This window comes from Coregonus lavaretus (genome assembly GCF_964263955.1).
Source record: "Coregonus lavaretus genome assembly, chromosome: 9".
In the NCBI taxonomy this organism is placed as follows: domain Eukaryota; kingdom Metazoa; phylum Chordata; class Actinopteri; order Salmoniformes; family Salmonidae; genus Coregonus; species Coregonus lavaretus.
The window spans coordinates 21962847-22107025 of NC_139996.1; the positions used below are offsets into that span (position 1 = coordinate 21962847).

At 43.7% G+C, this 144179-nt stretch overlaps 1 long non-coding RNA gene across 1 annotated transcript; it reads left to right on the forward strand.

Annotated features, from left to right (window-relative positions):
* Window positions 1-9108: 9108 nt before the first annotated feature.
* On the forward strand, window positions 9109-12002 carry LOC311135408. Its single transcript, XR_014613760.1, has 4 exons — window positions 9109-9157; window positions 9249-9420; window positions 9554-9681; window positions 9808-12002. It is a non-coding gene; the product is annotated as an uncharacterized lncRNA (long non-coding RNA).
* Window positions 12003-144179: the final 132177 nt, after the last annotated feature.

Sequence of the window (144179 nt, forward strand, 5' to 3'; positions counted from 1 at the left end):
CACAAGAAGTCGAAACTTCCTGATTCTACCAATATAATGAAAATGTGCTAGTCTAGCTTGTGGTTTGGAAAATTGTGATGTTTATGATAAAAATGTAATGTTGTTAATATAGTAACAATTATTTGCCGTGGCAGAGCCAGGGTGAAATTCCCCTTTAAGAAAAGTGCTTTATGGGTTTGTGTGCATTACTTTTTTATTTAGTTCTTCCGAAGAATTATCGCATATGGAATATGTCTGGCCCCACTGCAATTAACCTTTTTTACATCTGGCACCCCCCCCGTAAGAACATAGTTGAATAGCCCTGCGAGTATGTGTCAATATACATGTGTACAGTACATCTACATGTGTATATCTACGAAAACAAATTAGAGTATATTTATGAGAAAACACAACCTCACACAGATGCAGTTTTGCCAAATGTACAGTATGTCTGTGATTCCTCTGGTGACCCACCTGCCCTTTGCAGTACTCTGGAAGTGATAGTGCTTTTAGGTAATGAACAAACAGAGTAAGATCTCAAGGACAACTAGTAAAAGCTCAAACCAAGTTTATTCACCCACTGGGTCAAACCGCTGCAAAGACAAATACAATTTTCCACCAGCACAAGTATTTATACCCTCCTACTAGGCGGAGGCAACTCCTTGCACATCTAAACAGCCAATACATCTCTCTTGCTAAGCAGGAACTTAAGTGGTGTGTGTAATAGGACTGATCCTTCTCACTTCATCTGACCAGACCTCACCCCGAATTCCTCACTCCTCCCTAATCCATGGCTATCCAACCTTATCAGTGACCACAACCAGGTGATTGCCTTTTTCCTCACTCAGTAACTTTCCATACCCCTAGTTCTTATCCACCCTCGATTGACCTCACCATATACATTCCTTATACATGTAATCATTAACTTCTAGTATAGTAAGTATATTTCAAGCTAGAATCCAACAGCGCCCTTCTCATTCCTGTCGCATCTCTCTTAGATGACAGTACTGTACTCACTCTTGCCGTCATCGTTCTCCAGTGAGAAAAGGGGGTGGTACTGGGGAGCTTCCCTCAATCTCATTGGCCAGACTGCAAGCACTTCTGTCTGCCGGAAGTCGTCTGAGGCGCCCCTCTCCAGAGGAACACTGAGGGGGGAGAGATGAAGGGAGAGAGGGATATTGAAAAAAAAGGAAGGCAGAGGGGATAGATGGTAGGAGAAAATGTACATGATTTTATCAGTATGGACCTCCGCCAAGGGAGCCATTGTTTGTTAATGGAGAAGGAGCAAAAGCATCATTGCACAGCAGATTTGTTTGTTTTGGCAGGGGATGCATAGAATGAAACCCGCTGACAATTCTACAACAATCAAGACAAGCACAGGTAAACAGTAAGCATTAAATAATTAATATTTATAAAAGTATCGAGTGGTAGTGCATGTTTGAAGTCGCTAACTTCATACTCCATGTCACGACTTCCGCAGAGGCTGCCTCCCCTCCTTGTTTGGGGAGCCGCGTTGGAGGACTACGGGGAGTTCGCTCGCCTCTTTTGGGCGGTCTTCGATCACCCGCCCATGTGTCGAGAGAAGGGCGAGCGGCTGGTCCACCTGAGGCAGGGGACGAGGACCGCGCAGGACTTCGCGTTGGAGTTTCGGACTCTGGCAGCGGGGTCCGGGTGGAACGAGCGGGCCCTGATTGACCATTTCCGGTGCCATCTGCGGGAAGACGTCCGACGGGAGCTAGCCTGCCGGCACACCATGTTGTCTTTCACGAAACTGATGGACATGGCCATCCGTTTGGACAACCTGCTGGCAGCCAGAGGACGTCCTGGTAGGGGTCTGCCCGTTTCCACCCCGGACGACTCGGATCCCGAGCTGATGGAACTGGGTGGAGCCGCTGTCCGAGAGAGCGGAGGACGACAGCAACAGTGCAACTCTGGTGGCACGAAGGGACAGTACACCACACGTCATAGTCAACGCTCTTTTGGGCCTGGAGGCGGCAGGCAGGGCACTCTCGCATCACCCCAGGTATCGAACACCCACACTCGTTCAGAGCCCTCTGCTGCGCACTGTATCCTACCTATCCACTTTCCCGATCACATGGAAGTTCCCCAGTGTAAGGCGCTAGTCGATTCAAGCGCAGCTGGGAACTTTATGGACAGGGTATTCTCACGGCGTCAAGGCATTTCATTGGTTCCCCTATCCATTCCACTCCCCATCAGAGCACTTGATAGTCGACCATTAGGGTCCGGGTTTGTAAAGGAAGTCACTGTACCAGTCACCATGATCACCCAGGAGACACATTGTGAGCAGGTTACTTTTTCGATTATTGAGTCTCCTGCTTTCCCTGTGGTATTAGGTATCCCTTGGTTAGCACTCCACAACCCCACCTTCTCATGGCCGCAGAGGGTTCTCACGGGGTGGTGCGAGAGTGTCAGGGTAGGTGTCTAGGTGTTTTTGTTGGTGCCACCACGATGGAAAGTCCAGACGGTACCTCCACCGTGCGCATTCCCCCCGAATACCATGATCTGGCGCACACGTTTTCTAAGACACAGGCAACAAAATTACCACCTCATCGGGCGGGGGATTGCACGATAAACCTCCGGGTAGACGCTGTACATCCCAGGAGTCATGTGCACCCCCTGTCGCAGGCTGAAACGTAGGCTATGGAAACATACGTCACCGAGTCCCTGGGCCAGGGGTGTATACGTCCATCCACTTCACCCGCCTCCGAGTTTCTTCTTTGTGAAGAAGAAAGACGGCAGTCTGCGCCCGTGCATTGATTATCGATCACTGAACAAGGAGACTATAAGATTTAGTTATCCTATCACACTCATTCCTTCAGTGATTGAGTCAATGCACGGGGCGTGCTTCTTCACCAAATTAGATCTCAGGAGTGTATAGAACCTGGTGCGTGTTCGGGAGGGGGGTAAGTGGAAGACAGCATTCAGCACAACCACAGGGCATTATGAATACCTGGTGATGCCCTACGGCAGAGTTCTTCAATTCCGGTCCTGGAGGGACGAAACACTTCTGTTTTTTATTTCTACCTGGTAGTTAATTGCACTCACCTGGTGTCCCAGGTCTGAATTAGCCCCTGATTAGAAGGAGAGAATGAAAAACAGAGGTGTTTCGGCCCTCCAGGACCGGAATTGAAGAACCCTGCCCTACGGTTTGATGAATGCTCCATCCGTCTTCCTGTCCTTTGTGAACGAGGTGTTTCGGGACATGCTTGGTCGCGGTGTGGTGGTCTACATCAATGACATCCTGGTGTATTCTGCTACGCACCCTGAGCATGTGTCCCTGGTTCGCAAAGTGCTGGCCCGACTGTTGGAAAATGACCTTTATGCCAAGGCAGAGAAGTGTATGTTTTTCCAGCAGTCCGTCTCCTTCCTCGGATACCGCATTACCACCTCTGGTGTGAAGATGGAGGGAGATCGCATTTCAGCCGTGCGTAATTGGCCGACTCCAACCACGGTTAAGGAGGTGCAGCGCTTCCTTGGCTTCGCCAGCTACTATCTGAGGTTTATCTGGGGCTTTGGCAAGGTCGCAGCTCCCATTACATCCCTGTTGAAGGGTGGGCCATCCCGGCTCCGCTGGTCTGCTGAGGCTGACCTGGCCTTCAGCAAACTGCGGGTTCTGTTCACCTCAGCCCCGGTACTGGCCCACCCCGATCCATCACTACCGTTCGTAGTGGAGGTGGTAGGGATAGGCGCTGTCCTGTCTCAACGCTTGGGCACGCCACCCAAGCTCCACCCCTGTGCCTTCTTCTCAAAGTAACTCAGCACGGCGGAGCAGAACTACGATGTTGGTAATCGGGAGCTGTTGGCTGTTGTCTGAGATTTGACCATGTGGAGGCATTGGCTCAAAGCGGCGAAACACCCTTTCCTCGTCTGGACAGACCACTGTAACCTGGAGTACATCCGGGCAGCGAGGAGGCTGAATCCTCGCCAGGCCAGGTGGGCCCTACTCTTCACCCGGTTTGATTTTACACTGTCATACATTCCGGGTACGAAGAACGTGAAGGCTACCCTCCAGTCCCTCGACTTCTTGGCGCTGACGGAAACATGGATTACCACTGAAAACACTGCTACTCCTACTGCTCTCTCCTCGTCTGACCATGTGTTCTCGCATACCCCGAGAGCATCTGGTCAGCGGGGTGTTGGCACAGGAATCCTCATCTCTCCCAAGTGGACATGCTCTCTTTTTCCCCTGACCCATCTGTCTATCTCCTCATTTGAATTCCATGCTGTCACAGTCACTAGCCCATTCAAGCTTAACATCCTTGTCATTTATCACCCTCCAGGTTCTCTTGGAGATTTCATCAATGAGCTTGATGCCTTGATAAGTTCCTTTCCTGAGGATGGCTCACCCCTCACAGTTCTGGGTGACTTCAACCTCCCTACGTCTACCTTTGACTCATTTCTCTCTGCCTCTTTCTTTCCTCTCCTCTCCTCTTTTGACCTCACCCTCTCACCGTCCCCCCCTACTCACAAGGCGCTTGACCTCATCTTTACTAGATGCTGTTCTTCTAATAATCTCACTACAACTCCCCTCCAAGTCTCCGACCACTACTTTGTATCCTTTTCTTTCTCGCTCTCCTCCAACACTACTCACTCTGCCCCTACTCAGATGGTAATGCGCCGTCGCAACCTTCGCTCTCTCTCTCCCGCTACTCTCTCCTCTTCCATCCTATCATCTCTTCCCTCTGCTCAATCCTTCTCCCTCCAATCTCCTGATTCTGCCTCCTCAACCCTCCTCTCCTCCCTTTCTGCATCCTTTGACTCTCTATGTCCCCTATCCTCCCGGCCGGCTCGGTCCTCCCCTCCTGCTCCGTGGCTTGACGACTCATTGCGAGCTCACAGAACAGGGCTCCGGGCAGCCGAGCGGAAATGGAGGAAAACTAGACTCCCTGCGGACCTGGCATCTTTTCACTCCCTCCTCTCTACATTTTCTTCATCTGTTTCTGCTGCTAAAGCCACTTTCTACCACTCTAAATTCCAAGCATCTGCCTCTAACCCTAGGAAGCTCTTTGCCACCTTCTCCTCCCTGCTGAATCCCCCCACGGAGGCTCTCCGCACTGCTAAAGCTAACTCTCTCTCCTCTGCTCTTGTCCTTCTAGACCTGTCTGCTGCCTTTGATACTGTGAACCATCAGATCCTCCTCTCCACCCTCTCCGAGTTGGGCATCGTCCTACCTGACCGGTCGCTCCTACCAAGTGGCGTGGCGAGAATCTGTCTCCGCACCACGTGCTCTCACCGGTGTCCCCCAGGGCTCAGTTCTAGGCCCTCTCCTATTCTCGCTATACACCAAGTCACTTAGCTCTGTCATATCCTCACATGGCCTCTCCTATCATTGCTACGCAGACGACACACGACTAAGCTTCTCCTTTCCCCCTTCTGATAACCAGGTGGCGAATCGCATCTCTGCATGTCTGGCAGACATATCAGTGGGATGACGGATCACCACCTCAAGCTGAACCTCGGCAAGACGAAGCTGCTCTTCCTCTTGGGGAAGGACTGCCCGTTCCATGATCTCGCTATCACGGTTGACAACTCCGTTGTGTCCTCCTCCCAGAGTGCGAAGAGCCATGGCGTGACCCTGGACAACACCCTGTCGTTCTCCGCTAACATCAAGGCGGTGACCCGATCCTGTAGGTTCATGCTCTACAACATTCGGAGAGTACGACCCTGCCTTACACAGGAAGCGGCACCGGTCCTAATCCAGGCACTTGTCATCTCCCGTCTGGATTACTGCAACTCGCTGTTGACTGGGCTCCCTGCCTGTGCCATTAAACCCATACAACTCATCCAGAATGCCGCAGCCCATCTGGTGTTCAACCTTCCCAAATTCTCTCACGTCACCCCGCTCCTCCGTACACTCCACTGGCTTCCAGTTGAAGCTCGCATCTGCTAGAAGACCATGGTGCTTGCCTACGGAGCTGTGAGGGGAACGGCACCTCTGTACCTTCAGGCTCTGATCAGTCCCTACACCCAAACGAGGGCATTGCGTTCATCCACCTCTGGCCTGCTGGCCCCCCTACCTCTGCGGAAGCGCAGTTCCCGCTCATCCCAGTCAAATCTGTTCGCTGCTCTGGCACCCCAATGGTGGAACAAGCTCCCTCACGACGCCAGGACAGTGGAGTCACTCACCACCTTCCGGAGACACTTGAAACCCCACCTCTTTAAGGAATACCTGGGATAGGATAAAGTAATCCTTCTACACAGTAAAAAATGGGGTGTTAATATTTCAGAGTAAAGTTATTTTAACCCAGATAGAGTATTTTCAACATTTTTGAGAGTAAAGTTGCTCTATCAGTGGAGTTAAAAGTGAGTGTAAAAATCTGCAGATACGCAGTGACAATTTCAACTCTACAGCAGTGATGAATACCCGCCACTCTGCTTTGCTGAAGTTTGGCACGTACGTTGGTGGAGGAAGATTGCGAAGGAGTAGCTAGGCCACAGATATTGCTAGGTAAGTTACATCCCCGTTTTTTCAACACCAAACCGGTATTTTTTAACTTTACATAATTTTAGAGTTGTGCTGATGTCAAGGTCATATTTTAAGTTACGAGTTCCATGCGGCGGTCCCCCTTGCAGTGACCTCGTCATCAGCCAGCTAAATTAGCTTGTAAGTTCAGATGGTTGACAGTAATAACTGTTATATGATATACCCATGGAATATGTTTGATATTTTTGTGAATGGCTTGCTGTTTCATATGGCTAAAAATAGGTAACGTTAACTTAGCTAATCAGTTCGTTTGAAGGACACCACCGTTTGGCATGAGCGCAGATTGTGCTTGTCATGCGGTTAGCTAGCTTGCAATCAGTATCGGTAACTGTCTTTCTTTGTGTTGCAATATTTTCACGAATGAAGTTTGTCAGAATGGTAAATACGTAAAATAACGTTCGCTAACAACAAAACATTTATACAGATAGTATTGTTAGCTAACGTTATTGTATAGCTTCCCAGGCTTCCTTACACTAACGTTAACTGTTTTTTATAAAGCTATATATAACGGTAATGTTAGCATGCTTCTGATAGTTAGCCAGCTAATGTTGGTGTTATAAAACGATAACTTAGATCACTGATTTGCATGACGGGTTTGTTTAACATTGCTTAACCATTTTAATGGTTAGCTACTGTTCGAACTAAAATGGCTAATGAGCTAGCTAACTTTGACACATAGCTAGTTATTTGGTAGCTAATGGGACAATGTGCCTCTAAACTTGAACTAGCCTACACCCATTTGCTGCAGAAAATGGCAGCTTAACGTTATATTCAACCAGCACAACTTTGTCTACTTCAGCCTTTGTAATTGCAGTGTAACGTCTAAGTAATGCATAGTGCATTGCGTAGCTAGTACTACTGAGATAAATGGATAGTTAGCTAACGCTTAGTTGAACCAGCACTAAATGATGATTTTGAATATATATTTTCTTTGTTAACAGAGGCAAAATGCTGTTGCGTGTTCAGCTCGGGGAAGAGCAGAAATACGTCAAGCTGTCTGAGCTGACATTCAATGCTTTCTTGAAAGAAGGTAGGTATAATAGGTTAAAGCAATACATATCACCCTAATGACAAAATAATACAGCATTAAGCTATTATCTTATGATATCTATTTAGGTCTATAGTCATTTCTGCTGTGCTTTATATTTTCAGTAACATAAAATCAGGTGCAGATCCTTGTCTTTCATCATTTTGTGAACACATGAGGCAACCTTAAGTATGAACTTGGATTCTTGTGAGAAGGGAATGCATGTTTTTCTTTTTTTTTCTTCTTTTTTTAACAGTGTGTCTAAAATTCAACATACCAGAAAGCAGAAAGCCAGACATTAAGGTGTATGACCAGTCTGACACAGAAGTTGACTCAGATGTTTTTGAAGAATTAGTAAAGGAGTCACCTGGAACTTTCAGAATCATGCTGGGCAATGGACTTGGTATTCATTCATTCAATTAGTTTTTTAGTTTAAAGGCCAGAATGAGAACCTTTATTGTCTTAAAAATAACAGTTTATTGTAATATGTTTCTATGTTTTGCACAAATTTCATAATGAACAGATACCTCTCATTCATCATCATGCTCGGGTACATCTGATGACACCATCATTCTGAATTTCACTGTGTGTGACGATGTTGAAGAAGTAGCGGCTGGCGAAGGAAGCCAGCCTAAAAGGCCATGCCACATAAACTATGAGGCAAAAGCAGTAAGTGGTGAACATTGCTGTTAAGTCCAATCTGAATGTTGTTTCATCATGTGACAGCATTACATATTGTTTTACAATTACGGAAAGCACATTTCTTTCCACCTATAGCTGATTGAAAAAATCCTAACATCAAAGCCTGGTGGTGAACGCATTATGCAAGAGTATGGAAAAACCAAATCTCTGACAGATGCCACCAGAAGACAGATGATCAACATACTTGCTGCTGAGATGACAGAAACACATGGGTAAGCATTAAGCATATAGATGGGCTGTAAAGAAACATTGTTATTATTTTCCGGTTATTAATTATGTAAAATGTGTTGTGCAATATCAATTCAGTGTGATGTTAACTTTGAATTCATATGCTAGGACATCCCCCCCCAAAAGTGTCAGAGTGATGTATGCACAGGGGATAGTAGCTTTGTTTCCCTATCTAGAAGACCCATACTCACAACATGGATATGTAAGTAAATGGGTTATTGCAACATTATGCACATATTCACTCTATGAAATGGGAATAGTACTCCTTTATAATTTATTTATAATAATATAGGATCATTACTACGATCCGGAGAGTGGTTCCGGATACCTTGCATGGCGATTGAAGACCATACAAAGAAAAACAGCAGAGGAAAGAGGTGCCTCAGTCAGCAAATCTCCTAAAGGTATGTTTTCTGATCAGTGACATGTAATTATAATGGTGACCTGTGAATTGTACAGAAAGGATTTCTTAACACTGTATTTTGTCTTAAGTTGGTGGGCCAGGCCGTGATCGTCAGCCCTTCACCTATGACAGAGAGCCATCTGATGAGGATGTGGAAGCAGCTATTGCTGTTTTGAGACACTCTGCTGATGAAAACACTGTCCGTGAGAAGATGAAAATGACCTTCATATATCGGCAAGCAATGGTCAACGATGAAGCCAAATCATCAGATGTCTTCTCGGTCTTCCCAAGATTTCTGGACACACCAGGACTGGTATGACAACTTAATTCACTGCATCACCAAAAATATCCAATGAAGAATAAGGTAACACTCATTATTTCTGTCTTTGTGTGTTACATTGCAGATAGAACAAGATTTCAGACTTCTGTTTGGTGAGGCCACAGCCAACAAATTCTTGGAGAAGTGGCCAACCACTTTCAAAGCAAAAGTAATAAAGGAAAGCCATGGACTTGTATCCACCACAGAACTCTTGGATTTGATGCGCAATGCTGAGTCAGCTGCTGAAGTTGAGAATGGTATGAATGAACTGTTTTACTTTTTATGTGGATAATGTAGGTGTGCATTATATGTCCATAATGGTGCAAGTTGTGAATAAGAATGTTATGCTACGGCACAATGTTAACCAGGTTTTTATTTACTTATTTGTAGGCTGGGACAGTGACATGTCTGCCATCTTGCTGCTGCTACATTTGCTACCACCATCTGCACAAGGTAGAAAGAGGCCGGGAAAGATGTCTGCATATCAAGCTGTAGATCAGCTCATCAGATTTCAAAAGGTATGCTTAACAGTTGTTTAAAATATATATTCCATCATCTCAATCTTGTGCACAGTTTGAGGTGATCTTATCTATTGTCAGAGGTTAGTCACCAAAACAATTCTGTTGAATGTGTTTTTTTTGTAGGTTGGAACCAGTGTGCAGCAGCATCTTGACAACATCACCCAAAGCAGTCAGCCCTACCTTCTCGCCCAGGGATCCACACAGAGCAGCATTCACTCCTACTTCATTGTGGTTGACAAGCATGCTCTTCCATGCAAGGCAACAGGTTCAGTAGGAGCTTTTGACGAAGTCTTTAAAGGCCATTACGTATTTGGTACGTCATACAGTTCTTCCTTGAGCAGCTTTTTCACTTTTGTGCAAACAACCATCTATAACATCGACATGGGGGAAACAAAGGAGACTCCTAGAGTTGCTGAGTTGCGAGCAAGAATGGTGCGTTAGTTGAGATAAAACTATGAAGTGTTTTCTTTGCAAAAGTGACCATGGAAGTCCAAACAACCTTGTTAAGCACCTTAAGATAATTCATGGGCTATGTACAGGCAGGACTCTTTTTCTGAAATGTGGTCAAGAAGGATGCTCACGTTCTTTTGGTAGCTTTTCTGGTTTTAGAAAACATCTTAACAAGTGCCACGGAGAAAGTTTAGTAGATTCTATAGAAGATGATCTTTCAGACCCTCAAAGTACCGTCAACACCAGTAATATTTCTCATGTTGAAGTGTCGACTGAATGTTTAGAGGCTGAGTCAGAGTTATCTTCGCCATACATTGTAAATAGTTGTGCAGCTGTTATTTCTGATCTAAAGGCAGCAGGTGTTGGTCAAAGTACAGTAAATACTGTAGTGATTTCCATGGAAGAGATTGTTCAAGATATTCATCAGCATGCTAAAGAAACAGTGATAAAGCATGTATTTAGTAATGAAAGAGAAACAGAAATGTGCAAGAAAGTTGAGGCGTGTTTTGAGGGGTTAGAGAATCCTTTCACAGTTCTAAATTCGGAATACAAGCGATCAAAATGTATGACTGCCAAGTGGGAAATAGTAGAACCAGTTGAATGTGTGATTGGTTCAAGATTTGACACAAGACGAAATAAAAAGACTGGAACATATGATCAGGTAGTAGTTCAAGATAAATTCATGTATATTCCAATTTTATCTACACTGCAGTCAATATTTAAAAGTCAGTATTTTGCAGAAATGTTGCAAAGCTCAGCTACCAGCAACTCTAGACTGAGAGATATTTGTGATGGATCTTTTTTTAAAAGTCACCCCCTGTTCTCAACTGAGAAGCAGACAATACAGGTCCAGATGTTCTATGATGATTTTGAGGTCGCCAACCCATTGGGTTCCAAGCGAGGTATTCATAAATTGGGTGGAGTATATTTTACTTTAAGAAACTTCTCTCCAAAATGGAATTCTTTTTTGGCTAACATACACCTGTGCGCCTTATTTCATACTCAAGATGTTAAACGATATGGTTTTAGTGAAATTTTTGCTCCCATTGTTCGAGACATTAAAGTGTTAGAGAGCGATGGTATTGAGATTCCATTATACAGTGGTTATGTACGTGGCACTGTAGTACAGGTAACAGGTGATAATTTGGGTTTGCATAGTTTGTTTGGTCTGGTGGAGTCTTTCAGTGCAAGGTACTGTTGCAGGTTCTGTTTAGCAGAAAAGGAGGACTTTCAAACAGAATTCTCTGAAGATTCTTCCAAAATAGTTTTACGCACCAAAGATATGCATACTGCTCACTGTCAAGAAATGGCTTGTAATCCATCCCTTCCGTATGTTTTTGGTGTGAAAAGGTCATGCATATTAAATTCATTGAGGTATTTTCACACAACTGAGAACTTCTCAGTTGATGTGATGCATGATGTGTTAGAAGGGGTTGGCCAGTACGAATTGAAGTTATTATTTCTGTATTTGAATGAAAAACATGTTACATCAGGAGAAATACATTCAAGAATACAAAGTTTTGATTATGGTTTCACAGAGAGAAATAACAGGCCTGTGACTGTTAATTTAAGTGAAGGATCTAATGATCTGGGACTGAATGCAATTCAGTCCTGGTGCTTACTTAGGAATGTTCCTCTTATCTTTGGAGATTTGGTAACTTCTACTGACCAACACTGGGGCCTGCTTCTTTTATTATTGCAAATAATTAACATTATATTCTCGCCCATGTTATCTCAAGGTCTATGTGTATATTTAAAACATTTGATTGTTGATCACCATACACTGTTTAAGAAGTTGTATCCTCAGAAAAAACTTTTACCAAAGCACCATTTTCTTATCCACTATCCCCGCTGCATCCAGAAAATAGGGCCTGTACTTCATAGTTGGTGTATGAGGTATGAAGGCAAACATAATTTTTTCAAAAAACAGCTTAAATCGTTTAAAAATATTACCAAAACGCTGGCAAAAAAGCATCAGAATCATATGGCATATAGTTGGCGAAGATCAACAACTTTTAGTCGGTTAGATATTGGTCCAGGAAAAATGGTGGCTTTAAATATGGTAAAAGGAGGTTCTGAAATTGCTTTGGCAATGCAAGTGCCCAGTAGCATTCAGGTTATGAAGGTTAATTGGGCTAAACATAATGGGTATGTTTATCGCCCACACTTGGTTATCTGTGGCGAAGTTGACTCTGAAGTGCCCTTGTTTTATCAGATTGAGTCAGTTCTGATAATGTGTGAAAAACTGTTACTACTCACAGTGCCTTTAGTTACAGTAACTTTTCAAGAACATTTCCATGCATATGAGGTGATCAGATCAAAGCATGATTTAGTTTTTTTTCATGTCGACAACCTGCACTACCCTAGACCTTTTGACATACAAAGGTCATATGGAGGAAATGACACAGCTCTCCTTGTTGTGCCATATTGCTTTCTCTGGTGAACATTTTTATGATGTTATACTTCTGTCATAGACAAGGCAATGGGTGTACAATGTAAATTCACGGACATTGAAATTACACTTTTTTTTTTCAATAAATGTGGGTGCTCTCATCTTGTATTATTGTGCTTTGTTTTATTTGATAGTATTGATATTTCTATAATTCAGTAACACTACATCATATGATTTAAAAAAAAAAAAAAAAAACACTGTAGAGAAATGAAAAGTAAATATCATTACACTTTAAAGTGTCATTTTTTAAAGTAAAATTGTAGTTGACTTAACTCTATACAGTGTAATCATATTACTCTCAACAGTGTGATTAAACTACAGTGTTAAATATTTTGACACATTTCATTGTTATTTTTTACACAATATGGAGTAGAATTAACTCTAAAAGTTTTACACTGACCAAAGAGTACATTTTACACTGATTTTGAGTGGGACCAAATGTTATCTGAAACAGAGTTAAATTCAACTCGATAGGAGTTAAATTAACACTTCTGTTTTTACTGTGTACCCCCCCTTACCCCACCCCAAAGAGATAAAAAAAATAAAAAACATATTGTAAAGTGGTTATCCCACTGGCTACAAGGTGAATGCACCAATGTGTAAGTCGCTCTGGATAAGAGCGTCTGCTAAATGATGTAAATGTACATGTAATGTAAATGTAAGGCAGACGCACTGTCCTGACTGTATGTGACAAAGGAGAGGCCCAGAGACAACACCCCCATACTCCCGGTCTCCTGCATTGTGGCGCCGGTAGTATGGGCGATGGACGCGGATATAGAGCAGGCATTACGCACAGATCCATCTCCACCTCAGTGTCCAGCTGGGCTGCGGTACGTGCCTGCTCTTATCCGTGATCGTCTGATCTTCTGGGCACAGACGTCACCCTCCTCTGGTCACCCAGTTATCAGTCGTACAGTGCGCTGCCTGATTGGAAAGTACTGGTGGCCTACCTTGGCTAAGGACGTGAGGGTGTACCTCTCCTCCTGCTCGGTGTGCGCCCAGAGTAAGGCACCTAGGCACCTCCCAGTGGGTAAGTTACAACCTTTACCAGTTCCACAATGACCATGGTCTCACCTTAGTGTTGATTTCTTGACTGATCTTCCCCTCTCCCAAGGTAACGCCACCATCCTGGTCGTTGTGGACCGCTTTTCCAAGTCCTGCCGCCTCCATCGGGCAGGCTTCGGCGTTCGTCGTCACCGGCTTACTAGCCACTGCCACTCCATTATTCATCATTCCATTTGTGTTGTCTTGTCAATCACACACACCTGGTTCTTATCCCCTCATTAGTCTGTGTATAAGTGTTCCTTCTGCCCCCCTTGTCCTTGTGGGTGATTGTTTATTTGTGAGAATAGTGTAGCTCGGTGGAGCTACTCGTACCTTGTTATTGACGGGGTAGATATTTCCCCTGTGTCTGTTATTGTTGGAGCTACCGTTACCTTGTATTGCCAGGGTAGATTTTCCCCTGTGCCTGTTTTGTTTGTCACTATCCAGCGCTATTTGTGTACGACGGAATAAACTCTTGACTCCTTCTATCACACTCATCACACTCCACTGGAAAGCAGTGGATTATGCAGCACAATTTGACAGAGGTCACATAGAATTAAGTTTTTTTACAAAAACACAGCACCCCCCAAAAAATAACACCTTTACACAGGACAAACATATCTACAAGTTACGCATTAAAATGTACCTGTATTGACTATTACCGACTTGATGTAGTCAGAGCCCCACTCCATTGAGTAACGTGGAGTTGAGAATTATCAGCTGGTTCCTCCTAGTAAATACAGCTTTGGTGTGTGTAAATTTACCCATGACGGTGACTTGTGTGGGTGATGGGATGCAGACAAACATGCTGCTGGAAAAGGGGATATGCAGACAGGCTTTGCTCTGGGTCTTTCTGACCTCCCTGGAACCTCAACTGTCAGACTGCCTGGTGGGGAGTAGCAGGGAGGCTGGGGAAAGGCCGGCGGCGCTTCCTTTTCCACTCTCCCCAAATCTGGAAACCAAGCCAACAGATTTACCTAGCTTCATTAAATCAACTGCAAGGTAGACCTGGTGAGTTTAAATACTAAAAGTGTAGCTAGCTAGCCATTATGCTCATCAAGGCCTATTAGAAATAGGAATTCAACTCAGCTGACTGAGGCTAGGCTAACTTGGCTAGTTACCGAGCTAGCTAGCTAGATAACTTACAGTACAGTGTCAACTACATATATCTAGCTAACATAGGTACAACATTTCACAACAGATTAAAGGGAAATATGATGGATAACATTATGGAAGGCCCTAACGTTAACCTTACCAGCTAGTATAGCTAGCTAATATTAGCTAGCTGACGTTGCAAACTAATTGAACAAACCCATTTGTAACTAGCTACCTAGCTAAGTAACATTAGCTGGCATCATTATCTTATGAAATAATTAGCTAGCTAGCTATCAATGTTCATATTGCTTGTGCTAGTTAGCTAGCTACCTAACTAGCTAGGTTGCTAGCTAACTAGTGCCTATTTTCAATGTGTAACCACAAAGTTTATATTGTAAAGTTAGCTAACTAGTTAAACAAACAAAGCAATGCTCAGCAATGATCTGCAGAAAAAAGGCACAAGGAGGATACTTTTAGCTCACTAACTAGCTGGCTAACGTATTAACCATCTTGCGCAACAACACAGTTTCAACAGAAAAATAAACAACTTTGTACTGTAAATAAATCTTTCCTAGAAAGTATGCCCTCACTCCAGTTTGACGATGTCCAGTACATTATCCATTCACCAATGCCATGGTCCCAACATGCTCTCCCGCGAGAAGGGGGTAGCTGCAGCCCAATATGGTGACCAGAGTATGGGCGAGTGGGTGTGTCGGAAGGAAAGTAGTGGGTGTGTGGATAGGAGTAGGTGTTTCGAAAGGAAAGTAGTGGGCGTGTGGAAAGGAGTGTGCATGTGGAAAGGAGTGGGTGCATTGAAAGCGCTCTGCTATAGCTTAGACTTTTTTGATTGAGATGCGTTTTTTTCCTTCCATTTCTTACCACGCAACTACCGTATATTGAAATAGCATACCACGAGAGTTTCAACTTCTGTTTTGAAGCCAGAGGATGAGTCTGAGTTGTATTTCACTGTTAGTTTTAAACAAATAATTGTACATTCTCAGTTATAAAAATGACAAATGTTTATTTTTTATTGAAAGTACTGATGATGGGTGTACTGTTGCTTCATGCATTGTATGCGTGTGCTTACTGTGACTGTTGGCTACTAGGTAGCTACTTCCCACACCATTGCCGGACAGTAGTGCTTGTCAAGCTGGTGCGAAGGGCACTGTGTCCCAGTTGCCATTCATGCCTTACCCATTGAGTAGTAGACATTATCAGTGGCGGCTCCTGAAAAAATTCTCAGGGGGGGCAATTTTTCTGATGATTTAGGTGACCTACACACATTTTAAAAAAGATATGTCCAGCAACAACATGAAGACAGGGGCAGCATATAAGTCAATACCAGAAGCATTTATTGACTGATCTCAAAAGTGTTGGCTTACCAGGGTTGGTGGAGCCCTCAGTTTCATCTTTGCCTCGCAAAGCTAACTCAAACACTCCGCAAAACTTCACACACTGGATTAGCCGGCTGAGGATGTGGCGGTTCTTGCTAATGTCGTAGTAAATATATTTGTTATAGTGAATATGGAATATGATATGTTGAGTAAAATGTTGTGCTAAGATCTATTTAGGTCAGGAGCTGGTTATAAGTTATGTTCCTATCCAATAACAATGGACAAAAGGGTCCTATCTTGTCAGCCTTGTCAGTTTCAGTTCTCCAGTAAACTTGTGATTATCAACACTAACCTCATCGTTGTGGCGGCGGACAGCTAGCCTGTATCCCTCATCCAGTTGAGTGGGAATGTTCACTCTCCCCAAAGCAGACAATCTCAAACAGCTATCCATGTGGGTCTTTGACAGCTCATGTTTCTTAATCTTTCCTGAAAGATGGTGCATGTCCGTTACACACCAGTCGCTGTCCAAGCGGTGCTGTCTGCCGTGCCGCCTTCAGGGTGAAAGAGTAAGCAGGGGGTAGCAGAAGACTGCATTAGCTACATCGCAGCCTGCTAGCCAGGTTTTTCGTTCGTACCAATTTTTGGAAAATCCTCGGGTGTAGGACTTCCCCCCTTTAGTAGAAACCTGTTGAATTATTAAATTTGGTCTGGGAGGTCCTAATTGTTTCGTTGCCAATTTATCTTCATTTGTTCGCCGACAAAAAGGAACTTCTTTCAAAGACACAATCGAGTTGCACTGAAGCCTAGCCATTTTGATAGAAGTAGTGAATTGATTGACGCTGCTACCCGCTCTTTTCTTAGTTACGTTCATGGTTATATGTTACGTATGACGAAAGCGCGTAAGTGCAAGCCCTCAGAAACCCATAGAGATTGTATTGAAAGCTCTGATATTTGAAAAAAATAGATTTTACATGGGAGTCTATGACAGACTTCTGGGCGATTTTCAACCTGACTGAAATCGCCCCAAAAGGGGGGGGGGGCCATTTGAAGCACGACTTTAGCCTGATTGGACATTTAGTGGCACTGTGGCAGATCAGACGTCTAGATTACAACACTGATAACTACTGTTGCCGTGATATAATTGATTAGAAAAAAAATCCCTTCCTTTTCCCGTTTGGCAGTGCGTCGCCCATATCGCCCTATTGAACACACCGCCCCTGAACATTATGTACAGTGCATTCGGAAAGTATTCAGACCCCTTGACTTTTTCCACATTTTGTTACGTTACAGCCATATTCTAAAATGGATGAAATGTAATGTTTTCCTCATCAATCTACACACAATACCCCATAATAACAAAGTGAAAACAGGTTTTTAGAAATTAAAAAAAATACCTTATTTACATAAATATTCAGACCCTTTGCTATGAGACTCAAAATTGAGCTCAGGTGCATCCTGTTTCCATTGATAATCCTTGAGATGTTTCTACAACTTTATCGGGTCCACCTGTGGTAAATGCAATTGATTTGACATGATTTGGAGAAGCACACACCTGTTTATAGAAGGTCCCACAGTTGACAGTGCATGTCAGAGCAAAAACTAAGCTATGAGGTCGAAGGAATTGTCTGTAGAGCTCCGAGACAGGATTGTGTCAAGGCACAGATCTGGGGGAGGGTACAAAAACATTTCTGAAGCATTGAAGGTCCTCAAGAAAAAAAGTAGCCTCCATCATTCTTAAATGGAAAAAATGTGGAACCAACAAGACTCTTCCTAAAGCTGGCCGCCCGGCCAAACTGAGCAATCAGGGGAGAAGGGCCTTGGTCAGGGTTGTGACCAAGAACTCGATGGTCACTCTGACAGAGCTCCAGAGCTCCTCTGTGGAGATGGGAGAACCTTCCAACAGAACAACGACCCTAAGCACACAGCCAAGACAACGCAGGATTGGCTTCGGGACAAGTCTCTGAATGTCCTTGAGTGGCCCAGCCAGAGCCCGGACTTGAACCCGATCGAACATCTCTGGAGAAACCTGAAAATAGCTATGCAGCGACGCTCGCCATCCAACCTGACAGAGCTTGGGAGAATCTGCAGAGAAGAATGGGAGAAACTCCCCAAAAACAGGTGTGCCAAGCTTGTAGCGTCAAACCCAAGAGGATTTGAGGCTGTAATCGCTGCCAAAGTTGCTTCAACAAAGTACTGAGTAAAGGGTCTGAATACTTACAGTACCAGTCAAAGTTTGAACACACCTACTCATTCAAGGTTTTTTATTTATTTTTCCACATTGTCGAATAATAGTGAAGACATCAACACTATAAAATAACACATATGGAATCATGTAGTAACCAAGAAAGTGCTAAACAAATCAAAAAATTGTCTATTTTTGAGATTCTTCAAAGTAGCCACCCTTTGCCTAATGAAAGATTTGCACACTTGGCATTCTCTCAACCAGCTTCATGAGGTAGTCACCTGGAATGCATTTCAATTAACAGGTGTGCCTTGTTAAAAGTTAATTTGTGGAATTTCTTCCCTTCTTAATACGTTTGAGCCAATCAGTTGTGTTGTGACAAGGTAAGGGTGGTATACAGAAGATAGTCCTATTTGGTAAAATACCAAGTCCATATTATGGCAAGAACAGCTCAAATAAGCAAAGAGAAACGACAGTCCATCATTACTTTAAGACATGAAGGTCAGTCATTACGGAACATTTCAAGAACTTTGAAAGTTTCTTCAAGTGCAGTCGCAAAAACCATCAAGAGCTATATTGAAACTGGCTCTCATGAGGAACGCCACAGGAATGGAAGACCCAGAGTTACCTCTGCTGCAGAGGATAAGTTCATTAGAGTTACCAGCCTCAGAAATTGCAGCCCAAATAAATGCTTCACAGAGTTCAAGTAACAGACACATCTCAACATCAACTGTTCAGAGGAGACTGCATGAATATGGCCTTCATGGTCGAATTGCTGCAAAGAAACCACTACTCAAGGACACCAATAAGAAGAACAGACTTGATTGGGCCAAGAAACATTAGACCGGTGGAAATCTGTCCTTTGGTCTGATGAGTCCAAATGTGAGATTTTTGGTTCCAACCGCCGTGTCTTTGTGAGACGCAGAGTAGGTGAACGGATGATCTCCGCATGTGTGGTTCCCACCGTGAAGCATGGAGGAGGAGGTGTGATGGTGTGGGGGTGCTTTGCTGGTGACACTGTCAGAGATTTATTTAGAATTCAAGGCACACTTAACCAGCATGGCTACCACAGCATTTTGCAGCGATATGCCATCCCATCATGTTTGGGCTTAGTGGGACTATCATTTGTTTTTCAACAGGACAATGACCCAACACATGTCCAGGTTGTGTAAGGGCTATTTGACCAAGAAGAAGAGTGATGGAGTGCTGCCTCAGATGACCTTGCCTCCACAATCACCCGACCTCAACCCAATTGAGATGGTTTGGGATGAGTTGGACTGCAGTGAAGGAAAAGCAGCCAACAAGTGCTCAGCATATGTGGGAACTCCTTCAAGACTGTTGGAAAAGCATTCCAGGTGAAGCTGGTTGAGAGAATTCCAAGAGTGTGAAAAGCTGTCATCAAGGCAATGGGTGGCTACTTTGAAGAATCTCAAATATAACATATTTTGATTTGATTAACACTTTATGGTTACTACATAAATGCATATGTGTTATTTCATATTTGTTATGTCTTCACTATTATTCTACAATGTAGAAAATAGTATAAAAATAAAATAAACCTTGAATGAGTAGGTGTGTCCAAACTTTTGATTGGTACTGTATATAAATGTGATATTTAAGTTATTTATTTTTAATACATTTGCAAAAAATTCGAATAACCTGTTTTTGCTTTGTCATTATGTTGTATTGTGTGTAGATTGATGATTAAAAATAATTGATCCATTTTAGAATAACGATGTAACGTAACAAAATGTGGAAAAAGTCAAGGGGTCTGAATACTTTCGGAATACACTATATGTATGAACGTGACATCTACACTCTTAAAAAGGGTTCCAAAAGGGTTATCCTATGGAGACAGCTGAAGAACCCTTTTAGGTTCTATATAGATAGCACTTTTTCTAAGAGTGTAGATGGTTATCAATATTAGTTATTTATTGTGTAGGCTGCTATCCAACTTGAAATAAAATTGCCACTATAGCTACCACTGGCGACACGACTAAGATACATTTACATTTTTTTTTAACATGATACCCAGTAGTAAGTGCCGGTGCATTGGTCGCCGGCTTATCGACTCGCCATTCAGCCAAATCAGCCACGCAAAACGGTCTTAAGTGGCAACAAATCTGCCCAATTTGCTGATTCACTTTCCATGCACCCACTCCTTTCGAAACACCCACTCACCCATACACCAGTCACCATATTGGGCTGCAGCTACTCATACTTGTCTCCCGCTGCTATGTTAGGTTACCGCTACATCCACTAGCCAACCAGTTTACAAGACGTGAAGTCAGCAAGGGTTGAGGGTTGATTAGGATTCAAACCTTCTCTCAAACAGCCTAATACATACACTATGTGGACATGCAAGTATGTGGACACCCCTTCAAATTAGTGGATTCGGCTATTTCAGCCACACCCATTGCTGACAGGTGTATAAAATCGAGCACACAGTCATGCAATCTCCATAGTCAAACATTGGCAGTAGAATGACCCGTACTGAAAACCTCAGTGACTTTCAACGTGTCAGTTTGTCAAATTTCTGCCCTGTTATAGCTGCCCCGATCAACTGTAAGTGGTGTTATTGTGAAGTGGAAACGTCTAGGAGCAACAAAGGCTCAGCCGCGAAGTGATAGGCCACACAAGCTCACAGAACGGGACCACCGAGTGCTGAAGCACGCAGCGCGTAAAAATCATCAGTCATTGGCTGCAACACTCACTACCGAGTTCCAAACTGCCTCTGGAAGCAACATCATCACAATAACTTTTCGTCTGGAGCATCATGGCCAATGCGCAATGCCAAGTGTCTGCTGGAGCGGCGTAAAGCTCGCCGCCATTGGACTCTGGAGCCGTGGAGACGCGTTCTCTGGAGTAATGAATCACGCTTCACCATCTGGCAGTCCGATGGACGAATATGGGTGTGGCGGATGCCAGGAGAACGCTACCTGCACGAATGCATAGAACCAACTGGCAAATTTGGTGGAGGAGGATTAATGGTCTGAGGCAGTTTTTTATGGTTAGGGCTATGCCCCTTAGTTTCAGTGAAGTGTTAACGCTACAGCATACAATGACATTCTAGAGGATTCTGTGTGCCCAACTTTGTGGCAACAGTTTGGGGAAGGCCCTTTCCTGTTTCAGCATGACAATGCCCCCGTGCACAAAGCGAAGTGCATAGAGAAATGGTTTGACGAGATCGGTGTGGAAGAACTTGAATGGCCTGCACAGAGCCCTGACCTCAACCCCATCGAACACTTTTGGGAGGTATTGGAACGCTGACTGCGAACCAGGCCTAATCGCCCAACATCAGTGCCCGACCTCACTAATGCTCTTGTGGCTGAATGGAAGCAAGTCCCCGCAGCAATGTTCCAACATCTAGTGGAAAGCCTTCCCAGAAGAGTGGAGGCTGTTATAGCAGCAAAGGGGGGACCAACTCCATATTAATGCCCATGATTTTGGAATGAGATGTTCACATACTGTTGGCCATGTAGTGTACTCTTAGAGTAGGTTTACCCCAATAACCCCATAGTCAATTGCATCAATCTAAGTAACATAATAAAACAATTCCCATCAAATATATCAGTTTAAGCTAGAGATAGTTTTTTTGCATTGGATGCATCTCAATCCACCGCATCCACTGATATCGCACTCCTGCATCTGTGGTGAAAGGTGGAGAGATAGAGCGATGTTTGTCAGACCATGAGACATCACAAAAATCAGTCTTCTCACAAAAATTTCTGTAGTGTCCAAACGGTTTGACCTACAAACTATTGACCACTCTATGGTAATGGAAGATTCTCACGAGCACGATGGTGTTCTCCATTTTGATCTACGACCCCCACCAGTGTCACGGTTCTCGTCTGAAGGTAACTGGTTCCAGTTTGAAAACATTTATGGAAGTATGAAGGTAGTTTTGTGCCTACCCAAAAAAGGGGCTAAATATGTGTAAAAAAATACAACAAATATTTCCTGAGATTTGTTTCTCTGAGCTATATTAATAAAGGCCAAATTCATTTTTATAGATATTTTTTTATATCGAAAGGAGTCCTAAAATTCTAAATCAAATAGCTAAATGATCCATCATAGTATGACCATCTTAAAACAATTCCATATGTCAGCTTTGAACCCCCTACCCCTGACGACTTTTAAGAAATAAACAATGGAGTAATATAACCTTACATTTGGGGTTATGATAGGGTAAGACAGATGTGCCATGCTCTTGAGACATTTGTGTGTTAAATTATTTAAAGGGTCAATCTGCGATTGCTACATAAATTGTTTGAATTTTAAATTATTTACACACACCCATAGATTATTGAAGAATATAATTTATAAAACAAATGCCTCATGAGCTTAGTCCAATTGTCGTATCCCATCAGAATCCAAAATATATGCTTGTTCTACTCAATTGTTTCTAAACAATGTAATTGTAAACTAACACTGTTTAGCCTCTGAAATGGTGAACATTTAAATTTAGTATCCATAGTTCTATTGATGAAATTGAGAGTGGTTACATTTCTCCACCCCAATTTCCTCAGGGTTTTACCAAAACAGTGGTGGGGTTTAGGCTTTGTTGTTGTTTGAACTGCAGATTTCCCCTTTAATAACCAATGGACATATATCAAGATTAAGACTGTTGAAGAGATTACCAGATGCCAGATGCATGTGTGTTTTACATGGAAAAAACATGTTTACATTACAACAGGAACATAAACCATGTATAGCTTCAAAATATGTTCAAAGGCTGTCAACTACCTTGTTCATTTCCCATCTGAGTCGGCCTATGTATTAGTCTAGGTCACATGTAGTGTTATTATTAAGGAGCGGTCACAGAAAACACATAGTCCTCGACTATGATTAATTTTGGCTGGAGATTTTCCATTGATCTCGCTTTTTAGTCCAGGACTAGGCTTAATCTGTGTCCGGGAAAACCTCCCCATAATGTTTAAATGAGTGGAATGGGATGATGAAAAAACACGTTTACATGAAAAACACTTTTACATTACCAAGTACATTAATGGGGTAAACCTACTCTAAGAGTATGTATTAGGTGGTTTGAGAGAAGGTTTGAATCCTAAATAACCCATCCAATGTGAGTACATCTGTTGTTGAAGTACAGTAGATCAATAAAGCAATAAAGCTACAGTACTCTAGCAGGTGTCAAGCTGTGTGTGCTGGAAATCCTTGTTAGTGCACAGGTCAAATTAGATTTTGAATTTCCTTTCCTTTTCGGCTTCAGACAAAAGTTTATATTTCACTTAAAACGTGTATTTGAAAAACAAATGTTTGTTAAAACATTTCTTTAAAGGCATACTAAAAACCTCTGTCATCAGGTTTCTTTATGCTGAAGGGATGACTTCTTTGTTTTGGGGGGTTTGAGGTGTTTTAATAAGTGTTGACCCACATGGTGCTCTGTGTTAAGCCTCTGCAGTCCAATCACATGGCAGTATTTAAGGACAAAAATCACGCTAAAAAAAAGGTTCCCTCTTTAACTACCAGCAAATTAAATTGATTAGACCAAAAAGTTACACTGTGCCATATCTGATCTTCCGAACTAAGCCCTTTCCTATCCACCCTCTGTCACACTTTTCTTTGTTTGAAGAAATGCTGCTCAGGCAGAATGTGCACCTTATCATTATAGAGTGACTTATTGCTAAAGCTAATAAAATGTCAACGCTATTGTCTTTGTTCTCCTTATCGCTGCAGTTAAGCAATTTAGCCACACGTTCCCACTGTTTAATCACCAGCCTGGTGCAATTATAAAAGTCTTAATGTTTCTGAGGAATATTGTGGAGGATGGAACAATCTGTCAAGAAGTATAAGGGGAAACAAAGACACGTACTGTAACACGGACACGTGAACATCATTAAACATGCTTTTAAATATGCCTGCAAATATATTTGACATGGGTATTTTGGAGAGCAAAGATGAACCTGCACACCATGAAAGGCCCCAATTCAATCAATCATAGATATTGAAGAAACACACAGTGCTTTAATACATAATGTTTACACTAAAAGGTCAACTTGACTGAAACCTCAACACCAAAAACATACAGAAGGTAATATATTTGAAGGAATTTATTTTTAGCACATAAAAGTGTTATTTATTCAAGAATTGCATTATTTACAAAACAAGCCAACAATATAGTGTAGAATTTTGCCAAGGCTATTTGTTGGCTTATCACTGGTACAGTAGGATGGGTTTTGTTTAATTGAATTATTAATGATCCAAGAACCTTTCACCATTTATGAAACATGATGGAAGATTTGTTTTAATCCAGAACATGAAGAGGGCAACAGCCAGAGTATTAGAGCAATGAGGCTCCATGTTATACATTGAACAAAAATATGAACACAACATGTAAAGTTTTGGTCTCATGTTTCATGAGCGGAAATAAAAAGATCCCAGAAATGTTCCATAAGCACAAAAAGCTTATTTCTCTCAAATTTTAGGCATTTCTCCTTTTCCAAGATAATCCACCCACCTGACCTGTGTGGCATATGAAGAAGCTGATTAAACAACATGATCATTGCACAGGTGCACCTTGTGCTGTGGACAATAAAAGGCCACTCTAAAATGTGACCCACCACCTGGATTCGGTCCTATGTAGCAACATTTGAAATTGTGTTTTTTATATTGGATAAAAGTAGAGACTCCGATCTAGAAAATGGTATATCATACACTGCAGTTTAGGAACAATGGGAAAGTAATTCTGCTTTGAAAGTTGATACATTTGTAACCCCACTTTTAAGAAAATGGCCCATTAATGTTTTGGTACACCTACTGGAGAGCTCTTCTTTGTCTACAACCATTCAGCATCGTTCACAACTTCTTAAGGCTTAGCCCCACCCATCTCTTTAAGGATTCACAGTGTAGTAAACAACCAAAGATTTCAAGACTAAAAGTGGTGAAAGTAGTCGCAAAAAGTAGTAGTAAAAATAAACGTAATCTAGTCCTTGGCCTATATCCTAATCTGACTTTGGTGCAGGTCATGTAGTTCTTCACATTACCGTCTCTGGTAAACACACAGTATATCAAATCTAAGTTTATTTGTCACATGCACAGGATACAGAAGGTATAAACGGTACAGTGAAATGGTTACTTACATAGTGGAGTCTTTTGTTAAGACATGGAGCTAACTAGCTGAACAATGAACCAAAATCCCAACTCTAATGCTGCGTTCAAAACAACTGGGAACTCGGAAAAAAACGAGCTCCGACTGGGAAAATCGATTTGAACAGTCAGCCAACTCGGAATTCCAACTCGGGAACTCTGGCCTCTTTCTAGAGCTCTGACATTCTAACCTGAAAATCACTGACGTCATGATTTGACCTCATATTTTTCCATGTTCCCAGTTGTTTTGAACACGGCAATACTACCATGCATGAATCTGCAGGTAGCTAAAGCTAACCAACTAGGTTCAATGTTAGCTAGCTAGCTAACATTAGGCTATAACTAGCAAAGCAAATAAATGGCTTTCGGAGATACAAATAATATTACTACACAGATCATACACGTAACATTAGCTACCGAGCCAGCCAGCCAGCTAACGTTAGCTAGCTAGCTAACAGTACGCTTTAACTTGCAACGACTTCCTGACAAAATTAGAAATGTAAAATATCTGAAAATGTAGCTAGACTCTTATCCATATACATGGATGAACGCTTCTCCCTCTCTGTCATGGATGCCATGGTTGCCCTTAGTTTGAAGAGACAGGTGTTTTATACAACAGCCTTCTGTGTTCTCTTTTTGGACTCTCTGCATTTGGCAATCATCTCTCTGCTTCCACCGGTCATTCCACTGATTTCAAAACTCGGTGAACTTCTTCCGTGACAACGACACCGTTTCTTCCCCACCATAGTCATCAGAAGACTCTACAATGTCTGGTTCAATGAAAATGTTTTTACCTAAATCAGGGATTTCCTCATTGTCTGATTCATTTTCAGATTCAGAGAGAGTCAGCATGGCACGATCATCCTCCAGAAAGTAGTCCATCACAACTTTTTTCCACTGAGCTTTGTCGATAGCGCTGTTAACGTGTTCAAATCAAATCAAATGTATTGTTTACTTACACATGTTTAGCAGATGTTATTGCGGGTGTAGAGAAATGCTTGTGCTTCTAGCTCCGACAGTGCAGTAATATCTAACAAGTAATATCTAACAATTACACAACATATACCAAATACATATAAATCTAAGTAAGGGATGAATTAAGAATATATACAGTGGGGAAAACAAGTATTTAGTCAGCCACCAATTGTGCAAGTTCTCCCACTTAAAAAGATGAGAGAGGCCTGTAATTTTCATCATAGGTACACGTCAACTATGACAGACAAATTGAGATTTTTTTTCTCCAGAAAATCACATTGTAGGATTTTTAATGAATTTATTTGCAAATTATGGTGGAAAATAAGTATTTGGTCACCTACAAATAAGCAAGATTTCTGGCTCTCACAGACCTGTAACTTCTTCTTTAAGAGGCTCCTCTGTCATCCACTCGTTACCTGTATTAATGGTACCTGTTTGAACTTGTTATCAGTATAAAATACACCTGTCCACAACCTCAAACAGTCACACTCCAAACTCCACTATGGCCAAGACCAAAGAGCTGTCAAAGAAACAAAACACCAGAAACAAAATTGTAGACCTGCACCAGGCTGGGAAGACTGAATCTGCAATAGGTAAGCATCTTGGTTTGAAGAAATCAACTGTGGGAGCAATTATTAGGAAATGGAAGACATACAAGACCACTGATAATCTCCCTCGATCTAGGGCTCCACGCAAGATCTCACCCCGTGGGGTCAAAATGATCACAAGAACGGTGAGCAGAAATCCCAGAACCACACGGGGGGACCTAGTGAATGACCTGCAGAGACCTGGGACCAAAGTAACAAAGCCTACCATCAGTAACACACTACGCCGCCAGGGACCCAAATCCTGCAGTGCCAGACGTGTCCCCCTGCTTAAGCCAGTACATGTCCAGGCCCGTCTGAAGTTTGCTAGAGTGCATTTGGATGATCCAGAAGAGTATTGGGAGAATGTCATATGGTCAGATGAAACCAAAATAGAACTTTTTGGTACTCAACTCGTCGTGTTTGGAGGACAAAGAATGCTGAGTTGCATCCAAAGAACACCATACCTACTGTGAAGCATGGGGGTGGAAACATCATGCTTTGGGGCTGTTTTTCTGCAAAGGGACCAGGACGACTGATCCGTGTAAAGGAAAGAATGAATGGGGCCATGTATCGTGAGATTTTGAGTGAAAACCTCCTTCCATCAGCAAGGGCATTGAAGATGAAACGTGGCTGGGTCTTTCAGCATGACAATGATCCCAAACACACTGCCCGGGCAACGAAGGAGTGGCTTCGTAAGAAGCATTTCAAGGTCCTGGAGTGGCCTAGCCAGTCTCCAGATCTCAACCCCATAGAAAATCTTTGGAGGGAGTTGAAAGTCCGTGTTTCCCAGCGACAGCCCCAAAACATCACTGCTCTAGAGGAGATCTGCATGGAGGAATGGGCCAAAATACCAGCAACAGTGTGTGAAAACCTTGTGAAGACTTACAGAAAACGTTTGACCTGTGTCATTGCCAACAAAGGGTATATAACAAAGTATTGAGAAACTTTTGTTATTGACCAAATACTTGTTTTCCACCATAATTTGCAAATAAATTCATAAAAAATCCTACAATGTGATTTTCTGGAAAAAAATTCTCATTTTGTCTGTCATAGTTGACGTGTACCTATGATGAAAATTACAGGCCTCTCTCATCTTTTTAAGTGGGAGAACTTGCACAATTGGTGGCTGACTAAATACTTTTTTTCCCCACTGTACATATATGGACGAGCGATGTCAGAGCAGCATGGACTAAGATACAGTAGAATTGTACAGAATACAGTATATACATATGAGATGAGTAATGCAAGATATGTAAACATTATTAAAGTGGCTACTGTTCCATTTGATTTCTAGTCTATGTCTATAGGCAGCAGCCTCTAATGTGCTAGTGATGTCTGTTTAACAGTCTGATCGCCTTGAGATATAAGATGTTTTTCAGTCTCTCTGTCCAAACTTTGATGCATCTGTACTGACCTTGCCTTCTGGATGATAGCAGGGATAACAGGCAGTGGCTCGGGTGGTTGATGTCCTTGATGATATTTTTGGCCTTCCTGTGACATCGGGTGCTGGAGGTGTCCTGGAGGGTGGGTAGTTTGCCCCCGGTAATGCGTTGGGCAGAGCACACCACCCTCTGGAGAGCCTTGCGGTTGCGGGCGGTGCATTTGCCCTACCAGGCGGTGATACAGCCCAACAGGATGCTCTCAATTGTGCATCTGTAAAGGTTTGTGAGGGTTGTAGGTGCCAAGCCACATTTCTTTAGCCTCCTGAGGTTGAAGAGGCTCTGTTGCACCTTCTTCACCATACTGTCTGTATGGGTGGTCCATTTCAGTTTTATCAGTGATGTGTACGCCAAGGAACTTGAAGCTTTCCACCTTCTCCACTGCGGTCCTGTCGATGTGGATAGGGGGGTGCACCCTCTGCTGTTTCCTGAAGTCCACGATCTCCTTTGTTTTGATGACATTGAGTGAGAGGTTATTTTCCTGGCACCACACTCCCAGAGCCTGAGGCTGAGCACGCACCCTTGTGGGGCCCCAGTGTTTAGGATCAGTGAAGTGTAGGTGTTGTTTCCTACCTTCACCACCTGGGGGCGGCCTGTCAGGAAGTCCAGGACCTAGTTGCACAGGATGAGGTTCAGACCCAGGGCCTCAAGCTTAATGATGAGCTTGGAGGGTACTATGGTGTTGAATGCTGAGCTATAGTCAGTGAACATAATTCTTACATAGGTATTCCTCTTGTCCAGATGGGATAGGGCAGTTTGCAGAGTGATGGTGATTGCATCATCTGTGGATCTATTGGGGCAGTAAGCAAATTGAAGTGGGTCTAGGGTGGATGGTAAGGTAGAGGTGATATGATCCTTGACTAGTCTCTCGAAGCACTTCATGATGACAGAGGTGAGTGCTACGGGGCAATAGTCATTTAGTTCAGTTACCTTTGCTTTCTTGGGTACAGAAATAATGGTGGCCATCTTGAAGCATGTGGGGACAGCATACTGGGATAAGGAGCGATTGAATATGCCCGTAAACACACCAGAAGCTGGTCTGCGCATGCTCTGAGGACGCAGCTAGGGATGCCGTCTGGGCCGGCAGCCTTACGAGGGTTAACACGTTTAAATGTTTTACTCACGTCGGCCACGGAGAAGGAGAGCCCACAGTCCTTGGTAGCGGGCCGCGTCGGTGGCACTGTGTTATCCTCAAAGTGGGCGAAGGAGGTGTTAAGCTTGTCCGGAAGCAAGACGTCGGTCTCGGCGACGTGGCTGGTTTTCCTTTTGTAGTCCGTGATTGTCTGTAAACCCTGCCACATATGTCTCGTGTCTGAGCCGTTGAATTGCGACTCCACTTTGTCTCTATACTGTTTTGCTTGTTTGATTGCCTTGCGGTGTGAATAACTACACGGTTTGTATTCAGCCATATTCATAGTCAACTTGCCATGGTTAAATGCGGTGGTTCTCGCTTTCAGTTTCGCGCAAACGCTGCCATCTATCCACGGTTTCTGGTTTGGGTAGGTTTTAATAGTCAAAGTGGGTACGACATCTCCTCTACACTTCCAGATAAACTCAGTTACCGTATCAGTGTATTCCTTTAAATTATTTTCGCAAGCTATCCGGAACATATCCCAGTCCACGTGATCAAAACAATCCTGAAGCGTGGATTCCGATTGGTCAGACCAGCGTTGGATAGTCCTTAGCACAGGTACTTCCTGTTTGAGTTTCTGCCTATAGGAAGGGAGAAGCAAAATGGAGTCATGGTCAGATTTGCCGAAAGGAGGGCGGGGAAGGGCCTTGTAAGCATCCCAGAAGTTCAAATAACAGTGATCCAGTGTTTTAGCAGTGCGAGTACTACATCGATATGTTGATAGAACTTCGGCAGCCTAGTCCTCAAATTTGCTTTGTTAAAATCCCCAGCTACAATAAATGCAGCCTCAGGATATGTGGTTTCCAGTTTGCATAAAGTCCATTGAAGGTCTTTGAGGGCCGTCGTGGTATCGGCTTGAGGGGTAATATAAACGGCCGTGCCTATGACGGAGGAAAATTCTCTTGGGAGATAATACGGTCTGCATTTGATTGAGGTATTCTAGGTCGGGTGAACAAAAGGACTTGAGTTCCTGTATGTTACTACAATTACACCATAAGTCGTTAATCATGAAACACACAACTCCGCCCTTCTGCTTCCCGGATAAATATTTATTCCTGTCTGCGTGATTAACTGAGAACCCCTCTGGCTGGACCGATTCGACAGTGTATCCCGAGAGAGCAATGTTTCCGTGAAACAAAGTATGTTACAGGCCCTGATGTCTCTCTGGAAAGAAATCCTTGCCTTGAGCTCGTCAACTTTGTTATCCAAAGACTGAACATTAGCGAGTAATATACTCGGAAGCGGTGGGTGGTGTGCGCGCCTCCTAAGTTGAACCAGCAGGTCGCCTCGAGTGCCTCTCCTCCGCCGGCGATGTTTTGGGTCGGCCTCTGGAATCAGTTCAATTGCTCTGGGGAGAGCGAACAAAGGATCTTCTTCGGGGAAGTTGTATTCCTGGTCGTAATGCTGGTAGTTCTGGTGAGTTACCACCGCTCTGATATCCAATAGTTCTTCCTGGCTGTATGTAATGACACAAAACATTTCCTGAGCTAATAATGTAAAAAAATTATACATAAAAAAACAAAATACCGCAAAGTTTCCTCAGAGCTAGTCGCGAGACTGCCATCTCCGTCGGCGCCATCATGCATGGTGAGAGCAGTAGCAAAACTTTTTCAGTTCTTCATGATATCTTTCAAAAAAAGTACCGGTAGACAGGATTATCCACACAAACGGAGCAGCTCATGTTATAGACAGAAGCTTGCTACATGGCAGACCAATCCAAACTCATCTCTCGCCATGTCCAGCCCATCCATTATCTCAGCCAATCATGGCTAGCGGGAAGGTTCCTGGATTTTTCCATGGCTAAACCAACTAGGCTTGTAATTTAGCAATTGTATTCGTATTTACAGATGGCATACAAGTTTGTTATTAAGGCACATGAAAGTTCACATATTCCAGAAGGCATTTCTGCAAAAGAAAACGCATCATGTGCAATCCATAGATTTCACATGATTTAAATGAACTGTAACTCAGTAAAATCTTTTAAATTGTTGCAGGATGTGTTTATATTTTTGTTCAGAGTATTTTGTTTTAAAAACATGCTTTAGTTTTCTATAATGTATCAGTGGCATACTTACTGGCTTGTGCAAAAAATTCACAACATACACAAATGTATATGGTGCAACAATACACAGGCAAATACATGGCAAACTGTACACAGTTCAAAATTATTCTGTAAATCAAGTAATATACGTAGCTACACAGCCATCATGGCATTGCTGCTGGTTTGGCTAGGGGATTATTGTTGGAATAACTTGGCTCATGGTGTCAGGATGTCACTTGAGCTTTGACTTGCCCTAATTCATTTTTCTATTTAAAGTAGAAGTCAGCTCTCAGTGGGCTTTCACAATTAGTGGGCTGCTTTACTATTGATTAATGCTAATCAGGAGTAAGTTCAATCTCAACATGATGGGAGCTGAGCGAGAGAGAAAGACAGAGAGAACAACTTACAGTTGGACTGCCAGACTGCCCTTAGCAGATAAGGCTCCATTGAGGGGAAAAAGACATGGGATGGAATAATTAATTGTCTTGGCTACCAAGTGAGTATCTGACAGTTTCTAATCTGAAATGCCTGAGAGCTTTTAGCTGCTAAGTCACCAAAAGCTGCGATCAGAATCAGTGTGGTGCAAGCGAGCAGAGGGCCTGCTGTCGACATAATGCCTCTGTCTAATCTGACCTGGGCACACAGTCAGCACATACTCAGTGGCCAGTTTATTAGGTACACCCATCTAGTACCGGTCGGACCCCCCTTTCCCTCCAGAACAGCCTGAATCTTTGCGGCAATTGGTCAATTGATATCAAGGGAAAACATTCCCCACACCATTACACCACTGCCACCAGCCTGTACTGTTGACACCAGGCAGGATGGGTCATGGACTTATGCTGCTGACTCTGCCATCAGCATGACGGAACAGGAACCGGGATTCGTCGGACCAGGCAATGTTTTTCCACTCCTCAATTGTCCAGTGTTGGTGATCGCGTGCCCACTGGAGACGCTTCTTATTTTTTTTAGCTGATAGGAGTGGCACCCAGTGTGGTCATCTACTGAAATAGCTCATCCGTGACAAGGACCGATGAGTTGTGCGTTTTGTGATGCTGTTCTGCACACCACTGTTGTACTACGCCGTTATTTGCCTGTCTGTGGCCCGCCTGTTAGCTTGCACGATTCTTGCCATTCTCCTTCGACCTCTCATCAACAAGCTGTTTTCGTCCACAGGACTGCCACTGACTAGATGTTTTTTGTTTGTCGCACCGTTCTCTGTAAACTCTAGGCACTGTCGTGCGTGGAAAGCCCAGGAGGCCGTCCGTTTCTGAGATACTGGAACCGGCGCTCCTGGCACCGACGATCATACCAAACTCAAAGTCGCTTAGGTCACTAGTTTTGCCCATTCTAATATTCAATTGAACATTAAGTGAATGCCTCAATGCCTGTCTTCCTGCTTTATATAGCATGGCCACGTGACTCACTGTCTGTAGGAGTGAACATGGTGCTGTACCTAATATACTTAGGCCTACTTCATTCTACTGCATTCATCTCTCACTCCCTTCATTAATTTTCCTGCTCATTTTCCTGTTCCCTTCTTTTCCCACCAAATGGATCCATTTCTTGTTGGCATCATTCCTTCTTTCCTTCTGACAATAAAATGTTCACCTATCCACTCATAACAGATAAGGATCGTTGAGGAAGGAGAGACTGTGCTGGTACAGATGGACCCAGATGCTTTCCAAATGCTCCACAATATGGTTGTTGGTAAGAGGTTATTAAGTATTGCTCTCTTCTCTGACATGGTTGGTCATATTGTGGGGCCTCCACTGCAGTAAAGTACAGTACAGGGCCACATATGGAATGCACCGGTCTAACCATGAAGCCATGAAGAGTACAATAGTTCCTCTTTGTACTGAGGCACCTATGTGTGTTCTCTCACGCAAGAACAAGTCTGTTTCTTTACCTTGTACTCTTAAAAAGCACTCATTAGAAGAACATAGTGTCTGCTGGATCAAAACACCAGAGAAAGAGATGAATGAGCTATCCTTGAGACAAGAGATCACCATGCGCAGGGGACCAGAACCAGAACTGTATTTAATCATCAAAATGAACGGGGGAAATAGCTCATTATTTTCTTTCCAACTGGTTTCACATCCAGCGGGGTATGACAAAACAAAGCACAATGTAATTTCAAGGTTTTGTTGCCATTAGTTCTTAAACTGTCTAGATTATTATTATTTTTTAGCTTATAGCTTTCCAATCTCTTTTATTGGAAACAGTTGGAAAACATAATACATTGTTTGAAGGAATCATGTATAAATCCAATCCATCATTATTCATGTAGCTTGAAGTATAAAGCTTTAATGTACAGCGCCTTCAGAAAGTATTCAGACCCCTTGACGTTTTACACATTTTGTTAGGTTAAAGCCTTATTCTAAAATTGATTCAATTGTTTTTATCCTCATCAATCTACACACAATACCCCATAATGACAAAGCAAAAACAGGTTTTTAGAAATGTTTGCAAATGTATTTTTTTTTTTTTTTTACACAGAAATACCTTATTTACATAATAATTCAGACCCTTTGAGCTCAGGTGCATCCTGATTGGAGTTCATCTGTGGAAAATTCTATTGATTTGGAAAGGCACACACCTGTCTATATAAAGGTCCCACAGTTGACAGTGCATGTCAGAGCAAAACCCAAGCCATGAAGTCGAAGGAATTGTCCGTAGAGCTCCAAGACAGGATTGTGTCGAGACACAGATCTGGGGAAGGGTACCAAAACATTTCTGCAGCATTGAAGTTAACCAAGAACACAGTGGCCTCCATCATTCTTAAATGGAAGAAGTTTGGAACCACCAAGACTCTTCCTAGAGCTGGCTGCCCGGCCAAACTGAGCAATGGGGGAAGAAGGGCCTTGGTCAGGGAGGTGAACAAGAACCCGATGGTCACTCTGACAGAGCTCTAGAGTTCCTCTGTGGAGATGGGATAACCTTCCAGAAGGACAACCATCTCTGCAGCACTCCACCAATCAGGCCTTTATGGTAGAGTAGACAAACGGAAGCCACTCCTCAGTCAAAGGCACATGACAGCCCGCTTGGAGTTTGCCAAAAGGCACCTAAATACTCTCAGACCATGAGAAACAAGATTCTCTGGTCTGATGAAACCAAGATTGAACTCTTTGGAGTGAATGCCAAGTGTCACGTCTGGAGGAAACCTGGCACCATCCCTACTGTGAAGAATGGTGGTGGCAGGATCATGCTGTGGGGATGTCTTTCAGCTGCAGGGACTGGAAGACTAGTCAGGATCAAGGCAAAGATGAACGGAGCAAAGGACAGAGAGATCCTTGATGAAAACCTGCTCCAGAGCAATCAGGACCTCAGACTGGGGCGAAGGTTCACCTTCCAACAGGACAAAGCACTAAGCACACAGCCAAGACAACGCAGGAGTGGCTTCGGGACAAGTCTCCGAATGTCCTTGAGTGGCCCAGCCAGAGCCCGAACTTGAACCTGATCTAACATCTCTGGAGAGACCTGAAAATAGCTGTGCAGCGACGCTCCCCATCCACCTGACAGAGCTTGAGAGGTTCTGCAGAGAAGAATGGGAGAAACTCCCCAAATACAGGTGTGCCAACCTTATAGCGTCATACCCAAGAAGACTCAAGGCAGTAATCGCTGCCAAAGGTGCTTCAACAAAGTAATGAGTAAAGGGTCTGAATGCTTATGTAAATGTCCTATTTCAGGTTTTTATTTTTAATAAATTAGCAACATTTTCTAATAACCTGTTTTTGCTTTGTCATTATGGGCTATTGTCTGTAGATTGATGAGGAAAAAAACAGCTTAATCAATTTGATAAGGCAGTAACGTAACAAAATGTGGGAAAAGTCAAGGGTTCTGAATACTTTCTAAATGCACTGTACATAGTCACATTCGCTATTGCCTTTGGGATAAATGAACCAGTTTTCAAAAGACACTATTGTGTTATACAGTTTTTATGTACAGAGGAAGGAGACACAACCTGCTCTAAGAATATCAGACTCAAGAGTAGGCAGACCAACTTTCCAAATAGGGGAGAAGACTCAAAACCCACTAGTTGTTCTTTCAAGGAAAATAATACAAAGAAGGTAAGTCTGAAGACCTCTCGTATTGCTAACCTTACTACAATGGCAGTAAATATTTTTTTGAATTCGACATCACATAATGAAAGGAAACGTCATTAATATCACACCTTTTTCTGAAGTGAATGGTTTCCCCAACTACTCTGCCCCCGAACGCGGTGTTCTTTGATATTTACATTGCACACAGCAGGAGCGAGGTTGATGGAAACTCTACATTTTCACATAAGTATAATACAGGAAGGCACAATTTATATTCCAATATTTACACGTGTTTTGGCGAAGGGGGATTTTGGGGGGCAAGTGTTTAAATTGTGCAGTATTTAGCAATCATAATAAGTGTCTGGTAGCAGCAGTTGTGATGTGTGTAGTAGTAGTGCGTGGATAAGCTTTGTTCACCCGCACCTGCTAATAACCCATCTGCAACCTCCCAATATGCTTCTGCTTATAATTTCCGACATTTTGGTAGGCTATTTGTTAGTCACATGTTCCAAAAGGCATTTCTGCCAAAAAACGCATTTTGCCTATCCTGTGAAGTAGTGACGCGCGACATACACCTAGTTTCCTGAAGCGAGTCACATTTGGCACGCGTACAGTTAAGCCCTAAAGCTTAGCCTTATGTAGTAATAACAAATAAAGAAAAACTTCAATGTAGACAATAATTATACATTTATGAATTTTTAAGGTATTGTTTCTCTTTATTCAACCCGCCCGCCACACAATATTTAATGATCCTAAACACGTCCGCCGCGCGGATATAACCTCGGGGACTGCGGGTTAAGAGTCAACCCGCGCATCACTTTTTTTTTTTTTTCTTCATTTAGCAGACTACTAAATTACTTGTGTGTAGCATGAGTGTATAGGTCTGTGTGGATGTGTGCGTGAGTGAGTACATGTGTGCTAAGGTTTGGAGAATGAGAACATTACATGTAACACTAAAATGTGTGCTATATGTTTGCACCTCAGTGACCTGTATACATATTCAATTCAGACGTGCCTTACTCAAGAACAGACAGATATCGTCGATTTGCACACTTTATATGATCATGACAGGACCATAGATAGCTACTGGGTATACAAATCTGAACCCATAAACACATTATATTTTCTCTATTTTCCAAATGTTCTTCTGTGCTCTGAAGGCAAATAAATGTAGATAACGTCTACAGTTCTAGGCCAACATTATATTTTCCACATCATACAAACAAAAAGACATATCACAATCCTAAAGTTTCCATTTCACTCCTTAGCGCTAGCACCGTTTCTATGCCAACTGTCACAGGCCGGCTCATAGCCTGTGGCAAAAATGAGGGGACATGAACAGGCCAATCAAAAGGTTCTTTATTGTAAACCAAAACTATTAACTTTAAACAAAGAAAAAGGAATGAGGTGTGGAAATGTAGGGTGTAGGTAAGGTGCATGGATCTGTGTGTGTGAACATGACTGAGTGGAAACTAAGTAAACCTACAAAGGAACAAACCGACCAGACAGAAGTGAAAAAAAACGGATACCAGTCCCGGCTTCTAACAGTAGCCCTGTGTCCCCTAGCTGACGGTCCGTCCTCAAACTCAGCAGCCCTGGTACCTGGGGAGCAATTTAAGAGAAAAGAGGCACAGACAGCCCGCAGGGGTCAGCAGAGAGAAAATACAAACTAGGCTAAAGGCGCACGGGACAGAGCATCAGCAATGATATTATCCTTACCACTAATATGTCTAATATCGAGGTTGAATGGTTGCAAGAACAAAACCCAACGCATCAGGCGCTGGTTTGGATTTTGCAGGGACTTCAGAAAAATAAGTGGGTTGTGGTCAGTAAACACAGTTACAGGGGATAAACCAGAACCAACATAGACCTCGAAGTGCTGTAAAGCCCAAATGAGACCTAAAGCCTCCTTTTCAATTACAGAATAGTTTTGCTGATACTTATTACATTTCCGGGAAAAGAAACTGACTGGACACTCAACATTGTCAACATTTTCCTGGAAAAGCACAGCCCCAGCACCAATTTGGCTGGCATCTACCTGCAATTTGAAATGTTTCCCAAAATTTGGTGCTGCTGCCAACACGGGTGCCAAACACAAAAGAGCCTTAACTGCATCAAATGCCTCTTGACACTGGGTGCACCAGATGAAGGCCAAGGCTGAATTTAACAGATTGGTCAGGGGGGACACTACTACCAAAAAGTTTACAGAAAGCACGGTAGTACCCCGCCATTCCCAGGAACCGCATCAGTTCTTTCTTTGTGGAGGGCTGTGGGAACTGCTTCACAGCCTGAACCTTGGCTTCCACGGGACAGACAACACCTTGACCCACAACCTTGCCTAGGTATGTGACTGTAGCTTTAGCAAACTCACACTTTGCCAAATTGATAGTCAACCTGGCCCACACCAGTCTTTCGAACAGGGCTTGCACTCTACAGACATGCGCCTCCCAAGAGTGAGTATACGTCCACATCATCCAAATACACGGCACACCCTTCCAGACCTGAGACCACCCAATTCATCAGCCTCTGGAAGGTGGCTGGAGCATTCCGCAAGCTAAAAGGCATCACTGTATAAGAGAACAAACCAAATGGAGTTAAAGGCAGCAATCTCACAAGCTCTTTTGGTAAGGGATACTTGCCAATATCCCTTTAAGAGATCAAATTTGCTAACATACTTTGCCGACCCAACTTGATCAATACAGTCCTCCATCCTAGGAAGAGGGTAAAGGTCTGCTTTAGTAACATTGTTAACTTTCCTATAATCAGTGCAAGGTCTGAAAGTGGAATCAGACTTCTTGACCAGAAGACAGGGTGAAGCCCAATTTGAACATGGCTCCGCAATACCATTGTCCAACATATACTGCACCTCTGTTTCCAACTGCAGTCTCTTCTCCTGAGATACACGATAAAATCTCTGTTTAATAGGCTTAGCATCTCCGATATCTATGTCATGCTCAATAAATGGGTTTTCGATAGTCAGAAAACAAAACAGGGTAGCTTCTAATAAGAGCTACCAATTCATCACGTTTCTCAGAGTCTAAATGATCTACCAAAACCCCAAGGTTTTGCAAAGTCTTGGAATTTTTCAACCGACCTTGTAAGACCTCATCCGAAACCCTAACTACCTCTTCTCCCCGCTCCACAAAGTTAAAGCCACAAGATGTAGTGACTGGAGCAGCAGTCAACGCTGACCTCACCGCTGGAGTGCCTTCCACTTTGCTTGGATCACAGGAGTGATAACATTTTAACAGGTTCACATGGCATAATTTAGAGGACTTCCTATGACCAGGGGTTTCAATAAGATAGTTCAAATCTGACACTTTGCGCAACACAGTGAAAGGACCACAGTATTTTGCCTGAAAAGATGAACTTACAAGAGGCAAAAGAGCAAGTACACGATCACCGGCACTAAACTCACGGAGCTCAGCCTGTCCGTCATATTTTAGTTTCATTTTCTGTTGAGAACATATTAGTTTTCTTTCGCCAGTTCACCAGCCCTATACAACTTCAGCCTAAAACCATTTACATAGTCAATAAGGTTCCGAGGTGGTTCTTCAGGCAAACAACCATCCTGCAGCACTGCTAAAGGCCCACGCACCTTATGACCAAACACTAAGTCATTTGGGCTAAACCCTGTCCTTTCCTGCACTACTTCACAAGCAGCTAGTAACAGCCAAGGTAACCCCTCCTCCCAATCTGCAGACAGTTCTGTACAATATGCACGAAGCAAGGATTTTAAAGTTTGATGAAAACGTTCCAAAGCGCCCTGGCTCTGGGCATGGGATGCAGTAGACTTGTTGTGTTTAACTTTAAGCTGTTTGAGAACCTGAGCAAATAAATGGGAGGTAAAGTTAGACCCCTGATCTGACTGGATGATTTTTGGAATCCCAAATTTTGAAATAAATTGAGTTAACACTTTAACTACTGATTTTGAAGTTATGGTACGCAAGGAAAAAGCTGCCGATATCTAGTCGCTTGACACGTAACAATTAATAAGTAGCTATGACCTGACTTGGACCGTGGTAAAGGCCCAACACAAATCGATAATAAGATGCTCAAAAGGTTGCCCTACAGCTGGTATTGGATACAAAGGTGCTGGCTTTAAAACCTGGTTTGGCTTGCTTGTGCGCTGACACGTATCACAAGTTTTAATAAACTGAGCTACATCCCGCTTTAAACATGGCCAGAAAAAATAACGGAGTATACCATCATAAGTTTTACGAACACCCATATGACCTGCCACATCATGTGAAGTTTGCAACACTGTTTCGCAAAGTAGTAGGTACAACTATTTGAAAGACTGGTTCTCCTAGACCCTGATCATAGTGTGGAACCCATTACCTGACCAACAGCCCATCAAGAAGAAAGTAACACTGAGCACTATTCCTCACCACTGAATCAGGAACATCTTTATCAAACAGATCAGCCAAGGTAGTATCGGCCTTTTGCTCAGCTATCAATGAATCTCTAGAACTACTCAACTGTTCTGTCTGGAGTTTGACTGGCAACTCAAGACTTTCTGGCTTACTCTCAACATTATTACGAGAGGCAGCGCAGGTAACAGCACAAACTGGAAATACCTTAGGAGACACAGTTGAGATCTGGAGATACCCTTGCTGGGGACACTGAAGGTTGCTTCATAAAGATGTTTAATTTGACATCTGCCCACACCTTACTACCCGCCAAGTCATTCCCCAAAATCATGTGTACTCCCTCAACTGGCAACTGGGGTCTAACCCCAACATCTACATCACCCTCTACCAGACCACATTTTAGGGTAACTTCATGTAAAGGAGAGGAGAATGGAACTAAACCCATACCATTACACATCTGCCAGTATCAGACTCCTTAGAGAATGGCAACAGATTCCAAAATAAAATAATCTAAAGCTCTAGTGTCTCTTAAGATCTTGATTGAAACATTTTGGTTGCCATCTACCAGGGACACTACACCATCTGAAATAAAGGCTGAAAAATCAATGGGGAAGACTGAGAATCAAACTCAACTAGTGGCTGAAAAAACTCATTCTGGTGGTCAGAGGCTGTAACAGGAGCTGCCATCACAGCAGGTCTAACTTGACCTGACTTTTTTGATTTAAGTAGAGGACAATCTTTCTTCCAATGTCCTTCAACTAAACAGTAGCGACAGGTATTAGCATTAACCGGTGCGTTAAGTCCTCCAGACCCAAACTTCTGCTGAGGCCTTTGAAAAGAATCACCAAAATAAGGTGACCTACTATTCCTAGAAGTAAAGTTATTTTTATGGTACATGTCACTGTTTGACTCAAAATGGCTTATGTGTTAGCCTGTACTCATCTGCAAGGACTGCTGCATCACTTGGAGACTTAACTCTACGTTCATTCATGTATGTAGCAACCTGGTCAGACAGAATTTTTGAACTGTTCTAACACAATCAAATTAGACAGACCCTCAAAAGTACTAACTTCAGAAGCTGTACAACAACAATTAAATGCAGAAGTCAAATCACAAACAAACTCAGAATACGTTTGTGAATCTAACTTTTTCCTGTAACGAAAACGTTGACGATATGCCTCTGGCACAAGCTCGTAGACCTTCAGAACTGCTGATTTAACTTTATCATACACTTTACTGTCAGCTACACTCAGTGCTACAAATGCCTCACGTGCTTTACCTGTAAGTACACATTGCAACAACATAGTCATGTCCAAATCTGACCAAGCTCTAGCTTCCGCAATACACTCAAATAAAGCAAAGTACGGGTCTGGATCTGACTCAAATTTAGGCAACAAAGATTCCGTGAAACATCAAACTGTGGTAGTCCCTCTGGTCTATTAGCATTTCTCAATCGCGCTAGCTCCCTCTGCTGCTCAAAAGTTAATGAAAGACTGAACTTGTACCCTCACTACTAGCAGTTTGACCTGAAAAAACACCTATTTCCATAAGACCCTGCTTTAATTTAGCTTTAACAGTCTAATTTTTTTATCAACAATCTCAATCTGATAATGTTCAGCAATTTCAATTATCTGCTCCTTAGTACACAACTCTAAGGCTACCTCTGAAGGAGCTTGAACATAACCACTTAGAATGTAAGACATTTTACTCAACCATTACAAATGCTCCAAAACAAAATACACAATTCACCTGCTGTCAGTCTGGGTTCAAGTACAAGAGCCACACCCCACTATCCTCCAAAAACAACTGGCCCTAGTCTTCGTGCAGTCACATGTGGTGGGGTGTTATGCACACAAAACCAGTGGAGTGGAAAAGACAACCAGAAACTGGCAGCCCCTCCCATAACCACGGAGGTGCTCCCGAGCCGATGTAAGGGAAAAGGGAAGCTCTACCCACGTTCACTGCCACCTAAAACAAAAACACCACGAGCCTCCTACTGACACTCGCTGATAAGCCTGAACAGGAGAGGACTCCCACTTGAACAACCCAGAAAAACCCAGAGTGAATTGTTACCCAAATTTAACTAAACCAAAAGAACACATGGCTCTCAACACTCTCTCCAACATTATTAGCCCAACCAAAACATCCCCTCAAACAAAACATTTGGCAATCTGAACTAACCCAAATTGACTATAAAACAATAGTCAAATAAGCCAAATTACAAATAAAAAAACGTATCAATAATAAAGCAAAGGCAATCTAGACAACCTTAACCAACTGACAAAATGTTTAAGTAAACTAAAATACTAAAGTAAGACTACAGTACAATTAACTTTAACTTACAGACGAGCCCCAACTTGTCACAGGCCGGCTCATAGCCTGTGGCAAAAATTAGGGGACATGAACAACAGGTTTAGGCCAATCAAAAGGTTCTTTATTGTAAACCAAAACTATTAACTTTAAACAAAGAAAAAGGAATGAGGTGTGGAAATGTCATAATGTAGGGTGTAGGTAAGGTGCATGGATGCATTAATCTGTGTGCGAACATGACTGAGTGGAAACTAAGTAAACCTACAAAGGAACAAACAAAACAGGATCATACCTGGAGGAGCAGGGAGAGAGAGAGAGAGTGGTTAGTGAAGCAGTTTTAAATACCCTGAGCCCAGGTGGCTCCAATCACACCAACTCCAATCACTAACGACCCTCCTCTGCCTGCTGGAGGAACCGCCCCTGCACTGCAGAGGAGGGGCCGTGACACAACTGACAGATGTTAAAAGATGGCTGTTCATGGGCTTCATTCTGGTGCTCAGGATTTATTTGCTCAAGCACTGGTTTCTATCAAATCTATTTGATATTTATCTCCTAAAGCAGAGGCATATTCAAGATGTGCCAGTCATTCAATAATGAAATGCCTTTGTGAAAACAAACAAATACATTCTTTGAACACCATGATAGGTACAGTAGATTCCAAAAAGTTAATAAAAAATATATATTGGCGTATAGCATATTCCATGATGAATGAAACTCATATCAGAAGTATGTGACAAAGTTCCAGTGTAGTCAGCTCCCCTAAGGCTCCATATCTAATTAAACATACCACATACCTGTCCTCAGCTGCTTTTTCCTGCACTATGACAGACAGACGCTATTTGCAAGTGCTTGGGGATTTCTGTGTCACATGACGGTATAGGCTACAATCAGAAATGTTTTTGGTTGTTGTAGCGGTAAATAACGTATTCAAGGTTCAAGTTGTATTTTTTTTCTGTGTTCATAACTCAAATGCAAGCATATTTGTGGCATGAGTTTAATCAGCTTTAGCAGTGTATAAATGCCACCACGCTGTTATCACTGTGAAGCTGATGGAAAACCAAATAGGGATGTTTGCTGTGTAGGCAGTAAAATAAACTCTAACTTACCTTGTATTTAAATGTTCTGTCATCGTGTTAGAGCTCACATTGCATTGATATTCAGGTCATACAAGGATTTCAAATCTTGCTGACACAATGAGACTAATGTAAACTGATCACTTCACTGTTTACTAAGAGTATTATAACAAGCTATAGCGATAAACCCATAGTGAAAGTGACAGCTAGTAGTCCATGATTATAAAAACACTCAACTATACAACCAATTCCCTGTTGACATTCAAGTAGCTGCTTTAAAATCCTTGCCAAATCGCCTGGTAGACTCCAACTGTCAAGGTCTCACTGTCCTCCATCCTTGTTATCATCCATCCCCACTAAAGCCATGAAGAGTCCTCCCCTGACACTACAGAACTGGTCCATTAAAACACATGGAAAATCACAATGAGTGAAGATACTGATGAAGCAGGGACACTGCAAGACAATCTTTGACTGTACGAAAGATATGGCAAGATCATTTTGTCTTAATGTCAGTGTGCGTGACATACACTCCTGACTACAGGGCTTTAAGCCATAAGACTGCTGAACAGTTAAGTAAACGTTCTGCTTTTCACCCCTTACCTACATGTACATAGTAGGGGGAGGGGGGGGGGGGAGGGGTTGTCGTGGTAAGAAGTGAGTGCAGGGGGGGGGGGGGGGGGGGTTGGGGGGGCTGTGGGATTATTTAAGATACTGTTTGAAGACGTAGGATTTCAGATGTTTTCAGAAAATGGGCAGGGACTCTGCTGTCCTAGCTTCAGGGGGAAGCTGGTTCCACCATTGGGGTGCCAGGACAGAGAAGATCTTGGACTGGGCTGAGTGAGAGCTGCCCACCTATAGGGTTGGGAGAGCCAAGAGACCAGAAGTGGCAGAACGGAGTGCTCGGGTTGGGGTGTAGGGTTTGAGTATAGCCTGAAGTTAGGGAGGGGCAGTTCCTCTTGCTGCTCCGTAGGCAAGTACCATGGTTTTGTAGTGGATGCGAGCTTCACCTGGAAGCCAGTGGCGTGTGCGGAGGAGTGGGGGTGACATAGGAGAACTTGGGAAGGTTGAACATCAGGTGGGCTGCAGCGTTCTGGTTAAGTTGCAGAGGTTTGATGGCACAAGCAGGGAACCCAGCCAACAGCGAGTTGCAGTAGTCCAGACGGGAGATGACAAGTGCCTGGATTAGGAGCTGCGCCGCTTCCTATGTGAGGTAAGGTTGTGCTCTATGGATGTTGTAGAACATGAACCTGCAGGAGCAAGTCATTGCTTTGATGTTTGCAGAGAACAACAGGGTGTTGTCCAGGGTCATGCCAAGCTTCTTTGCACTCTGGGAGAGGAACACTGTGGAGTTGTCAACCGTGATGGAGAGGTCTTTGAGCGGGCAGACCTTCCGCTGGAGGAAGAGCAACTCAGTTTTGTCAAGGTTGAGCTTGAGATGGTGGGCCAACATCCAAGCTGAGATATCTGCCAGGCATGCAGAGATGCATGTCGCCACCTGGGTATCAGAAGGGGGGAAGGAGAAAAGTAGGAGAAAAGAGATGCCCATCCCTAAGAGGGTGGAGAGGAGGATCTGATGGTTCACGGTGTCGAAGGCAGCAGATAGATCTAGGAAGATGAAAACAGCTTTGGCAGAGCAGAGAGCCTCCGTGACACAGAGAAGAGCAGTCTCGGTTGAGTGACCCGTCTTGAAGCCTGACCTGTTAGGGTCAAGAAGAACATTCTGAGAGAGGGGATGCAGCCAGTGGTCAGGTATGAGTTGATGAGGGAATTGAGGAATGGGAGAAGGTCACCAGAGATGGTCTGGAGAAGGGAGGAGGGGATGGGTCGAACTTTCACTAAGTGTCGTTGGAGCATGTGGCGACACTGACAGGATCGAAAGAAATGCAGCGCTTCTCTCGGATCAGCTTTCTCTATACAAATCTTACCTTAACATTATAATTATTTCACAATACTGATGATCAGCTCTTAAAGAGATAATGCCACCTATGGTGTCAAATATTGAGGCGGCTTATTCTAATGATTACCCAATAATTATGCACTTAATCACAGATTTCTCACATCATTGCGCAAATGTTGTTACACATCATAAAATATGTTAATAAAAATAGATTACAGAGAGTAGCCTACAATTAGCGAAATAGAACTCAATTGATTGAACATGAAATTGATTTCAATATGATTGAAATATATAGGCCTATGTATGTAGTCTATAGGCCTTTTCTCTTTTAATGGGGTTATCTCGGTTTTCATTTGAATAATCTTTTTATCCTTCGTTTATTTGTAACAATAGCAAAGACATTGGCAACTTTGTATTTGTCATCAACAAAGCCGAAGGGCAAAAATAAAACGCTGCACTTAGCTGTTCTACGAGTGGTCTACGAGGCTTTCGGAAAATATTGAGTGTTTCAAGTGCAACTTTAGTAATGATGGTTTTGGGAAACAGCTCTGAGATTTAACAATGATCCTACGAAGGTTCCAACAATGAACTTAGCCTTATTTAAGATGCTTTTAGGAAACCGGGCCCTGGTGTGTGTGAGTGTGTGTGTGTGTGTGTGTGTGTGTGTGTGTGTGTGTACATGTGTGTGTGCACATGGTCGTGTTTTGTGTGGTTGAGAGATATTAAAGTCCCTAACTGACAGGATTGAACAGAATGTATTCAGTAAAAAGGCTTTCACAAATAGAGTCTTGATCATTATCTCTAAAAGTCTAGAATAAGTGCATGAATGCCAACAGTTCTCTCAATTTCTCTCAAACAGGATGTGATGGCCTCTACTGTATGCATAATGTTATAAAAATGCATCTCTTCATCCAAAGCAGACAGTGGCTTTGTCACATCTTCTTACCGACTCTCTCAAGTCAAGACAATAGCCTAGATTTCGATTTCAGCTTTCTACTAATCACATGTGCAGTGTCATGTCCATTGAAACCACTGAACTTCAACATTAGTTAGACCTGATCCAAACATCAATACAGCAACAGATTAATGGGAAAGGACAGGTAATGAATGGTCCATTATTGTTCTATCAATCCTCTATCATAATATCAGTTGACTTCTAGCAATCACATCAAAGCAGGCTGGTTGGAGGAGCTATAGGAGGACAGGCACATTCTAATGGCTGGAATGGAATAAATGGAACAGAGAAAAACATGGTTTCCATGTGTTGTTATACATCATGAAATATATTGATACAAATAAATTACAGAGAGTAGCCTACAAATAGCGAAATAGAAAGCAATTGATTGAACATGAAATTAATTTCAATATTATTGAAATACAGTATATAGGCCTATGTATGTAGCCTATAGGCCTACTGTATTTATCTTTTAATGCAGTTATCTAAGTTTCATTTATCCATTTATCCTTCGCTTAATTGTAACAATAGCAAAGACATTGGCAACTTTGTGTTTGTAGTCAACTTCATTCCGAAGTTATCAGCGGTCACAGAGAAACATAAACATCTTTATTCTATGTTTAGCGGAGATCTTCTGTGTATGAAGTGACATGGAAGGGCGAAAAAAAATTTGAACGCCGCACTTAGCTGTTCTACGAGTGGTCTGAGACAGTCGGTAAACAATGAGCAGTTAAGTGCAACTTTAGTAACAAAGGTTTTGGGAAACAGCTCGTAGATTTATCAATGCTCCTACGAAGGTTCTAACAATGAACTTAGCCTTAAGATGCTTTTAGGAAACCGGGCCCTGGTGTGTGTATGTCTATGTGTGTGTGTGTGTGTGTGTGTGTGTGTGTGTGTGCGCGAATCTGTGCACATGGTCAAGTGTTTTGTGTGGTTGAGAGATATTAAAGTCCCTAACTGACAGGATTGAACGGAATATATTCAGTAAAAAGGCTTTTAGAAATAGAGCCTTGATCATTATCTCTAAAAGTCTAGAATAAGTGCATAAATGCCAACAGTTCTCTCAATGTCTCTCAATCAGGATGTGATGGCCTCTACTGTATTGTTACGAACCCCGTGGCTCTAAACGTCTAGGATGGATGGACATGAGACCCGTAACATAAATTATGCAAATTAGGAGTGTGGCATGGAGCAGTGAGAACAAATGTGACACAACAACCATGAACTACCGTCAAACACAAATGGTTTATTTCAGAACACACGGTAAGGGTTTGGGAAAAAGGGCTGAGCAGGACCCAAGAAATGAAACAATAGTGTAAAACCCCCTAAACTGATCTAGCCTGCCTGAAGAACCGCTAGGCTACTGCTAGTCATACAAAAGTACAGTGGGTGGTCCGCTCAGGTCTAACTAGTGTTTTTAGACAGATTTCTTCCTACGGGTAATGTACGCCCAAGGGCAACTAGCTTAAACTCCCCTTTTCCCAGAAACACACAAAGCTACCAAACAGGGTAATCAGCAATTAAGTAGTACACAATACACAGGACACAACAGTATCCGCACTCACATAACAAAACAGTAGTCTAACAGAATTACCAATCATAATAAACAGCAACTTTAGTGAGTAACCAAAAACAGGACACCACCGTGTCCATACTCACATCCGGAAATATTCTCTCTCTCTCTCAACAAACACAAGACTGGCTTTTATACAATGGGCTGTGTGATTGAACAAACGAGTAACAGGTGGTGCAATGCACAGGAATGTTCACTGATTGGTCCAATCAGCAGACACCTCAACGACCACCAATCAGGAACATACAGGACACCTGTGATTAGGGCAGAAGGAGAGAAACACACAAAAACACAGGATACCTGTATCCGTAACAGTATGCATAATGTTATAAAAATGCATCTCTTCATCCAAAGAAGAAAGTGGCTTTGTCTTGTCAAATCTTCTTAGCGACTCTCTCAAGTCAAGACAATAGCCTAGACTTCGATTTCAGCTTTCCACTAATCACATGTGCAGTGTCATGTCCATTGAAACCACTGAACTTCAACATTAGTTAGACCTGATCCAAACATCGATACAGCAACAAGGTAATGGGAAAGAACAGGTAATGAATGGTCCATTATTGTCCTACCAATCTTCTACTATAATATCAGTGTCATGAGTGTCAGTGTAATGCGGTGGATCGAAGTCAGGCGCAGGACACAGAACTCGAAGAAACATACTTTACTGACATGAGTAAAGAATACAACACAGAAATACCTCCACACAGGGAGGAACTAACCCGCTCACCAACGACACACCAAACGAAAAACAACCACGCACAAAACACATTGGGAGCCACTGGGTTAAATAGGGAAGGCGTGATTACAATAATGGGCAACAGGTGTGTGACAATAGACAACTGGTGCGACATAGAACATAGATCGGCAGTAGCTAGTATTCCGGTAACGACGAACGCCGAAGCCTGCCCGAGCAAGGAGGAGGGGCAGCCTCGGCAGAATCCGCTAAGGTGGGCCACCAGTACTTCCCAATAAGACAATGCACCGTCCGACCGATAACAGGATGACCAGAGGAGGGTGACGTGTGAGCCCAATAAATCAAACGATCGCGGACCACCAGCGGGACGTACACACGACCCTCTGGACACTGGGGAGGAGTGGGTTCGTTACGCAACGCCCGCTCGATGTCCGCGTCCACCTCCCACACCACCAGACACGACGCCGGAAGTATGGGAGTGGGCTCCACGGAACTCTCCTCCGTGTCATACAGTCGGGCAGAGCATCTGCCTTAGCATTCTGGGAACCTGGCCTGTATGAAAGGGTGAAACAAAACCGGGTGAGAAACATTGACCACCTTGCCTAGCGAGGGTTTAATCTCCTCGCTGCCCGGATGTACTCCAGATTGCGGTGGTCAGTCAAAATTAGAAAAGGGTGGTTAGCCCCCTCAAGCCAATGTCTCCATGCTTTCAGGGCCTGGACCACAGCCAACAGCTCCTGGTCCCCCACATCATAGTTGCGCTCCGACGCGTCCACCTCAACCATGAAGGCCAAGGAGGGATCCGGATGAGCCAGCACTGGAGCCGAGGTAAACAGGTTCTTTAGGTGATTGAACGCCCTGTCCGCCTCAGCTGACCACCGCAGATGCACCGGTCCCCCCTTCAGCAATGAGGTAATGGGAGCCTGACCAAAGCCCAGGATAAACCTCCGGTAGTAATTGGCAAATCCTAAAAATTGCTGCACCTCCTTCACCGTGGTTGGAGTCGGCCAATTACGCACGGCCGAAATGCGGTCACTTTCCATCTTCACCCCAGACGCGGACATGTGGTACCCTAGGAAGGAGATGGACTCCTGAAAGAACAGGCATTTCTCTGCCTTGGCATACAGGTCATGCTTCAACAGTCGTCCAAGTACTTTACGCACCAGGGACACATGCTCGGCCCGTGTAGCGGAGTATATGAGAATGTCATCAATATACACCACTACACCCTGTCCGTGCAGATCCCTGAAAATCTCATCGACAAAGGCTTGGAAGACTGATGGAGCATTCATCAACCCGTATGGCATGACGAGGTACTCATAGTGTCCTGAGGTAGTGCTGAAAGCCGTCTTCCACTCATCTCCCTCCCAAATATGCACCAGATTATACGCGCTCCTGAGATCCATTTTCGTGAAGAAGTGCGCCCCGTGCAGTGATTCCATCATACATGCTATCAGAGGTAAGGGATAGCTGTACTTGACAGTGATCTGATTTAGCCCACGGTAATCAATGCACGGGCGTAACCCACCATCCTTCTTCTTCACGAAAAAGAAACTTGAGGAAACAGGTGAAGTGGAAGGCCAAATGTATACCTGTCTCAGAGATTCGGAGACATATGTTTCCATAGCCGCCTTCTCCGCCTGTGACAGAGGATACCCGTGACTCCGGGGAAGTGCAGCGCCTACCTGGAGATTTATCGCACAATCCCCCGGACGATGGGGTGGTAATTTAGTCGCCCTCTTCTTACTGAAGGCAAGAGCCAAATCGGCATACTCAGAAGGAATGTGCACTGTGGAGACCTGGTTTGGACTCTCCACCGTAGTAACCCCCAAGGAAACCCCTACACACCTCCCTGAGCACTGACTTGACCATCCCTTGAGAGCCCTCTGTTGCCAGGAAATAGTGGGATCATGAGTGGTTAACCAGGGAAGTCCCAACACCACAGGATACGCAGGAGAATCAATCAGATACAGACTAATCCTCTCCTCATGACCCCCCTGCATCCTCATTAAGAGTGGTTCGGTAACCTCCCTGATTAGACCTGACCCTAGCGGGCGACTATCTAATGCGTGGACAGGGAAGGGCACATCAACACGAACAGTAGGGATCCCTAAACTATGAGAATATTGACGATCAATAAAATTCCCAGCTGCGCCTGAATCTACTAGCACCTTATGCTGGGAATGAGGAGAAAACTCCGGAAACACAACCTCTATACGCAACTGACCAACAGGGAGCTCTGGGTGAGTCGGGTGCCTACTCACCTGAGATGGTCGACCAGTGCTCTGCTTACTGCCTCGACTCCCTGGGGACCCTCCCCAGCACCGGCCCGCAGTGTGTCCTCTGTGGCCACAGTTGGTGCAGGGGACGGCCCCTCTCCTGGTCTCCCTAAGCGCAGCACCTCCAAGCTCAATGGGGGTAGAGTCGGAGGTGCTGGGGGATGGAATGAATGGGCCCTGATCAGAACATCTGCGGGTCTCCAACAGGTTATCCAGCCTGATGGACATCTCCACCAGTTGGTCCAGGTTGAGATTGGTATCCCTGTAGGCCAGTTCCCGCCGAACGTCCTCTCTTAGGCTGCACCGATAGTGGTCGATCAGGGCCCTCTCATTCCATCCGGCGCTGGCTGCCAACGTCCTGAACTCCAGTGCAAAATCCTGGGCGCTCCTCCTCTCCTGTCGTAGGTGGAAAAGACGCTCGCCCGCCGCTCTCCCCTCTGGCGGGTGAAATCCTCGTAGCGGACCGATGCAGCGTCAATTCCTCCCCACTCGGCGTTGGCCCACTCGAGTGCCTTCCCCGACAAACAGGAGATGAGGGCGGACACGCTCTCTTATCCCGAGGGCGCCGGGTGAATGGTTGCCAAGTAGAGCTCTACCTGGAGAAGGAAACCCTGACACTCGGCTGGTGTACCGTCATATGCCCTCGGGAGCGAGAGCCGAATCCCACTGGGTCCAGGTGGCGAAGGGGTGGACTGTGGTATGGGTGGTAGAGTGGTTGGAGGAGGTGTAGAGAGGCCACCTCTCTCCCAACGGTCCATAGTATTCATCATCCTCTATGGCAGTGCCGAGAGCCTGGATGATACTCTCCTGTCGTTGAAATCGTTCCTCCATCGATTCGGACTGACTGGCTGTACCTGCTGACTCCATAAATGGTGCGTGGTTCTGTCACGAGTGTCAGTGTAATGCGATGGATCGAAGTCAGTGTCACGGTTTCGGCCGAGGCTGCCTCTCTCCCTTGTTCGGGCAGGCTTCGGCGTTCGTCGTCTCCGGAATTCTAGCTGCCACCGTTGTATGTTTCATGTTCGTTTGCTTTTGTCTGTTTGTTTTCACACCTGTTTCTATTTTGGGCGTAATTAGTGTCCTATAAGTTTCTCGTTGTGTTTGTCTAGTGTTGTGTGTAATTGATTTTCGTCAGTCGTGTGTTTCGCTCGGTTGAGCTTCTCTCCACTGCGCTGGAGTATTTTCGCACCTGTTTGTGCGCTGTTACTATTTCGCCTTCGTGCGTATTTTCGCCTTCGGGCCAGTTGTCCTTTTGCCTTGGTTTTGGCTTTAATACAAGTCTTTGGATTATCGTTCTGAGTCCTGCGTTTGATTCCACCACTACACCTACAGCACGCCCTGACAGAATTACACACCTACCATGGAATCAGCAGGAGCCGAAGCAGGACAGACGAGACTGGAGGCCCAGGTTCGGGAACAACAGGACCAGATCCTGCAGATGGGGACCGCCCTGCAGGAGGTGATCACCACCCTCCGAGGCTGGGGTACGCCTCCACCGCCTCCCTCCCTGCCAGCACCATCGGCCAGTCCGCCCATTCCAGCGCCGGAACCTCGAGGAGTCCGACTCTCTCTCCCGAGGGCCTACGACGGAACCGCGGCTGGGTGTCAGGGATTCCTCCTCCAGGTGGAGCTATACCTGGCCACCGTGCACCCGGCACCTTCGGGGCATGAGAGCGTGTCCGCCCTGATCTCCTGCCTGGCCGGGAAGGCGTTGGAATGGGCCAACGCGGAGTGGAGGAAGATCGACGCCGCGACTATTACCTACGACGAGTTCTCCCGCCGCTTCAGGGCGGTGTTTGACCATCCCCCGGAGGGGAAAGCGGCGGGGGAGCGTCTGGTCTTCCTCCGGCAGGGGAGGAGGAGTGCCCAGGAATTCGCTCTCGAATTCCGTACTCTAGCGGCAGATGCAGGGTGGAATGATCGGGCCCTCGTCGATCTATACAGATGTAGCCTACGAGAGGACGTCCGTCGGGAGCTGGCTTGTAAGGACACCAGCCTCTCTTTCGACCAGCTGGTCGACATGTCCATCAGGCTGGATATCCTACTGGCTACCCGCGGACGTCCTGCGGAGGGTCCGTCCAATTCACCCTCCAGCGCCTCCGAGCCGTGTCCCATGGAGCTCGGGGGCGCTGGCGCTAGAGAGAGGAGGAGTCGGCAGGCTAGGGGGTCCATCCACTGCACCAACTGTGGTCGGGGAGAACACACCGCGGCTAGGTGCTGGGGATGGCCTCCTAGGGGAGATGACGACAGGTTCCGCACTGGGGATTCCCTCCAGGTGAGTAGGCGCCCCACTCACCCAGAGCTCACTGTTGCCCATTTTTGTATGCCTGTGCGTTTTCCACAGGTAGCACCTCATTCCCAGCATAAGGCGCTGGTAGATTCAGGCGCGGCTGGGAATTTTATTGATAAGAAGTTTTGTTTAGCGTTAGGGATTCCCCTTATTCCTGTTGATGTTCCTTTCCCCGTTCATGCCCTAGATAGCCGTCCGTTGGGTACGGGCTTAATCAGGGAGGTCACGGCGCCACTTAGGATGTGTGCGCAGGGGGATCATCAGGAGATGATTCAGCTGTTCCTGATTGACTCTCCTGCGTATCCGGTGGTGCTGGGCATGCCCTGGTTGAGTACCCATAACCCAGCTATTTCGTGGCAGGAGAGGGCTCTGATGGAGTGGTCTGCTCAGTGTGTGGGTAGATGTTTGGGCGTTTCCGTAGGCGCTACCTCGGTGGAGAGTCCAAACCAGGTGCCCGCATTGCACGTTCCCCCTGAGTATGGGGATTTGGCTATTGCGTTTAGTAAGGCGAGGGCGACGCGGTTGCCACCCCATAGGCAGGGAGATTGTGCGATAGACCTCCAGGCAGGAGCTGCGCTCCCACGGAGCCATGTGTATCCTCTGTCTCAGGAGGAGAAGAAAGCTATGGAGATTTACATAGACGAATCTCTGAGACAAGGATACATACGGCCTTCCACTTCCCCTGCGTCCTCGAGTTTCTTTTTTGTGAAGAAAAAGGATGGTGGTTTGCGCCCGTGCATCGATTACCGTGGTCTCAATCAGATTACGGTGAAGTACAGTTATCCACTCCCGCTGATTGCGACCATGACTGAGTCGTTGCATGGGGCGCGTTTCTTCACGAAATTAGATCTCAGGAGCGCGTACAACTTGGTGCGCATCAGGGAGGGTGATGAATGGAAGACAGCCTTTAGTACCACCTCGGGCCATTACGAGTATCTGGTCATGCCATACGGGTTGATGAACGCTCCGTCAGTTTTCCAATCATTCGTGGATGAGATCTTCAGGGACATGCAGGGGCAGGGGGTGGTTGTGTACATTGATGACATTCTCGTGTACTCGCCTACCCGTGTCGAGCATGTGGCCCTGGTGCGTAGAGTGTTGCGGAGGCTGGTGGAGCACGACCTGTATGTGAAGGCAGAGAAGTGTCTGTTTTTCCAGGAGTCGGTCTCCTTTTTGGGTTATCAGTTGTCTGCGTCAGGGGTGAAGATGGAGGTAGACCGGGTGTCGGCCGTGCGTAATTGGCAAACACCAACCACTGTGAAAGAGGTGCAGCAGTTTTTGGGGTTTGCAAATTACTACAGGAGGTTTATCCGGGGTTTTGGACAGGTGGCAGCTCCCATCACGTCTCTGTTGAAGGGGGGTCCGGTGCGTCTGCAGTGGTCGGCCGAGGCGGACAGGGCGTTTGGGAGGCTGAAGGACCTGTTTACCTCGGCCCCGGTGCTGGCACATCCGGATCCCTCTTTGCCGTTCCAGGTAGAGGTGGACGCGTCAGAGGCCGGTTTAGGAGCCGTGCTTTCACAACGGTCTGGCGCGCCACCTAAACTCCGCCCCTGTGCTTTTTATTCTAAGAAGCTCAGTCCGGCGGAGCGGAACTATGACGTAGGGGACAGGGAGCTGTTAGCCGTGGTACAGGCTCTAAAGGTGTGGAGGCACTGGCTTGAGGGGGCTCAACACCCTTTCCTCATTTTGACGGACCACCGTAACCTGGAGTACATCCGGGCGGCGAGGAGGCTGAACCCTCGCCAGGCAAGATGGAGTATGTTCTTGACCAGGTTTACTTTTAAAATCACGTACATCCCTGGGTCACAGAATGGCAAGGCAGATGCGCTGTCTCGGCGGTATGACACGGAGGAGAGGTCCGTGGAGCCCACTCCCATACTGCCTGAGTCGTGTCTGGTGGCACCGGTAGTGTGGGAGGTCGATACTGAACTCGAGCGGGCGTTACGCACCCACCCTAGTCCACCACAGTGCCCGGAGGGTCGGAAGTACGTTCTGCTCGAGGTTCGGGATCGATTGATCTATTGGGCTCACACGTCACCCTCCTCTGGACATCCGGGTATCGGCCGGACAGTGCACTGTCTTAGTGCCAAGTACTGGTGGCCCACGTTGGCAAGGGATGTGAGGGTTTATGTTTCCTCCTGCTCGGTGTGCGCCCAGTGTAAGGCGCCTAGACATCTGCCTAGGGGTAAGTTGCTACCCCTGCCCGTTCCACAACGACCATGGTCCCACCTCTCTGTGGACTTTATAACAGACCTTCCCCTCTCCCAAGGGAATACTACTATCCTGGTCGTTGTGGACCGGTTCTCTAAGGCCTGTCATTTGCTCCCCATGCCGGGTCTTCCTACTGCCCTACAAACTGCCGAGGCACTGTTCACCCATGTGTTCCGGCACTACGGGGTACCCGAGGACATTGTGGCTGATCGGGGTCCCCAATTCACCTCCAGAGTCTGGAGAGCGTTTATGGAGCGGTTGGGGGTCTCGGTGAGCCTCACCTCGGGGTACCACCCGGAGAGTAATGGGCAGGTGGAACGCGTAAACCAGGATGTGGGTAGGTTTCTCAGAACATACTGCCAGGACCGGCCGGAGGAGTGGTCAAGGTACGTTCCCTGGGCCGAGATGGCCCAGAATTCCCTACGCCATTCCTCCACTAACCTAACTCCATTTCAATGTGTGTTGGGTTACCAGCCGGTTCTGGCACCCTGGCAGCAGAGCCAGATCGAGGCTCCTGCGGTGGATGAGTGGGCGCGGCGCTCGGAGGAGACGTGGAACGCTGCACACGTCCACCTGCAGCGGGCCCTCCGACATCAGAAGGCGAGCGCTGATCTCCACCGCAGTGAGGGACCGGTGTACGCACCTGGTGATCGAGTCTGGCTCTCTACCAGAAACCTGCCCCTCCGCCTGCCCTGTCGGAAACTGGGTCGGCGGTTTGTAGGGCCATTTAAAGTCCTGAGAAGGTTGAACGAGGTATGTTATAGATTACAGCTACCTGTGGAGTATAAGTGTATTAACCCCTCGTTCCATGTGTCCCTTCTCAGGCCGGTGGTAGCGGGCCCACTCCAAGAAAATGAGATCTTGGAGACTCCTCCGCCCCCGTTGGACATCGAGGGGGCACCGGCGTACTCCGTGAGGTCCATCTTGGATTCGAGACGTCGGATGGGGGGTCTCCAGTATCTAGTGGAGTGGGAGGGGTACGGTCCGGAGGAGCGGTGCTGGGCGCCGAGGAGAGACATTTTGGACCCGTCGCTCCTGACGGAATTCCATCGTGGGCATCCGACGCGCCCTGCTCCGCGTCCTCCTGGTCGTCCCCGAGGCCGGAGTCGGCGCACGTCTGGAGCCGCGCGTCAAGGGGGGGTACTGTCACGGTTTCGGCCGAGGCTGCCTCTCTCCCTTGTTCGGGCAGGCTTCGGCGTTCGTCGTCTCCGGAATTCTAGCTGCCACCGTTGTATGTTTCATGTTCGTTTGCTTTTGTCTGTTTGTTTTCACACCTGTTTCTATTTTGGGCGTAATTAGTGTCCTATAAGTTTCTCGTTGTGTTTGTCTAGTGTTGTGTGTAATTGATTTTCGTCAGTCGTGTGTTTCGCTCGGTTGAGCTTCTCTCCACTGCGCTGGAGTATTTTCGCACCTGTTTGTGCGCTGTTACTATTTCGCCTTCGTGCGTATTTTCGCCTTCGGGCCAGTTGTCCTTTTGCCTTGGTTTTGGCTTTAATACAAGTCTTTGGATTATCGTTCTGAGTCCTGCGTTTGATTCCACCACTACACCTACAGCACGCCCTGACAGTCAGGCACAGGACACAGAACTCGAAGAAACGTAGTTTACTGACATGAGTAAAGAATACAACACAGAAATACCTCCACACAGGGAGGAACTAACCCGCTCACCAACGACACACGAAATGAAAAACAACCACGCACAAAACACATTGGGAGCCACTGGGTTATATAGGGAAGGCGTGATTACAATAATGGGCAACAGGTGTGTGACAATAGACAACAGGTGCAACATAGAAACATAGAACATAGATCGGCAGCAGCTAGTATTCCGGTGATGACGAATGCCGAAGCCTGCCCGAGCAAGGAGGAGGGGCAGCCTCGGCAGAATCCGTGACAATCAGTTGACTTCAAGCAATCACATCAAAGGAGGCTGGTGGTAGGAACTATAGGAGGACGGGCTCATATTAATGGCTGGAATGGAATAAAATTAACGGAGTCAAACATGTGCTTTCCATGTGTTTGATACAGCTCAATTATTCCATTCCAGCCATTACAATGAGCCCGTCCTCCTATAGCTCCTCCCACCAGCCTCCTCTGATATCACATACTGTTATATCTGTATTCTCTCAGATTGATTACAACAGTAACACATTTGATAACTCACAACGGGGCCACAGTGGAGTTGGTCAAAAGCTTGAAGTTCCTCGGCGTGCACATCACTGATGACCTGAAACGGTCCCTCCACACAGACACCGTGGTGAAGAAGACAACAGTGCCTCTTAAACCTCACAAGGATGAAGAAATTTGGCTTGGCCTCTAAGACCCTCACAAACCTCTACAGATGCACCATCGAGAGCATTCTGTCGAGTTGTATCACCGCCTGGTACTGCAACTGCACAGCCCACAAATACAGGGCTCTCCAAAGGGTGGTGCCCTGTGGTTGCGGGCTCTTCAGAGGGTGGTGCCCTGTGGTTGCGGGCACTGCCTGCCCTCCAGGACATCTACAGCACCCGGTGTAACAGGAAGGCCAAGAAGATCATCAAGAGCCTCAGCCACCCAAACCACGGCCTGTTCACCCCGCTACCATCTAGCAGGCGGAGCGAGTACAGGTGCATCAAAGCTGAGACTGAGAGATAGAAGCTGTATTTCAATCTCCATGCCATCAGACTGTTGAACAGTCATCACTAGCCGGCATCTGCCCCTTAGACACTGTCACTAGCCGGCCCTATGTACATAGTCATTTAACACTGGTCACTTTAATAATGTTTACATGTTTATTGTTCTGAAATCGTTTCTGTAGTTAGAAACAGATAAGATTAGCATTCCTGCAACATTATTTTATTGACATTTCATTTGATCTCTGGGAAATTAAGATAATTGATTACTCACTTTATATGTACATAATGTATTCTCGACATAGCTCATCCTATATAAATACTCCAGACTCTGACATTCTGATTTTGCTCGTTCTGATTAATCTCTTTACAATGGTATTAATGTATAGTATTGGAAATCTAATCTCAATTCTCCCTCCGCCCAGTCCACCCCATGCCTTTCCCATACCGATTACCTTTAGCTGAACAGCCTGAACAATACTAAGTGAAAATCAGAACATGTTGGTCATCGTATTACAAAGCCATTTCAGTGGCTTGGATAGGAGAACTGTGCCCTCTAAACCCAACGACTGCATAGCTGAAGGACACATCTCAGAATCACTGGACATCAAACCTGATTAGTGTTTCCTGCATGGCCCTTATTCAATTTCTTTAAGGGAAACGGAACTTCTGTAGTTGTCATCCCATCCACTTTGACTGGGGGCTGAGACCAGGCATCTCTATAGTACTCTCAGACTACAGGTACTGAGTGGATAGAGATAATTCAGATGTGATCCCAAGTCTATGAGACAACATGCCTCCTGCATGGCTCTCATGCAGATACTTTCATTACTGCTGTTGTCAATGTTCTCGGCTGACTAAATCGCTGTCTAAATTGTGGTGATTTCTCCCTTATGTAGCCAACACAGATAAGCATTTTTGTTACATTTTCTGTTTGACAGCTAGCAGCATTGTGCCGCTTTATAGAAGCTGTCATCCTGTCAAGGCAAGAAAGTGTTATATATCATGCTAACAGATGTCCAACAGAGGCAATGGGAGGGTAGTGAGTGAACAGAAGGGAGGCAGAGGAGCCGCAAGGCAAGGTTCCCAAGGACAAAATTGGCACTTATTGATCGCAGCAGCAGACTGGTGAAAAGATGCACAGCTGCTGTAGCAGGGTTGTCATTGTCAGAATGAATGTGTTCTTAAATAAGGCTGAGGGTGCAAAATAATAGCAACTGGACCCAATGAGAAACAGATACAGGTTACCACAAAGCGAAGGACGGAGAGATAGGAGAAAGATGGAGAGACAAGAATAGATAAATGCAGGATAGAGAGAGAGAGTCCAGAAAGAAAGAGACAGAGATGGGACAGGAAAGAGATTGAGAGTCAGAAAAATGAGGGGTGGAGACCATTGAGAGGCAAGATTGAAAGAGAGGGAGGTAGACAAATGACGAATTAGGCAACAGAGCAGGATAGAGACTGAGCAGGATAGAGAAAGAGCAGTGAGGACACAGAGTTCAACCTTGTGGAGGTGTGGTGTCCTTCCTTTGTCTTCACAATGACTTTGCATGCTCGGGGCTGGGCTCTCCTTTGGGACAATCGTGGGGATTGGATTGTGAGGCGAGCTGGATGATCTCTCTCTCTCTCGACCTGCAGTCCTACTCAATGACAAAGCTGACTGGTTGGTTACTGTTCATCTGTTGTATCTTTGCAGCATATTTAATGCACAACTGTAACATTAATAGGTACACTCTTTCAGCATTGGGCCCCAATTATACAATAATAAATTATTTCCCCTTTACAATATTAACAGAACATTATACTGAACAGAACTGTATACTGCACAGTTCTGGGCTGAGGACTGAGGACTGAGGAAGGATGGAGTCCTTTCCTCTACCAGATGCAGTCCTTTCCTCTACCAGAAGAGAGTGCTGTGGCTATGCACTTCTCATATCCACTGAAGAGCTATTACCTATTCCTCATATTCACTGGTGTTTGGTCACAAGTGCTACACATAGGGCCCATGGTAATTATTGTAGCAAGCGCTCTGTGTGAATCAGTTGCTGAGTATGTTTTTTCCTTTGAACCATAATTACCTTCTTTAAATAATGTTATAGTGAACCTGTATGAAGCATGATGCATGAAAAGGACATTCCCATACCCCACACATATCTATAGTCTGACATCCTATCCGTTGCAATTACAGCTTCAATATAAAACCCAAACTTTACACATTTGAGCTTGTATTTCCTCAACAACCTCTGAACTTAAACCTTAACTCATACCTCTCAAAATCACTACATCTTGGAGCAGCGTTATAGGGGGGAAGTATCTCATAACCACTACACCTCAGTGCAGCAGTATAGGGGGGAAGTGTCAATTCAGTTTAATTCAAAGAGCTTTATCGGCATGGGAAACATTACACTCACAAAAGTTATCAAAGAAGTTATCCAGTATCTCACAAAGACTATACCTCAGATCAGCAGTATAGAGGGGAGGGCTCTAACACAAGTGTTGTTTATTGAACCCTTGCATCCCAACATAATGAGGCAGGATTAGCAGAGAGTCAGCCCTGTCTCATTATCCTTTTAGAGCGTCTCAGGCTCATCCAGGTTTTAATTACGCTCGACCATCAGGGCCCCACTGCTTCCCCCCAAGCTTTTGATCTTCAAAGGGCCCCCACGGTGTCAGAGAGCACAAAGGGGCCCCGCGCCATCCGCCCTCACCTCCCTGCTTCATGGGTGCTTCCGCTGCCGGGGGTAGGCCTGGATCTGGAGACTCATGGAGGGAGCTGTGTGTGTTTGTGTGTGTTCATCTGGAGGGTATGTAAACAGCAACACTGATCGGGGTGTATACATACTGTACACAACAGTAATAGCAGTGTGTGTAATGTCACTAGGAGAGGGTAGAGATCTCATTCCGTACACAGTAGACAGTAATGATAAGGTACAATCATTCACAGATCAAAGAAAACCACACTATAGGCTCACTCAGAATGTGCTGTATTTTAAGGACAGGTGTGGTTTCGTGTCAATGTGTTGTGTCCGTGATAGTAACAGCCTCTATGTAGGGTGTGTAGGTTTTACCTGGTGTGAAACCACACTAGTTTATCTGCAATTGATTGAATTGGGGCCTGTACACTAATAATATAATAATAATATGCCATTTAATACACTTTTATCCAAAGCGACTTACAGTCATGTGCGCATACATTTTTACGTATGGGTGGTCCCAGGGATCGAACCCACTACCCTGGCGTTACAAGCGCCATGCTCTACCAATTGAGCTACAGAGGACCACCACAGTAAACTGTAAACACCAGACACCACATGATGTAAGTGTATAATGTATAATGACAGGAGACACAGAAATGGGAGACAGTCAATGTTTCTGTCTCTTGGTGGGATTGTGGTGGCTATTGATTGTGGTCAAGAGAGGTGATTGATTTTCCCATCTTCCCTACCTCTTGACTCCTCCAGACCTCCTCTCCCTTTACTTCTGCCTCTTTCTATCTCCATCCCTCTCTCTAGCCCCTCTCTCTCCTCCCCTATCTATCTCACCCTCTCTCTCTCTACCCTCTGTTTCACCCTTCTCTACCACAGTAGAAATCCCCTAGAAGACACTTATCTGTTGATTCCAGTTGGAAGCAGTTGGTCAGATGCCAGGCAGTAGAAGGTGTGAATGGAGATATTCCATAACTTATCATACGTATCCCGCCACTCTCTGGGAATAAACCATGTGAACGGAGCCAGGGTGCATCTGAGGGTCTCACAAGTATTTATTCAGTCTGCCTCATCAATCAAATTTCGCTTTGGAACCATATTTTCCTTTTCCCAGAAAATAATAATAAGAAATGCATAAGTGCATTGTACATACTGTATATTAAGACACACCCCAGCTAGAGCGTAACGTTCTGAGAACCATTATGTTTCTTAGAGCTTGGTGAGAGCGCGGTTGTCCTATGGTTATTTTGCATACCACCTTCCCACAACTTTCTGGGAATGGTGCAGGATAGTTTATTGGCTTTGGAACATTCTCAGCACATTTAAAAGGAAATATATAAAAAGAAATCTACTTCATATTCATCATCTCCAGCATCAAAATACATCAACATACTGTATGTGAAAATGGCACGTTTCTATGTTTTGTGGAAAAAAAGATAGAGGAGGATAAGTGTTTCCAATGGCGCCGGTGTGCGTCATGTGATTTTAACCAATTATGAGTAGGCATTGCCTACTAATTGTCTACTAATCTTCCTCTAGCTTTTTACTACGTAGAACAATTTTGAAATTTCCCTTTAAGGAACTTAACAAAAAAATATTATTTTTATTGAGGTCAATGTCAAAGGTGTTCGTTCCACAGACTCGTGTGACGTATTGCTATGCTAACGTTATTTTCTGCATTGAGGCAAAAAACAATCTGCGAGTTTTTACGACCATGTTGATCATGTCTTTTGTGTACAACATATAAATAGCTGCATGTAGCATAACTCCCCTCCTGAAAAAAGAACATGAAATCACGCTTATACTTAATAGCGTACTGAGGCATGGAATGCAATAGTTAGAACATGTCGACCATGTCATTTGTGTACAACATGAAGTTTGTAGGCTACACCAGAAAAAGGCGTTCATCGCTGATCAAGGAGGAGGAGTAGGCAGCGGAGTGGCCAGCAACTACCCAAAATCTCAGTATCTTTAGCCAAATCAGGTTTCCAGAAAATCCGGAACCAGAGCCACTCCCTAAATTTCTAATTGAAAAATCGGAGTATCAGCATCATTCTGTTATCGTGGAATTGCCCTCCAACAAAGCAGAAGAGAGGTTCATTTTCTCTTACTACCAAATATGAATCAGCAGGCCGCTGACCCTACAGTCTGACTGAAATATTGCTTTTCTTATCCAGTTGTATCTAATTAAAAAAGAAAGTACCTCGCTTAAGACCGACGCTATTGAAAAACAACTCTAGCAAAGTTGGTCGCTCCAAGCCACAATAATGGATCACCAAATGTTTGTAAACCAATACTCCCGTTAATTCTCCCAGCTACATTAACATCTCCCTTGCTGACTACGGCAGAAACACAGCTCTTCTCGACACGATGAATCCTCAGTGACTTTGTGTATCTTTCCCCCCACATTCACTGTGATCTGATCTGTGTGCATTTACGCAGTAAGCGTCTGTGATTATGTGAGTAATGCGAACCACGGCAGTCTGAAGCCCTGGGGATACCCCCTGACAGAGAAAGGGGATGAGGAGAGGATAGCCAGAGGCAGGATGGGGGCACAATTTACCATCAGTGTAACGACACTACTTCAGTGCTGGCTCAGGGAGGAGGAGGAGGAGGAGGAGAATGGAGAGGAGGAGGGGGTAATCGTGGAGGAGGTATTACGGGAACACGACAGAGCACAGCCCCAAAGTACCGGTCGGATTAGATAAGAGTGGCGTCCCACTTGACTGGCACATTCAATTAGCTCAGCCCATATTGCAGACGTGGCATGTCTTAGGAACAAGAGTGTGTGTGTGTGTGTCTGTGTGTGTGTGTGTGTGTGGGGGGGGGGGGGGGGGTCTAATTGTGCCGTAAAAACATGATACAATATCTCTCTGCGCCAAGGCCACACGTCTCCCTCCAAGGCAGGTGACACAACAGACGAGCAGAAAGACCTTTAGGTAGGACATTATGCAATAAAACATGTTAAGACACATATCAACTTCAAAAGCCCTTTCTAAAGGACGCAGATAAACACACTTGCTGGTTGTAGACTTTGAATCCTTTGATAGGCACTATACTAAGCACCGGTTCAGCCGGTTCTTATCCACTTTTGACTTCCAGCTCATGAGAAGTTTGTGTTAAAACCAAGACAAGGAGAACTAAATTACTGAAGCATCCACACATTTCTCAGGACAGTACCATAGTGCTCCTGCTGTATTTGCCACCCCAATGAGATGAGCTTGAACAGCTGCCGTGTGCAAACATACAGTAGCATGTTTCTGCATATCCGCTTCCAAAGCGGATGGAGTGGCAATCAAATTATTGTCCAAATGCCCTGCTCCCCCTGGGAGTAATCAAGAGGAGAGTGGAGGGAGTCTTCACAGGAAGGCTCATGAAGAGGGGCACAGCAGTCTGTCCTCCAATCTGCTCCTTGATCAATGCCTTATTGTCAATAGAGGGGACGCTGGGATACAGGAGAAAGAAGTGGTTGTTTCGTTGATGCTATTGGAAAGTTAGGATAATAATGAAGTCAATATCAGGCAATATGTATTTGTATATGTTACCTATGCTTATCATCCATTACCCTAATTTCAAACTGTAGGTGTGACATTTAGAAATTACATGTTTACAGGCATTTCCTTGTTGTTGCAAGTAACTGAAGTGCGAAGCAAGTTGACATGGATGTGTGGGGTTGACGTTCTGTGCTGTGAAGCATCTACGCTTTATCTACAGGTATGTATTCTAAATATATAGTTTTGGTCTTGAATGTCATCATCAAAGCGTAAACAACTCTATAAACGGATGCAACCCCTTTTTTCCTTAAGGCATATCCTCAGGTGGTGTCCAACTATTTAAAGAGCCACTGAACACATTGATTGGCACGTGTTTTCCTGTTGCTCATTAGAAAAACGAGATTTCAGTCTTAGAGGTGTGTTTCCTGACCAATTCTGCGTATGGTTAATGATGTTTGTCCCCCATGAGACACTGAAGCCTACTTCACTTCCTCAGAATCTCCAGAATGAATCTAAGATAACTCAAGAAATCTGTAATTCATTTTGACATTTTAGCCGAGGATATTTTAGTTGCACAATGTTACGTCTAACTAAGGTGTTTGGTGCTGTATTTCTCAAGTAAAAAAATGTGTGATGTGTTGTCTTATGTAAACAGTCAGAGCTGCTGGGCAGGTCTGCCTCACAGTCTATGCTATTGGAAAGAGAGCAATCACTGCAGCTGTTCACCCCATGTTAGTGGGCAAATGGACATAATCAAATCAAAACCCAAACTTAATTTACCCGGTGTGATGCACAGATGTTCCAAACTCTGTTTTAGACTAAACTGACTTTATGACCAAAATGATCCAATTACACTTTGTGGACAATTTTGACACTAGAATAACAGTTTCTGACTCATATCTATGCCATCGTTTTCAAAGGGATTTGTTGCTTTTTAAAGGCAGTCGCTCTTTAAAGGGAGTGCTGGTTGCCAAAGAAATAGATAGATAAGAGGTGAAAAGTTCTAGGGGAGCTGAAGGCATACCCTGTGGCCAAGACTGGGACATAATCAAGCCGTGAATGAAATGTCGAAACTCTGACTGACAGACGGTCGAATGGGGGATGAAGGCTCTCGCTCAGAGATCCAGAAACTGAAGGGAGCAGAGAGAGAGAATATATAAATCAAAGTCAAGCTGGGTCTATGTGTATGTCATCACTAAAATGAAATATTTAGGAGCCACCAGCCACCACGGATGTGGAATAGTCGTATAGGGACAAATAATTTAATTGAAAACTATGATTATTTGTCAGTGACATTTTATCTACTGTACGTTTGTGGAGTTAAAGTTTTAATACCACAAAATAAATTGGCAACACTTTGCAAAGACACTCTACAACGTGTTTATACCTTGCTAGAGGCCATAACACCAATGTCATATATTCATCTAGCACAATAAAGGAACATGAAAAAAGCAGCACCCAGTATGAAATCAGGGTGGTTATGGTAGGTTTAACTTTCATCTGCCAACAATGCAAAATGTCACAAGTTCTAAACCAAAGGCTTATGCGGTAGTTGCTAAAGAATGGATGCTACTGAAGGAAATGGGGGACTGAAAGGAGCTTGTCATAAGCCTTCCTGTGTCATACCCCATTCAGAGGAAGGCTGTATGAATGGTATGAGTCCGGGTCCCACTTTAAATGACGTTCAACTTATAAAGGCTTCATAAAGCCTTCATAGTGTCTTCATAAGCATACATAAATGTGTTACAAAGCATCTATAACCGTATGTCATGCTTTATAAAGGGTTCATAAATGTGCCCTAACTGTGTGACATAATCACCAATGTCAAATGTGACATATCCCACTATGTCGAATATGACATAAACATGTGCTTTATAAAGGGTGACGTGCTGAAGGATGGCATACTCTCTAAAGTGATGTCATGTTAGTCACATTACACAAATGCACGGAAGGTCTGGTGGACCAACGCATCAAACTTGGCCTTCATTCGTTAGGGTTAGGTTTAAAATCACATTTTAAGAAGATACATTGTGGAAATGGGCAGGGTTTGTTAAGTAGTGACGATGACAAATACTTTACTCGGTAAGGTCACTCCTATAGAATTCTATGGTCACTACCACTAAGGCCAATTTTTAATGGTTGATATCCCAGGCTTATATGTGCTATGTGTGCAATAGCCTGGGGACAACGTTACACCAATAAACACTTATCTTGATGAAAGCCCCCAAATGAAAGAAATTGAAAGTGTCTTTCTTCTGGAACCAAGTTACATGTTGCTCAGTACACAAACACGTACACAACAAAAACCTAGCCATACCACGCGGTGCTGGGCCCAGTCAGGTCTTTGACACATTCATCCACTCCCCAGCTGAAAGATAAGCCACAAAATGTTGGCACCCTTGTAACAGGTTGTAATCAAGCCCTGGTCTCCAGCATGGGAACAGAAGAGGAATTCCTGGTGAGGTAAACTCAGGTTGGACTACTCCAAATCAGCTTGGTTCACAAACACACACACAGACACACACACACACACACACAAACTTTGCAGATCCATCAACCCATTCAAATACCTCTCACACCCTACAGTAACCTGTGGATCATGAGAGAACCTTCATGAATCAGCAGAATGTTAATAACCTATGTATTGACACTTTATGTAGTGTCCTGTAATACTTAGTTTAAAGTGAGACACCTTCAGTCATTCATAACACCTCCATAAAGACTCTATATTGCATGACGCTGTACTTCATTTAAAATCAGACACCTTTGGTCATTCATAACACATACATAAATGTCTTATATCATATGATGCTGTATTTACAATAAAGTCAGACCCATTTAGTCATTTATAACGCATACATAAATGCCTTGTATCATATGACACTGTACTTATTATAAAGTCAGACCCACCTTTGGTCATTCATAACACATATATAAAGGCTTAATAACACAAATGTATTAACACTTAGGGAATTATCACTAACAGCTAAAAAAAACATACATTAAAGACATGTTTAAACTATACATTTCCTTTCATTTGTACATTTTTAAAATAATACAAATACATGAAGTTTAAAAAAGTTCAGCAATGCAATTACATTGAACATTACACAGGGCTGTCAACAGTGTAGCTTCTCCCTGAGCTGACAGATGAATGGTTCTTGCCTCTCTTCCTGATGTAGGTACTGCAGGTTTGTTCCAACCTTAAAGTAACAAAAAAGAAAGTTAGCAGGTCTGTTAGGAAATGCCTTTGTCACACCATTTGGATAATGGCATTTCTGTGCTGCGCCACAAATACTAAATAGGAAGATGAGAAACTCCATTCAATTTGTATTATTATATTCCTCTTTCATTTACAAATCTCATGACGTGATATGAGACGTGGCTATATCTAGGGGGATGTGTATTTAGCTGAGCCTGCTAGCCACAAGTGGACAGTTGATTTGCAAACTCATCAACACTAAAAAAGTACTTCCATTGTCACAACATTTCTGAAATTTTGAAAATAAAAGTGCCCCACAAAATACAGTGCCTTGCAAAATTATTCATCCCCCTTGGCGTTGTTCCTATTTTGTTGTATTACAACCTGTAATTTAAATTGATTTTTATTTGGATTTCATGTAATGGACATACACAAAATAGTCCAAATTGGTGAAGTGAAATGAAAAAAAATTACTTGTTTCAAAAAATTCTTTAAAAAATAACGGAAAAATGGTGCGTGCATATGTATTCACCCCCTTTGCTATGAAGCCCCTAAATAAGATCTGGTGCAACCAATTACCTTCAGAAGTCACATAAAATATATGTGAGTCCACCTGTGTGCAATCTAAGTGTCACATGATCTCAGGATATATACATCTGTTCTGAAAGGCCCCAGAGTCTGCAACACCATCAAGCAAGCGGACCTCTCCAAACAGGTCAGGGACAAAGTTGTGGAGAAGTAAAGATCAGGGTTGGGTTATAAAAAAATATCAGAAACTTTGAACATCCTACGGAGCACCATTAAATCCATTATTAAAAATTGAAAGAATATGGCACCACAACAAGAGAGGGCAGCCCACCAAAACTCCAAGAGAGGGCAGCCCACCAAAACTCACGGACCAGGCAAGGAGGGCATTAATCCGAGAGGCAACAAAGAGACCAAAGATAACCCTGAAGGAGCTGCAAAGCTCCACAGCGGAGATTGGAGTATCTGTCCATAGGACCACTTTAAGCCGTATACTCCACAGAGCTGGGCTTTACGGAAGAGTGGCCAGAAAAAATACATTGCTTAAAGAAAGAAATAAGCAAACACGTTTAGTGTTCGCCAAAAGGCATGTGGGAGACTCCCCAAACATATGGAAGAAGGTACTCTGGTCAGATGAGACTCAAATTGAGCTTTTTGGCCATCAAGGAAAACACTATGTCTGGCGCAAACCAAACACCTCACATCACCCCGAGAACACCATCCCCACAGTGAAGCATGGTGGTGGCAGCATCATGCTGAGGGGATGTTTTTAATTGGCAGGGACTGGGAAACTGGTCAGATTTGAAGGAATGATGGATGGCGCTAAATACAGGGAAATTCTTGAGGGAAACCTGTTTCAGTCTTCCAGAGATTTGAGACTGGGACGGAAGTTCACATTCCAGCAGGACAATGACCCTAAGCGTACTGCTAAAGCAACACTATCTAGATCCCAGTATCTAGATGTGCCAAGCTTATAGAGACATACCCCAAGAGACTTGCAGCTGTAATTGCTGCAAAAGTTGGCTCTACAAAGTATTGACTTTGGGGGGGTGAATAGTTATGCACGCTCAAGTTTTCAGTTTTTTTGACTTATTTCTTGTTTTTTTCACAATAAAACATATTTTGCATCTTCAAAGTGGTAGGCATGTTGTGTAAATCAAATGATACAAACCCCCCAAAAACCCATTTTAATTCCAGGTTGTAAGGCAACAAAATAGGAAAAATGCCAAGGGTGGGTGAATACTTTTGCAAGCCACTGTAGTAGAAAGTGTCAATAACCATTCATTACATTTGAAACATAATTGTCTAAACACTAACAATGATTCAAATTTGTTCATATTTAAGTGACATTTGTATTACATTTGGGTTTAAAAATATGTTCGAAGGTCAAATAAATGCCCCCAATGCAAATCACTGTATGGAATATATATTGACTTAGAGCAAGAACTATTGTGGGTTCCACAGTAAAAGTATTGTAGGGTCTGTATAATTTATACGGTGTCATTTCATAGGGCTCTGAATAATACGGAGTGTTGCTGGCCTTTTAGTCCACCCATTCCATTGGCGGTCGAATCACATCACATGTGCGCTTACTGCACTACAGAAAACCAGCTAACCAAATAACAGTGCAGGGCATGCTCACTGAATTAAAGGGCAACTACACTCAAAAATCTAAGTTTTTTAGATTTTTCCCAGACCTCAAAAGTCATCCCCTGATGTGCATTGTTGTGAACACAGAAAATCAAATGTAGTTGTTTTTCTATTAAAAAAGTGTGAAAAAAATGGGGTAAACCAGAAAAAATGGGGGGCTGTGACGGAGAAGTCAGTCACTGGCCACGGGCAGCATTTGGTCAACTAACACACACACTCATCTCCCCCTCCCTGCTACGTTTTAAGCTACGTTTGCAATGTGGGTCGACACACAAGTTAACTTAGCGATCTCAGTGCAGACATACATTATTCTTACCTCCCGTCAGTAACAGTTTGGTCTGGTATAAGGAATATACATGTTTAATTTAAGTGACGTTTATTGTAGTTATCAATGTATGGATGAGTGCGCTGTTTGTTTGTTTCTGTTCCTCTCTCTCCATCTCTGTAGCTTCCGGGTATGGTGGAATAAGGATCCGAGCTACGGCAATCGGGCTGGCTTTGTAGTGTCTGTCCCGAATGGCGCATTCATATGAATGGGAGTATTGGAAGACACCATGTCAGTAGTGATGGGATTCTGTAAATGTGTTATATTGTGTTAGATTGTATTATGATAAACCGATTGCAAAGGTTCAATTAATATAATTCATGATATGTTTAGCTGTGTGAAAAATGTAGGCTTTGATGTTGGTAATTGCTTAATTAATTAAAGAGTTTGGTATGTTTTGATGGGATGGGCTTCCCCTACAAAAGGAGCCTCTCTTTCTGTTCAAGAGGGGGACCGTTTTGATTGAGCTGTTGATGGGGCAGCACTGTTTTAGTGTCCCATAATGTATACTTTTGGTGGCAGTACTGTTTTTCTTCCTGAATTACGATGTAAATAAACACCCTTGCACAGAAGCACTTTTGCGGCTCCGCTATCGTTTTATTTGATAGAGGTTAGGTTTTTCAGTGTATGCTTCTGGCCTACTCTCATAGGTAAAAAATAAAAAATGATTTTAAAAGGCCCTACCAACATTTCTTTGCTGTGCATGACTGCACTTTAGAGTGTGTGTCATCGTGCAGCACAGCATTTTGGGGGAAGTTGAGGTCAGATCCAATATTGACTATGCACCCAAGAAGGTTAGGCCATCCTATAAATGTTTTAGTGAAATATATACAATTTAGCAGGCGCTTTTGTCCAAAGCTTTTGTCCATGCGTGAATACATTTTTACGTATGGGTGGTACCGGGAATCGAACCCAATATCCTGGCGTTGCAATGCTCTACCAAGATGCATGACAGGGTTATAAATGCTTTGTGAAGCCTCAGTTTAATAGGATTTGTAAGGCCTTTATTAAGCGGTGCTTATGCCACCCTTTATAAAGTACAGGTTTATGTCATATTTTACATAGTGGGTTATGTCACATTTGACATTGGTGGTTATGTCACACAGTTATGCCACATTCATTAACCCTTTATAAAACATGACATGTGGTTATAGATTGTTTGTACACATTTATGTAGTGTTTATGACGGCTTCATGAAGCCTTTATAAGCTGCACGTCATTTAAAGCGGGACCGAGTCCAGCAGCAGTGTGTCTCTCTCTTTCTGGTGGGACATCTCATCACATCTTTAGTTGCCACTTTGACCACATTTCCCATGGGTCTTAGCGAGGAGACGGTTTCTTGTTCTCATAACTCCACTATATTAGGGAACTTATTCTATCACCTGGTGTGTGTGTGTGTGTGTGGGTGAGAGAGAGAGAGAGAGAGAGAGAGAGAGAGAGAGAGAGAGAGAGAGAGAGAGAGAGAGAGAGAGAGAGAGAGAGAGAGAGAGAGAGAGAGAGACAGAAAATATTAGGATATGTATATATAGGGGGTTATTAAGCAGCTTAGATTTGGGCAGATGTTATCAACAGATCGAAGCTTCGAAGCTGCTTCTCTCTGCTAATCATTGCCTGCTGATTTATGCTAAGGGCACCTACTTTCAATGGAAGACTGTACAGAATGCTAGAAATACATGACATTTAATACATATGATTACTTTGGGGATTTGGAATAAAGCGTGTTGAGCAAATTGTTTGGCTTCATAATGCAAAAGTGGCACAGAGTATACCACAGCCAAAGCATACGGCTATATAACACATATAGGCGTGCACAAAATATAGCCATCTATATCTGTACATCAATCTAATGGGAATTACATCCAGGACTTCTGCGAAGGAGACATTTAATGCCTTGTGAAAACATTACCCCTGCGACTGTTCTCAATAACATTGACAGACTACCTTTTCAAGGCATGGAGCATTTTTTCGTCTCCCATCTGCCTCGTCCGTCCTGATTGGCGCTTGAGTCAGACCAGAGAATGGATGCATGGCTCGGTACTTCACTCCCTCACTGACCCATTTACTGCTCATTTGTCCACTCTAATCTACACTTTATGCTTCATCAACACTCATCTTTACACACCATCAGTCATAGCCTTGGGCACTCTTAAAAAAACAAACAAGGGTTGTTAACGTTTTCTCCAAAAGACAAGCAGTTTAGGACCTAGGTAGCCAAAACATTGCACCAACATTGCATGTGAATGTTCTATTAATTTATCTAAACTTGAAGCGTTGCAAATATACCCTAAGAACACTTCACCAGAACATTGCAGAAACCATCATTACAGTACAAGACCACTAGACTAGACTATGCAATAACATCTCTACCTGTTCATCTGTGTCTGTTATTGGGGATGCTGCCCTCCTACATGTATTACCGCTTCCTGTACACCTGTGTCACGTCCAGTGTCTCTCTAGTGGAGCTGGAGCCAGGGGCGGAGCTTTAACTTCCATCGGTATGAGGCATAGCCAGGGGCCCCCTCCTGTGCATAAAATCATACTCAGTATGGGCAATCTCTACCTGATTTCCCAAGTCAAATAGGTACAGAGAATATTCGCAGCTGGCACTTTTGATTCCTTGGAAGTTGTAGGAACTTTGTTTTTCACATTGGTAGTGGGAACAAATCCATACATTTCCTGAATGGTAAAACTGAACTTTTTTTAAACTTTCTGAGAACAGAAGTGAACATTTTATCTGTTCTGGGAACTTTTATTTTTAGGTTGCAGGGAGGTTCTGAGAACATTTTAGGGTAAATCCATATGAATTCAGTCACTTTTTGACAGCATCCCTTTTAGCAACATTTAAACATTTAAGTCCCCTGTAGCTCAGTTGGTAGAGCATGGCGCTTGCAACGCCAGGGTTGTGGGTTTGTTTCCCACGGAGGGCCAGTATGAAAATGTATGCACTCACTAACTGTAAGTCGCTCTGGATAAGAGCGTCTACTAAAAAAAATGTAAATAAAATAAATAAATAAATAAATACATGTAAACATTCCATACATGTTTGCCCATGGAGGAAGTAGTCAGAAGTTACTTTTTGGACCTGAATTCCAAAACAGTCAGGAGATTGAAGTGCTCAAAGTTGACCCATTTTGCATACCCCACCATACCATGACACATCCATCTCTTCATCACTGGAAAACATAAACGGTTTGAGTTTGACATCATTGAAAAGCTTACAAACTAATTATTTGATAATTTCTTACAAAAATGTTTTTTTGAATACAATTTTATTTTATTTTTTACCTTTAACGTTAATGATCTAAAAACAAGTAAACTAAAAAACTAAAACATATTTGCATATGCTGTAGCTTAAACCCTACTTTACATAATCTGAGGTTTTTGTGTTGTGCCTGTCATCGGTTGAGACACAACATGCTTTTTAATGCATGCCATGTTTTTTGGTGTGTGTTTTTTTTGTCTATTCAAACAGACCCCATTTCAAAGGAAACAAGCACTCATTAAGATCAGGTGTGGCCAATTATTGGGCATGGCCAACACACCGGAACACACTTAACAAGATAGAGGATAGAGAGAGTTTTGTTGATGCTGAGAACGGAATGTTTATGCTTTTAAATAACATTCTTATAATGTTCTGTGAACGTTTCTTGTGGTTTTATGGAAAGTTTTATTCACCTTCTGATAACGGAATGTGTGTTTTTAAATAACATTCTTAGAATGTTCCATGAACGTTACTAAAGTTTTCTCTTTGGTTTTTATGGAAAGTTTTCTTAACATTCTCAGTACAATTTAAGAACATGACTTTAAATAGAACCATGAGGAAACCCGTAGGAAGCGTTATGCTGAAGTATTGAACTTCTCACAGAAGAACATTATTTCTTAACGTTCTCTGAACTATTTGAGAACATTCCCAATGTCAAACCAGTTGGAGAACGTTCCTGTAACATTACCAAAAATGAAATGAAATGTAATTATGTTTGAACTTTTAGGAAATGTTCTGGTAGCCCTTTCCTGCAGTCAAATGATCTAGTGGCCTTATGGGTGGAATGTTATTAATATTTTTCATAATCATTATTTCAGAAACCTGCCGAAAATCCGGTGTTTCTATGTCAAACAGTTTTGTTATATTTTTGTCTTCTGTTATGTATAGAAATTGTAATAATGGGATGCAAACTCAAAATTGAATACGTTTTAACTCTATATCTGAAATGGTAAAGGTGTCTTCTTTTTTTAAGCCCATAACCATCTGTGTGAGTTGTATGCTTTTGTTTCAATGTAGATTTGTTTAAGACTACCAAGAAACACTCTGAGTGACCTTGATATAGCCCACTGCAGTAAAAGGTTAAAGGAGTGTTTCCCAAACTCGGTCCTCGGGAACCCAAAGGGTGCACGTTTTGGTTTTTGTCCTAACACTACACAACTGATTCAAATGATCAAAGCTTGATAATTAGTTGATTATTTTAAACAGCTGTGTAGTGCTAGGCCAAAACATGCACCGCTTTGGGTCCCGAGGACCAAGTTTGGGAAACCCTGTGTTAAAGTAATGAATTACGAAGAAAACGTTTTTTTTTGTCAAGTTCCTTAATTAAATGTGCTGAGAATGTTCCAAAGCCAAGCAACTATCCTGCACCATTCCCAGAAAGTTGTTGGAAGGTTGTATGCAATATAAGAAACATATGGTTCTCAGAACATAATGTGCTATCAGGGTTGCTTTTTAATATCATTTACCAATGATTTAAGCAAGTTGTATCTACCATGATGAACACAAGCTTGTTTTAGGCTACAGAAACTCGTACCTGCAGTTACAAGGCCTAAACTATATAGCTACATATAGCATAACCGTGCTCCCGAGTGGCGCAGCGGTCTAAGGCACTGCATTTCAGTGCTTGAAGCGTCACTACAGGCCCCCTGGTTCGATTCCAGGCTTTATCACAACTGTCCGTTATTGGGAGTCCCATAGGGCGGCGCACAATTGGCCCAGAGTCGTCCTGGTTTGGCCGGTGTAGGCCGTCATTGTAAATAAGAATTTGTTCTTAACTGACTTGCCTAGTTAAATAAAGGTAAAAAAATAATATGCACAGACAAATGACTTGGTGTAGCCTATAAATGGCAAAATTATATCACAAATAGCGTTGAAAATGTGCTTAAACTATGACGCATTGTAATGAATAACTGTTTCAACTGTTAATTTGTATCTTCCTTAATTTATTCTAATAAATCCATTTGAAGTGATCCATATTGATCCATAATCAAGTACTTTTTTGAAAGTTGAAGCTGATTTACTGCATTTCTACACAATTTAAAAGCTCTAAAATGCTGCTTGGAGAACAGCAAAAGCAAGCAAAAATGAACCCCTAATGAGTCCAGCCATTATCACCTTGGCTGCTGTAGCTTCATTCACCTTAGCTACAGATTGTACACCAGCTAATGGGATATAACCAAAGGTTTTTGGAATCCATTACAGGGCATTAGAGGTTTGCCTATACAAAAGGTCACAATAGATTTGTCCACTAACCTGGTATTGCCAATACTATCTTCATTCTCAATTTGGCCTAACATGTACTGTACTAAATCTTCTAAAATGTCTGTGTCCAGTTGCAGGTGGTTCGTCTGAATTTAGAAAATGCTCCATTATTAAAATAAATAAATGTTTTGCTCCTTGAAGTAATCCAACAATGTGTACGCCGCCATCTTGTCTATTTCAAATATTCTCTCATTGATCAAGACAGGTGAGTGTCATCATGACATGCATCACTTTGGGGTGGACTCACTTGTCTCAATCAATGAGAGAAGATTTGAAATAGACAAGATGACGGCACACACACACACACACACACACACACACACACACACACACACACACACACACACACACACACAGTCTTGTATAACTAACCTTCAGTCCCATTCAAAATCTTATTTTCCCTAACCCCTAACCCTCATTTAAAAAAAAATGATATTTCGACCTTACAGTGTGGAAATATAAAAAATAAATAATAATACATGGAAATCATGTTTTCAACTGCCCATTTTTGTGTGAAAATTATGATAATGCCCTTTTTGTGTAAGAGTTGTTTGAAAACAATGCCTGGTATTTAAGCCTGTATAGGTGGGATGGAGTTTTTGCCCAGATCATGACTTCACAATCTGATCTGATTATATAAACTCTCATTTGGGTAAGGGGGTAGGCTCTAGACCATGCTATCAGCTAATCAGGTCTGTGTATGTAAATATCTTCAAATGTGTTTCCTAACGCCCACACGTTATTTTTTATAATAAAACATACACAGTGATTTATTAGACATACAGTGATGATTTAAAAATACATTTAAAAAGACTGCATGGAGCTTTAAGGCTTGTTGTATTATATTAGAAAGTTGTTGTATTATATTATAAATTAATTCAAAACATGAAGAGAGCTGGTCAGTTTATATATAATCTTAGACGATGCATTGACTGTCAACATTAACCAAACCACTCTGTGTCTACCTAACAAAGGGTTAAAATATTTATAGCCCTCCTGTTAATGGGTTTAAGTCATTTTCCTCATGTAAACAACCAGGAAATTATCTGCAAACACTGGAGTGGACAGAAATTAGCAATTAGGACTGTCCTAATAAATCTGAATTTTTTCTCTCTGTGCTTCCCGCTAATTTGAAGTTTTATAAATGCTTTTCAGCTTGCCATCTTTCATGCCTCTGCGCGAGGGAAAACAATTAGTTGGGTCTCTTAATGAATCAGGACTGCCGTTACTTCGTTTTCATAAAGAGCAAATATGCTGAGGCTGCAGGGGTGGGGGTCACAACCAATGTTCCCTCTAATTTCTTTCAGTACTGAGCACATTTCAGGAATGCAGAGCGCAAACTTGAACATTGTGAAAATTCGGTGCAACTTCCAGCGCGTGTTTACTGTGAACACTGAGGCTGTACCCGCTTTAAGTTTTAACAGTGGCCATGTAGGCTACTGTGGCTATTTAATCATAACAAGGAGCTGACTGAAAATTTGGTTGTGTTGTTTGATGCAAGAAACCACTTTACAAAATAAATGCATTATTATTCCCATACCGTTATTACAGAGAATCAGACACATTTTGCTACCCTCTGCCTATTCAAGCCTGTCTCAAAATAAAACACTGCCTCTTTAAGACAATAAAAAAGCTATTTCCCTGACTCGCTTTTCAAAGATGTCTAGAAAAGTACATGTTTTGTGCTCTTGAGGAAGCTGTCACTCCCCTATTGCTGACTACAAATGATCTATAACTGGGCTAATAACTCACTAACTAGCAAAGGATTTTAACAAAATGTGCACACGTGGCTACAGCTCTCGCTTTGATCTCAAAACAAGCGCATCTACTCATGACTGCTCATGCTGTAAACAGAGTCCAGTTCAAAGTAAATGGCACAGATCAATACATGGCAATGGTCTATTTGCATATACAGTAGGCCTACTGCATCTCTGATTGTTTATAACACACCGGTCTATGTAAAGTATGGGCTGAGTAGTGCGTGTCAATGCAATAGAAGCCTACTACAATGCGTTCTGCCTACAACAAAGTATCTTGCATAGTTCGTTTTGTTTCGGTATGTTGTGTTGAAAGTGGCTAATATTGTGTTGATTCGATCACAATTGCCACAGTAAAGGGATACGTTAACAGGGAAAACTCTACAACAGTCGTCACCAAACTTTTCTGAGTCAAGATCACTTTGAGTCAAAATGCAAGCCGAGATCAACTGCTCAGATCTTTTTTTTTAACATGACTTAAAAAACGAAAGCCTATGCAACATTAACCAATTAAAAACATTACTGTAGCAATGAGGTTTGTGCAGTAAGCTATAGGCCCAATATATTATCACCGCATATTGGCTTTACTTGAATTGCCCTGCCAATGAATGCATTGTTGTTCGGGCCATTTAAAAAATACACATATTTCAATATTTGAGGTAGGCTATATGATCACACCGGTAATAGATCCGTTGTATTGCTTGTGAAGCACAGCTGAGTGATCATATATTTAAATAATTAGCTATTTCTTTTTATTTTACTGGGCTTATTTAAATAATTAGCTATTTCTTTTTTATTTTACTGGGCTTATGGTGCCTTCATCTGATGGTCAGTCTCAGCAGAGCGAGAGACCAGCAGACTGAGGGTCCGCCTCTCTACATCACGCCACTCTCCCTTTCCTCCTCTGACTGACCAAAAAGGGACACGGTCTACCACCTGATGGTGAAACTTGAGTCACATCGCATTATTTCTGCCTCATGCACAAATTAATGTTGTTACTCCTATGAACAGAGAAAGTGAAATATTCTTCGATATAAAAAAAAAACTAGCCGCTAATAATAACAACAATGCAAGCCTATCGATACACTTTCCTACTCATTCATTACTGTTGCAGTGCTTGTTGTACCGCTGAGTGGAAATAGGAAGAACGCACATTTTATGGTTTATACAAGTGCTGTGTAAGAACTTAAACATGAACTCACTTTTAAAAACAGCATCTCTTTGCTGTATGTCACGATCATTGAGAGACGGGTCAGACCAAGGTGCAGCGTGGTATGCGAACATGTTTATTTACCTCAAATAAACATACAACAAAACAATAAACCAACTTAACGTGAAGTGGGCCCGATGGGAAGGCAGAGTTTGTATCTTCAGACACATGAAATGGTTCAAAATGGCAAATAGGGCAGCTGAATCAGGTGCACCAACTGCTAACAGCCCGTGGCGAATAAAAACATTTGGAACACAAGGCTTTATCGACCGGTTGGTGACCACTGCTCTAGAAAGTTGAGTGTAGTTCAATCTCGTGCTTCTCTCTGTGGGCTGATATTTCTGCACGGCAGTCCTGGGGAGCTTAGAGGGAACATTGGTCAGTTGCAAAGAAAAAGCCATATCTCAGACTGGCCAATAAAAAGAAAAGATTAAGATGGGCAGTCTGAGATATGGCTTTTTCTTTGCAACTCTGCCTAGAAGGTCAGCATCCCGGTGTCGCCTCTTCACTGTTAATAATAATATAATATGCCATTTAGCAGACGCTTTTATCCAAAGCGACTTACAGTCATGCGTGCATACATTTTTTTTGTGTATGGGTGGTCCCGGGGATCGAACCCACTACCTTGGCGTTACAAGCGCCGTGCTCTACCAGCTGAGCTACAGAGGACCACTGTTGACGTTGAGACTGGTGTTTTGTGGGTACTATTTAATGAAGCTGCCAGTTGAGGACCTGTGAGGTGCCTGTTTCTCAAACTAGACACTCTAATGTATTTGTCCTCTTGCTTATCGGGGCCTCCCACTCCTCTTTCTATTCTGGTTAGAGCCAGTTTGCACTGTTCTGTGAAGGGAGTAGTACACAGCGTTGTACGAGATCTTAAGTTTCTTGGCAATTTCTCGCATGGAATAGCCTTCATTTCTCAGAACAAGAATAGACTGCAGAGTTTCAGAAGACAGTTATTTGTTTCTAGCCATTTTGAGCCTGTAATCGAACCCACAATTGCTGATGCTCCAGATACTCAACTAGTCTCAAGAAGGCCAGTTTTATTGCTTCTTTAATCAGCACAACAGTTTTCAGCTGTGCTAACATAATTGCAAAAGGGTTTTCTAATGATCAATTATTCTTTTAAAATGATAAACTTGGATTAGCAAACACAACTTGCCATTGGTACACAGGATTGATGGTTGCTGATAATTGGCCTCTGTACGCCTATGTACAGTGAGGGAAAAAAGTATTTGATCCCCTGCTGATTTTGTACGTTTGCCCACTGACAAAGACATGATCAGTCTAGAATTTTAATGGTAGGTTTATTTGAACAGTGAGAGACAGAATAACAACAACAAATATCCAGAAAAACGCATGTCAAAAATGTTATAAATTGATTAGCATTTTAATGAGGGAAATAAGTATTTGACCCCTCTGCAAAACATTACTCAGTACTTGGTGGCAAAACCCTTGTTGGCAATCACAGAGGTCAGACGTTTCTTGTAGTTGGCCACCAGGTTTGCACACATCTCAGGAGGGATTTTGTCCCACTCCTCTTTGCAGATCTTCTCCAAGTCATTAAGGTTTCGAGGCTGACGTTTGGTAACTCGAATCTTCAGCTCACTCCACAGATTTTCTATGGGATTAAGGTCTGGAGACTGGCTAGGCCACTCCAGGACCTTAATGTGCCTCTTCTTGAGCCCCTACTTTGTTGCCTTGGCCGTGTGTTTTGGGTCATTGTCATGCTGGAATACCCATTTACGACCAATTTTCAAAGCCCTGGCTGAGGGAAGGAGGTTCTCACCCAAGATTTGACGGTACATGGCCCCGTCCATCGTCCCTTTGATGCGGTGAAGTTGTCCTGTCCCCTTAGCAGAAAAAAACCCCCAAAGCATAATGTTTCCACCTCCATGTTTGACGGTGGGGATGGTGTTCTTGGGGTCATAGGCAGCATTCCTTCTCCTCCAAACACGGCGAGTTGAGTTGATGCCAAAGAGCTCGATTTTGGTCTCATCTGACCACAACACTTTCACCCAGTTCTCATCTGAATCGTTCAGATGTTCATTGGCAAACTTCAGACGGGCCTGTATATGTGCTTTCTTGAGCAGGGGGACTTTGCGGGCGCTGCAGGATTTCAGTCCTTCACGGCGTAGTGTGTTACCAATTGTTTTCTTGGTGACTATGGTCCCAGCTGCCTTGAGATCATTGACAAGATCCTCCCGTGTAGTTCTGGGCTGATTCCTCACCGTTCTCATGATCATTGCAACTCCACGAGGTGAGATCTTGCATGGAGCCCCAGGCCGAGGGAGATTGACAGTTATTTTGTGTTTCTTCCATTTGCGAATAATCGCACCAACTGTTGTCACCTTCTCACCAAGCTGCTTGGCGATGGTCTTGTAGCCCATTTCAATCTTGTCCCTGACATCCTTGGAGAGCTCTTTGGTCTTGGCCATGGTGGAGTGTTTGGAATCTGATTGATTTATTGCTTCTGTGGACAGGTGTCTTTTATACAGGTAACAAGCTGATATTAGGAGTACTCCCTTTAAGAGTGTGCTCCTAATCTCAGCTCGTTACCTTTATAAAAGACACCTGGGAGCCAGAAATCTTTCTGATTGAGAGGGGGTCAAATACTTATTTCCCTCATTAAAATGGAAATCAAATTATAACATTTTTGACATGCGTTTTTCTGGATTTTTTTGTTGTTATTCTGTCTCTCACTGTTCAAATAAACCTACTATTAAAATTATAGACTGATCGTTTCTTTGTCAGTGGGAAAACTTACAAAATCAGCAGGGGATCAAATACTTTTTTCTCTCACTGTAGATATTCCATAAATAAATCAGCCGTTTCCAGCTACAATAGCCATTTACAACATTAACAATGTCTACACTGTATTTCTGATCAATTTGATGTTATTTTAATGGACAAAAAAATTGCATTTTTAATGGACATTTCTAAGTGACCCCAAACTTTTGAACGGTAGTGTACATTTTACACACATGGTACTTTTATACAGTGCATTCAGAAAGTATTCAGACCCTTTCCCTTTTTCCACATTTTGTTACGTTACAGCCTTATTCTAAAATTGATTAAATTACTTATTTTTCTCATCAATCTACACACAGTACCCCATAATGACAAAGCGAAAACAGGTTTTTTATTTTTTTTTGTATTAAAAAAATATATAAAACAGAAATACCTTATTTACATAAGTATTCAGACCCTTTGCTATGAGACGCCAAAATGAGCTCAGGTGCATCCTGTTTCCATTGATCATCCTTGAGATATTTCTACAACTTGATTGGAGTCCACTTGTGGTCAATTCAATTGATTGGACATGATTTGGAAAGGCACACACTTGTCTATATAAGGTCCCACAGTTGACAGTGCATGTCAGAGCAAAAACCAAGCCATGAGGTCAAAGGAATTGTCTGTAGAGCTTCGAGACAGGATTGTGTCGAGGCACAGATCTGGGGAAGGATACAAAAAAATGTATTCAGCATTGAAGGTCCCCAAGAACACAGTGCCCTTGGTCAGGGAGGTGACCAAGAACCAGATGGTCACTCTGACAGAGCTCCAGAGTTCCTCTGTGGAGATCAAATGTCAATCAAATGTATTTATGAAGCCCTTTTTACATCAGCAGATGTCACAAAGTGCTATACAGAAACCCAGCCTAAAACCGCAAACAGCAAGGAATGCAGATGTAGAAGCACTGTGGCTAGGAAAAACTCCCTAGAAAGGCAGGAACCTAGGACGAAACCTAGAGAGGAACCAGGCTCTGAGGTGTGGCCAGTCCTCATCTGTCTGTGCCGGGTGGAGATTATGAGAGTACATGGCCATTTAAGGCCAGATTGTTCTTCAAGATGATCAAACATTCATAGATGACCAGCAGGGTCAAATAATAATACAGTGGTTGTAGAGCAGGGGTGTCAAACGTCTGGCCCGCGGGCCGGATCAGGCCAGCAAACGGGTTTAATCCGGCCCGCGAGATGATTTTGTAAAGTATAAAAATGAGCTGCAATTTTTCAATAAAAGAAACTGCTGTTCCAATTGTGTCCACTGGATGGCGCAATAACAATTGTGTTAAGCAAGCAAACTGTTTATACCGGGGCAGAGCAAATAGGTCAAACAAGTGCAGCCAGTCCGGATGAGCTACTTTGTTTTGCCCGCGATATTTATTACGGCTTCTACTTTTAACATTATGTGCTTTGGCACCCTCATTGCCCCAATATGTCTCTGTCAAAAAAGAGAAAAGAGTGCAGAGTGTTCCAGGAAAAATTGTCATCCTTCTATTTATTCATGGAATTGAATGGGAAAGCTGTATGTTTGGTGCGTTCACAGCATGTTGCAGTGCTGAAAGAATATAACCTTCGTCGCCACTATGTGAGTCTTCATGCCGACAAATATGACAACTTTCAAGGACAGCGGAGAAGAGAGAAGGTGAATGAACTGTTGGTGGGTCTGAAGAAACAGCAGTCTGTGTTTACTCACAGCCGAGACATCAGTGACGCTGCAGTGAAAGCTAGCTACCTCATTGCTAATGAAATCGCAGTGGCTTCAAAACCATTTAGTGAGGGTGAATTTGTAAAAACATGCATGATGAAGGCAGCAGAGATTGTGTGCCCTGAAAAGCACCAGGCTTTTGCAAATATCAGCCTGACAAGAAACACAGTTGCAGACAGGATTTCCGATCTTTCAGTGGATTTGGACAGCCAGTTGAAGCAAAAAGTAAAGTCATTTATTGCGTTTTCGGTTGCAATTGATGAAAGCACGGACATTACAGATGTTGCACAACTGGACATTTTCATCCGCGGAGTTGATGACACATTGACCGTCACCGAGGAGTTCGTGGAGTTGGTGCCGATGACAGATACAACGACAGCAGCTGATATTTTCACTGCACTCGTCGGCGCGCTGGACAGGGTCGGAGTGGACTGGTCCCGCACTGTCAGCCTGGCTACAGATGGTGCGCCCTCAATGATCGGGAAAAAAGCAGGCGTTGTGACAAAGTTCAGAGAGAAAGTGCAATCTGCAAATGGAGGACGTGATTTTTGGACTTTTCACTGTATTTTGCACCAGGAGGCTTTGTGTTGCAAGTCATTAAAGATGGATAACGTCATGAAGGTGGTCATCCAAACTGTTAATTTCATCCGATCCAGAAGCCTGAATCACCGTCAGTTTGACAGCCTTCTCAGAGAGAAAGACCATATCTATGGCCTGCCATACCACACTGAGGTAAGATGGTTAAGCCGAGGTGCTGTGCTGAGGCGTTTCTTTGATTTACGAGAAGAAATTGAACAGTTCATGGAAGAAAAGGGCAAACCAGTGTTAGAATTTCATTCCGCAGAATGGATGCAGGACCTTGCATTTATGGTGGATGTTACAGAGCACCTGAATAACTTGAACAAACAGCTGCAAGGGCGCAACAAAGTTGCCACGCAGTATTATGACAGCATACGTTCTTTCAAGTTGAAGCTGTCATTGTGGGAGACGCAACTCGCCGGTGGTGATGCAGCTCACTTCCCCTGTCTGAAAAATGTGTGCGCGACCCAACATGTGGCAGACATGAAGGGGTTCAAAGATAAAATAACGGGACTGTTAAGGGAGTTTGAGCAACGCTTTCAGATTTTTGGTGAACTGGAGAAAGACTTCAACGTTTTTTGTTCGCCATTCACTGTGAATCCCTCTGATCTGCCCGTCAGCATCCAACTTGAAATAATAGACTTGCAGTGTGACTCGGATTTGAAGGGCAAATTTGCCGCAGCTGGCTTGGACACATTTTATCAGAATCTCTTGCCAGGTTACCCCAACTTGACAGCCCTCGCTGCAAAACTGTTGTGCATGTTTGGAACCACATATCTTTGTGAGCAAGTTCTCTGTAATGAGCATAAATAAAACAAAGCTGCACTCAAGGCTCACGCACAAGCACTTGAATCACATCCTGAAGTTGGCTGCCACTCAGGATGTGACGCCTGATATTGATGCGCTGGTGAAAGCTAAAAGATGCCAGGTATCAGGAGTCAAATAAACTATGCAACCCCACTTAAAGTGCTGCATGAGACAGCCTGATATAGTTCTGTGATCTGTGATATACTTCTGTGAATCACTGAGTCATTATGTGTTTGTGTGTTGTTTGTCCTCAGAATTTCAAATAACTTGAGGTTTTTTATGATTAATAGTAATGTTGTGCTTTTGGACACACTGTCCTCAGGCTCCAGCTTTATGTTTATATGTTTTTATGTTGATGTGCTATTGTTTTTAATTGATTTTATTTTATTTGTATATTTAACCTATTCTTGACTCTGTGGTTATTGCACTTGTTTGGGGAACAGGATTTCATTATTTGTATCTACATTTCTGCCTGAGAAATGACACCCTGATATAGTTCTGTGATCTGTGAAACAGTTCTGTGAATCACTGAGGCATTGTGTGTTTGTGTGTTCTTTTTCTTTAGAATTTTCAAATAAACTTGAGGTGTTTTATGATTAATAGTGATGTTGTGCTTGTACTATTTTGGACACACTGTCCTCAGGCTCCAGTTTTATGTTTAATGTTGATAGTATTAAAACAAAGAAAACAATCTGAAGTTGTTGTTTTTAAGTTATATATACCATGATTTTACCGGTCCGGCCCACTTGGGACTCCTGAGTGGCGCAGTGGTCTAAGGCACTGCATCGCAGTGCTAACTGTGCCACTAGATCCTGGTTCGAATCCAGGCTCTGTCGCAGCCGGCCGCGACCGGGAGACTCATGGGCGGCGCACAATTGGCCCAGCGTCGTCCAGGGTAGGGGAGGGAATGGCCGGCAGGGATGTAGCTCAGTTGATAGAGCATGGCGTTTGCAACGCCAGGGTTGTGGGTTCGATTCCCACGGGGGACCAGTATAAAAAAATAAAAATAAAAATATGTATTCACTAACTGTAAGTCGCTCTGGATAAGAGCGTCTGCTAAATGACTAAAATGTAAATGTAAAATGGAATAGATTTTCCTCCATGTGGCCCCTGAGCTAAAATGAATTTGACACCCCTGTTGTAGAGGGTGCAACAGGTCAGTACCTCAGGAGTGAATGTCAGTTGGCCTTTCATAGCCGAGCATTCAGAAGTCGAGACAGCACATGCGGCTGGTCCGGGACAAGGTAGCATGTCCATTGAACAGGTCAGGGTTCCCTAGCCGCAGGCAGAACAGTTGGAACTAGAGCAGCAGCACGACCAGGTGAACTGGGGACAGCTAGGAGTCATCAGGCCAGGTAGTCCTGATCCTAGGGCTCAGGTTCTCTGGGAGGGTAGGGAGAGAGGAAGAGAGAGAGAATTAGAGGGAGCATACTTAAATTCACGTACGACACCAGACAAGACAGGAGAATTACACCAGATATAACTGACCCGACCCCCCCCCCCCCCCCCCCCCGGCACATAGACTATTGCAGCATAGATACTGGAGACTGAGACAGGGGTGGGTCAGGGGACACTGTGGCCCCATCCGACAATACCCCCGGACAGGGCCAACCAGGCAGGATATAAACCCACCCACTTTGCCAAAGCACAGCCCCAACAACACTAGAGGGATATCAACAGACCACCAATTTACTACCCCGAGACAAGGCTGAATATAGCCCACGAAGATCTCCTCCACCGATGGGAGAACCTTCCATCGGCGGAGATGGGAGAACCTTCCAGAAGGACAACCATCTCTACAGCATTCCACCAATCAGATCTTTATGGTAGAGTGGCCAGACGGAAGCCACTCCTCTGTAAAAGGCACATGACAGCCCGCTTGGAGTTCACCAAAAGACACCTAAAGGACTCTCAGACCATGAGAAACAAGATTCTCTGGTCTGATGAAACCAAGATTGAACTCTTTGGCCTGAATGCCAAGCGTCACGACCCTAAGCACACAGCCAAGACAATGCAAGAGTGGCTTTGGGACAAGTCTCTTAATGTCCTTGAGTGGCCCAGCCAGAGCCCGGACTTGAACCCGATCTAACATCTTTGGAGAGACCTGAAAATAGCTGTGCAGCGAATCTCCCCATCCAACCTGACAGATCTTGATAGGATCTGCAGAGAAGAATGGGAGAAACTCCCCAAATACAGGTGTGCCAACCTTGTTGCGTCATACCCAAGAAGAAAGAGGCTGTAATCACTGGCAAAGGTGTTTCAACGAAGTACTGAGTAAAGGGTCTGAATACTGTAATATTTCTGTTTTTTATTTTTTATAAATGTGCAAACATTTCTAAAAACGTGTTTTTGCTTTGTCATTATGTGGTATTCTGTGCAGATTGATGAAGGGAAAAAAACTATTTAATCCATTTTAGAATAAGGCTGTAACTTACTAAGATTTGGAAAAAGTCAAGGGGTCTGAATACTTTCCGAATGCACTAACAGCAATCACATAACTATAATACATTACCGAACATAAACTCTTTAATCCCACCCCTCAGCCACTCTCATCCCATCCCACCAATCACCATAGACCATCTTCGTTTGGTTTCCATGTGCCATATAGTTTTCAATAGTTTTTCATGAATTTTGAAGCTTTCTAATCTCATTGTATCCACAGATTGTGAGTTAAAGATGAAAACCTTCTCTTTGAGTATTATTATATTATTGATTGATTGACTATGGCTTTCCAAATCGCCCAACATTGCTATTTGTAAGGTTAATTTTAAGTGAATGTTGTGATTTTTTAACCATTCCTGAACCTGTGACCAGAAACAAGCTACATAGGGGCAATACCAGAATAAATTATCTAGTGATTCTGTCTCTTCTCAGCTAAATCTACAGAGCTGAAATGTTTGTATGCCCCATATATATAGCATTCTGTTGGTGGCAAGAATGTTGTATAATAATTTTAATTGAATCAAGTGTTGTTGATTTTTTATCAGTTCATATACCATGTGCCATGGATTCGGTACATTGAAAATCTCTTCCCATTTATTTTGCAACCTGTATGGTACAGCTACATTTTTGTCCTCAAAGGAAACTGGTATATTTTTCTATTTATGCCAATCCTTTTCAGCCAATTTGTATCTTTAATATATTTAATACATTCCCTGCCTTCTCCCTCTTCCACTTGCCTCCTCCATTTTTGTGGTAATGCTGCAATCAATTGGTTGTAACTTTGGATTGAGCAGACATTCCCATATATTTTCGATAGCTGCATATGTGACATAACGCCACTGTTTCTATTCATAATAACATTACTAAATATAATACAATTTTTAAACATTTTTTCCCATAAATAAATTTAGTTTTTTTTACCATAATAGTTGTTGTAATATTTGTTCTATCTTTTCTGGAAATTGCAACCAACTTTGTACGGCTTGTTTAAGAAAGGGAGATACTTTAAACAACGTTTCATTTTCAATTAGTCAGAAATGAGAAGTTGTAATCTGTATAAAGGCAAAAAGCCTATTTTTGAACAAAGGATGAGCTTTTCTTAATAATCTACTGGAGAACCATTTCAGGTTTAAGTATAATTTATGTATGAGTGAAGCTTTTAGTGAGAGGTTTAATGCTTTAATATTTAATACTTTCAGCCTCCCAAACTCATATTCATTATATAAATAGGCACATTTCATTTTGTATGGCTTAACATTCCAAATAAAGTGAAATATTTTTTGCTCATATGATTTAAAAAACGAGTCGTCTGGAGTAGACATCGCCATTAGTTAGTCAGTAAACTGTGATAGGACCAAAGAGTTAATCAATTTTGATTTTCCCATAAATAGACAAGTATTTACCTCTCCATGGTTGCAGAATCGTATGTATTTTTGCAAACTTTCTACTGAAATGAGTTGTCGTAAGTTCATTTATATTATTTTAGATATGAATACCAAGTATGTCTACTTCACCATTCGCCCACTTTATTGGTAAACTAGAAGGTAGTGTAAACACTGACACTTGACATAATTAGGTTTGAGTCCAGAGAGGCTAGAAAAGTGATCAAGATCTTTAATGAGACTGTGCAGGGATCCAGATTGCGGACTTAAGAAAAAACTTGAGTCATCAGCATACATTTGTTTTTAACCCATGGATTTATAACCCCTTGATGTTCTTGTTGGATCTAATTTTAATAGCTAGCATTTCGAAGGCCATAATAAATAGATATGGAGACAACGGACAGCCTTGTTTTACTTCTCTTAAAAGCTCAATACTTTCTAAGAAGTAACCATTATTTACTATTTTACACCTGGGGTTGCTGTACATAACTTTAACCCATTGTATAAGAGATTCACCTAAATTAAGTAGTCCAGGCATTTATATATAAATTATAGTTGTACTTTGTCAAGCGCCTTTTCGAAATCTGCTATGTAGACCAGTCCTGGTATCTTTGATGTTTCATAATGTTCAACTGTTTGAAGAAATTGTCGTATATTATCTCCAATATATCGTCCATGTAAAACACCTGTCTGATCAGGATTAATAATATCTGGTAAAACCTTTTTTATTCTATGTGCTATGCATTTTGCCAGGATTTTCACATCACAACATTGAAGTATAAGAGGCCCCCAGTTTTTTAAATGGACTGGATCTTTATACTTACCACCTGGGTCCTGTTGCAGTAGTAATGAAATCAGACCTTTTTGTTGAGTACCTGAAAGCCTACAATTTATATAGGAGTAATTAAAACATGCTAATAATGGATCTTTGAGTACATCAAAAAAGGTATTATGTACCTCTACTGGTGTACCATCAAGCCCTGGTGTTTTTCCAGACTGAAAATATTTAATTGCCTCAAGAAGTTCCTCTGTAAGTTGGCCTTCACACAGATCTTTCTGTACATTTGTTAATTTTGCATTATTATCAGGAAAGAAATCCTTACAGTTAGCATCATTCAGGGGAGATGGAGGAGACTGAAAATAAAAAAGATATGCTTAAAATATTTTGCTTCCTCTTTCAAAATATAATTTGGTGAATCATGGATGACGCCGTCATTTGTAACAAGTTTAGCAAATACGTTTTTGTAGCATTTCTATGTTGAAGATTAAAGAAAAATGTAGTGTATCTTTCACCATTTTCCATTCAATTCCCCTTATTTTTGTAATAAATCACACTTGATTGTTCTTGAATAAGTTTCTCCAATTATTTTAGTTTTTCCTAAAACCTATTTTGTGCCTCTACAGTACAGTTTCCTTTGCCATCTAGCAGCACTATTAAGTGCCTCAATTATTGGGGCCAACTTGCTAACATTCTGACTTTGCTACACTCAAAATAATTATTAAAACCTCTAATCACCCCCCTCCTTGGTGGGAAAAGGTATTGGGCAGGATGTCACCTCTTCAGTTTTTTAAGGTATACGATGTACGGCGAGAGAGAGAGAGAGAGAGAGAGAGAGAGAGAGAGAGAGAGAGAGAGAGAGTGAGAGAGTGAGAGAGAGAGAGAGAGAGAGAGAGATAGAGAGAGATAGAGAGAGAGAGAGAAAAAAATATCTCTCCCCTAATCTCTCTCTCTCTCTCTTTTGCTCTCCCCCCCTCCCCCAAGCCCCCACCCCTTTCTCTGATTGTAGCTGCCAGGAAAAAATAATAACAAAATGTTTTCCGTGCTCATTGACCCATTAGTGTCAAGGTTGTGATGTGGATGGGTGGCCTACAGGCAACCTCCTGCAGACAGACAGTGAGGCTAAAAGCCTGTCTCTTGCAGTAGGGCCCAGCGAGACAGACGGCGCTAGATACGGCTCTCACTGATAACAGAACAGAAGCAGGGGTGGTGAGCACGATGGATCTATTGATAACAACAGCCTTAATAATAGACCTAGCTAGATCCATCGACACAACGGCCGTGGGATTGTGTCTCTCATAGCAGTTACAGGAAGCATTATCAGATGAGAGGAATAACTAGAGGGACAAACTACAGGGATTAGCCAACACTCCAGTACACCTTTTACTACTGTGAGTGCACCATGTCCAAATATATACCTGGCAGATAGTCTCGTTCTACCAGCTGTGTGTTTTGACTACTGAGTCTGGTAACCTTATCTGTTCATTAGTGAGATAAAGCCCTTTCAAAACCCTTAGAAATCTGATTGGTGTCCACTGATTTCATCTACGAGATATCGTTCTGCAACAGATATAAATATTGAAGCACAAAACAACGTTAACTATATGATGCATAAAAGTAAGATGGTCTACTTCAACGCTTCTCTGTTTGATGCTGATTTAGCTTGATGATATGATGCATGATGCAACTATTGTCACGTTCGTTGAATGACGGGTCAGACCAAGGCGCAGCGTGATGAACGTACATGTTTATTAACTATTAAACACAACGACAAAACAACAACCGAAACGAAACGTGAAGTCCAAGGTAGAACACACAACATACCTTACAAGGAACAAGATCCCACAACTCACTATTGCCAAACGGCTGCCTAAGTATGATCCCCAATCAGAGACAACGAGCGACAGCTGCCTCTGATTGGGAACCACACCGGCCAACATAGAACTATACATACTAGACAAGCCACATAGAAAAAGAACAACAAGGAATATACACACCCTGACTCAACATATAAGCGTCCCCTGAGTCAGGGCGTGACAGTACCCCCCCCAAAGGTGCGGACTCTGACCGCACAACATAAACATAACAGGGGCTGGGTGGGCATTCCGCCTCGGAGGCGGATCCGGCTCGGGGCGTGACGACCTCTCACTCTCCGCCTCCCTGTTGCGCCCCTGGTCTGGTCTGGACCTCGGCGCGCTGCTTCCCCTCTCCTTCCTCCCACGATATGCCAGGCCTTGTCTGGACCCTGGTGTGGGAGACCCCGAACCTGGAGAGGGGCTGACGTCATGGTCTGGACTGGAGCCGCTGACTGGAGCTGGACTGGGCACCGGTGGAGCGGACTGCTCTGGCTCCGGAGTGGAGCCGCTGACCGGAGCTGGACTAGACCCCGGTGGAGAGGACTGCTCTGGCTCCGGAGTGGCGTAGCTGACCCGAACTGGATCAGGCACCGGTGGAGCGGACTGCTCTGGCTCCGGAGTGGAACAGCTGACCGGCACTGGATCAGGCACCGGTGGAGCGGACTGCTCTGGCTCCGGAGTGGAGCAGCTGACCGGTGCCGGACCACGCACCGGTGGAACGGGCACGGGCCGTGCCGGACTGGACAAACGCACCACTGGTCTGGTGCGAGGAGCAGGCACGGGCCGGACCGGACTAGGAACACATGCACAACTGGCTTGGTGCGAGGAGCAGGAACACGCCGGGCCGGGCTGGCGACACGCACCACTGGCTTGGTGCGAGGAGAAGGAACAGGCCGTGCCGGACTGGCGACGCGCACCACTGGCTTGGTGCGAGGAGCAGGAACAGGCCGTGCCGGACTGGCGACGCGCACCACTGGCTTGGTGCGAGGAGCAGGAACAGGCTGGGCCGGACTGTGGAGACGGACTGGAGGTCTGGAGCGGAGAGCTGGCACAACCCGTCCTGGCTGAATGCCTACTTCCGCACAGTATGTGTGAGGCATCAGCACAGGACGCACTGGGCTGTGCACACGCACTGGCGATACAGTTTGTAGAACTGGCACAGGATATGCGGGACCGAGGAGGCGTACTGGAGACCAGGAGCGTTGAGCCGGCACACCCCGTCCTGGCTGGATGCCCACCTTCGCACGGCACGTGTGTGGTGCAAGCACAGGACGTACAGGACTGTGCCGGCGCACTGGCGACACAGTACGTAGATCCGCATAACACGGAGCCTGCCCAGACATACGCTTCCTCGCGTGAGTACGGGGAGTTGGCTCTGCTCTGACACTAGGCTCCGCCAACCACCCCGTGTGCCCTCCCCCAAAAATATTATTGGGGCTGCTTCTCGGACTTCCTCCTCGACCGGCCTCCTCCGTGTTGCCGTTGCACCTCTCCTGCCTGGGCATCTACCTTAGCCCATGGTCCTCTCCCCGCAAAGATCTCTTCCCATGACCACAAATTGCCCACCTGTGACATGGCTATTCGCTCCGCCTGGGCACGCTGCTTGGTCCTCGTTTGGTGAGATCTTCTGTCACGTTCGTTGAATGACGGGTCAGACCAAGGCACAGCGTGATATACGTACATGTTTATTAACTATTAAACACAACGACAAAACAACAACCGAAACGTGAAGTCCAAGGTAGAACACACAACATACCTTATAAGGAACAAGATCCCACAACTCACTATTGCCAAACGGCTGCCTAAGTATGATCCCCAATCAGAGACAACAAGCGACAGCTGCCTCTGATTGGGAACCACACCGGCCAACATAGAACTATACATACTAGACAAGCCACATAAAAAAAGCACAACAAGGAATATACACACCCTGACTCAACATATAAGCGTCCCCTGAGTCAGGGCGTGACAACTATCTTCATCTTCCTCATCATTGCCTTAACTGTGTTTTTTTGGTTGTAATTGTTCCATTTGGAGACCTGCCCCAGTGAAAAGTAATGCAATTCTAAGTCTGCCAGCCGTATAGGACAGAATCCTGTTACTTTAGAAAACATAAACTATGACTAAAACACTCTGGCCCAGAATTCTATGTTTGGTAATAGACGTTAATAATTGTTTGTATATTCATGGATTCTCTCTTCCTACATCTCTGACCAGATCTCTGCCGTGATAACCTGCTTCAAATCATACCCATATCTCAGCTGTCACCTTTAGACCAATTGTATGCTTTTAAGAGTGCTTCAACTGCATTTAAATGCTGCACAGCTTAGTGTTTACTCTGTGAGAGAGGGACTTTTACATTTCAAAATGTTTGATGCCCCTCAGCGCGCTAGACTCAGCACTTAGGTTTAATGGGCACCCAAAGTGTGTTCTCTAACACTTTGCAGTGTAGAACAATCTCCATCTGGCTTTTTTTCCTCCAAAAAATCTGTCACACGGACTCTACTAGTTCTCAAGGATTCTTCTATCTCTTTATCATCTCCCATTCATATAATGCTAGCAATGTTCAACACGTCATGCAGCTTTCCCTCACATAATAAATGAGTGGGTAGATATTCATGAAATGTGTTTTTACATTCAATGTTGGCTGGCATGCTTACACCCCTGTTGTGAGCAGTAAACCCTGAACTATCAATTCCAATCAGAAGCACGGCTCTGTGCTGAACCATGGCTCGGCTGGCACCGCATCATCATGGGGACGGGGGTGGCTCCTGCTCCCTGCCCCCCTGACTCCCCCCCGCCATGTGTATAGCCGCTGAAATCAAGATGGCAGATTGCACTCCAGTGTACTGACGGGTTTTGTTCCCTGAATGGCTCTATGTAGTACTGTGCGCCTCCCATAGTCTGTTCTGGACTTGGGGACTGTGAAGAGACCTCTTGTGGCATATCTTGTGGGGTATGCATGGGTGTCCGAGCTGTGCGCCAGTAATTCAAACAGACAGCTCAGAGCATTCACCATGTCAATACCTCTCATAAATACAAGTAGTGATGAAGTCAATCTCTCCACTTTGAGCCAGGAGAGATTGACATGCATATTATTAATGTTAGCTCTCTGTGTACATCCAATGGCAAGCAGTGCTGCCCTGTTCTGAGCCAATTGCAATTTACATATGTCCCTTTTTGTGGCACCTGACCACACGACTGAACAGTAGTCCAGGTGCGACAAAACTAGGGCCTGTAGGACCTGCCTTGTTGATAGTGCTGTTAAGAAGGTAGAGAAGTGCTTTCTTACTGTTGTATCAAGATGTTTTGACCATGACAGTTTACAATCCAGGGTTACTCCAAGCAGTTTAGTCACCTCAACTTGCTCAATTTCCACATTATTTATTACAAGATTTGGTTGAGGTTTAGGGTTTAGTGAATGATTTGTCCCAAATACAATGCTTTTAGTTTTAGAAATATTGAGGACTAATTTATTCCTTGCCACCCACTCTGAAACTAACTGCAGCTCTTTGTTAAGTGTTGCTGGCATTTCAGTCTCTGTAGTAGTTCACGTGTATAGTGTTGAGACATCCGCATACCGAGACACACTGGCTTTACTCAAAGCCAGTGGCATGTCATTAGTAAAGATTGAAAAAAGTAAAGGGCCTAGACAGCTGCCCTGTGGAATTCCTGATTCTACCTGGATTATGTTGGAGAGGCTTCCATTAAAGAACACCCTCTGTGCTCTGTTAGACAGGTAACAATTTTCCCACAATATAGCAGGGGGTGTAAAGCCATAACACATACGTTTTTCCAGCAGCAGAATGTGATCGATATGTCAAAAGCCGCACTGAAGTCTAACAAAACAGCCCCCAGAATATTTTTATCATCAATTTGGTCAGATATACTTGGATGTGTAGTGTCAGCATTTGTTGCTGGCATGTCATGCCTAAATTTGCTAATCTTGCCAATGGTTTTGGGATGAATGAGCCAGCTGATTCATTGAATGATGGAGCTGAGTTTGCCTTTTTTCCCAAAATGTCATTTAAGGTGCTCCAAAGCTTTTTACTATAATTCTTTATGTCATTTATCTTTTTTTCATAGTGCAGTTTCTTCTTCTATTTATTCAGTTTAGTCACATGATTTCTCAATTTGCAATACGTTTGTCAATCGGTTGTGCAGCCAGACTTATTTGCCATTCCTTTACCTTCATCCCTCTCAAACACACAACTTTTTAAATTCCTCATCAATCCATGGGGATTTAACTGTTTTTACAGTCATTTTCTTAATGGGTGCATGCTTATTAGTAACTGGAATAAGCAATTTCATAAATGTGTCAAGTGCAGCGTCTGTTTGCTCCTCATTACACACCACGGACCAACAAATATTTTTTACATCAACAACATAGGAGTCACTTCAAAAGGTATTGTATGTCGTCTTAAACACTATATTAGGCCCAACCTTTGGAACTTTGGTTTTCCTAGATATGGCTACTATATTGTGATCACTACATCCGATGGATTTGGACACTGCTTTCAAGCACATTTCTGCAGCATTGGTAAAGATTTGATCAATACATGTTGATGATTTCATTCCTCTGGTGTTTGTAACTACCCTGGTAGGTTGACTGATAACCTGAACCAGGTTGCAGGCACTGGTTACAGTTTGAAGCTTTTTTTGAGTGGGCAGCTTGATGAATGCCAGTTAATATTTAAATCACACAGAAAATATACCTCTCTGTTGATATCACATACATTATCAAGCATTTCACACATGTTATCCAGATACTGACTGTTAGCACTTGGTGGTCTATAGCAGCTTCCCACAAGAATGGGCTTTAGGTGAGGCAGATTAACCTGTAGCCATATTACTTCAACAGTATTTAAAATGAGATCCTCTCTAAGCTTTACAGGAATGTGGTTCTGAATATAAACAGCACCACCTCCACCATTGGCATTTCTGTCTTTTCTGTAAATGTTCTAACCTAGTATTGCTACCACTGTATCATCAAAGGTATTATCTAAGTGAGTTTCAGAGATAGTCAGAATATGAATTACATCTGTTACTAGCAAATTGATTTCATGAACCTTGTTTCTTAAGCTACATATGTTAACATGGGCAATTTTGAGCACTTTTCTTCTGGGATGCTTACTTGTTTTCATTGCTTTACTGGGAATCTTAGAAGAAGTAGATATGCTCATGTTATTTATGTTAGTGCAGGGTGAGCTGCACACAGTGGACTTCCTACTAGGGCAAACCGCCTCAGTGCTAACAGTATAAATCTGGTTCATAGGCACATGACTGCTGCATACAATAGCTGTAGGATCAGCAGAGGCATTCAGGGCAGTAAGAGGGACATAAATGAGGTTACTTACATTGTGTCTACCAACGCCCCTGGTATAATGTACATTTGCTGAAGCATTATGACAACTCATTGTCACAATGGTAGGGTTTAACTGAGCTGGGCTTGGGTCATTGATAAGTCATTGTCTCACGCAGCCTTATAATGCTGTGAAAGGATCCAGGAACCCAAATGATTTGGGTGGATCCCATCCTCCCTATAAAACATGTTTTGTTACCAAAAGGTATCACAATTGTCAACAGAAGTTACACCCATTGAGCTGCAATAATCACATATCCAGTTGTGAAGAGAAAGAATAATGCTAAAGAGTTCAATGCCACGATTCAGAGAGGGCACAGTGCCAGATATCATGGGTCTTTTAATAGTGTCTAGCAGAGAGTCAATCGGCTCTTTAAAATCCAGTTTCAACTGTTCAGAGCTGCCATTCATAATGTAATTATAACCCACATGGACTACGATAGAATCGATTTCCATGTCCTGACGGAAGCAGCTTAGTAATGTCATTTACTCGAGCTCTGGGATAGGACATTGTTTTTGCACCAGGAACGGTCACATTTCTTACCATGGAGCTGCCCCAAATCATGGCTGTCGAAGAAGGAAATCCACCCACTCCCACACTTCACAGGATTCGGAGAACCCTTTATGGATGTTGCTCCGGGCACCTGGTGCAGGCCTCCTACAGATGGAGAAGTCCCGCTCGATCTAGAGCAGGGACGGAAGGTTGCCGACGTCGAATTCGAAATTGTAGGAGTAGGCACTGCGGCTGCAGACACAGGTACCCCCAGCGACGAAGGTGCAGGAAGATCTGGCTCCAGGAAGGTGAAATTATTCAATGTTTGTATCCGCTCCGGGCCTCTCGTTGGGAGAGTAGACTACTTTGCGGGAGGCCGCTGTTTTCGGCTTCAACGGCTCGTGACATGCAACCATCGTTGATTTCCTTGCTTCTCTTGCTATGCTCCTTCGACTCTGCTATCAGATGGGGGAGACCCGGGCAACACCGGCCAGTCGGATAACGACAAATGACAAGGCGGAGATGCATCCAACAAGCGCGAACGACGTCCAGCCACAGGCGTAGAAAAGGTATACATTCCACTCTGCGTTTTCCCCAGTTTCTTACGTAGGCTGGTGACCTGCATGACCAAGGAAGCCACATCAAGCCTATAATCCTCTGCAAGCAAACAATTGCCACATTGGAACTCTGAGTGATCCGGTTTGTGTATGTAGCTCCCGACGAACAGTTCTTGTGCTGAGGTTGCTTCCAGAGGCAGTTTGGAACTCGGTAGTGAGTGTTGCAACCATACACAGACAATGTTTACGCACTGTGCGCTTCAGCACTCTACAGTCCCGTTCTGTGAGCTTGTGTGGCCTACCATGTCGCGGCTGAGCCGTTGTTGCTCCTAGACGTTTCCACTTCACAATAACACCACTCACAGTTGACCGGGGCAGCTCTAGCAGGGCAGAAATTTGACGAACTGACTTGTTGGAAGGTGGCATCCTATGACGGTGCCACGTTGAATGTTATTGAGCTCTTCAGTAAGACCATTCTACTGCCAATGTTTGTCTATGGAGATTGCATGGCTGTGTGCTCGATTTTATACACCTGACAGAAACGGGTGTGGCTGAAATAGCTGAATCCACTAATTTGAAGGGGTAACCACATACTTTTGTATATATAGTGCCTTCGGAAAGTATTCAGACCTCTTGACTTTTTCCACATTTTGTAACGTTACAGCCTTACTCTAAAATGGATTATATTTTTTTTTTTCCTCAGCAATCTACACACAATACCCCATAATGACAAAGTGAAAACTAGTTTTTCGGAATGTTTGCACATTTATTTACAATGCTTCACCGTAGGGAGGGTGCCAGGTTTCCTCCAGACGTGACGCTTGGCATTCAGGCCAAAAACTTCAATCTTGGTTTCATCAGACCAGAGAATCTTGTTTCTCATGGTCTGAGAGTCCTTTAGATGCCTTTTGGCAAACTCCAAGCGGGCTGTCATGCAGCTTTTACTGAGGACTGGCTTCCATTTGGACACTCTACCATAAAGGCCTGATTGGTGGAGTGCTGCAGAGATGGTTGTCCTTCTGGAAGGTTCTCCCATCTCCAGAGAGGAACTCTGGAGCTCTGTCAGAGTGACCATCGGGTTCTTGGTCACCTTCCGTTCTCCCCCAATTGCTCAGTTTGGCCGGTTGGCCAGCTCTAGGAAGAGTCTTGGTGGTTACAAACTTCTTCCATTTAAGAATGATGGAGGCCACTGTGTTCTTGGGGACCTTCAATGCTGCAGAATGTTTATGGTACCCTTCCACAGATCCTGTCTCGGAGTTCTACTGACAATTCCTTCAACCTCATGGCTTGGTTTTTGCTCTTACATGCACTGTCAACTGTTGGACCTTCCAAAGACAGCTGTGTTCCTTTCCAAATCATGTCCAACCAAATGAACTTACCATAGGTGGACGCTAATACAATTTTAGAAACATCTCAAGGATGATCAATGGAAACAGGATGCACCTGAGCTCAATTTCAAGTCTCATAGCAAAGGGTCTGAATACTTATGTAAATAAGGTATTTCTGTTTCTTATTCTTTATACATATGCAAAAAAAAATTGAAACCTATTTTCATTTCGTCATGATGGGGTATTGTGTATAGATTGATGAGGATTTTTTTTCTCTTTAATCCAATTAAGAATAATGCTGTAAAGTAACAAAATGTGGAAAAAGTCAAGGGGTCTGAATACTTTCCGAATGCACTGCAAATACACACACACACACACACACACACACACACACACACACACACACACACACACACACACACACACACACACACACACACACACACACACATATATATACAGTACCAGTCAAAAGTCTGGACACACCTACTCAATAGTGAAGACATATATATAAATATATATATAAATAGTGCTGTTTCAGATGAGGGGGGACGATTTTCTTATATTACAGCATATTCTTCTATTATATCTATTTCTCTCTTGCTTCTCCTTCATTTAGGAAGAAATTAATTTGTTCAAAACTGTTCAACTACTGTATTTTCTTTCTCTCTCTTTGAGTCAACTACTCACCACATTTGATGCACTGTAGTGCTAGCTAGCTGTAGCTTATGCTTTCAGTACTAGATTAATTATCTGATCCTTTGATTGGGTGGACAACATGTCAGTTCATGCTGCAAAAGCTCTGATAGGTTGGAGGATGTCCTCCGGAAGTTGTCATACTTACTGTGTAAGTCTATGGAAGGGTGTGAGAACCATGAGCCTCCTAGATTTTGTATTGAAGTCAATGTACTCAGAGGAGGGTGGAAGATAGCTGTCCTCCGGCTACACCATGGTGCTACCCTACAGAGTGCTGTTGAGGCTACAGTAGACCTTTTTTTCAAAATAGTGTGTTTTAATCAATTATTTGGTGACGTGATTATATTTAGTATAGTTATACCTAAAAAGGATAAATTGTTAAATGTATAACAATTTAAATTTTTATAATATTCACTGAGGAGGATGGTCTTCCCCTTCCTCCTCTGAGGAGCCTCCACTGATGCAGTGCCTTCAGAAAGTGTTTAGACCCCTTGACTTTTTCCACATGTTGTTACGTAACAGCCTTATTCTAAAATGGATTAAAATAAACATTTTCCTCAGCAATCTACACAATACCCAATAATGACAAAGTGAAAACAGGTTTTTAGAAATTTTTGCAGATGTATTACAAAGAAAAACATAAATACATTATTTACATAAGTATTCAGACCCTTTGCTATGACACTCGAAATTGAGCTCAGGTTAATCCTGTTTCCATTGATCATCCTTGAGATGTTTCTACAACTTGATTGGAGTCCACCTGTGGTAAATTCAATTGAATGGACATGATTTGGAAAGGCACACAGCTGTCTATATAAGGTCCCACAGTTGACAGCGAATATAAGAGCAAAAACCAAGCAATGAGGTCGAAGGAACTGTCCGTTGAACTCCCAGACAGGATTGTGTCGAGGCACAGATCTAGGGAAGGGTATCAAAACATTTCTGCAGCATTGAAGGTCCCCAAGAACACAGTTGCCTCCATCATTCTTAAATAGAAGAAGTTTGGAATCACCAAGACTCTTCCTAGAGCTGGACGCCGGGCCAAACTGAGCAGTCGCGGGAGAAGGGCCCTTGGTCAGAGAGGTTACCAAGAACCCGATGGTCACTGACAGAGCTCTAAAGTTCCTCTGTGGAGATGGGAGAACCTTCCAGAAGGACAAACATCTCTGCAGCACTCCACCAATTAGGCCTTTATGGTAGAGTGGCCAGACGGAAGCCACTCCTCAGTAAAAGGCACATTACAGCCTGCTTTGAGTTTGCCAAAAGGCACCTAAAGACTCTCAGACCATGAGAAACAACATTCTCTGGTCTGATGAAACCAAGATTCAACTATTTTGGCTGAATGCCAATCGTCACGTCTGGAGGAAACCTGGCACCATCACTACGGTGAAGCATGATGGTGGCAGCATCATGCCGTGGGGAGGTTTTTCAGCGGCATGGACAGGGAGACTAGTCAGGATTGAGGCAAAGATGAACAGAGCAAAGTACAGAGAGATCCTTAATGAAAACCTTCTACAGAGCACTCAGGATCTCAGACTGGCGTGAAGGTTCACCTTCCAACAGCACAACGACCCTAAGCACACAGCCAAGACAACGCAGAAGTGGCTTCGGGACAAGTCTCTGAATGTCCTGAACCCGATCGAACATCTCTTGAGAGACCTGAAAATATCTGTGCTCCCCGTCTAATCTTACGGAGCTTGAGAGGATATGCAGAGAAGAATGGGAGAAAGTCCACAAAAACAGGTGTGCCAAGATTGTAGTGTCATACCCAAGAAGACTCGAGGCTGTAATTGCTGCCAAAGTTGCTTCAACATAGTACTGAGTAAAAGGTCTGAATACTTATTTAAAAGTGAAACACACCTCCAGGCTGTGTAAGGGCTATTTGACCAAATGGAGAGTGATGGAGTGCTGCATCAGATGACCTGGCCTCCACAATCACTCGACCTCAACCCAAATAAGATGGTTTGGGATGAGTTGGACCGCAGAGTGAAGGACAAGCAGCCAACAAGTGCTCAGCATATGTGGGAACTCCTTCAAGACTGTTGGAAAAGAATTCCAGGTGACTACCTCATGAAGCTGGTTGAGAGAATGCCAAGAGTGTGTAAAGCTCTCATCATGGCAAAGGGTGGCTATTTTGAACAATATTTGTTTAACACTTTTTTGGTAACTACATGATTCCATATGTGTTATTTCATAGTCTTCACTATTATTCTACAATGTAGAACATAGTAAAAATAAAGATAAACCCTTGAATGAGTAGGTGTGTCCAAACTTTTGACTGGTACTGTATATAAAAAAATCTTCTGTATCTTAATTTCCACAATTAACGAATAATATGCATAATAATGTAGGCAGTTCATGCAAAAGATTGTTACCTATAACCAGGATTGACATTACAAAAATTACATTTTTGGCAAGCAATTACTATTTTAGCAAACAACTATTGTGATTCATCCTATATGTGACTTGTTTCAGGAAAGTACTTCACAGGAGAGGCATTTGAATATAAACTTTTTTTCAAATTAACATTAGTTTTTTCGCAGAAATGCCTTTTGGAACAGGTGAACTTTCATGTGCCTTAATAACAAACTTGTATGCCATCTGTAAATACGAATACAATTGTTAAATTACGAGCCTAGTTGGTTTAGCCACGGAAAAAGACAGGAACCTTCCAACTAGCCATGATTGTCTGAGATAACGGATGGGCTGGATATGCCGAGAAATGAGTTTGGATTGGTCTGCCATGTAGCAAGCTTCTGTCTATAACATGAGCTGGTCAGTATGTGTAGGTAAACCTTTCTAACGCAGCTTTTTTGAAAGATATCACATAGTAGAACTGCAAAAGTGTTGCTCTCCACTTTCTGGAGGACCAAGTTTTGAAATCAGTGGAATGCCAGGTGGAATTAGAGTATGCTAGCTAAGGAGATGGAGAAAATTATTGTGTTTGATTGCAAATATGCAGAGGGAGTCGAAAAGAGAACACACAGAAGGCTGTGTTCGTATTATATCTTCAAACTAAGGGCAACAATGGCATCCGTGACAGAGAGTGAGAAGTGTCCATCCATGTATATGGGTAAGATTGTCTAGCTAGCTACATTTTCAGATATTATAAGTTTCAGATTTTGTCAGAAAGTCGTTTTCATTTCAAGTTAAAGTGAACTGTTAGCTAGTTAGCTAACGTTAGCTGGCTGGCTCGATAGCTAATGTTACGTGTATGTTCTGTGTAGTAATATTATTTGTATCTCAGAGCCATTTGCATTGCTAGTTATAGCCTAATGTTAGCTAGCTAGCTGGTTGGTTAGCTACAGTGCCTTGCAAAAGTATTCATCCCCCTTGGCGTTTTTCCTATTTTGTTGCATTATAACCTGTAATTTAAATTGATTTTTATTTGGATTCCATGTAATGAACATACACAAAATAGTCCAAATTGGTGAAGTGAAACGAAAAAAATTACTTGTTTCGAAACATTCTAAAAAATAAATAACGGAAAAGTGGTGCGTGCATATGTATTCACCCCCTTTGCATTGAAGCCCCTAAATAAGATCTGGTGCAACCAATTACCTTCAGAAGTCAAATAATTAGTTAAATGAAATCCACCTGTGTGCAATCTAAGTGTCACATGATCTGTCACATGATCTCAGTATATATACACCTGTTCTGAAAGGCCCAGAGTCTGCAACACCACTAAGCAAGGGGCACCACCAAGCAAGCGGCACCATGAAGACCAAATAGCTCTCCAAACTGGTCAGGGACAAAGTTGTGGAGAAGTACAGATCAGGGTTGGGTTATAAATAAATATAAAAAACTTTGAACATCCCACGGAGCACCATTAAATACATTATTAAAAAATTGAAAAAATATGCCACCACAACAAACCTGCCAAGAGAGGGCCGCCCACCAAAACTCACTGACCAGGCAAGGAGGGCATTAATCAGAGAGGCAACAAAAAGACCAAAGATAACCCTGAAGGAGCTGCAAAGCTCCACAGCGGAGATTGTAGTATCTGTCCATAGTTATGTACGCTCAAGTTTTCTGTTTTTGTGTCTTATTTCTTGTTTGTTTCACTATAACAAATATTTTGCATCTTCAAAGTTGTAGGCATGTTGTGTAAATCAAATTATACAAATCCCCCAAAAATCAATTTGAATTCCAGTTTGTAAGGCAACAAAATAGGAAAAATGCCAAGGGGGGTGAATACTTTTGCAAGTCCCTAACATCATTCCCCCATAGCAACAGATGTGTGATACATACACACACACATACTCATACACACTCGACCCCTTTACAGAATAAATTGCTACACTTGCATGGTCTTTTAACAAAAAAGTAAGCAACAAAGTATTAACAACTATAAATATCAACAACACATGAATTCCCTTTTAATATGTATGAGGTTCCTCTGAAAGCTACCTTTCATGGTTTAATTTCAACAATGAATCTTAATCAAACAGTCCCAGAGCAATAACACAATACACCTCCACTTATCACACAGGCAGAATTCTATGTGACACACTCTTCACCTTATTGTAATTTCTGTCACCATTGTCTTGAAGCCTTTGGATAAACATAGTGAAATCAGGTCCTAGAGTGCATACTGATTAGGCCAGGAGGACTGCTAATGAAATACCTGCTTGAGAGAAAACATGTGTTTTTACCTTATTATACATGAAAGGAGCCGAGCGCGCTTAGAAACCCTCCATCAAAGCAGACATCATCTCCTCATCTCTCTCCTGTGCCTATTTCTATTCACTCGCATTAATTGCTGTTTTTTTTTGCAAATGTAATAGCAGCCTTTCTAGGTTGGAATGAGGTAGGAAGAATGTGTAGTTCTCTTGTTCAGCATACTCTACCTCCCCAGAATAATATGATATAGGAGGGGGAGAGAGAGGGGTCATTAATATTAAGGAAAGGCCAATTGGCTGATTGACTTTCAACTTTCTATTTATAGTATTGTATAAATAGATAAGACAGCATTAGAAGAAAGGATAATTAGCGAAATAATACATCTTAAAAAATGAGGAACTGGAACACAAAAGTACTCAGAATCAACATGGTAGGCATAAAAACACTGAGGACATAGAAGGCACAGTATGAGGGTATGTGCGTGTGTATTGTGATGAAGGTGTGTGTTTTTGTGTTTGGAAAAGTGTGGAGTAAAGTGAGTGAAAAAGGGAAATGGTTGCAAATCCCAGAGCCCATATGTGTCTGCGAGCAAGGGTTGTGAGAGAGGGGTTTCAATTTTGTGCAGACAAAGGATATACATTTTTTAATAAATTATAAATATAGTTCATTTATTACTGTCCTGTCATGATGGAATGGTCCCCAACCCTATACCCTAGACACCCACCTGAGTGACCCATACACTAAGGAGAAGGCCTTATCTGTTTTATGGGCCTACTGTAAGTAGCCTATAAGCAGTCAAAACAGAAAGATAAATGCGGTCAGAGACCCACTAAAGCAGCACCGCCCCTCATGATTCTGAGCCTGCCTGGCAGGGTTGGTCGTACAAAGCCAAAGCACCATGATGGGTGAACATAATATACAAGGAATTTCTCAAAGCTGCCAATGAGAACCTTGACGACCTTGTACCTTAGCCGGTGGGGATTCCGGTGGGGTGCCCCCACCCAGGTACTGGCAGGTAGTGGCAACACTAGCTCCAGTAACCCATGGGAAGGGGGTAACACTCGGACAATCAGAGAGGGGGCAAATTATTGTGGCACTGGTGGCACAAAATAATCAAAGGTCTGACTGCACCATTCAGGCATAATATACCATGTAAGTGTAGCAATTCATACTGTAAAGTTACAGTGCTACCACTGTTCAGAAGGCCATGAATGACCAATGAGCTATGAAAAAGTATTTGCCCCCTTTCTAATTTTCTCTACTTTTGCATATTTGTGATACTGAATGTTATCAGATCTTCAACCTAAACCTAATATTAGATAAAGGGAACATAAGTGAACAAATAACACAACAATTACATATTTATTTCATTTATTTCATAAACAAAGTTATGCAACACCCAATTCCCCTGTGTGAAAAAGTAATTGCCCCTTTACACTCAATAATTGGTTGTGCCACCTTTAGCTGCAATGACTCCAGCCAAATCCTTCCTGTAGTTGTTGATCAGTCTCTCACGTCGCTGTGGAGGAATTTTGGCCCACTCTTCCATGCAGAACTGCTTTAACTCAGTGACGTGTGGGTTTTCAAGCATGAACTGCTCGTTTCAAGTCCTGCCACAACATCTCAATTGGGATTAGGTCTGGACTTTGACTAGACCATTCCAAAACTTCAAATTTGTTGCTTTTTAGCAATTTTCATGTCGACTTGATTGGGTGTTTTGGATCATTGTCTTGCTGCATGACCCAGCTGCGCTTCAGCTTCAGCTCACAGACGGATGGTCTGACATTCTCCTGTAGAATTCTCTGATACAGAGCAGAATTCATGGTTCCTTCTATTAAGGCAAGTTGTCCAGGTCCTGAGGCAGCAAAGCATCCCCAAACCATCACACTCCCACCATGCTTGACCTTTGGTATGATGTTCTTACTGTGGAATGCAGTGTTTGGTTTTCGCCAGGCATTACTGGAACCATGTCGTCCAAAAAGTTGACTCAAGTTTGCCAAAAAGCACCTGGAAGATCATCAAGACTCTTGGAAGAACGTTCTATGGACAGATGATTCAAAAGTATAACTTTTTGGACGACATGGCTCCAGTGCATTGTTATTTGCATTGTTATTTGTTCACTTATGTTCTCTTTATCTAATATTAGGTTTTGGTTGAAGATCTGATAACATTCAGTATCACAAATATGCAAAAGTAGAGAAAATTAGAAAGGGGGCAAATACTTTTTCATAGCACTGTAGATGATGCAATTCCACTTATTGACAGATTTACTGGTAATTTATAATGTCGAGTTACAGTACGCTCTTACAAACACGATGCACAACCTTTCCATTGTAAACAACCCACACAGTTATCAGTGTGTATGAACATTTCTGCTGGTTCCATAAGTAGTGAACGATATCTATGAAAAATGCTGGCCAGAGCCTAAGCAAGCAAAAGCTCTATGATAGTAAAAAAAAAAATGCATGCAAACATGTTCCACCCTTTCTTATATAGCTAGCTATATGTATTCTAGCATAACTGGCTAAACCAATTTCGATTCTGAATTTACAAACACAGAGATCCTTTTAATTATATGCTTCCAAACCTCTGACCTTCACATTTCACCTGCACAAGAAAATGGATTGCTAAGAAGATAAGCACATAGAACTGCTGATGCTGAGCAAACATTGGACTTATGCATGTTGTACTCTATTTGTCATATTGTATCCTATGTATTGCACTTTTATGATATACTTGTTGTGTTGTGTGTTTTTTGTTGTTTGGATAAATAGCAAACTTCAAATCAATGTGTGTTATGTCTAGGTACAGTCAACCCAACTGTAATCACAAACTAACAATGTGCTAAACATCTTTACAGGGATTGAATCATTCCATAACACATGCATTGTCCTCATTGATAAATTTCAATGACACTCCATGTCCTGCTTATGCACAAGATGCTCACTGTATGGGGTGGAATGTGACTCCAAGGCTGAGCCTTGATCTTCCTCCTGTCCTTAGCCGTTGTGACATATTTCATGTATATTTATTTTTGTGACTGTAAGGCTTGTGATTTGACAATCAAAGAATGCGCTTGCCATCTGGCAAATCTCTTCTGAGCACCGTGGCATCAAAGCGAATCTCATTATATCCCACTAACTCCTAATGATCCACCTTCATAACCCTTCATGTTAATCTTTCCTCTAGTTTTACCCTCTTTTACATAATCTGCAACGCAGGTAGCCACCGTTCCCTTTTAACTTACAGCAGATGAAAAATATATAGTTGGAGGAAGAACCCCTCTAATTATGAACATGGCAAGAGACATTTCTGAAGAAATCTTACATTCGCATTAACTTTCCTTTTCATTACAATATGTACCAATTGCATGAACCTTGTGCTGTAAGGCTGCCTGCTGTTAGTTGGTCAGTCAGTTACACAGTGTGCTCACAGACAGGTAATTGACTGCTCCATGAACCTTTCTGAGGCCGTGTGTTTGTTAAAATGTTTGTCACTCGTTCGTGTGAAATACTCCCCTCTGGAAACTGTTTGTTGTTTCAATGTGTATTTATCCGTGTTGTCATTGCTTTTTTACAATTTATTCACGGTGTTTTCCAGTGCGACTGTGGGCCTACGCATGCAGCGGAGCCTCTCACGGAGAGCTAATGTGGGAAGAGGTGGTTTCTCCCGTGATGAAGTGCTGGGGAACTGATCCCATTATTTCCAGGCCCGAGCCTGCCAGCGGCCGTAAAAGACATCAACTCCTGGTGCTTAATCCTGTTAGTGCTGCAAGCCTGACACTGCTTATTGGCTCTATGGCACTGTGTGAACATTCAGGACCTCAGTGTTTGCCCTCTAAATATACTGGATTAAATTATTACAGCCCTTCTTTATTACTATCATATGGTTATAGTTATTAGTTGTGTGGTGGTAGAAGTAGTAAGGAAGGACAAAGTGGATAAGGGAGGGTTTCAGTACAGGTTGTTGCTGTAGAAGTAGTGGGCATACTTGAGACCTAGTCGCTGTAGCACCAGACTAACCAAAATAAATGTTGACTCTGTCTATTATGAAGATTCCTTTTTTTACCTCACTGCTGACAATTAGAGGGCAGAGGATATTTTAAATAGTTATATTTTAGTTCTCCTTGGCAGAGGGCGGTGGAGGGAGGGGGCTGATGACAGATCCTGGTGTAAAGCTACTCTGCAGCAGGTGAAGATGGATTGTCTTGTCAGCTTGGGGGATCTGACTGAGCTGATGTTTGGCAGGTCCATGTCATGCCTGGGATCCATAGACCATGCCTGGGGGAGGGACAGTGGGGTGGTTAGGGTGGGCAGGGGCTGGATGGTAGGGAAGGGGAATGATACAGGGGTAGCTAGGATGGTCCAGGGCTGGAGGGGTGAACGGGAAGCTAATCTGCACTCGTTAAAAATAACTACACCTTATGGGACTAAAATGGCATCAGATGTGATGGTGTTTCAAAGTAAATAAAGTGCATTTGGAAAGTATTCAGAACACTTCACTTTTTCCACATTTTGTTATGTTACAGCCTTATTCTAAAATGGATTAAATAATTTTTCCCCCTCATCAATCCACACACAAAACCGCATAATGACAAAGCGAAAACAGGTTTTTAGACATTTTTTGCAAATGTATTAAAAATCAAAAACTGAAATACCCTTTGCTATGACTCGAAAATTGAGCTCAGGTGCATCCTGTTTCCATTCATCATCCTTGAGATGTTTCTACAACTTGATTGGAGTCCACCTGTGGTAAATTATATTGATTGGACAAGATTTGGAAAGGCACACACCTGTCTAAATAAGGTCCTACAGTTGACAGTGCATGTCAGAGCAAAAACCAAGCCATGAGGTCGAAAGAATTGACCATAGTGCTCCGAGACAGGATTGTGTTGAAGGCACAGATCTGGGGAAGGGTACCAAAATATTTCTGCAGCATTGAAGGTCCCCGAGAACACAGTGGCCTCCATCATTCGTAAATGGAAGAAGTTTGGAACCATATACATATATTTTTTAATACATTTGCAAAAATTTATAATAACCTGTTTTTGCTTTGCCATTGTGTGTATATTGATAAACATTTTTGGTGTGATTTTACCCCCAATTTCGTGATATCCCAATTGGTAGTTACAGTCTTGTCCCATCGATGCAACTCCCGTACGGACTCGGGAGGCGAAGGTCAAGAGCCGTGCGTCCTCTTGACACAATGCCCGCTTAACCCGGAAGCCAGCCGCACCAATGTGTCGGAGGAAACACCGTACACCTTGCGACCGTGTCAGCATGCACTGCCCGACACAGGAGTCGCTAGTGCATGATAGGACAAGAATACCCCTGCTGGCCAAACCCTCCCCTAACCTGGACAATTGTGCGCCGCCCAATGGGTGCGGCTGGCTGCGAGAGAGTCTGGATTCGAACCAGGATCTCTAGTGGCACTGCGATGCCTTAGACCACTGCGCCACTCCGGAGGCCGCAATTTAATCAATTTTAGAATAAGGCTACAGCTGTAACATAACAAAATGTGGAAAAAGTCAAGGGGTCTGAATACTTTCCGAATGCGCTGTACATGGGAACACTACAGCCTGTGAAACAAGGCGCCAATAAGTTTGTATTCTCAGGGCCAAAGGTTTTTCATGTCTGACTGACCTGATCAGTAGACACCAACTAAAGCTTTTCAGTTTTTCCAGAATAGGTAATGTCCTGACAATGCTAATGCTTTATGTCAGTAGTTCATACTCATTACAAAAGGACAATTATGTTTTGCTTGTTGGTTGGTTGATTATGATTCATTTAGATCGGCTGTGTTGTACACTAGGGTGGAATACATTTGTCCAATAGTTTTAGGACAAAGCTTTTTCAGACAAAATCTCAATATCTCTATTGAAAGTAAATTACTTGTTGCAGAGGATAATGGCTCAATTTCCATGGTAATAAATGTATTTGGAATGCTAAGTACTCTTAGACAAAGTTGAAATAGGCTGTCATGGTTTGGCAATCGTTCCAGGGAAAGAATATTCACGGTGACAGGAAAATACACAATTGAAGGAGGGACATTTTCTCAAAATGTGTATGGTGAAAAGACAATGTTAGGGATAAATGTTTAACTTCATTGTATTGTCCATGTAATTCTAGGGCTCTCTAGTTATACAAATTATCTCTATTGATTGAAATAAAATGGAAATGTGAATGTCAATCCAATAGTGCATATTTTACTCAAAGCAAATGGTTATGGTAATACAGTTTGTGGGATACTCTTCAAGTACAGACACTAAAATATGAACATACATGTGTTGTGTCAAAACATAAGAGTGAGGTTGAGTAGAGTTTTTGCTCATATAAATTCACATAATCATACATTTGACAGCTTCTGACCCCTAACTGGTCGAGGGCATAGCTTTGTGAGAAATCTAAATGAGTAAAATCACAGGACACTAATAGCACTTTTCAATAGACATCATATTACCCCTTATCTCTTCTCATACAGTGACATAATACTTAAGAGGAAATCTGCACACTAAATTATGTCAAAGAGATGCTTTACATTTATTGATAATAGATAGCTGTGTGCTTTACTGCATTGTGTGTATCAGTGTGTATCAGTGATTTTTTCTGAAAGTGTTAGGTGCTGTGACAAGGGTGAGCCTGGTCCATGCAAATACCAAGGGATGAATTCCAGACCACATACTATATTTTTTCTACCCCACTTTTGAGATGTACGGTCCATTCCAGAGCACCCAGACGTTAATATTGAATGGGTTTCAATGTTCCACCATAAATATTTCAGCTTTGACATGCGGCCAGAGCAGGCTCCTATAGGAACAACACCTCCCAGTGTCCAGTCCCTGCTTCTCTTATTATAACGGGATTTAACATGAGATTTTCACTCTCTGTTACAGATGTATTCACGGCCAAGAGATCAGTCTTTGTCAGAAGTAATCTCAGTTCCTGCTGACCATGGCGGCTGAATGACATGGAAGGTGTGAGCTATATTTTAGGTGTTGATGGGGGTAGCAGCAAGGGAAATCTGAAATGGTTGACTGTGCATCCCTCTTCAGTCTCAAACAAGAAGAGAAGTCAGTACTAACGTATGCGCTGGAACAGCCTAGGCCTACCTGTTAGCTGAAAAAAGGGGAGATATTAATTACAGTGCAACAACAAACTCACTACTTCTACTGGGTGGAACATTTAGAAATTAGCAAATGAATGCTACAGTGCCCTGGTGCATGTTACCTCCGCTGTGACAATTTGTTATCTATCACCAAGCAGCTGTGTACCTGCTCTGTTGTGGCGCTCCCTCCCTCTCTCCCAGACACATTTAGCCACAGCTCCTCAATCGCTCTCTCCCTCGCCTCTGTCTCTGCCGGATAAAATAGCTTGGATTACCCCTAAATATCCACATAATTTTGTAGAGTCAGTGTGGAGAGGCGAGGGATTTCAGCTTTCTATTGAAGCCTCCCATATGATGCGATGCAGTGCGTTGAGAGTTACAGGCTCACACAATACCAACATTTCCCATGAGCGCTTTGGCACCGTTTACATGAGTGATTTGTGGGGGAAAGACCGGTTATGCAAAGTCTTTGCATTGGGCCTGTCATGTAAGATGTGTAATATGGAGTATTTACATGATCGGATTGACACCTTCTGTGAAGGTGCGTGTGCCATGTGCTTGGCACGGTGCAGAGATAGCAACAGATCAGGCAATCCTCTTTAACAGCCATAGAAAAAAGTAACTCTAAACACTGAATCTCACGTAAGCAAAAATAAGTATTCTATAAATACATGATGATAGGTTGAATGTCCTAGATCATCAAATATTTTATTTTTTATTTTTATTTTATTTTGTCATTTAGCAGACGCTCTTATCCAGAGGGACTTACAATTAGTGAGTGCATACATTTTCATACTGGCCCCCCGTGGGAAACGAACCCACAACCCTGGCGTTGCAAGCGCCATGCTCTACCAACTGAGCTACAGCTACAAATAAAATGTATTTGTCACAAGTGACACTGACTCTTGCTAAACTAGAGACTGCCTTCTATATTATCATCATGTTTATTATATTACGTATCAGCATGTCTTATTATTCGCTATCATGCGCTTATGAGTGCCTTGTAATCCTGTGTGCTGTGTGTTACTTACAACTATTGCCTTTCACTTAACTTCTTACAATGTCATGTGTGAAATGTAATTTAATTGCATGGACAATTTGCTTGCTTTGTATGGTGTGCTGTGATTCCACAGATTGGCATTGACTAAAGTGACATTGTGACCGCTGTTGCCAATCCCTATCACCTCCTTCCTCCTCGAACTAATTGCTAAATGCCCCAGAACTATAGGAAATGGACACTTACCTTGGACACGCCGTTTCATGGGAACCTCTAAACCGACGGCCGTCTGACTCTTCACTGCACCACGACTACTACCCCTCTCCACTGTTCGCTTGTGCCTGTGGGAAACCAAACTCCATTACAATGCTGTCTATAGCACTGCTAAAAGAAAGTGCTTATTCCTAACGTGTGAGTGTGACTCCAATTGTTGATCAGTACTACAGTCACGACTACAGTCACGACTACAGCCATGTGGCACACACCCGATGCAGCTGAGAGGCTACCGATGCTACAATGCAGCCGGCCCAGCTTATAGTGAGGGAGAGCCCGGCAGCCAGCCATCAGCCAGTGTCCTCAGGCCCGTGCATGACTCTAAAGCAGGGGGCTTGCTTGGATCTTTAATTAATGCGCCCAGGTAATAGGTGCCATCTGGGGGTGTTCTTGGCAGCTAATCACACACACAGAGCCTCTCATTGGGGGCCAGATGCAGTGGCTCATCCCTCGCTCTCTCACCTAATTACCCTTTCTTTTACAAACAGAGTAATGTAAATAGCGCTTAGCCATTATTCCTTAAATAACCAATGTTCTCGCTATCCGCAGCCCCCAGAAGAGTGTGAAGCATAGCAATTACAGAAAAATCAATGTGCTTAATCATTGTGGTACAGGGTATTCTTATGAGGTTGTTAATGCTTTAGGCACCACACAGAGTGAATATGAAAGGTGCAGACGTGTCCTAGAACCTGCAACACAAGGGACCCTAATGCTATCTGAAAACAGCTTCGTTCAATTCTAGGAGAGGTTGCACAGAGAGAGAGAGAGGACACAGGGACACTGAATGATGCTGCCACCAGCCAGCAAACATAGTGATGCACTTAAAATAAACACTACCCTGTTCCACAGTCAAAAGCTGAATGGCCTGGACACATTCAATGTCTAATATTGAAGCTTTAATTTCAGATACACTTTGGTCTAATCGGGTTACCCTGGTAAAAATAAATATCCTTGCAGGGTAGGACATGGCTCCATGAACATGGGCAAAACATCAGTATTAGCCAGCGTTTGCACATTGTACTGCCATCCTTTCATTGCTGTTCATTCAGGAGTCCCTTCATTCAGTTTAATGCAGTTGACTCCTCTTTTCGCAACTGAAACAATGAGCCTCAGAAGAACTATTAGAAAACACAACAAAACATGGCCTATTCTCTGCATGTGCTGCTTCTTCTGAATTTTCTTACCTGACTTGAACACAATGCATTGTTACTGTTTTCTGTTGTTTAGATAATGGCTTAATAATTAGGCATTGAGACCTGATCCCTCATCGAGGTACTCATCCTGGGTCATCAGAAATTGAGCAAATGCTCTGTTTGCATGTGCGGTCAAATTAATGGGGTGAGCCAGGAGAGCTGAGTTGAGTGTTCATTTCTATCAACTATATAGGTGCTTGTTAATCTGTGCAGCCATCTCACCGCTCTGAAAAGCTGCAGGCACAAGCTGTTCTCAAGGCTGATGAGCAGCAGGGAAGCATATCTATGTCACACAGTGTTGGCTGTGCAGGGGACACACAGGGGACACCTTGGAACAACCTCGCACAGGCTACACTAATGTTTCAGCAAAGTAAATGAGCCAAAACAGGAGAAAAACATGTCATAAAAAACCCATACTGCAATTATTGGCAGCGAGATTCAATGAAATAGTAATGGCGGCTGTTAATTCCGTACACAGTTCTTCTGCCGCCACTGGGCCTTGGGTTGGTTCTGTCAGCCTAACAGACTATGACAAGATCCAGTGGTTTGGTGTTGTTTCTCACCTCCAGCCCAGGAGCATGAGAGAGAACTGTGTTCATGTCTTGGCCTGGCTTCAGGTCCTCACTCTATCTCCTACCCATCTCTCTCCAGCCAGACAGATAAGTGAAGTCAGGGAGATGCCAAAGAAAAAGGTTAGTGCTATCCTGGATCCTTGGGACCTCCCTACCCTAACACTAACCTTAACCCCTAACCCTAACCCTAACCCTAACCCTAACCCTAACCTTAACCTTAAACCCTTACCTTAACCATTTTAAATGTCCACTTCAATGAGGTAGGGATGTACCCAGGATCCCAGATAGCAAGGAAACCCTGTGCTGTCTCAGGCAACCATGACGGCTACTGGGAGCGCAAACGCCTCTCACTCTCGTCTCCCATGGATCAGACTGTTATTCTGCTGGAAGACAGGGTGGCAATGGATCATGCCACAGAGTTAAGCCATCATTTACACTGAACACTGTTAAGGATGTGCAACTCCAAGGGCCTGAGGGACAAAGCACAGAGCACAAATCAGTGGAAATGAATAATTGTTCATTCTGAGGTTGAACGTGTCACACTGCACGTCACAACTATGACTAACAAACCTAATGTACTTTTCCCTTTCCTGGAACCACTGTCATCAAGTGTGACTGTGGACATGGAAGGCTGCATTAGCCCACATGCTAACCTGCCAAATGGGTCCAAAGTGAAAGAGACTTTCCATGGTGGGCTACAGACTAGTGGTTTAGCTTTATATAGTCTCTCTACTCCCCAACCCCTTGCTTCTGGAGACCATGAACTTCTCTTTTATATGTATCATTTAAAAAATAAACAGATATTTTTAACAAGCTATGTGGTCCAACAACAGCCAAAATGAACAAAATGTTTATGTTTTGATGCTGGTGCCAGTTATGTTCCCTTTGTTACACAAAAACATCTGTTTTGATGAGAAAATCTCAGATGAAAACACAATGGAATTAGGATGAAGACATTGATGTCATTCAGAAGTAAATATATATTTATTCCACAACACAGCACAGATACATATTTGATTGGTCACTACTTATGGAACTAATCAACAATAGTGGGGTGTTAATTATGAGTTCATGTTTAGACAGAATTAAGCAGAGCACAGATCAGGTAATTAATTGAACCTGCTTTCAAGGACCACATGTTTCCTTGATAAAACATATTTGACAACTCATTTCAATGCAATAGTTATGACATTTCAATTTCAATGATATCAGTGCTATGTCCTAAAATGTTGGATAATGAGTAAAGTTTTGTGGAGTTTATCTTTTCCTCCTCAAATTAACTTTGCCAAATGAATGTGGTTCTCCCACTCACTTCAGTGCTAATGGAAAGCATGAGTAAATCAATAAGGCAATAAAGTATTTAAGATAATCCAATTCTAGGCATCACAATGAGCCTGCGTCTTCTTTCAAAGGCAGCAAAGCCTGCGACAAAGGGAGACATTTCTATGTGGCGTGCCGTGGGGTTTGGAAATGGCCCTTTAATCCATAAAGCGTATTTGTATATAAAAAGTTGACAGGGTGCTATTGAAATGCAGAATAAGGAAGCACTGAACCCAACACTCATATTGAGAATACATAATTTCGAACAACTTTTAAAACCTCAGCAGTACAGTAGCCACATAACAGTTTCTCCACATAATCAACATAGACTACACATAAAGAGACACTTCATATTAAATTATAGCAGACATCGCACTGTATAAGATGTCAATTAAATGTCCATTGATAATTGTAACCACAGCAATAGTTATCCCAACTACAGTAGTGTTTAAAAAGACATTGAACTAACGTTAGGGATTTAATGGGGAGTCTGTCTGGCTGTGGGCGACGGGGCGCCAGGTGTGGTAGTTTTGGGTGAAGGATATTTATGAGATATATGGCCCAAAATTCTATTGACATCTGATTGCCCATTTTAATTATGTCAGTGGACACAGTGTCTAACAACTACAGAGTGCAGGTTATTCCATAATAAACTAATAGGAGCACACTAAATTATTTAGAGGCTCTATTTTTGCTTGAATGCATATATTTAATTATAAAACTGTTGTGGTTTGTGGTAAAGGGTGTGCATTATGTAGATTCCTCTTTTAACATAATGCTCTTAAAATTCGGGGGAAGTGCTTTATGAATGCACATATTTGTTTCTGAGTGAGAGAACCAGCTCTGAATACATGAATAGCATAACACAGGCCCCAGGTCAGGGCCTGATGACAGGGCTTCTCAAGGAGGGGGCGTTGGGTTGGAAGGGGAGGAAAGAAGAGAAGAGGAAAGTAAGAGATGAGGTGCTGAACTCCAACTGTGATGGGTCAGGGATGGCTGTGTGAGGGGGAGGCACCCATTGATCCTGGCACACGGTCAAATCTAAGCCTGTTTGATATCTCCCCAGAGTCCCAACCATTAGGCCTCCTCCACCTTCTCCCTCCATCCCTTCCTCCCAGGGATACATTTTTCCTCCACTGCCTTTATGAGCTATGGCCCAACAGGCCACATAAAAGGCAGAGATGTCTGAGGTGGCAGATGATAGGGACATATCAAAATGCTGAATGAAGGGGACTTGAAATACAGTGCATCGGCCCAAAGGCAAGGATCACTCACTTTCTGGGTATCAATGGCACTGAAACCTTATGATGAAGTGGTAGATGACAGATACTTTGTAAAGGCTTTTTTTGGGGGGGCTGTTTATAACAACACATACAGTGAGGGAAAAAGATATTTGATCCCCTGCTGATTTTGTACGTTTGCCCACTGACAAAGACATGATCAGTCTATAATTTTAATGGTAGGTTTATTTGAACAGTGAGAGACAGAATAACAACAACAAAATCCAGAAAAGCGCATGTCAAAAATGTTATAAATTGATTTGCATTTTAATGAGGGAAATAAGTATTTGATCCCTCTGCAAAACATGACTTAGTACTTGGTGACAAAACACTTGTTGGCAATCACAGAGGTCAGACGTTTCTTGTAGTTGGCCACCAGGTTTGCACACATCTCAGGAGGGATTTTGTCCCACTCCTCTTTGCAGAGCTTCTCCAAGTCATTAAGGTTTCGAGGCTGACGTTTGGCAACTCGAACCTTCAGCTCCCTCCACAGATTTTCTATGGGATTAAGGTCTGGAGACTGGCTAGGCCACTCCAGGATCTTAATGTGCTTCTTCTTGAGCCATTCCTTTGTTGCGTTGGCCGTGTGTTTTGGGTCATTGTCATGCTGGAATACCCATCCACGACCCATTTTCAATGCCCTGGCTGAGGGAAGGAGGTTCTCACCCAAGATTTGATGGTACATGGCTCCATCGTCCCTTTGATGCGGTGAAGTTGTCCTGTCCCCTTAGCAGAAAACCCCCCCCAAAGCATAACATTTCCACCTCCATGTTTGACGGTGGGGATGGTGTTCTTGGGGTCATAGGCAGCATTCCTCCTCCTCCAAACACGGCGTGTTGAGTTGATGCCAAAGACCTCGATTTTGGTCTCATCTGACCACAACACTTTCACCCAGTTCTCCTCTGAATCATTCAGATGTTCATTGGCAAACTTCAGATGGGCCTGTATATGTGCTTTCTTGAGCAGGGGAGACCTTGCGGGCGCTGCAGGATTTCAGTGCTTCACGGCGTAGTGTGTTACCAATTGTTTTCTTGGTGACTATGGTCCCAGCTGCCTTGAGATCATTGACAAGATCCTCACGTGTAGTTCTGGGCTGATTCCTCACCGTTCTCATGATCATTGCAACTCCACGAGGTGAGATCTTGCATGGAGCCCCAGGCCGAGGGAGATTGACAGTTATTTTGTGTTTCTTCCATTTGCGAATAATCGCACCAACTGTTGTCACCTTCTCACCAAGCTGCTTGGCGGTGGTCTTGTAGCCCATTCCAGCCTTGTGTAGGTCTACAATCTTGTCCCTGACATCCTTGGAGAGCTCTTTGGTCTTGACCATGGTGGAGAGTTTGGAATCTGATTGATTGCTTCTGTGGACAGGTGTCTTTTATACAGGTAACAAGCTGAGATTAGGAGCACTCCCTTTAAGAGTGTGCTCCTAATCTCAGCTCGTTACCTGTATAAAAGATACCTGGGAGCCAGACATCTTTCTGATTGAGAGGGGGTCAAATACTTATTTCCCTCATTAAAATGCAAATCAAATTCTAACATTTTTGACATGCGTTTTTCTGGATTTTGTTGTTGTTATTCTGTCTCTCACTGTTCAAATAAACCTACCATTAAAATGATAGACTGATCATTTCTTTGTCAGTGGGCAAACGTACAAAATCAGCAGGCGATCAAATACTTTTTTACCTCACTGTACATGGTATAAATGGTAACCCATACTCCATCTAAAAGAAATGTGGTTGAAAGGACAACCTTGACAGAGAACATCCAACACCAGATAGACCTTTTGCCAATACTAGTGGGATAGTGAGCCATTAGTGCTAGGTACAGACCCCATACCAGGCCCATGGCCCCCATAATCACGGTCCTGCAAAGCTGTGTTTGTTTAAGATTAACTTCAACCCAGGCCCATCTGAGCACTTCCATCAACTAGCATCAACTGTCCCTGAAGGCTCACATGTGAATGGACAAACTCCATGCAGAGAACACCCCCAACACTCCCTCGGTTTTCATAATTGAAATAGGTTGTTCGGGTGTTTGATCGTATCGGATTACAGGGGTGGCATAAGCCCTCCTCGCTGCGCAAAGGCCTGTTAACTGGACCGCCGACAGCGTCTTTTTTTTGAGGCACTGCGGTGGCACCCAATCCGACACAGCGAACAGCAGCATCAAACCATGTCTATTAGCAACGTGTTGTGCACTACTGATTGGGAAACCGTGCTAGTACAGCGAACCACTACAATGGGAATTCACACAGATTTTCATTATCAGTTTGTCAACTTGGTAAATGTGCAATAGTGCAGCCGTAATGTTAATAACAGAATATTACAGAAGACACATTTCTTAAATCCTACATTATCCATCGTAGAACATGAAATTGAAGTTTGTTCAAGGAAATCAGAACAATTTCCTGGAACCCAGGAGTTTTTCTGTGTAAGCCCCCATTGACATGCAAAGCATTGTGGATGAGTGTCAGTTTCCAGCGTAGGCAGGCAGATATCATGGTGATTCTTCTTGAGAGAGTCAGCTTTGATTGACACTTCACATGCACCTGATGAATCACAGCTCTGCATACCTTAGGAGTTTTATAGTGAGGAATATGTCTACCCATAATCTTCTGGGTCTCTATAACCACCTGATAACAGAGAGTACGAACTTATCATTCAAGGCCACAATTCAATACCTTTGGCTTTTCGATGTTTGTTCAGGTCTGTTTGAAATAGTGATAACCTGTGTGGCTGCATGTCTAAGCTGTACTTTTTGTGTGTTATTTTTCTTTTTTGGGGGGTAGATCAGCTTTAATATAGCAGATAGATTGTAACTTCCATCAATGTAATTGTCTGCATCACTTCCAATCCCCCATATGTTTTTTTTTTCTCGCAAATGTATATACAGTTGAAGTCGGAAGTTTACATACACCTTAGCCAAATACATTTAAACTCAGTTTTTCACAATTCCTGACATTTAATCCTAGTAAAAATGTCAGAATAATAGTAGAGAGAATGATTTATTTCAGCTTTTATTTCTTTCATCACATTCCCTGTGGGTCAGAAGTTTATTATTACATACACTCACTTAGTATTTGGTAGCATTGCCTTTAAATTGTTTAACTTGGGTCAAACGTTTTGGGTAGCCTTCCACAAGCTTCCCACAATATGTTGGGTGAATTTTGGCCCATTCCTCCTGACAGAGCTGGTGTAACTGAGTCAGGTTTGAAGGACTCCTTGCTCACACACACTTTTTCAGTTCTGCCCACAAATTGTCTATAGGGTTGAGGTCAGGGCTTTGTGATGGCCACTCTAATACCTTGATTTTGTTGTCCTTAAGCCATTTTGCCAAAACTTTGGAAGTATACTTATGGTCAATGTCCATTTGGAAGACCCATTTGCAACCAAGCTTTAACTTCCTGATGATGTCTTGAGATGTTGCTTCAACATATCCACATAATCTTCCTTCCTCATGATGCCATCTATTTTGTGAAGTGCACCAGTCCCTCCTGCAGCAAAGCACCCCCACAGCATGATGCTGCCACCCCCGTGCTTCACAGTTGGGATGGTGTTCTTCAGCTTGCAAGCTCGCCCTTTTTCCTCCAAACATAACGATGGTCATTATGGCCAAACAGTTCTATTTTTGTTTCATCAGACCAGAGTACATTTCTCCAAAAAGTACGATCTTTGTCCCCTTTGGCTTTTTTATGGTGGTTTTGGAGCAGTGGCTTCTTCCTTGCTGAGCGGCCTTTCAGGTTATGTCGATATAGGACTCGTTTTACTGTGGATATAGATACTTTTGTACCTGTTTCCTCCAGCATCTTCACAAGGTCAGTTGATGTTGTTCTGGGATTGATTTGCACTTTTCACCCCAAAGTACATTCATCTCTAGGAGACAGAACACGTCTCCTTCCTGGGCATTTTCATGATGTCCATCCGGTTTGCTTCTATATGCCATATCTTTCTAACTGTGCTCTTTCACAAAGCTCTCAACCTATAACCTATATACTTATTATGGACACAGTATGCTTTACATTAGATATCTTGCTGTTATTAGTTGTCTAAGCTGTACTTTGTAAAAAGTTATTCATGGCATTTAACTACAGTTGATACATCTTTTGAATAAAAAGTATTTTTTCCCCCTCTTATTTTTCTCAAAGATCTATGTCTGAAAAGAATCCGCCCTAAAGTCCATTTAAGTATGTGTATGTATTGACAGGCCAATTTCAAACTTATTTGAGGCACAAATCTATGCTTCCACCACATACCTCTCAGTTTCTATACTGACAAAATACCTAGTATTTGAAAAATAAGAAATATGCTATCTAAGGGGGGGGGGGGGGGGCGGGGGTGGATCTATTAGTTTGAATTATCTTGGGTCAGTGTGTGGTTCTGTGTGTGTTGTGCGTGTGTCTCTCGCTGGCGGGACACTGCTGGTCAGCGGCAGCAGTTATCCACTGTGCCTGTTAACCATCTATAATATAATAATAATATGCCATTTAGGAGACGCTTTTATCCAAAGTGACTTACAGTCATGCGTGCATACATTTTTTTTTGTGTGTATGGGTGGTCCCGGGGATCGAACCCACTACCCTGGTGTTACAAGCGCCATGCTCTACTAGCTGAGCTACAGAGGACCACATCTCCCTCCTTTGCCTGATAGCCCTGCTCACCCCACTGAGCTTCCATTCAAAACTTCCATTCAAGGTTCAATTACCCATCTGCCAATACTGTTTAATGTCTGATGAAGTGATCCCCCTTCTCCCTTCCCTCTGGTCGCTGTTAAACAATCTCCTTTCTCATCAATCACATTTTGCCCTCAGTTTTACAGATGTGGCCTGACTATGGTCAAGTCTGGATGTCTTGCTGTCTCTATAGCTGGTTGGTTGATGGGCAGGTCGTAACATTGACCCCTGACCCCTGTCATTGCCTATGTCATTCAAGTCTGTGCCCTACAGAGTTCAGTAACTCCAAGTCTCACCTTCATTTAGCTAATGGCATAAGGACATGAAGAGGTGTAGCAGGCAATATACTAGACCTAATAAGCAGCTCCTAGTTAAATCATTTGGCTTCTGGTCTAAATATGCACTAGAGAGTAAAGTGAAGGCATGTGAACCCCAGGTTTAATTACATACATTGGATTGTAAATGAATGAATTAATGATTTCACAAAGTTTTAAAGTGTATATGTTACTTACTTAGGTACAGTGCATTCGGAAAGTAATCAGACCCCTTTACTTTTTCCGCATTTTGTTATGTTACAGCCTTATTCTAAAATGGATTAAACAGCTTTTTCCCTTATCAATCTATACACCATACCCCATAATGACGAAGTAAAAACAGGTTTTTAGAAATGTATTAAAAATACAAAACTGAAATATGACATTTACATAATGTCAGAAGGCGTGGATGTGGTGTAGGAATCAATCGCAGGACACAGAGGCTTAGTCCAAAAGTCTTTAGTCAAGACAAAATGACACGGCTACAAAACAGAGCCAGAGGCACGAGAAAATTTACGCAACCTGCGTAAACGAGCAAAAGGCAACAAACGCGCACAACAAGTGCGGACTCTCTATAAACAAAACAATTAGAGAAAAATGTACTGACTGCTCCAGCTGACAAAAGAACAACTACACACAAACACATGACAGAAACAACGAGAACTTAAAGGACACATGATCAACACTAAACGAGAACAGGTGTACCAAACAGACCAAACCAAACAAACATCGAAAACAAAGAACGGTGGCAGCTAGTACTCCGAAGACGACGACCGCCGAAGCCTGCCCGAACAAGGAGAAGGAGCAGCCTCGGCCGAAACCGTGACAGTACCCCCCCCTTGACGCGCGGCCCCAGCCGTGCGCCGACCCCGGCCTCGGGGACGACCAGGAGGACGCGGAGCAGGGCGCGTGGGATGACCACGATGGAACTCAGTCAGAAGAGACGGGTCTAAGATGTCTCTCCTCGGCACCCAGCACCGCTCCTCCGGACCGTACCCCTCCCACTCCACGAGATATTGGAGACCCCCCATCCGACGTCTCGAATCCAGGATGGACCGAACTGTGTACGCCGGAGCCCCCTCGATGTCCAGCGGGGGCGGAGGAGTCTCTCCTATCTCACAGTCCTGGAGTGGACCAGCTACCACTGGCCTGAGGAGAGACACATGGAACGAGGGGTTAATATTCTTATAATCAATAGGTAGTTGTAACCTGTAACACACCTCGTTCAACCTCCTCAGGACTTTAAAAGGCCCCACAAACCGCCGACCCAGCTTCCGGCAGGGCAGGCGGAGGGGCAGGTTTCTGGTCGAGAGCCAGACTCGATCTCCCGGTGCGTACACCGGTCCCTCACTGCGGTGGAGATCGGCGCTCGCCTTGTGTCGACGGATGGCCCGCTGCAGATGGACGTGTGCAGCGTTCCACGTCTCCTCCGAGCGCCGCACCCACTCATCCACCACAGGGGCCTCGATCTGGCTCTGATGCCAAGGTGCCAGAGCCGGTTGGTACCCTAATACACATTGGAAAGGAGTTAGTTTGGTGGAGGAGTGGCGAAGAGAGTTCTGTGCCATCTCGGCCCAGGGAACATACCTCGCCCACTCCTCCGGCCGGCCCTGGCAATACGACCTCAGAAACCTACCCACATCCTGGTTTACCCGTTCGACCTGCCCATTGCTCTCCGGGTGGTACCCCGAGGTAAGGCTCACCGAGACCCCCAAGCGCTCCATGAACGCTCTCCAGACTCGAGAGGTAAACTGGGGGCCTCGATCAGACACTATATCCTCGGGTACCCCGTAATGCCGGAAGATGTGAGTGAATAGAGCCTCAGCGGTCTGTAGGGCAGTAGGGAGCCCCGGCATGGGAAGGAGACGACAGGCCTTCGAGAACCGATCCACAACGACCAGGATGGTGGTATTCCCCTGGGAGGGGGGAAGGTCTGTAACAAAATCCACCAAGAGGTGAGACCAGGGTCGTTGTGGAACGGGCAGGGGTTGTAACTTACCCCGGGGCAGGTGTCTGGGTGCCTTACACTGGGCACACACCGAGCAGGAGGAAACATAAACCCTCACATCCCTGGCTAACGTTGGCCACCAGTATTTAGTGCTAAGGCAGTGCACTGTCCGGCCAATACCTGGATGTCCAGAGGAGGGTGACGTGTGAGCCCAATAAATAAGTCGATTCCGAACCTCGAACGGAACGTACGTCCGACCCACAGGACACTGGGGAGGACTAGGATCGGGTACGCAACGCCCGCTCGATTTCGGAGTCGACCTCCCACACCACCGGTGCCACCAGACAAGACGGCGGTAGTATGGGTGTGGGCTCAACGGACCTCTCCTCCGTGTCATATCGCCGGGACAGGGCGTCTGCCTTACCGTTCTGGGACCCAGGGATGTAGGTGATCTTAAATACGAACCGGGCCAGAAACATGTTCCACCGAGCCTGGCGAGGGTTCAGTCTCCTAGCTGCCCGGATGTACTCCAGGTTCCGGTGGTCAGTCAAAATGAGGAAAGGGTGTTGAGCGCCCTCAAGCCAATGCCTCCACACCTTTAGGGCCTGTTCCACGGCTAGCAGCTCCCTGTCCCCTACGTCATAATTTCGCTCTGCCGGGCTGAGCTTTTTAGAGTAAAAAGCACAGGGACGGCAGAGCGACGGCAGAGCGTGCCAGAGGGACGGCAGAGCGTGCCAGACCGTTGCGAGAGCACGGCCCCTATACCGGCCTCAGACGCGTCCACCTCGACCTGGAATGGTAGCGTGGGATCCGGATGCGCCAGCACCGGAGCCGAAGCAAATAGGTCCTTCAGTCTCCCAAAAGCCCTATCAGCCTCAGCAGACCACTGCAAGCGCACCGGACCCCCCTTAAGAAGGGACGTTATGGGAGCTGCCACCTGTCCAAAACCCCGGATAAACCTCCTGTAGTAATTTGCAAAGCCCAAGAACCGCTGCACCTCTTTAACGGTGGTTGGGGTTTGCCAATTACGCACGACAGACACTCGGTCAACCTCCATCTTCACCCCTGACGCAGACAACTGATAACCCAAAAAGGAGACAGACTCCTGGAAAAACAGACATTTCTCTGCCTTGACATATAGGTCATGCTCCAACAACCTCCTCAACACTCGGCGCACCAGGGCTACATGCTCGGCTCGGGTAGAAGAGTACACCAGAATGTCGTCAATGTACACGACCACTCCTTGCCCCTGCATATCCTGGAAGATCTCATCTATGAAGGATTGGAAGACTGAAGGAGCATTCATTAACCCGTATGGCATGACGAGATACTCGTAATGACCCGAGGTGGTACTAAATGCTGTCTTCCATTCGTCTCCCTCCCTCATGCGCACCAAGTTGTAGGCGCTCCTGAGGTCCAACTTTGTGAAGAACCGCGCTCCGTGTAATGACTCCGTCATAGTCGCAATCAGAGGGAGTGGATAACTGTATTTCACAGTAATCTGATTGAGACTGCGGTAATCAATACACGGGCGCAAACCCCCATCTTTTTTCTTCACAAAAAAGAAGCTCGAGGACGCAGGGGAAGTGGAGGGCCGTATGTATCCCTGTCTCAGAGACTCGGCTATATAAGTCTCCATAGCTCTCTTCTCCTCTTGAGACAAAGGATACACATGGCTCCGCGGAAGCGCAGCTCCTACCTGGAGGTCTATCGCACAATCCCCCTGTCTATGTGGTGGCAATTGCGTCGCCCTCGCCTTGCTAAACACAAGTGATAAATCCTCATACTCGGGAGGAACGTGCATTGCGGGCACTTGGTTTGGACTCTCCACCGAGGTCGCCCCCACGGAAACACCCAGACATCGCCCCACACACTGGGCAGACCACTCCTTAAGAGCCCTCTGTTGCCACGAAATAGAGGGATTATGGGTCATCAACCAGGGAAGCCCCAGCACCACCGGATACGCAGGAGAGTCGATAAGATATAGCTGAATAGTCTCCTCATGACCCTCCTGCGTCCCCATCCTAAGTGGCGCTGTGACCACCCTAATCAACCCCGATCCCAACGGACGGCTATCTAGAGCATGTACAGGGAAAGGATTGTTGACAGGAAGGAGAGGAATCCCTAACTCTACACAAAATTTCCGATCTATAAAATTCCCGGCTGCGCCTGTATCTACTAGCGCCTTATGCTGGGAACGAGGTGCAACCTGTGGAAAACAAACAGGTATGGTTAGGTGCACAAGAGAGAGCTCTGGGTAAGTGGGGCGCCAACTCACCTGGAAGGACTCCCCAGTGCGTGGCCTGCCGTCTCGTCCCCTTGGAGACCCCCCCCAGCACCTAGCCGCAGTGTGTCCTCCACGGCCACAGTTGGTACAGGGGGTGGCCCCCTTCGTACTCCTTCTCCTCTCCTCTCTAGCGCCAGCACCCCCGAGCTCCATAGGACTCGGCTCGGAGGTGCTGGAGGGTGGAATGGACGACCCCCACTCAGGACGTCCGCGGGTAGCCAGCAGGGTGTCGAGACAAATGGCCATGTCCACCAACTGGTCAAACGTAAGGGTGGTGTCCCTGCAAGCCAACTCACGACGGACGTCCTCCCGTAGGCTGCATCGGAAGTGGTCTATGAGGGCCCGCTCATTCCACCCTGCATCTGCCGCTAGAGTCCGGAACTCCAGTGCAAACTCCTGGGCGCTCCTCCTCCCCTGTCGGAGGTAGAATAGACGCTCTCCCGCCTCTTTCCCCTCAGGTGGATGGTCGAACACAGCCCTGAAGCGACGGGAGAACTCCGCATAGGTGATCGTCGCGGCGTCTATCCTCCTCCATTCGGCGTTGGCCCATTCCAACGCCTTGCCGGTGAGACAGGAGATGAGGGCGGAAACGCTCTCGTGTCCCGAGGGCGCCGGGTGTACGGTGGCTAGGTAGAGTTCTACTTGTAGGAGAAAACCCTGACACCCGGCAGCGGTGCCATCATACGCCCTCGGGAGCGAGAGCCGAATCCCACTGGGTTCCGGAGCTTGGACGAACGGACTGACCGGTGATGGTGGTAAGGTAGGAGGAGGCGCGGGTACCCAACTGGTCTCCAGTCGATGCAGGGTATTCATCACTCCCTGCAGAGCGGTTGTGATTTGGGCTATCCTGTCATCCTGTCCGTGGACGCGCTCCTCCCATGACTCGGTCGCTGCTGCTGCTCCTGCTGATTCCATGAAAGGTGTGTAGTTCTGTCAGAAGGCGTGGATGTGGTGTAGGAATCAATCGCAGGACACAGAGGCTTAGTCCAAAAGTCTTTAGTCAAGACAAAATGACACGGCTACAAAACAGAGCCGGAGGCACGAGAAAATTACGCAACCTGCGTAAACGAGCAAAATGCAACAAACGCGCACAACAAGTGCGGACTCTCTATAAACAAAACAAATAGAGAAAAATGTACTGACTGCTTCAGCTGACAAAAGAACATCTACACACAAACACATGACAGAAACAACGAGAACTTAAAGGACACATAATCAACACTAAACGAGAACAGGTGTACCAAACAGACCAAACCAAACAAACATCGAAAACAAAGAACGGTGGCAGCTAGTACTCCGGAGACGACGACCGCCGAAGCCTGCCCGAACAAGGAGAAGGAGCAGCCTCGGCCGAAACCGTGACACATAAGTATTCAGTACTTTGTTGAAGCACCTTTGGCAGTGATTACCGCCTCAAGTCTTCTTGGGTATGATGCTACAAGCTTGGCACACCTGTATTTGGGGAGTATCTCCTATTCTTCTCTGCAGATCCTCTCAAGCTCTGTCAGGTTGGAAGGGGAGCGTCGCTGCATAGCTATTTTCAGGTCTCTCCAGAGATGTTTGATCGGGTTCAAGTCCGGGCTCTGGCTGGCCACTCAAGGACATTCAGAGACTTGTCCCATTGTCTAGGCTGTGTGCTTAGGGTTGTTGTCCTGTTGTAAGTTGAACCTTCGCCCCAGTCTGAGGTCCTTAGTGCTCTGGAGTAGGTTTTCATCAAGGATCTCTCTGTACTTTGCTCCGTTCATCTTTCCCTCGAACCTGACTAGTCTCCCAGTCTATGCGGCTGAAAACCATCCCCACAGCATGATGCTGCCACCACCATGGTTCACCTTAGGGATGTTGCCAGTTTTCCTCCAGACGTGACACTTGGCATTCAGGCCAAAGAGTTAAAAATCTTAATTTCATCAGACCAGAGAATCTTGATTCTCATTGTCTGAGAGATCTTTAGGTGCCTTTTGGCAAACTCCAAGCAGGCTCTCATGTGCCTTTTACTGAGGAGTGGCTTTGTCTGGCCATTGGGTTCTTGGTCACCTCCCTGACCAAGGCCTTTTTCCCCCGATTGCTCAGTTTGGCCAAACTTCTTCCATTTAAGAATGATGGAGGCCACTGTGTTCTTGGGGACCTTCAATGCTGCACATATTTTTTGGTACCCTTCCCCTTCCCCAGACCTGTGCCCAGACAATCTAAACACGTTCTTCGACCGCTTTGAGGATAACACAGTGCCACTGACGTGGCCCGCTCCCAAGGACTGTGGGCTCTTGTTCTCCGTGGCCGACGTCAGTAAGACATTTAAGCGTGTTAACCCTCTCAAGGCTGTCGGCCCAGACAACATCCCTAGCCGTGTATTCAGAGCATGCGCAGACCAGCTAGCTGGAGTGTTTACGGCAATATTCAATCTCTCCCTATCCCAGTCTGCTGTCCCCACTTGCTTCAAGATGTCCACCATTGCCCCTGTACCCAAAATAGCAAAGGTAACTGAACTAAATGACTATCGCCCCGTAGCACTCACTTCTGTCATCATGAAGTGCTTTGAGAGGCTAGTTAAGGATCACATCACCTCTACCTTACCTGATACAGTTCAATTAGCTTACCGCCCCAATAGATCCACAGACGATGCAATCACCATCGCACTGCACACTGCCCTATCCCATCTGGACAAGAGGAATACCTACGTCAGAATGTTGTTCATTGACGATAGCTCAGCCTTCAACACCATAGTACCCTCCAAGCTCATCATTAAGCTCGGGGCCCTGGGTCTGAACCTCGCCCTGTGCAACTGGGTCCTGGACTTCCTGACGGGCCGCCCCCAGGTGGTGAAGGTAGGAAACACCTCCTCCACTTCGCTGATCCTCAACACAGGGGCCCCACAAGGGTGCGTGATCAGCCCCCTCCTGTACTCCCTGTTCACCCATGACTGCGTGGCAACGCACGCCTTCAACTTAATCATCAGGTTTGCAGACAACACAACAGTAGTAGGCCTGGTTACCAACAATGATGAGGCAGCCTACAGGGAGGAGGTGAGGGCCCTGGTGGAGTGGTGCCAGGAAAATAACGTCTCCCTCAACGTCAACAAAACAAAGGAGCTGATCGTGGATTTCAGGAAACAGTAGAGGAAGCATGGCACTATCCACATCGACGGGACCGCAGTGGAGAAGGTGGAAAGCTTCAAGTTCCTCTGCGTACACATCACTGACAATCTGAAATGGTCCACCCACAAAGACAGTGTGGTGAAGAAGGCCCAACAGCGCCTCTTCAACCTCAGGAGGCTGAAGAAATTTGGCTTGTCCCCTAAGAGCCTCAGAAACTTTTACAGATGCACAATTGAGAGCATCCTGTCGTGCCGTATCACCACCTGCTACGGCAACGGCACCGCCCGCAACTGCAGGGCTCTCCAGAGGGTGGTGTGGTCTGCCCAACGCATCACCGGGGGCACACTGCCTGCCTTCCAGGACACCTACTGCACCCGATGTCATATGATCAACCACCCAAGCCACAGCCTATTCACCCGCTAACATCCAGAAGACGAGGTCAGTACAGGTGCATCAAAGTTGGGACCGAGAGACTGAAAAACAGCTTCTATCTCAAGGCCATCAGACTGTTAAATAGCCATCACTAGCCGGCTACCACCTGGTTACTCAACCCTGCACCTTAGAGGCTGCTGCCCTATATACATAGACATGGAATCACTGGCCACTTTAATAATGGAACACTAGTCACTTTAACCTCTACAGGATCGGTGTCCCTATAGCAGGACGGTTGCTGCTCAATATGCGATATGTGACTAGAATGTAAACTAGTTGTAAACAACACCAACTTTCCGGGACATAGACATGTCTTATATGGGCAGAAAGCTTACATTATTGTTAATCTAACTGCAGTGTCCAATTTACAGTTGCTATTACAGCAAAACAATACCATGCTATTGTTTGAGGATAGTGCACAACAACAAAACACTTTTGTCACGGCAACTGCTTTGATACAATCACCTCTTAAGGTACATAATGTACTTACATTCAGTAATCTTGCTCTGATTTGTCATCCTGAGGGTCCCAGAGATAAAATGTACCATAGTTTTGTTTGATAAAATCCATTTTTATATTCAAATGTAGGAACTGGTTTCTACAGTTTGACCCCCTGCTGTCTCTGGTAGACTTGATACAAAATATTGTGTAGTATTGTAAATCTTCACTGGATCCGTCTGAAACTTTGCACACACAATTCTGCCATCTTGTGGACAAATTCTAAATTACACCTAGATTCCTACATCACTGTCTGGCCTTTCTCTTGCATTTCAAAGATGATGCAAAAAAATAATAATAGAAAGCGCATGTTTTTTTGTTTGTATTATCTTTTACCAGATCTAATGTGTTATATTCTCCTACATTAATTTCACATTTCCACAAACTTTAAAGAGTTTCCTTTCAAATGGTACCAATAACATGGCATATCCTTGCTTCAGGTCCTGAGCTACAGGCAGTTAGATTTGGGTATGTCATTTTAGGTGAAAATTGAAAAAAAGGGTACGATCCTTAAAAGGTAATGTTTACATACTGCTTTACTCATCTCATATGTATATACTGTATTCTATTCTACTGTATTTTAGTCAGTGCCACTACAACATTGCTCGTCCTAATATTAATATATTTCTTAATTCCATTCTTTTACTTTTAGATTTGTGTTTTTTTGTGAATTGTTAGATACTACTGCAAAGTTGGAGCTAGGAACACAAGCATTTTGCTACACCTGCAATAACATCTGCTAAATATGTGTGTGTGACCAATAACATTTGATTTGAAAATGTGATTGATGAGGAAAAAATAATTTCATCGATTTTAGAATAAGGCTGTAGCGTAATTTTTTTTGGAAAAAGTCAAGGGGTCTGAATACTTTCCGAATGCACTGTATCAGGAATTAATAAAAGTGCACATTTTGTCCCAGATTATAGGTAAACTACTTTTTAGAGAATGTTTGACGTGTAGTCGGGCAATTAAAACCAAAGAATTGAACACCTGTTAGTTTTTTTCCCTTTCCTCTGTTTATCCTGTACAGTGAGGGAAAAAAGTATTTGATCCCCTGCTGATTTTGTACGTTTGCCCATTGACAAAGAAATGATCAGTCTATAATTTTAATGGTAGGTTTATTTGAACAGTGAGAGCAGAATAACAACAAAAAAATCCAGAAAAACGCATGTCAAAAATGTTACAAATGGACCCCTCTGCAAAACATGACTTAGTACTTGGTGGCAAAACCCTTGTTGGCAATCACAGAGGTCAGACGTTTCTTGTAGTTGGCCACCAGGTTTGAACACATCACAGGAGGGATTTTGTCCCACTCCTCTTTGCAGATTTTCTCCAAGTCATCAAGGTTTTGAGGCTGACGTTTGGCAACTCGAACCTTCAGCTCCCTCCACAGATTTTCTATGGGATTAAGGTCTGGAGACTGGCTAGGCCACTCCAGGACCTTAATGTGCTTCTTCTTGAGCCACTCCTTTGTAGCCTTGGCCGTGTGTTTTGGGTCATTGTCATGCTGGAATACACCATCCATGACCCATTTTCAATGCCCTGGCTGAGGGAAGGAGGTTCTCACTTAAGATTTGACGGTACATGGCCCCGTCCATCGTCCCTTTGATGCGGTGAAGTTGTCCTGTCCCCTTAGCAGAAAAACACCCCCAAAGCATAATGTTTCCACCTCCATGACGGGCATGTAAATGTGCTTTCTTGAGCAGGGGGACCTTGCGGGCGCTGCAGGATTTTAGTCCTTCACGGCGTAGTGTGTTACCAATTGTTTTCTTGGTGACTATGGTCCCAGCTGCCTTGAGATCATTGACAAGATCCTCCCGTGTTGTTCTGGGCTGATTCCTCACCGTTCACATGATCATTGCAACTCCACGGGGTGAGAACTTGCATGGAGCCCCAGGCCAAGGGAGATTGACAGTTCTTTGGTGTTTCTTCCATTTGCGAATAATCGCACCAACTGTTGGCACATTCTCACCAAGCTGCTTGGCGATGGTCTTGTATCCCATTCCAGCATTGTGTAGGTCTACAATGCGTTTTTCTGGATTTTTTTGTTGTTATTCTGTGTCTCACTGTACAAATAAACCTACCATTAAAATTATAGACTGATAATTTCTTTGTCAGTGGGCAAACGTACAAAATCAGGAGGGGATCAAATACTTTTTTCCCTCACTGTAAATGTATGTCGCGATTAAATGTATTTGAAAAAATTTTGGCATTTGATAAACATGCTTTAACATGTTTTTCATAGGATAGTAAAATAAACGTGTGTGTGTGTGTGTGTGGTGTTTGGGGGTGGGGCTGTAGACTGAAGACTGGAAGAGCTGTCCCGGGTCTGGACCGGTCTACCCTGCACTAGAACCCCCCACCATAGCCTGCCAACACAGAGCAGACACTGAGCTCCCTACCCTAGAGTGACCTTGGCCTCATCCATCATTCATTAGACAGCCTGACAGAATGGCAGGGGAAGAAGGGCAAGCCATTCTCTCAATAATTAATCAGCTCCAATCAAGGCACTTTTTATCACTGTCCCAACAGTGCTGTTGCTCCGTCCCCACCTAACCCTCGCGTGCCACACACTTGTATGTTTTTCACTAAGTGGTGTTTCTCTGTAAGGGTATCAAAGTGAAGACACCATAAATAGCACAGCGAAACAAGGTATGCGTGTGTGTGTGTCACAGGAGGTTGGTGGCACCTTCATTGGGGAGGACGGGCTCGTGGTAATGGCTGGAGCGGTATCAAATACATCAAACACATTGTTTGATGCCATTCCTTTCGCTCCATTCCAGGCATTATTATGAGCCGTCCTCCCATCAGCAGCCTCCACTGGTGTGTGTGTGTGTGTGTGTGTCTGTGCGTGCGTGTGTGTGAAAAATAACTCAGTTATCTTTGTATTCACACTGCCCTTGCCTTAGAATGAGGACTCAACTCTTTTGTCAGTTCAAAATTCACATTGCTATGTTTAGAAAATAACCAAGATCTTTTTCCAACATGCACTCTGGGTTTTTACAAAGTGCAAGACAAGCCATTCAATCACAATGTGTTATCGGACAGCTAGATACAGTTGAAGTCGGAAGTTTACATACACCTTAGCCAAATACATTTAAACTCAGTTTTTCACAATTCCTGACATTTAATCCTAGTAACATTTCCTGTTTTAGGTCAGTTAGGATCACCACTTTATTTTAAGAATGTGAAATATCAGAATAATAGTAGAGAGAATGATTTATTTCAGCTTTTATTTATTTCATCACATTCCCAGTGGGTCAGCAGTTTACATACACTCAATTAATATTTGGTAGCATTGCTTTTAAATTGTTTAACTTGGGTCAAACGTTTCGGGTAGCCTTCCACAAGCTTCCCACAATAAGTTGGGTGAATTTTGGCCCATTCCTCCTGACAGAGCTGGTGTGACTGAGTCAGGTTTGTAGGCCTCCTTGCTCGCACACGCTTTTTCAGTTCTGCCCACATATTTTCTATAGGATTGAGGTCAGGGCTTTGTGATGGCCACTCCAATACCTTGACTTTGTTGTCCTTAAGCCATTTTGCCACAACTTTGGAAGTATGCTTGGGAGACCCATTTGCGACCAAGCTTTAACTTCCTGACTGATGTCTTGAGATGTTGCTTCAATATATCCACATAATTTTCCTTCCTCATGATGCCATCTATTTTGTGAAGTGCACCAGTCCCTCCTGCAGCAAAGCACCCCCACAGCATGATGCTGCCACCCCCGTGCTTCACGGTTGGGATGGTGTTCTTCGGCTTGGAAGCCACCCCGTTTTTCCTCCAAACATAACAATGGTCATTATGGCCAAACAGTTCTATTTTTTTTTCATCAGACCAGAGGACATTTCTCCAAAAAGTACGATCTTTGTCCCCATGTGCAGTTGCAAACCGTAGTCTGACTTTTTTATGGTGGTTTTGGAGCAGTGGCTTCTTCCTTGCTGAGCGGCCTTTCAGGTTATGTCGATATAGGACTCGTTTTACTGTGGATATTGCTCCTATTGTACCTGTTTCCTTCAGCATCTTATCAAAGTTAATTTGCTGTTGTTCTGGGATTGATTTGCACTTTTCACACCAAAGTACGTTAATCTCTAGGAGACAGAACGCATCTCCTTCGGTATGACAGATGCGTGGTCCCATGGTGTTTACACATGCGTACTATTGTTTGTACAGATGAACGTGGTACCTTCAGGCGTTTGGAAATTGCTCCCAAGGATTAACCAGACTTGTGGAGGTCTACACATTTTTTCTGAGGTCTTGGCTGATTTCTTTTGACGATCCCATGATGTCAAGCAAAGAGGCACTGAGTTTGAAGGTAGGCCTTGAAATATATCCAAAGGTACACCTCCAATTGACTCAAATTATGTCAATTAGCCTATCAGAAGCTTCTAAAGCCATGACATCATTTTCTGGAATTTTCCAAGCTGTTTAATGGCACAGTCAACTTAGTGTATGTAAACTTCTGACCCACTGGAATTGTGATACAGTGAATTTTAAGTTAAATAATCTGTCTGTAAACAATTGTTGGAAAAATTACTTGTGTCATGCACAAAGTAGATGTCCTAACCGACTTGCCAAAACTATAGTTTGTTAACAAGAAATTTGGGGAGTGGTTGAAAAACGTGTTTTAATGACACCAACCTAAGTGTATGTAAACTTCTGACTTCAACTGTATACTGTACCTACTTACATTTTGTAAGATTGCATTTAATTAAAATATGAGACATAATAATTGTAATCAGAAGATACTATTAACATGTACATTTATTGCCAACAGAATACATAGCAATATAATAACTGCAGAATAATGCTGTATTTGAAAATTGTACACCCAAGGTAGGCTAATGACCCTTTAAGCGCTAGAATAGATATTGTACGCTATGTTGTGATTCTCACCAAATAGGTTGTCTTCTAGCACTATTCAAACCCCACAATCAATAAACAGCTTATGAAGCTCTCTTAGCCTATAGATCACATATTGCAAACAAATAATCTGAACTAAAAACTCCACACATTTTGGAATTGCTGTGGTTCCTTGACAATCGCTAATCAATATCCAAAAACAGCAGACATTCTTTCCTGTGAACCTGCACATCATCATCTTCTCTCTTAATAACAAGTGAACCTGGGGAGCTTTGCTTTAATTAAGCGAACCACACTGAGTTCACAAAAATTGTCTGAAAGGGACCAAATGTGAAAACACCCTTATATTACATTAATGTGAAATGACAGAATTAGTGACATGTACAAAAAAATCCCTGAACACCTTGAATATATACAGTGAGGGAAAAAAGTATTTGATCCCCTGCTGATTTTGTACGTTTGCCCACTGACAAAGAAATGATCAGTCTATAATTTTAATGGTAGGTTTATTTGAACAGTGAGAGACAGAATAACAACAAAAAAATCCAGAAAAACGCATGTCAAAAATGTTACAAATTGATTTACATTTTAATGAGGGAAATAAGTATTTGACCCCTCTGCAAAACATTACTTAGTACTTGGTGGCAAAACCCTTGTTGGCAATCACAGAGGTCAGACATTTCTTGTAGTTGGCCACCAGGTTTGCACACATCTCAGGAGGGATTTTGTCCCACTACTCTTTGCAGATCTTCTCCAAGTCATTAAGGTTTCAAGGCTGACGTTTGGCAACTCGAACCTTCAGCTCCCTCCACAGATTTTCTATGGGATTAATGCCTGGAGACTGGCTAGGCCACTCCAGGACCTTAATGTGCTTCTTCTTGAGCCACTCCTTTGTTGCCTTGGCCGTGTGTTTTGGGTCATTGTCATGTTGGAATACCCATCCATGACCCATTTTCAATGCCCTGGCTGAGGGAAGGATAATGCATAATGTTTCCACCTCCATGTTTGACGGTGGGGATGGTGTTCTTGGGGTCATAGGCAGCATTCCTCCTCCTCCAAACACGGCGTGTTGAGTTGATGCCAAAGAGCTCCATTTTGATCTCATCTGACCACAACACTTTCACCCAGTTCTCTTCTGAATCATTCAGATGTTCATTGGCAAACTTCAGACGGGCATGTATATGTGCTTTCTTGAGCATGGGGACCTTGCGGGCGCTGCAGGATTTCAGTCCTTCACGGTGTAGTGTTTTACCAAATGTTTTCTTGGTGACTATGGTCCCAGCTGCCTTGAGATCATTGACAAGATCATCCCGTGTAGTTCTGGGCTGATTCCTCACCATTCTCATGATCATTGCAACTCCACGAGGTGAGATCATGCATGGAGCCCCAGGCCGAGGGAGATTGACAGTTCTTTTGTGTTTCTTCCATTTGCGAATAATCGCACCAACTGTTATCACCTTCTCACCAAGCTGCTTGGCGATGGTCTTGTAGCCCATTCCAGCCTTGTGTAGGTCTACAATCTTGTCCCTGACATCCTTGGAGAGCTCTTTGGTCCTGGCCATGGTGGAGAGTTTGGAATCTGATTGATTGATTGCTTCTGTGGACCGGTGTGTTTTATACAGGTAACAAACTGAGATTAGGAGCACTCCCTTTAAGAGTGTGCTCCTAATCTCAGCTCGTTACCTGTATAAAATACACCTGGGAGCCAGAAATCTTTCTGATTGAGAGGGGGTCAAATACTTATTTCCCTAATTAAAATGCAAATCAATTTATAACATTTTTGACATGCGTTTTTCTGGATTTTTTTGTTGTTATTCTGTCTCTCACTGTTCAAATAAACCTACCATTAAAATTATAGACTGATCACTTCTTAGTCAGTGGGCAAACGTACAAAATCAGCAGGGGATCAAATTCTTTTTTCCCTCACTGTAGCTATTAACACTTCAAACAAGATAGCAAACCATATGGATTCAGTCCAGTTAATGACACTGCGAAAACAAGTGAGACAGAGAGGTAGAGCGGAAAGAGGGGGAAGTGAGAGAGAGAGAGGTAGAGCAAAAAGAGGGGAAGTGAGGGAGAGAGGTAGAGCAGAAAGGGGGGAAGTGAGGGATAGAGGTAGATCAGAAAGAGGGGAAGTGAGGGAGAGAGGTCGAGCGGAAAGAGGGGGACGTGAGGGAGAGAGTTAAAGCGTCTAGAGGGGAAGTGAGGGAGAGAGGTAGATCAGAACGAGGAGGTGGAAGTGATGGAGAGAGGGAGAGGCAGGAAGAGGAGGGTTGGAGAGGGAAATAGGAGGACACCCACGCAGCAGGTTTTTGCGGAGCAGAAGCTGTCAAATAGGGATTACCAGAATGAGCAAGAAGCCTTCAATAGGCAGCAGCTTATATACTTTAGAAGACAGGATTTCAGTTTTATTCCAATGTAATTGAGAAAAAAGGCAGAAAATACAATCACTGCTAGTAGGCCGAACTGTTTCTGCTTCTGCGGGGAGCTTACATTAAAATGGGAGAAAGCTACTGTACTATACAATGCTAAGCGGGAAGGGGGACCTGAAATTAGGCATTAAAGTGGAATAGAGTGAGCGAAAAAGTGAAATCAGGTCAAATTAATGTGGTTATGAGGTCAAATTAATGCACATCCCACACATGTTAAGTGTAATGTGTATTTTCCTTCATAATTAGCTCTGTCCTTCCACATTCACAAACAGGTGTGCCCACAATATAGATGTAATGGGTCAATAGGAGTAATTGGGTCCCTACCTAAATGTACGTACTGTAAACAAACACGGACACGTACACACACACGGACATAATAATATGCCATTTAGCAGACGCTTTTATCCAAAGCGACTTACATTCATGTGTGCATAAATTTTTACGTATGGGTGGTCCCGGGGATCGAACCCACTACCCTGGCGTTACAAGCGCCATGCTCTTCCAATTGAGCTACAGATGCGCACACACACACACACACCGACACCGACACACACACACACACACACACACACACACACACACACACACACACACACACACACACACACACACACACACACACACACACACACACACACACACACACACACACACACACACACACACACACACACACACACACACACACACACACACACACACACACACACACACACACACACAAATCCACACACTGGCACACATCATTTTGACTCACAGCTGTTAACTGCAATAACATGCAAACTAACATAAAGGCAAATTAAATGCAATTATGGGGGCTTTGTAAGAGTATGTAACGAATTTACTGAAATAATTGCCGCTAGGGTCAAGACGATAATGGCAGTTGCCCACGACTTCGCTTAATTCCTCCAGTAGCTGAGACACCTCACCAGATGTTGACTGACCTCCACACCTCCTCCTCCACATATAGCCACTCCTCTAACAATCTCTCATCGCTCCTAGGAGTCTATTCCTTGGACAAAACTGGTTACAGTGCTAATAGCTGAATATCTTGAGGGTGTTCAAGTTTGTATATTCGTCATATAGAGATGACATACTTGGAGAACACGGTGCAATGCAATTGTTACTTGCAGGTTCACCTCACGACAGTGCAACAACAACAGAAAAAGTTAATGGGTAAGAAAGGGTAATATCTATATATATTTTTTTATACAAATATTTAAATAAATAAAATAGAATAGTAATTTAGCAAGAATATAGTACAGAATATATACAAGAGAAGGCAGAGAGAAGGCAGAGATAGAGTGTGCTCCTCATCTCAAACGTATTGCAACAACGACATGTAGTCAACATCACAGAGATCATTCTATGGTCAACACAACATAGCCGATCTCTAATGAAACAGATGCACAATTCTATTTCCAACTCTGTTCACAGTCACCCTCCAGGTGTTTAGTTATGAGCCCTGTGACAATCAACCAATGTGACACCCACCCTCTCTCTGCCTTCTAAGGAGAAAAGGGTGTCCTTGCTTCCCCTCCATTCTGCCTGGCGAACAGGACCTCCCATTCTCTACTGTACCCTGCTGGCAGCGGAGTCACCGAGCTGTGCAAAGCGATGAGTCAGGACTCCCCTGAACAGCGTCCAGAGATTACACGAGAGGCGATGTGGAATTAAAGCATAAATCTTTTTTTAAACTCCCAACACCTGCAACACTTTTTCCTTTTGATTTTAAAAAGAGGAACGAGCAACCACTTTTTTTCCAGAGCAGCCTCTGCTTTTTTCAGTGTGGCAATATAATCAATTAGCCTTTTGTTTCTAAATCATAACCCTGTCCCTCCACCATCTGTTTCCAGCCACTGCCTGAGTATTTCATGGAGAGTGTAAACTGCCAGACAAGCCTTTGACATGGCGCGTGCAGGGATAGAGGGAGTGCTGGAGGAGAGGGAGCGAAGGAAAGCGGGACGGACAGAGATTAATAGAGGGGCCTACGGTTTTGCCCTGAAAGTCCACGCCACAGAGGCTAAACTCAAAGGCAAATATTAGAGATGGCCACAAAGCTTCATGGGAAATCTCCTGATGGATGTGCTTATCATTGGAACAAATGAGGCAAATCAAATGCAGAGCAAAGTGATTAGGAGAAAGCTCTGCACCGCTCTCAAACCACTGGGAGCAGGATGTGACCTCAAAACTGAGCATGAAAAATGAGAGGAGGATAGCATGAAACAATGGTTTGCATAAATGAATGCTGTAAAGGTTGGATTTAATTCTGATAACCAGTTAAAGATGCAGACTGATTAGATAAGCACAATGTGGTTGTTTTATGTTGTGTGCTGTAATCTGACTAGTCTGCTTTGGTTCACTAGCATTGCAAACATAAGAAAATAACAGATATAAAGCCTGTAATGGAAAAATAATGATACCCATTAAAGGAAAATTTGATTGCTTGACAAATACCCGACAGACACCACACATTTTGTTTCTTATGTATGTGTATACATTTAGGCTTGCTGGGTTCACTTATACTAGCGCAGCATCTCTCTAGAAGAAAAACATGATAAATTATAATTTCTTTTGTAGGCTGTTTTGAAAGAGATCAATAAATACAAGAAAGTGGTCTCTCTGTGTATCAGGTGATTTGGACGGAGTCAGGCGCAGGAGGGTAAATCACAGAAAAAATGGTTTATTCGGCAAAAACAGCAGTATAACGGCACACTGGAGAAAACAAAGCACACGGGTGAATAGCCCGGCGATACAATACATAAAGCTCCACCGAGCTATCGTCACCTCCACATGAAAACAATCACACACAAAGACATGGGGGGCAGAGGGAATACTTATACAGGTACTGATGAGGGGATATGAACCAGGTGTGTGTAAAAACAAGACAAAACAAATGGAATGATGAGATGAGGAGCGGCAGTGGCTAGAAGGCCGGTGACGACGAGCGCCGAAGCATGCCCGAACAAGGAGAGGAGGCAGCTTCGGAGGAAGTCGTGACACTCTGCTTCTGGTCTTCAGGCACAGAGGCCCCTGAGCACTGATGTGCTAACATCCTTTATAAAGCAGCTCTTACTAGCGGTAAGTGGGGCCTTCTCTACATTTCAATAAAGCTCTGTTGATCAATAAATTTCAGCAATGCTGGCTGCATCTTATATTAAAATAGATCTTCCCCTGCCAGCGGGAATAAGTCTTCCGTCAGCAAAGTGCACACTTGCATTTTTTACCCCACTCTCTCCATTTTCTGAAAGATGTGAAAAACAAATATGCTACTGTCTGCTTCTGTTAGCAGAGCATTTACTCTGGCAGACTTAAAATTATATAGGTATAAGTCTGAGAGGAAATGTGTATAATATTTTATTCTACCTAGTAGATCTGGAATGTGAATATGTTTTTGGCTAATCAAATATTTAGCTTGGCATGAGGCTCATTGGATGGTTTTGCTGATTTACACTACATTACCAAAAGTATGTGGAGACCTGCTCATCGAACATCTCATTCCAAAATCATGGGCATTAATATGGAATTGGTCCCGCCTTTGCTGCTTTAACAGCCTCCACTCTTCCGGGAAGGCTTTCCACTAGATGTTGGAACATTGCTCCGGGGACTTGCTTCCATTCATCCACAAGAGCATTAGTGAGGTCGGGCATTGATGTTGGGTGATTAGGCCTGGCTCGCAGTCTGCATTTCAATTCATCCCAAAGGTGTTCGATGGGGTTGAGGTCAGGGCTCTGTGCAGGCCAGTGAAGTTCTTCGACACCGATCTCGACAAACAATTTCTGTATGGAACTCGCTTTGTGCACGGAGGCATTGTCATGCTGAAACAGGAAAGGGCCTTCCCCAAACTGTTGCCACAAAGTTGGAAGCACAGAATCGTCTAGAATGACATTGTATGCTGTAGTGTTAAGATTTCCCTTCACTGGAACTAAGGGGCCTAGCCCGAACCATGAAAAACAGCCCATACCATTATTCCTCCTCCACCAAACTTTATAGTTGGCACTATTCATTTGGGCATTTCTGCCAACCACCCCCCCACCCCCACCCCATCTTTTTACGCTGCTGCTACTCTGTTAATTATTTATGCATAGCCACTTTAACTCTACCTACATATACATATTACCTCAACTTCCTAAACTAAACGGTGCCCCCGCACATTGACTCTGCACCGGTACCCCCCTGTATATAGCCTCTCTACTGTTATTTTATTTTTTTCTCAACACTTCTTTGTTGTTGTTGTTTTATTTCCCGTTTTTATTAAAATAAATTCATTGTTGGCTAAGGGCTGTAAGTAAGCATTTCACGGTCATGTCTACACCTGTTGTATTCGGCGCATGTGGCAAATACAATTTGATTTGATTTGATCCACTAAACCCAGAATCGTCTGTCGGACTGCCAGATGGTGAAACGTGATTCATCACTCCAGAGAACGCGTTTCCATTGCTCCAGAGTCCAATGGCGGCGAGCTTTACACCACTCCAGCCGACACTTGGCATTGCACATGGTGATTTTAGGCTTGTGTGCGGCTGCTCGACCATGGAAACCCATTTCATGAAGCTCCCGACAAACAGTTATTGTGCTGACGTTACTTCCAGAGGCAGTTTGGAACTTGGTAGTGAGTGTTGCAACCTAGGACAGACGATTTTTACACGCTACGCGTTTCAGCACTCGGCAGTCCCGTTCTGTGAGCTTGTGTGGCCTACCACTTCGTAGCTGAGCCGTTGTTGCTCCTAGATGTTTCCACTTCACAATAACAGCACTTACAGTTGACCGGGGCAGCTCTAGCAGGGCAGAAATTTGATGAACTGACTTGTTGGAAAGGTGGCATCCTATGGTGGTGCCACGTTGAAAGTCACTGAGCTCTTCAGTAAGGCAATTTTTCTGCCAATGTTTGTCTATGGAGATTGCATGGCTGTGTGATCGATTTTATACACCTGTCTGCCACGAGTGTGGCTGAAATAGCCGAATCCACCAATTTGAAGGGGTGTCCACATAATTTTGTATATATAGTGTACCTTAGGTTTTCCTATGGTATATCCTTCCTTCTGAGAACCATGGCTTTATCAGTTTCAAATACTGTGTACATTCCTTTAAAAACGTGATTTTTGGCACATCTAGTCCCATTTACCCACTCTACGCCAAACAGAAGCAGGGTGACACTGTCATATGGTTAAGTCCTTAACATATAGATTTTTTAGACCACATCCTTCACTCAATTAAATGTTTCAGCCCCATAAATTAACACATAAAAACAGGCAAATAAAACCAAATGTACAGTGCATTCGGAAAGTATTCAGATCCCTTGACTTTTTCCCCATTTTGTTACATTACAGCCTTATTCTAAAATGGATTAAAGACATTTTTTTCCTCATTAATCTACACACAACACCTCATACATTTGCAAATGTATTAAAATTTTAAAACAAATACATAATTTACATAAGTATTCAGACCTTTTGCTATGAGACTCGAAATTGAGCTCAGCTGCATTCTGTTTCCATTGATCATCTTTGAGATGTTTCTACAACTTGATTGGAGTCCATCTGAGGAAAATTCTATTGATTGAACATGATTTGGAAAGGCACACACCTGTCTATATAAGGTCCCAAAGTTGACAGTGCATGTAAGAGCAAAAACCAAGCCATGAGGTTGAAGGAAATGTCCGTAGAGATTGTGTCGAGGCACAGATCTGGGGAAGGGTACTAAAACATTTCTGCAGCATTGAAGGTCCCCAAGAACACAGTGGCCTCCATCATTCTTAAATGGAATTAGTTTGGAACAACCAAGGCTCTTCGTAGAGCTGGCCACCCGGCCAAACTGAGCAATTGTGGGAGAAGGGCCTTGGTCAGGGAGGTAACCAAGAACCCGATGGTCATTCTGACAGAGCTCCAGAGTTCCTCGGTGGAGATGGGAGAACCTTCCAGAAGGATAACCATCTCTGCAGCACTCCACCAATCAGGCCTTTATGATAGAGTGGCCAGACGGAAGCCACTCCTCAGTAAAAGGCACATGACAGCCCGCTTGGAGTTTGCCAAAAGGCACCTAAAGACTCTCAGACCATGAGAAACATGATTCTCTGGTCTGATGAAACCAAGATTTAACTCTTTGGCCTGAATACCAAGTGTCACGTCTGGAGGACTGGAGGAAACCTGGCACCATCCCTACAGTGAAGAATGGTGGTGGCAGCATCATGCTGTGGGGATATTTTTCAGCGACAGGGACTGGGAGAATAGTCAGGATCGAGGGAAAGATGAACGGAGCAAAGTACAGAGAGATCCTTGAAGAAAATCTGCTCCAGAGTGCTCAGGACTTCAGACTGGGGCGAAGGTTCCCCTTCCAACAGGACAACGACCCTAAGCACACAGCCAAGACAATGCGGGAGTGGCTTCGGGACAAGTCTCTGAATGTGCTTGAGTTGACCAGCCAGAGCCCGGACTTGAACCCGATCGAACAATCTCGAGAGACCTGAAAATAGCTGTGCAGTGCCGCTCCCCATCCAACCTGACAGAGCTTGAGAGGATCTGTAGAGAAGAATGGGAGAAACTCCCCAAATACAAGTGCGCCAAGCTTGTAGCGTCATACCCAAGAAGACTTGAGGCTGTAATCTCTGCCAAAGGTGCTTCAACAAAGTACTGAGTAAAGGGTCTAAATACTTATGTAAATGTCATATTTCAGTTTATTTATTTTTGCTAAAAATTCAAAAAATCTGTTTTTGCTTTGTCATTATTGGGTATTGTGTGTAGATTGATCAGGCAAAAAAAAGGCTGTAACGTAACAAAATGTGGAAAAGGTCAAGCGGTCTGAATACTTTCCGAATGTATTGTATTTCTCACGTCGATGTTCCCTCCACATTACGGAGAGGGCTCCCTTTATCTGACCTTAAACTGCTTCCTTTCTGGTGGATCGTCATCGTAACGCTGTAGAGACGACACCAAAGCCTTCATGGTGACAGAGAAAACACCAACATTTTTTTTCTCAAATTGCCCAACTGACAGACATGGGCTTGAAAGCATACTCGCTGAGGCTTTCTCTGCAAGGACAGCCACATCAAGAACCATTCATGTCAATGCTGTTACTAAACCATTTTATCGGGGGAGTAGCTGAAAGCATTACTTGTCTATTTGCTGTGGAAATGTGTATAATTGCTCAAAACCGGTTTTTACAATTTCCTCTCAAATGTCTTTGGATACATGAGAATTAATAGAAAATGTTTTCTTAGATTTTCAAGAAATATCCATGTAACTACTTTTTTCTATTGTGCACCCAACTGTATTTGAAATTCCTGTATTAAATGT